Genomic DNA, 144179 nt, shown 5'->3' on the forward strand with positions numbered 1-144179 from the left:
ACTTGGTCGAGAAATAACCTCCTGCTTCTGGACTCTTCTAATCATTTAATGGAACAAGTACCAATTTCAGCAGACCTGATAGAGTCTGCGATGAAACGGGCTAATTTGCTCATCTGCTGGGGCTTTCTCATCCCTGGGAGAGCTGCAGCCCTGGATGAGCACACTGCAGGGCCGCTGGGGTGGAGCCACAAGCAAGCGGAGATGGTCATGGCCTCAGGACGGTGGTTCAGAACACCGAACCTGGCTTCTAGACCTTGGTTTGTGAAATAACTGAAGAACCTCTAGCAAGTTGCTTAACTTCTTCAAGTTTGTTTCGTCAGCTCTACGGTTCACTTAATACCTCTTCCCAAGATTGTCAAAGGAATTAGAAAGAAGGCATGCGGAGTCCTTTTGCAAAAGCCTGTGGGCACTTGGCCACTTTAGCTGTTAGTATTGTCATTATTGCTTGGTCTTTGATTTTGGAAAGGGAAGGTTACCCCAAGCCTACCAGAGGAAGAGCATTCCAGGCTGCAATTCAAGGCAGGAATAGGATCTTCTCAACGTTTCTTGTTGGCAGGTAGCACAGGATTGGCAGGAAGGTGTTCAGGAAGTGTTTAGTGAAAAGAACTGCATGACCTTGAGCAACTTACTCAAAGAGCATCCTGTTTTCTCACCACCCCCCACCCCCCGCCAGAGAAAGCTTTCACTCATGGGAAGCTGTGAGAATCTGGGAGCACCTACAATGGTGCTTGTGCAAAGAGCATCAAGAAAGACCAATCAAAACCGTAGTTTGCTGTACCCAGACACTAAGAACTCAGAAAATTCATTCAAGGGCACAGGCAGTTGCCGGGTTAATATCTTCTGTTGGGTACTTCCAGATGGAGATGGTGCCTCTTGTTGTTGCCTGCAGGAGTTGAGAAGATACACTCTCCTCCTGATTACCTTGTCACACCATTGATGGGATTTGAGAATTACTTTGGGGCCTTCCACTCCAATTGAATTACAGAGATTTAATTTCAGTGGTGTTAAAGAGGAAAGACAAAGTTAACAGGCATTAAATTAAAACCATGCACTTTTGCCAAGACATCCCTACCCCCACCTGGCCCCGGGGACTTCCTTCCTTCCTCTAGTCCCCAAAGAGATTAACGCTCTTTACCAGATTTTCTAAACTGAAACAGAGCAGCCCTTCTTATCTCAGTGCTTCCACGAGGTGCAGATGAGAACAGAGCAGAACCCCAAGAAAATACCAGCTCTGCTGGGCGGTGGGGGGTGGGGGGTGGGTCGGGTGAGCTCAGTTGCCACAAGCATGGGGTTGCCCCATAATATCCTACCTCAACTGTGTGTCTGCCATCAGTTCCTGGGCTGCTCGATTTCTGAGCCTTCACACGCTCCTCCTTGGTGTGCTTTGCAGCCCTGTCATTTCCCAAAATCCTACTCCTGGAAAAGGATTAGCAAAATTACACAGTGTTGCTGCTACTTAACATTCAGGAAACGCAGCACACACACAAGTTACCAATCATGCCCACCAGATGGCAAATGTAGCTCTTTTCACCAGAAAGTGAGCAGCGAACATTCAAATTCATCACCAATACAACATTTAAATGCACATCCATTTTCAATTTGATTTCTTTGATGGGTTGGTATAATGAAAAGCAATATTTTATCCCTATATTGTTAACTCTTTGTAACAGTTACAATAATGCAGACTTGAGATTTTTTAAAAGTTGTCCTTAAACAAATCTCACTATAACTTGCAATTTTGATACACGCTGTACCTATCTGTTTTTAGTACCTCAGAGTTCTGTATTCAGAATGGGCTAATGGGAATGGCACAGGGTAGGAAGACTAAGAATCTAGCAGCTGATGTTGGGGTCTGTGTATTTTTTTTAACACCACTCCTTAAGTTTAGTGGTTACCTTTTATTAGTTTCTAAAAAACTTGAAGATCGATTAGTCTCTCTTATTGGACTGTATTACGAGACAGGAGCTGAGAGCCAGGGAGCCCTGTCTCCTGAGTCTCAAGTATAAATTTCTGCCCATCTAATGTTCCCTAAAGTTCTCAGAGTTTTGGCCTTGGCTGGTTATCAACTAATTAAATGGCATCCCTGGCTCATTCCGTTTCTCTGCACTTAAGAGTGAAGAGTGGTTGTTATGAGCTGATTGTGTACTTCCCCCAAAATCCATGTTGAAGTCCTAACCTCTAGGACCTCAGGTTGTGACTGTGTTTGGAGATAGGACCTTTGAGAAGGTAATTAAGGTAAAATGAGGTCATATGAATGGGCCTGAATTCAATATGACTGGTGTCCGTATAAGAAGAGACTAGGACACAGACAACACACAGGGGGCGACCATGTAAGGACACAGCAAGGCAGCTGTCTACAAGCCAAGAGGCTTCAGAAGAAACCAAACCTGTTGACACCTTGATTTTGGATTTAGGCTCCAAAGATGTTAGAAAATAAATTTCCCTTGCTTAAGCCCCTTAGTCTGTGGTATTTTGTTACGGCAGCCCTAGGAAATACGGTGGTCCAGACTGGAGGAAAATGTATGTAATGTAGAATTTACATTATACATTTCTCTGTAACACAGACACTGTGTTATTAATCAGGGCTTGTTATTCTAAGTAACGGAAATCAAATCCAGCCAACTTAAGCACACATAAGGAATGCATCCTAAGGATACAGTGGTAGCTCGTGACACTGGAGGGACGCAGCTGGCCTCAGAAATGCACTGGATCCAGGGCCTGGAGCGCTGTCAAGATTCTGTTTTCATCTCTGCTTTTCATGGTGTATCTGCTTCAGTTTTCTAATCTATCCCAATTTCGGATTCCTGGGGAAGAGACTCACTGGCCCAGCTTGAGTGAGGGACTCACCCCTCGCCCCGTGGTCCTGCTAAGAGGCGGCAGGGTCACAGGGCACACATCAGCTGTCAGGGCCCTGCGGGGAGGAGGCATTCTCAGGAAAGAAGAGCTCATCAGACTGTGGAATAAGTCCTCCATGCCAGGGAGGGTCTGTCCCCTCTCAAGGGCAATGGGGAGGCAAATATCTGAGGTTTCGTGTGCTACAGCAGAATGGCCAGTGTGTTAACAGTTTGGTTATAAACAGCAAAATCAAAGCAAGAGCAGACTGAGACCTCATCCAGACCCAGAACTGCTTGCAACCTATGGCTGTTTCCCAACTGAGGAGAGACAAAAAAGAGACACCAAGGATGTTGACAAAATATGTGCACCCATCAGCTAGAAGTTGGTGACCCATTGAAATTCCATTATACAAATGGTGCAGAATGCTTATAAACCCCAAAAGTAATGTGCAAGGAAACACAACATAAACCCAGACTGGTCTCTGGTTTTATATGCATTTGGGGAGCCTATATCATTACTCTCGGAGAAGAAGAGGGGGAAAAGGATTAAACAATGCTTACTGATCTGGAGAAGACACAAGTATAGAAAATACAGGAAGGACAAACTTCCAAATAAATCAAAATCAGACAAAAATGGTGACCAGTCTGAATGAGCCTGGGAAAGGGCACCCTGACAGCTGCCATGCACCCTGTTTTTGCTCCTGTTACCCCCTCCTCTTCTTCTACCTGGTCCCCAGGCCCGAAGGCCCCACTTAGGCTCTGTCTCCTCCACAATACATTCCCTGACAACCACACGATTTGGCATTTTCTCTTTCTGAAACTGTTCTGTGGACACTGTGTCCCCATGTACCTGACACCTCCTAGGGGTGAGGCCCACGTGACAGGCTCTTCCCCACTTTGTCTTACAGGGCCTCATACACCTCTCGTGAACATCTGTTGCCTGACTAGTTGTCACCGGTTGAACAGAAAATGGTCAGAAATCCATTTGCTGGGCACACACACACACACACACACACCAAAAAAAAACCAGATTAGAGAAGGAACAAATATTCAGGTATATTCCTTTGAAGATAAAAACTTTATTTTACAATTTTATAAAGCAGCTTTACATGAAGCACAAACAATCCATTTACTTTGTATAGAAACAAAATACCTTTCCATCTGCAAAAAATCAAGTTTTGCTGTATAGAAAACTAGCATGTGCACATTGTGCTTAAACCGCAAAGTCTGTACAGCTTTACAAAGGACCACCCTTCAGCAGGGCATCCAGTAAACACTTTATTGCATATTTGACACATGGTCTCTAACCCACATGTGCAACGGAGGAGAAACAAGAACAACAACTGCAACAAGGAAGAAAACAGCAGCTTTCAGCCAGAGTCCGCACCTGGCGGAGGAAAGGACTGCCACATCTGGAGAGCTGTGCTTGTGCCGTTTCTGTATCTGCTCACGTACACTGGATGGTTTTTGGATGAAGCCTTTATGTACAACAATCCCAAAGGGTCAAACTTGACCTTCATCTGGAAACTTTGGGCTGGCTTTACAACTGAAGTGGCAACAGATTTAATTTGACATCAAAGCTAACTCAAGTGTGAAAAACGAATACCCATTATCTGGAAACAAAGAAAAATTTAAAGAAACAAAGCAAAATAAAACTTTAAAATGCCTTCCCCATTCTCTCTACACTCAGAATAAGTAAACATTTTGCATGATTTAAAAACCTATAAAGAACGCTGTAGGTGTTTCGGAACAAAAATGCGATTGATGGTCTTGGGCAGTGTTCTTCCACGTCTGCCCCGCAGATCACCTGCACCAGGAAGATCCGAATGCTTGTTAAAAACGCAGACTATCCTGCTTCCCGGGCAGACTTAGTGACTGTCGGCCTCTGTAGCTCAGGAAGCTCCCAGGTGACTCGGAGGCACCCGAAAGCTGGAGAACCACTGGTATACGCTGGCGGAGCTGCCACAGGTTCAACTCACCCTCTTAGAAAAATCTGGGATCACAAGAAAAATCAAGTTGCTGTTGCAACGTGGAAGGCAGTGTGAAACCAACAGCAGTGAAACAGCAATGTCATTTCTAGATCAAAATGTCTTTCCTTTTTCAGTGGACAAGGACAGCCACATTGTTAAGGCACTGATATTTGTCTCGGAAGCAGTACCGTGCTGTTTTCGTGGATTCCCTTAGTCTGAAGGACCAGTATGCAAACACAAGGCAGAAGTCTGGACTGCTCTCAGTAATAACAAGTGAGATGAAGGGCAAAGGGTTTCCCGATCGGAGAAAGTTTATGTTGGGGCACTGAAATAAAAAAAGGAGTCCAGATATTCTTGTGGAGACATCTGATCATGTCTAAGAACGATAAAGGTCAAAAGCCAGGGGGAAGCTTAATAACCCACAACTGTCGTGTTGTGGGAGGAAGAGAGTTGTGGTCACGTCACGTGGGAGTTTAAGCTTCCTTCTCCGTGGCCGGTTTACTACTGTCTTCAGTGTACATCTATATTGTCTTCTCTGCTCCTGCTCCCTTTGCCACTAATATATATATTTTGCATGTTTATTCTATTCATAGATGTGTATATAGTTTCTGGTTTCTAAGTAGTGTCAGGAGGCTGAGTTTGATTTCAGATGCAGTATGTAGGCAAGCGCCCACGTGGCTCTTGATGTGCATTTAATACAGGTCACAGACAAACTGCGATGTGTTTGTCAGACTCAGTCTCCTGAAAGTGTGGGGTCTCATATTTCAATCTGTATAAGTTACAGTATTCATTTAGCGTACTGTCATACATTCAACAAAAACAACAAAATCAACCTCGCTTGATTTTGATAATGCCTAAAGCCCTATAGCAGACACTGCCCAGGGTACAAGGGTTGTGAAACCTATTTATGTGAGGTAGGGTACAGTGGGATAGAAAACCCAAATAAAGGTCTGGTTACACATGCACAGCAAACGTGGTAGCATTAATCACTTCTATCCAAGAGCTGAAATAATTTAAAATTAAAATTGCAAAGGAAAAACACTCATGTGCAGAGTCAATGGTCTGGAAAGTTGATGACCAAGAATGATCCAAAAGTAAGGAAAAAACCTGCCATGATTCTTGTATGTAATATCTGACGTAGTATTTTTCTTTAAAGAGGGGGAAAAAAAAATCCTGAAATGGTAGTGGGAATGGATTAGCCCCTTCCTCCAATAAAATTTCCACAATGTCCCAAAAATGTCCCCCTAAATAGACAAAACTCTCAAGTATAGTCTGAAATGAAATACAGAATTCTAGACAGTGACAAAAAGAAACCATCACAGCGGGGGTGGGGAGGGATCGGCTGATTATCAAATCTTTACTGATTGTAGATCAAGTTTCATAAAACATAACGTTTTTGTGATTTCTTGTGCAGTCAACAAGTTTTGTTTTAGTTGTGCTTACGTTATATAACTGTGAAGCCTGAACACTGGTTGTGTTTTTAATTTACACATTTCAAGAAAACCGTACATTCAAAATATTCTCCATATATAACAAATTCAAGAAACACAACACGAAATTCGCCAAGAAATTAATCTGTAGAAAAGAAACATCATTTTAAAAAGTTGCACACAGTCCACTATTCAGGCTGCGAGTACACATTTACTGTATTACAGCACATTATTTTTTTAAAGTTTGTTTCCAACATAAACATAAATCATCACATTTTAAAAGAGACCCATACTAAGTTTTCAGGTAAGTGCCGGACAGTTGGCCAGTAACAGCTACTTACCAGTGTCTTCCCCAGACCCAGAGGGACTGGACTGTCTGTGGAACTGTAGACGTTATGGAGTAAGCAAGGCAAAGTTAAACATCTCTGTTCAGCCATCGACTAAACACTTTTCTGCTCCAAGTGCCACCTATGTTTTGAAACACCCAACCCATAGAATGCAATTATCTCAGCAGACTGGTTTATCACTTCGATGTAATCCACAAAAACCTAGTATACCACCTTTTAAAACGTGCCTAAGCTCTGCTGAGATAGAGCCCATGGTTTTTGTGTACGGCAGAGGCTGGAAGACGATTTTGGTTCTGAGCTCTAGTTGTGCTTTGCCCTGCTGCCTTTAAGGTAGCTTTTCCACCTCTTGACAAATTCTTTGAAGATTGGGGACTCATCGATGGTGCTGAGTAGCTGCAGCTGATTGATGTGGGTGGTGTGGTAGTCCCAGCGGGCCAGGTTGGGGGCAATGCCAAGCATGAAGTGGCGGAGGTCATAGATGGTCCCTGAGCCAGTGTCATACAAGGGGAGCATGGCTTTAAGAGATTCCATGCCTCGCTCGTACAAGGACCTTGCTTCTTTCCCAAGTTTTTCCCCTGCAGTTTCTTTTAAGTCATACAGCCCAATTAAAGAATACATAAAGCCATTTAAAACGAAAGAGCTAGGTGTGGTTGGATATTCTTCATACCAGTCGTGTTTATTCATAAACACAGCCTTAACTCCATGCTGCTCTGACAGAAACTTGTAAGGGGCTGTTGCCCTTAAAGCTGAACTGAGGAATAAATGGTCTTTTGTCAACAGATAGGCCCTGACTAATGTAGAAATGGCTTGCCCTTGGGCCATGGCAGAGTACCACCCTGGCTCTAAAGACTTGAACCCCTCTCCTAACTTACGGGTCACCATAATTGGCCAGCCACCTTTCTCATCCTGGTTCCTTACCAGCCAATCACTGGCAGCAAAGAATGCGGCCATGTGGGCTGTGGTGGAGATGGTAATGTTGTCGAGGAATCCTTTCCCTTTTGCAATCAACCTAACCACCTTTTTGGGCATTATTTTGGTTGGCTTGACAGCTTTTGTGTTGGAAAGACCCACTCCTTTCCTGAGGTCAGTGACCAGGTCCCTTGTAACCGTGCTCCATGAAGTTCTAGGCCCAATGCCATAGTATATGTCTCTTTCTTTAAAAGCAATTAGTTGGGTATTTGAGACATAATGTACAGTGAAGAGCTGATTTTTTTCTGTGGTCTCTAGAACCACGGACACACTTCCATTTGTCAAGAACTTGAGGTCAAATGAAATAATAAAATCTTTTGTATTCCCCAGTTGCAAGGATACACCTTCACTGGTTTCTGTAGGGGAAAAACATACCAACAAAGGCTAGTTAAAAGAAAAGCTCTTTGTATTAAAAGTTAATTGCAATTCATCTTTGATAACCACTAGCCACACAAAATTAACACTTCAATATTTTGTGTCCTATCGTCATCATCATCATCATTTTACTAAAGTAACCATAAACAAATGATAGAATTGATGAGTCCATGATGGCTTTCAAGCATCAGGCCTAATTTACATTAGAGGGTTAAGAGCAAATGGATAAGGTACTGTTGATCAAACTGCCTTTTCTAGATCAAAAGCTAGCTGATCAATAATCAATGACTGTTCTAATATATCCATTTTATAAAAAGAAAAAAAAAATTGGCTCAGCACATTTTGTGAGAAGCTAGATTACACATGAATTAAATTTTTTATTTAATTAACATTTAGTAGATATTTACTATGTTCTAATTTATATATTATATTAGCTCACATTAACTCATTTATTCCTCATATTAACTCTATTTTAATCCTCATAACAATTACAAGAGTAGTGCTATTATTACTCTTACCCAATGGCTGACAAACTGAGACACAGGGAATTTAAGATACAAAATGCTGAACCTAGGTTGCCTAGTCTGGCTCCACAATACACACTTTTTTTTTTAAGTTTGTTTACTTTTTTTGTAATCTCTATACCCAAGGTGGGGCTCGAACTCCTGACTCCAAGATCAAGAGTTGCACACTCTCCCAACTGAGCCAGCCAGGCACCCCTCCACAATACACTCTTAATTACTAAATGATGCTGAAAATGATCGGTTTGTTTTCAGATATTTGCTGGAATTGTGAATAAAATTTCTGAAAATTAAGTAATGGGCTCAGGTAGTCAACAAGAAGTGATGGATACTGGGGGAGGATGAGGGAGAAGCACAGGCTTTGGAGTTAAAAAAAAAAAAAAAAAAAAAAAAAAAGCCCAAACCCCACAAAACCTTGTTTGAATTGTTTCTCTTCTACTTCCTAGCTTTGAGATGTTCAAGATGAAATAGCTCTTTGAACTTGTTTCTTCACATGTTAAATAGAGATAATATTACTTTGTAAGGTAATTGGGAGGATTAAAAAAAAGACAGTGGCTTAGAACAAAGTGAACATTGATAGCGATTATGATTATTATTATTATTCTGAAGCCATTGGCTTTCAGAGACTGATAAAATAGTAACAGCTGTTTTGCCTGGCAAATTACCAAATAGGAAATCTCTCTTGCGTATCTATAGTACAATGATGGTGGGTTCCCAGAAAGCTGACTTTCTGAATACTGCTGGTCTAGATATACCAAGAAAAGAAACAGAGCGTATTACAACCTATCAGCAGCAGCAGCAGCAAGAACAACAACAACAACAAATAGGTAGTGCATATTTTATATATAACCTTAAAGGTAAATATGCCTTGATCTCTATGAAACTTACATTTTCGAAACACATTCTCATGTGTTATCGCGAATGATCCTTACAATAATCTGAGGCTGGTAGAGCAGGAATTACTACTTCCATTTTAGAGATGAAGATATGGAAGCTTTGCAAGGTTAAAAGGTTTGCCCCAACTAGTGGTAGAGTAGGGACCAGAAACCAAGATTCCTGGACCCAAGTTCAAAGACTGTGTAAAGGAATGATACTGGATATGGCATTCTAATGAGCATAATCGGTGGAAGAGTTATTTCTCTTAAACATAGCCACAGAATCACATCCACTTTGAGTTCTCGAGGAAATCTTCAGTGTGTCACCAGGAGCAAGGACGAAATGTGGACTGATGACAGTGTATACAGTGTGATTAACTTGGAGAGTCTTAGCATGTTGAGTTGGCTGTTCAACTCCCCCAGCACTGGACTCTACAAGTGTGGGATATAATTGATCCAAGGTCCTTAATGATTCCATTTGATGGAACAATCATGGAAGTGGTATAAGGAATGAGAACATCTTGATAGATTTACACATCAAATGATGCTTTGAGTGACTTTTTAAAAAGTGATTTCAGAAGCATACTTCTAATAAAAATCCATTTTATCTGGAAAAATGTCAACATGCAATCTCTTAACTAGCATTTTCCTACATCTATGGTAAAATGGAATCTGACGCTCAATACAACATTTCTCAAACACTGCAGGATTCTGAATTGACTGATGAATCGCTCAAGTTTCAATTATATTCAGTAGAGAAGGCTATCTTGAGTGTTCCTTATTTTTTCATTCTTAGGGTAATGCCTCATTAATAAGGCAATATTACTAACCATGACATCCATTCTCACGAAACTGGGTAACAGTGATCCAGCTTTATTAGTCCAAATGGGAGGAAGCTGAACCTCTTTTCCTCCCAGAATTCCATTCTAATTCACTTTATGAATACAAATCTATGAAATGATATGGTCTCAATTACCTTATGTTTCACTATAACAGATTAGTTCAAAGAACTCAGTAATAAATTATGTCATGGGATATAACCTTTCAAAAAAACTATTTTCCTAAAACTCCATCACCACCAGAGGGGGTTACTGAGCCACACAGGAGAAGAGACAAAGTCCCAATTCCCGACATGAATCAACCAACAGACAATCGTAGTCTTCACAGCAATCCTGTAAGTCTTTTAATTTCCATTTTCTAGATATACAGAGTAGTTAAAGTAGTCAGCATTGCTCAGAAGGATCCAAATGGTAGCAAATGGGATGTGAGTGTGGTTGTGGCAACCACTTTGGAAATGCAGCGGGCAAGGTCTGAGCTCTACTGAAGGTATTATGCTATCTGGAGACCCCTGCTTTAAATCTATTAGTAGAAAGTTTTGGGTTTTCCATTTTTTGAAATCCATGACTCCTTTTCTCTCTGAGCAGTTAAACCTGGTAGTCACTACAAGTGTTTATTCTTGGCATATGTGGTAGTGTATATGTCCCTTTACGATAAACAAACATTTAAGGACAGTCTTTAAATCAATGTTTTCACCTGTAACACAAACCATTATTATTCATTCGTTTTAATCAACAGGTTTACTGGGTGCAGTAAGAAGTCCTCCTTACTCAGAACCTTGAGGAATACCAAGCAATAAGGGCCAGGCAAAAGAAGAGAAGCTCACAAGAAGTCTGAGAAAGAATGGCTACACAGAGATAGGGGAGAAAGTGAGGTCATGCAAATGAAGTGGAGAGAGTGCTTCCAGAAAGGGAAAGCTAATTTAATTTAATAGAGTACGACAGGTATAAAGTTTCAGTTCATTCAATTTTAAAATTAGGCAGAGGAACAAAACATTATTCAACAAACAAAAGAATAAAAATATGATGCAGACCCATGTTCTGGTTCTTTCTTCTAGACAACTTAATTTCCTTTCAGGGAAAACAATTCAAGACCCAAAAAGAAAAGAAAAAATAAAAGGCCAACAGCATTTGTCCCCTGGTCCTCCAGAGACTCACTTCATTGAGGCCTATGCTTTTATATACAGTTGCAATTTCTTCTCAACAGCGATTCTCTGAATTTCTCTCCCATGAAGTCTACATCCTCTGAAAAGCCTCATCTTCCCATATCTGTCTTCAATACAACAATCTCACCTCTTTGATTCCCTTCTCCTGCTCTGAGCAACAACTCCCATGTAATTCCAACTCACTTGCCCTCAAACACTTGGATCAAATGCACCTCTAGGCATGCCCAAGATATCAAAACAAGCACCCCATTCCCAGTTAGCACACTCCCACCAATAGTAGTTGTAGATGCAGCAGTTTTATCTCCATGGGCTGCAGAATGAAGAGGTAAAGTGAGGGTCCCTCACGTAGTATGAGCAGACTTATCTTTTGTATTACCAGGGCATCCAGAAGTGCACAATGAAATCTATTGCTTTAAATAGGATAGAGTTCAAAGAACTGTTCTAGAAAACTTGCCAGCATTTGAGGAGATCAAGATTAGGACTGCTGTTCTTCTATCCTAATCCAGACAACATTATTGATTAGTGCAAAAATAAGCTCCTTGGGTACAAACAAATGTCCTTTTGCAAAGTCTAATCATGTTCTGCTACAATAATCTCTGAGGTATCACAAGCTACATATTCTTAAACATCTCAACATACTTTCTCACCAGTCAAGCAAAGAGGTTCTATGTACTGGAATATCACAGAATACCATAGGAGAAAAGAAGTTCTAGTCACAGAATAAAAACTAAAGGTCACCCATTATTTGCACTGCATTAAGCACTCATAAATCTATTACTTAAGGCCATCTAGAATGAGTAGATTTGTATTGTGGCTTTCAAGGTCTGTGAATTACACGGTCATCAATAAAGGACAAGGAGAGAATACAGAAGAGGTCTTATAACCTTTTCTCTCATTTTATTTACCCACTGAAAGGTTGGGGGTGGGGCGGAAGGAGTTCTGTTCTTGACAACATTTCCCCATAGAGAATTAAGCCTGAGGTGCTAACTAAAATTATTTCATTGTCTTTTTAAGTAATGGACTCATTAATTCTCATGGATATTGATCAGTGGAGAAAAATATATTACAAGCTAATTAATGAGACTGTCTTACTAAAAGGGGAAATGTTGCATAAAGTTAATTTGATTTTATTAATGAAATGGTTTTATATGAAGTTTGAGACAATCTACTGCATTAACAAAACTCAATATGAGAAGCAGGCCTGGTTGCTAATGCTGTAATATCTTGAAAAAATAAAAAGCTGCTGGTAAAAAAACAGGCAAAGGAAAGGATGGCATGTCTATAAAGAATTTCTACCTTAAGGCAAAATAGTTTAAAAGTTAAAGAATTAAATACTGTACTGAAATACTAAAATGAACTAAGGAGCATCATTCCTATGGGACACAGATCCCCGGAAGGAGATCTAAATATTCAATCTATGGTTTGGCTTTTCACACGGTAAGTATTTTTTTTTATAACCTTGGATTTTTAGCTGTTCTTTTTCTAGGGATTTCACTTGGGTGACACCATTTGTTTCTTTATATAGATATAAAGGGTCTGCTAATGTGCTTTTTAAAACCATAAAAACAATTTTAAGGGAGTATCAGGTGCCATAAATCAACATAAAATTAGCAGGCACATATAATAATACCTCACTTACCTGGAGCAATGAACTGTTTAACATTGGTGAATCTAGACTTATCAGCCACACTAGCCATAAAGCACCCCTTTGGCACGGTCCAGTCATTAGGCTTGCTGTTTCTGTCCCTGTCTTCTGCTGTTTCATATACCTCTATGTGAGGGGGTTTCTCAGTTAGATTCTTGCTGTAATGACTTAACCCATACTGTGCAATCTGGATTGGGTAGAAATAGCCTTGAGGTCCCCACTGTGTAGATAAAGGTACACCTATAAAATAGAGAAACAAAATAAATAACCATGTCTGGACACTTACAAGTGTATTCTGAACACCACTCTTTACTGTTTTACCTCTGGGGCATGTTATAGGCTTATCTGCAACTTTTAAGCTTCTGTATTATACCGTTTTCATAATTACTTAAAAAAAAACTAGTACTAAATTAATCAGATATGAAAAACAAAATGAAGGTTTTTTTCACTCTCATTCAGTATCTGTTAACAGCAATGCAATGTTGTAGATTATCTTTTAAGGACTGACTTTTTACGTGTAACTTTTGCTCATAACTATAGATGTCCTGTTTCATAACCCTGTTTCATACATTCAAATTTTGTACAATTTAAATACACGTAGATAATGTTACCACAGGTTCATCCTAAAATATTAATTGTGAAATTTTCTTAAATGTTTGTATTAACATTCAAGTTAATTACATACTCCTCTCTCCAAAGTCAAGATGTGGTCTAATACATATACCATGTGATGGCTACAGTATTTGCTTAAGGAGCCAGTTATAACTAGGCAACTTAAAGTATAAACACAGCTTGCAATTCTTTTTCATATCCTTCATGTCAAAATATAATTCTTGAGAACAAGGTGTGTTTTTTTAATGAATTAAAATTGCACATTTAACCATAGATTTTTGACAGAATTCATTAATGGATTACCCCTTTAAGGTTCTAAGCAAAACTTTTAAATGTTTGGTATTAGTGTTTTAGTAATTTTCTATATGGGAAATACAATAATATTACATTGCACAGAATATTGTATTGTTGCATCATGGTCTGTGGGCTGAGAGATAAGCTCCTCTCTGTAGTTCTAAAATAAATCTACAAGCATCAGATAGGCACAGCAGAAGCTAAAACCTACAAAACCGTGTGTGTGGTGTAGTTTCAAAACAGTTTAAGGATTTAGGAACCATAAGGGCTAAGAAACCTAGGCTACAGATAAGCTCTTGACTTGTATTTTTTTCTCCAAGGGCAGGCTCCCCCCCCCACTCCATTCAAATAGAATTATTTTCACTTAATAAAAGGAAGGTTTATACAGGATCTCATTAAAGATGGGTGATAACTGTAACAATGTGCGACCGACCAGCATAAGAATCGACAGACTGATCAATGAACAAGAATAGTAGGCCAGAAACTTATTCTGCTATTCAAAATGGCTTAACGTAACGATAAAGACTGCATCATGAATCATTGGGGAAAAAAGATCATTCAATACATGTGAAAGGAAAAATCTGAAATTATACCCTGACCTTGTACCCTTTACCAAAATATAAATCAATCTGGCTAGCCTAAAGACTTGAATGTAAAAAAAACACAACCCTAATAAAACTACTAGAGAAAATACAGATGAATAGCCAATCATCATGTGGCAATGACTTTCTAAGCATAAAAGAAGTAAAAAAAAAAAAATTTAAAAAGTCTGTAAGTTCAGTAAATAAAACTAAAAACTACTAAAACTAACAAATCATAAGTAAAATGAAAGACAACCAAACTGAAGAAAATCTTTAACAAATGCAGCAAAGTATCATTATCCTTACTATAAATAGAAAAGTTCACATGAATATTTAAAGAACCCACTAATCACATTAGAAAAAGGGGAAATAAGATCAAGATTTTATGATGATTAGAAGCATATGAAAAGTGTATGTGGCCTCACTGATGGTTATAGAAAGCGAATGAGATCCCTTTGTAAACAACAGATTAAAAAAACAATGTTCCATGACAGCAAGAGTGGGGTGACAAGAGCACCCTTCCTGGAGGCACAAGTAGGTTCAACTTTTTTGGAAAGCAGTTTAGCAAAATAGATCAATTTATATTATTTGACACGGCAGTTTATAGATCAATTTATATTATTTGACACGGCAGTTTATTTCCTAGGAAACTACTCCTAGACTATAATTAAAATAGCAAATGATGAACTATGAATATCTATACCATTACATGTAAAAGCAAAAAACTGGAAATGACCTAAGTAGCCAACTAAAGAGAAAGGCTGCAAGTATTACACGTACCATGGCATATTCTTACTATGAATACTAGTCATTAAAATAGTCAATAAATATTCAATAACAAGGGGAAATAATCAAGATAGTTTAGATGAAAAAAGAATATAAATTGACCATACAGTATGATCCCAACTTGTTTAAAAAATGTGTCTCTACAACAACAAAAAGATTGGAAAAACATATCAAAATATTATTTAACAAAGGTTATGGGTACTTTTTACTTTTTCTTTAGCATCTAAACATCTTATGCATTTTATACAACATATAAACATTTTATACATTTTATAAAATTTATGTGAAAAGGTTTGGTGATGGCTAAGTATAGTATATAAGTATTACAATGTTGTATAAGTATCATTTCAACTATGTTAAGACATAGGCCTACATACAAAGACGTGCAGAGAATATACAAAAATGGTAATAATTATCTTGAAGTGGTATGAATATAAGTGAATTTGGCCCTTCCTTCTTGTGACCATTTGGTAGAGATATTATAAAAAACTTAAAATATTAAGATATTGAAATCACTTTTTATAGAATGAGGAAAATAAAATAAAATTTAAACTAAGCAATCTTAAAATACACTAAGCTCTTTCCTTTGGTTAAATGATATATTTTAAAGTCAAATTCAATTTGGCTTTCTGATCAATCTTAGGTTTGAAATACAAATTCTAAAATGTACTTATTATACCCGTAAGATTTGAATGACAATATATAATAGACTATAGGAGTGTAGTATAAAAGGTCAGAGAAAATGGTGCCTATGTGTTATCTTGTTCTGAGGACTTTAAACCTCCATCCAGAAATGATACTTGGCTAATGTGGTAACAAGATTGCATTGGTACACAATCCAATTGGTCCACTGGTCTCTCCCGTTCCCATCTCCTCTCATAGGACAATAACTATATTTTAATGCAAAATTTTTGGAGATGCTGTGCCTTTAACCTTACCGATGAGAATTTCAGATGCTGAGGCAGGTTAATGAAATAATCCTATTTGATCAGGCATGATCTTCTTGCAGCCCTTAAATCACATCATCCAGAAAACTGCCCCAGGTTCAGACTTCACCTGTTCCTTCTTGCTAAGTCAGAGTGACAAATGGTCTCTTGATAGTAAGCTATGTATGTACTTGCTAGATAATTAACACCTACAACTTGTTACTCCTCAACACAATCAGGATAGAAAAATGCAGTGGAGCAGGCAGATACCAACCTTCAACCCCACTTATGCACTTGACTCTGTCCCGGACTTCCACATTGTAGCCTTCAAAGGACATAAACACACCATCAGGGTGATACGGGGCTCTCTGTGCATAGACTCTGGAATAGCTATGAGAGAATTCAAACCGATCATAGCCATCATATTGAACCACCTTTCCATATACATCAAAATATTTCTCTACCCAAGTGAATGGAAGAAAGACTTCATTTCCCTCTCGTCTCCCTTTAATTGTGTGTTCATCATTTATGAGACAGTCAATTTCTTCATATTTGAGCCCTAACACCTTGCTTCCCCCATTGCTGTTGAAGCTCCCAACAACAGGGGGTGCTTTCTGCTGTTCCTGAGGGAATGCCTCCTCAGACTGTTTGGCCATGTGGTTCACATAGTTGTTACTCTCAGATGCTGCTGCTCTTTTTTCTAATCCATCCACTCTGAAGCCACTACTCAAGTGCCGTGGAAACTGGATCGCTTTATCGCTGGAACATTTATTCCACAAAAGTACTGTGACCAAAGTGAAGAGTGTGCAGATGATAATCAGAGTCTTATAGTTGACCCGAGCTGCCAAGCAACGCATATTCAGACCATACCTATGGAGGCAAGAAGAAAAATTCATGCAAAGATGTATTGCAGACATTTCATAGGATAAGGTTTTATTTTTTTTATATTGAACCACACTAAGGCAATTTTATTCACTGTAGCAATCTGATCAGATTTAAAATTACTAACTCAAACTTTTCGGCAGAGACAAAGAAAAGGCAAGAGGAGCTTCCCCCTCTTAAAATACTTAGTGTGACCCTTTAAAACAGATATTCTCAAACTTTCTGTTTGTGACTCTCTTGGTGTCTTAGTAATTGTTTCAAAGTCTCTGGGCCAAAAGAAATACCTAACAGTTTCATTTATTAAGTAGTTGGGTCCAAACAACTTAATGCATTATTTTTGTTCCAACAAGTTAGCTGTTTGAAAAAACATAATGGGTATTGTTATGGTAAACACTGACATCCGTGTTGCCAAATCCAACCGTGAATTTTTAGTGCTCATCCTACTTGACTTCTCAGCAGCATAAATAGTCAATGACTCTTTCCTACTGGAAACACTCTTCTCATGGCTTCCAGGGCACCATCTTCTTGTAGTTCTCCTTATACGTCACTGGCTACTCCTCCTCAGTCATCTCTGATCATTCTTTCTCATCCCCCTGACCCTGAAGTGTTAGTGTGCCTTAGAGTCTCGGTCCTCACACCTCTTTATCTCTATTCACTCCTAGGTGATCTCACCCACTCTCATGGCTTTAAATACACTTTATACGCTGACTACTTCCAAAATTCCATCTCTAAGCCAGACCTTTCTTCGGAACTGCAGACACACATATTTAAGTGCCAATACAAAAAGTTGACATCTTTACTTGGAGGTCAAATAGACTTCTGAAACATCCAAAACAACTCCGTCTTTCCCCCCATCCTGTTTCTCTTTTCCTACTGCTCAGACCAGAAACCTCTACTCCTTTTCTGCTCACCCCATATCCGATCAGTCAGGAAATGTTGTTGGCTCTACCTTCAAATTATACCCAGAATCTGACCTCTTTCCCCCAACTCCACTATTACCACCACATCCAAGCCACTGTCATCTTTTACTTGGAATACTGCAGTGATGTCCAAACTGGTCTCCTTATTTCTACCCTTGCTCTACTATTCTACCCCCAAGTCTATTTTCAACAATAGCCAGTAGAATGATGCTTTTAAATATAAGCCAGATCATGTCACTCCAATCAAGATGAGAGAAGAATCTGATGCTGTTGCCCCTGCTGGCCATATGGTGTATCAGCCAGTTGTGACTGCAATTAAAAAGTAGTCCTGAATTGCCTGTTGTTGAGGTCACTGGGCTATGGAAAATTATGGAATTAGTCTCCTTACTGTTTGCTACAATAGCTCTATAATTTATTTTATGGTATAAATCCACAACTACTTACTTTACCGTTTATAATTCTTTATCCCCTTTTTTTCTCTCAATAAACCCTTTTGGCAGCAATGAGATTTTTTAAAAAATCAAACCCCAAAATGAAAATGTTTCGTGAAATATTACACAATAATTTTCTATTTAAGAAAGCTGATGGTGAAAGTGTAATTCCTTAGATCGATCTATCTATCTATCTATCTATCTATCTATCTATCTATAAGTAAGCTTTACACCCAATGTGGGGCTTGAACTCATGACCCCAAGATCAAGAGCTGCATGCTCTACAGACTGAGCCAGCCAGGTGCCGCTCACTCATTTAATTCCAAAAGAAGGTACCTTTGAATTCTCGTATGTCTAAAAAAGACCTCAGTCTGCTCTTACCTTTGATTAACAGTTTGGTAAGATACAGAATCCCCGGTTATACATTATTTTCTTTTGAAAAGTTGTAGGTAATGTTTTATTGTCTTAAAGCATTAAGAGAATTACTGATGACAGATTTGAATTTCAGTGTGATACTTGTCACTTTGTACATGGCTTTCCTCTGGATCTTTTGTCCTTGGAATTCAGCTTCCCAAGAAAGTAGTACATTATGATATTTGATTCACTATTTCAGCACTTGCTGTGCCCTTTTGACCTGAAAACCTGTGTTCTCTTATTCTTGTTTAATGGGTATAGTATCTTCCTGCAGCCCTGAGTACATCAGAGTTCATTTCTTGATGAGTTCTCTCTGATTAGTTCCATTTTCTCCAGTAGCAATTTTTCTGATTATCTTAGTCTCTCTTTCATACCATCCATTTTCCTCACATTCCTGGTGATCTTGGTTGCTCATTAGTATTTACATCTGAATGACTCATTAGCCAACACAGATTTCCTCTACCATTGTGGAGATGGTCTGATTTTTGGCTAGACTGCTCTCCTGAGGAGGACTCTGTGTGGGGTAGGTACAGGCTGACTGGCAGTATTCCTTTAGGGTGCATGGGTAGGGAGCCAGCAGGCCCTCTAAATGCCAGAATGATGGGAGTTTTTCTTTTGTTCTGGAGAGATAACTCGTACTCTAGAAGCCTTAGCTTTTCCCAGTTTCTCTAAAGGAAGTCTGTTTGACGTTTTGCTTCAGGTTCATGCCTGCTATCAACAGTCCAAGTGCAGGGATAAGAGCAGTATAGGGAGATGAGAGGGTAGAGCTATGCCTTCTAGTACTTGAACAGAGATCCAGAAATCTGTTCAGTTATCACTCTTTCGTAGTCTTCCTACTTATTGTTATTGGTTTCTTCATTTCTTATTTCTATACATTTTATTTCAGTAGGGCATCAGGAGGGAAAAAGGCAAAGACAGGGTTTGGTCCGTCTTGGAAATCTTACACAGATTTAAGAACCAGAATCCAGTAACACTTTTATCATTTGCATTATGATTATGAGAAAATGTTCTGAATACTAGAAAAACCAAAGCATGGTAGAAGGAAACCTTCAGAAGTCATACATTTATAAAGGATTTCCTTATACTGTAGGTACAGGCAAACCGATAACACTAAATGGTGTTTATTAAAAAAGCAATCCTTCTTTTAAGCAGTCCTTAAAAACATTTATGTGCTAACATTTGAATCATTTGTCAGCTATAACTAACATTTAGAGCAATTAAAATGGAAATATAAAGATTTTGTCTCATCTTTGAGAAGTGCCCTTCCTCCATGACTCAAATGAGAGTAAACCTGCTTATGGAACTAGACTACCATTACGATGAGACACATGATGGGAAAGTAAAGAAAAATGAAAATAAAAAACTTTCATTAACCTTTATGCCCAGATTTTGTTATCTGATACCACTCCTTACTAAAAGCAATGACGGCTTCTTAGAGAAATGGATTTCAAGTCTAGGGCCTTGTTATGCCAGAAAATAAAGAAAATTTTCAAATATTGATGAGATCATAATCCAGTGGATCAAAAAAGCAATAAGATATAGAGAAAATGAGGTTGGACACACTGGTTATTGCTGAAGCTGAAAGGTATGTTGAAGGTTCACTATATTATTCTCTATACTTTTGTTTGTTTGAACATTTCCATAATTAAAAACATAGTTATCATAGCAAAAAGACACAAGAATCAGCCTGAAAGGTCTTTTTCCCCATAAGTCAAAGTTGCAAGAATTATGCCTGATGTTGACTGAAACACACTGAAACCATAAAAATCCATGAGTCTACAATGATACTCAAAAAAGAGAAAGCCAGAAAAGCAAATCAAAACAAAACAAAACAAAAACCAACCTTATGTCATCTTCTGACTGAGCTGGTTAAAACTGGTAACTAAGTGAAATTATCTATCTGGCCTTTGCAAGAGAACAAACCAATAGCCCCAGATGATAAAGAATTCTGTTACAGAAAAAGGATGGCTAATGATGTAGAAGAAAAATTCTAAATATATCAGAAAATTAGCAAAAATTAGCATTAGTATTATATTCAGGTATATGTTTGATATGGACCTTGAGATTCATACTGTGCAAAGTAACACCAAATACATTATTTTCTAGTAGCAAGATAAATAAGCTGAAACTCTACAATGAAGGGATCAGATTCATTACCCTAATCCAGTGCTCAAATACAGTCTCAATGGTGACTCATCCAGATACCTTTTTTTTGATGAGTTAAAATAAAAAGTAAGTAACCTATCATATATCCCAGCCAAAAATGTTTAATATGGATCCCTGAGGCATTACAATTTGACTTTTAATTAATAGGAAATATAAGAGATAGAGGAACAAGTTAAATGCAGATGCAACCAGACACATCTTTTTCTTTTTTTAAGATTTATTTATTTATTTGAGAGAAGGAGTGAGCAAGCATGCACGTGAGTGGGGGGAGGGGCAGAAGGAAAGGGAGAGAGAATCCTTAAGCAGACTCCCACTGAGCATGGAGCTGGATGCGGAGCTCCATCCCAGGACCCTGAGATCATGACCTGAGCCAAAACCAAGAGCTGGCTGCTTAACTGACTGAGCCACCTAGGTATCCCTCAACCAGACACATCTAGAAGGCAAGACATCCTGCAGGAGAGCTGGCCCTGTCCCCTCAATAAGTTAGTGGTATGAAAAGAAGAAGGGTACTAGGTCAGATTTTTTTCCCAAAAAGACTTATTAGGGCATATGACAACCAGATGTGAGACTTGGTCCTCCACTGGGAAATCTGACTGTGGATTTGAAGACAGAAAGACATAGAGAGACTGTTAACTGAAAAAAGGAGGCACAAAACACACATGGAATCATCTCACTTTAGTAAAACAACGCACACAGAGGTCTTTATTTTCTCATTTCCCATATCTACTGGGTTTTTAAAAATCATTAAAAGAGAAAATTAGGTCAAAGTCACTTTTGTTAAAATATTACAGGAAAGGTAAATTTTAAGTTTAAAAATGTCTATAGGTATTTAGTTTTCAAAATATGGGAGAAAGGAGGATGGAAAAAAAAAAGAAAACTCTGAGTATTGACATGTACTATTAACTACCAAATAGGTTTATCTAAAGGTAAACATGATAATTTTATTATAATGTTGCTCAAATTATAGAAAACTAACCAGAAACTTTAAAATTTCAGAAAGTAGACTGTACTGACATTTTGCTAGTACAATAACAACAGGACCTTTAACAGACCAAACCAGGGTTTTCTGCTGAGTGGTGATAAGCTTCCTACTTACTTTAAAACTTTTGCCACATCTATAAACCAGATTAACCTTTCTAGTTAAAAAAAAAAAAAAGTTTAAAAAAATCAATAAATTCAAAAACCTTGAAAACTCATCTACTATAGACCCTAAAGATTTATTTCATTAGAAACATAATCCAATAAAAATTGATTTTAGTACCTTTAGAGATCTAAAACAGAAAATAACAGTAAGTATCATAAAGAAACTGTGGAATAATTTCTTTGCAGAAATGGTTAAAAATGAGGGAAAACAAAATATAACTTAGTTACCCTTTGGGAAAGCAAATTATTCTTTTCTAAAATGATTTGCAATTCAAAAAACTCTTGTGGTGTAGATACTTTACTTTTTTTTTAAAGATTTTATTTATTTGAGAGAGAGAGAGAGAGAGAGAAACAGCATGAGAGGGGAGAGGGTCAGAGGGAGAAGCAGGCTCCCCGCCGAGCTGGGAGCCCGATGCGGGACTCAATCCCAGGACTCCGGGATCATGACCCGAGCCAAAGGCAGTCGCTTAACCAACTGAGCCACCCAGGCGCCCGATACTTTACTTTTCAAACGCACTTTTCTAACTGAATTTTTTTTTTTAAGATTTTTATTTATTTATTTGACAGAGAGAGACACAGTGAGAGAGGGAACACAAGCAAGGGGAGTGGGAGAGGGAGAAGCAGGCTTCCCGCAGAGCAGGGAGCCTGACGCGGGGCTCGATCCCAGGACCCTGGGATCATGACCTGAGCCGAAGGCAGACGCTTAATGACTGAGCCACCCAGGCGCCCCTCTAACTGAATATTTCAAGTACCAAGTCCTTCAAAACATTAAATCATGGATATCACCATGAGTTTTTAAACTATGAAGGTCTATTTCAGTTAAGAACATTTTAAAAAATTCATAAAAGATTTCATTGAAAGAAATTTCTTTCCTCTGAATTATGTAGACCAAGGCTTGCTTGATCATTATTTTCTCTTATTTACTTACATATCTAACAATTTATATTTCTTATAATACTTTGGTACCAAGTACACACAAAAGTAGTTGTGCAATAGATAATCACACTGACTGACTGACTGGTTCAATCAGCATCTATTCAGCACCTATGTGGCTGTTAAGGCACTATTCCTGTCCCCAAAGGCCAGGTTATTGGGAAATATACATATAAAAACAATAATGCTGAGATAAGAACTATAAAAAAGTTACATACAATATGCTATGACACACAGAGAAGGAGGCCTATAACTCTCCCTTAATTTTTTAAGGTGTTAAGGAAAGCTTCAAGGTGGAATGAATAGAACAGACAACTAAGCATGCTCCCAAATCAGGTATCTGCACTTGCCATGCCCTCTGCCTGGCATTGTTTCCCCAGATACCCATTTGGCTTGCTCCCTTACTTCTTCAGGTCACTGCTTAAGTGTTAATTTATCAGAGAGGCCTTCCTTCCCTGACCACCTTATCTAAAACAGTACGTCTCATCCCAACATTCTCCAGGTCTTTACTCAGCTTTATTCTTCTTCATAGCATTTACCACACTTGGTGTTATATATATTTAGCTTATTAACTGTCTCCAATCCACTAGAATCTAAGCTCCATGAAGACTGGGATTTTGCTTCTCCTGGTCACTGCTGGATCCCCAGTGCCTAGAAATGTGTCTGGTTCACAAGGGCATTCAATAAAGATTTGTTGAATGAACAAATATTGTTAAGTATGCAATTTTTTTTTAAGATTTTATTTATTCATTTTGGGGGGGGGGCATGACCAGAGTGAGCGACAAGCAGACTCCCTGCTGAGTGTGGAGCCCAACATGGGGCTCGATCCCACGACCCTGAGATCATGACCTGAGCCGAAATCAAAGAGTCGGACACTTAACCGACTGAGCCACCCAGGCACCCCAAGTATGCAATTTTAAAAAATAATAGACAACTTTGTTTTCCTTCCCATATTTGGGTATTCTGAAATCATAATCCAAATAAAAATGAACATGACTGAGACAAAAGAATATGGACTGTGCTGTATATTGGCCAACTCTTTAAAATAGATTTACAGTTAATTACTGCTATTAGAAATGTTCCATCTGTTTACTGCTTGATAGACCAAGACTTAAATTATACAGTCAAATGGTTAAGTACTCTGTGATAGCTCTAACACAAAAGAGAAATGCCTAAGGTGGTCAGGACTCTTCCAGTAATGTAAAACAAGTAGTATTCTCACTACAAAGAAGGTAACTTTGCCATCCATTTTTTTCAAATAACAAAGTTGAAATAATCTATGATACAATTGGCTCACAATGCTTCAAATAAGAGTATAATCCCAGGCAAACATCCCAAAGAAATTGAGTAGGCGGTACAGAGTACATAGGCATACCTTGGAGATATTGCAGGTTAGGTTCCAGAACACTGCAATAAAGCAAATATCACAACAAGTAAAATAATTTTTTACTTTCCCAGTGCATGTAAGTTTCAGTACACTGTTTAATAGACTAATATGCTTAGTAGATTACAATGTAGTCTATTAAGTATGCAACAGCATTATGTCTAAAAAACAATGTACATACCTTAATTAAAAAACACAAACCATCATAAAAGCTTTCAATGAGTCATAATCTTTGCTGGTGGAGGGTCTTGCCCTGATGTTGATGGCTGCTGACTGGTCAGGGTGGTGGGTGCTGAAGGTTGGGGTGGCTGTGACAATTTCTTAAAATAAGACAACAGTGAAGTTCACCACATCGATTGACGCTCCCTTTCATAAAATGATTTCTCTGCAGCATGTGATGGGTTTGATAGCATTTACCCACAGAACTCCTTTCAAAACTGGAGTCAATCCTTTCAAACTCTGCTGCTGCTCTATCAACTAACTTTATGTCATATTCTAAATCCTTTCTTGTCATTTCAACAATCTTCACCAGAGTAGATTCCATCTCCAAGAAACCACCTTTTATGCTCATCCATAAGAAGCAACTCCTCATCCATTAGTTTTATCATGAGATAGCAGCAATTCAGCCCCATCTTCAGACTCCATTTCTAATTCCAGTTCTCTTGCTATTTCCACCACATCTGCAGTTACTTCTTCCACTGAAGTCTTGAACCTCTCAAAGTCTTCCATGAGGGATGGAAAACACTTCTTCCAAACTCCTGTTAATGTTGGTATTTTGACCATCCCCATGAATCATGAATGCTCTTAATGCCATTTAGAATGCTAAATTCTTTCCAGAAGGTTTTCAATTTACTTTGCCCGGATCCATCAGAGGAATAGCCACCTATGGCAGCTACAGCTTTATGAAATATATTTCTTAGCTTTTTTTTTTTATTTTAAAAGAGAGAGCGTGTGCGCATGAGGCAGAGGCAGAGAGAGGGAATCGTAAGCAGGCTCCATGCCCAGCACGGAGCCCAACTCAGGGCTCAATCTCCAGACTCTTGAGATAATGACCTAAGCCGAAATCAAGAGTAGGACACTTAACTAACTGAGCCACCCAGGCGCCCCTGAAATGTATTTCTTAAAATAATAAGACTGGGAAGTTGAAATTCCTCTTGATCCATGGGCTGCTGAACAGTTGTGTTCGCAGGCATGAAAAACAACATTAATCTCTGCCATCAGAGCTCTTGGGTGACCAGGTGCATTGTCAATGAATAGTAATATTTCGAAAGGAATCTTTTTTTCCAAAGAGTAGGTCTCAACAGTGGGGTTAAAAATAAAATTCAGTAAATTGTGTTGTAAACAGATGTGCTGTCATCTAGGCTTTGTTGTTCCATTTATAGAGCACAAGCAGAGTGCATTTAGCTAATTCTTAAGGCCCCTAAGATTTTCATAATGGTAAATGACTATTGGTTTTAACTTCAAGTCACCAGCTGCATTAGCTCCTAACGAGTGAGCCAGCCTGTCCTTTGAAGCTTTGAGGCCTGGCATTGACTTCTCTCTAGCTATTAAAGTCTGAGACGACAACTTCTTCCAATGTAAGGCTGTTTCATCGACAATGAAACCTGTTGTTTAGTATAACCACCTTCATTAATTATCTTAGCTAGATCTTCCGGGTAACTTGCTGCAGCTTCTGTATCAAGACTTGCTGCTTCACCTTACACTTTTATGTTATGGATCCAGCTTCTTTCCTTACATATCATGAACCAAGCTCTGCTAGCTTCAGACTTTTCTTTTGCAGCATCATCCTCTCCCAGCCCATGCAGAACTGAAGAGAGTTAGGCCTTGCTCTGGATTAGGCTGTGGCTTAAGGAAATGTTGTAGCTGGTTTGATCTTTAGTCCAAACCACTGAAACTTTCTCCATATCAGCAATAAGGCTATTTTGCTTTCTTATCACTTGTATGTTCACTGGAGTAGCACTTTTAATTTCCTTCAAGAACTTTTCCTTTGCATTCACAACTTGGCTGTTTGGCACAAGAGGTCTAGCTTTTGGCCTGTCTCTGCCTTCAACATGTATTCCTTAGTGAGCTTAATCATTTTTAGCTTTTAAAATGAGAGACATGTGACTTACTTTCACTTGAAAACTCAGAGGCCATGAGGGTTGCTGGAGTGGGGGGTGGGGTGGGAGGGATGGGGGGACTGGGTGATAGACACTGGGGAGGGTATGTGCTATGGTGAGCGCTGTGAATTGTGCAAGACTGTTGAATCTCAGATCTGTACCTCTGAAACAAATAATGCAATATATGTTAAGAAAAAAAAAAAAAGAAGAGGATAGCAGGAGAGGAAGGATGAAGGGGGGGAATCGGAGGGGGAGACGAACCATGAGAGACGATGGACTCTGAAAAACAAACTGAGGGTTCTAGAGGGGAGGGGGGTGGGAGGATGGGTTAGCCTCATGATGGGTATTAAAGAGGGCACGTTCTGCATGGAGCACTGGGTGTTAGGCACAAACAATGAATCATGGAACAGTACATCAAAAACTAATGATGTAATGTATGGTGATTAACATAACAATAATAATAATAATAAAAAAACCTCAGAGGCCATTGCAGGGTTTTAATTGACCTAATTTTGATACTGTTGTGTCTTAGGGAATAGGGAGACCCAAGGAGAGGAAGAAAGAATGGCCTGTCTGTGGAGCAGTCAGAACATACACATTTACCAATTAAGTTTGCTGTCTTACATGGGCATGGTTCATGGAGCCCCCAAACAATTATAATAATAACATCAAAGATCACCGATCACAGATCACCATAATAAATTGAAAAAGTTTAAGATATTGTGAGAGTTACCAAAATGTGACACAGAGACAAGAAGTGAGCAAATGCTGTTGGGAAAATGGCACCCAAAGACTTGCTTGACACAGGGTTGCCACAAACCTTCATTTTATTCAAAAACAAAAAAAACAAAAACAAAAACAAAAAGCAAAACCACAAACCGCAATATTTGTGAAGCACAATAAAATGAAATGCAATAAAATGAGGTATCCCTGTATTACATGATTCACATTTTACAGATGAAGGGACTAGGATATAACAGCCCACAAGAGATTCACTAAAGAGGACAGGGACAAAGCCAAGATGGGTGAGAACTTAAACGTGGTTAAAAACTGTGTTTCTTTGTATTTTACGGATGATGAAACAAACAGGCTTTGTAATGTTAAGTAATTTACCCGAAGTTACATGATGTTCACTTGAAATTTTAACTCATTTGTTTGTCTGACTCCAAACCCTGTGCTCTGATGTGCCATAAAGTATCTTTGAGCAGTTATTTCAGAAGCTGAGTACTATCCTTCCCCAGAAGATATTCTAATTTATAACAGGTTACCAGATTGTGGTATTTCAGAAGCTGAATACTATCCTTCCCCAGAAGATATTCTAATTTATAACACGTTACCAGATTGTGAATTGGACTCACCATGAAGGGTCTTATTCTAGACAGGGTTGAATTCTGACCATGAATCAATAGTGGGCATAGGTAAAATACAATTTTAGGAAAGTTACCTAGTTATTCTAAAAATGTATTAGTATTTCTGAATGCAGCTACTGGAATTTTTAAATTTTCTTCAAATATAACAGTATAACTATATAACATATTAATATTAGAAAAGAATAGAAATGAGTCATAATTATGAATATACATGCATATATATCATCCAATAAAGCTACCTGCTCTCCACATGTATTAGAATAATTAAGTCCTTGAAAACAGGATTTCCAGTGGCCCCACAAATCCAGCAACAGCTTACAAATGCATTACAATACCTCATTTCTGCTAACAATTATTGTGATGTACTGGGATAACTTGTCCAAGCAAAACCTTTCTCTAAAGATAGAAATGGAACTTAATAACAGTTTCATTAGTCCATGTTAATTTGAGGCTTTGAGAAAAATGTACTGGTGTCCTAAAAACCCCAACGTGGCAGTATATAAGGAAAATAACTAGCATTAATATAAGAAATTGGAGTATAAAAAAAGTAGAAATCTTAAGTAAAAAAATTTCTTATTCCACTTTTTTTTTCCACTTTTTATTAGCAATTTTTATTAGCAATAACAGCCACCACCAAACCAAAAAAAAAAAAAAAAAAAAAGGAAGAAAAGACAAAATTTCTGTTACATAAATGCTCTGACTTTTTTTTTTCCCTACTTAGTTTTGGATACAGATTGTCTGTAATTACCTTCAGAATGAAAATTACCTATGACATCAAAGTTCAAATTTATCTGCTCACTCAACACAAATATGCTTTGAAGCAAGTTAAACCAGTACTTCTGCTTTCTCTGCTATTCTCTTATAAACATATCCATTGTCAGAAAAGGAAAAAACCAACAATAAAAATGAAAACCTTTAACCACAGAGATGAAGGAGAACCATCTAATGAAGAATGCGTTAATTGTATAAATAAAAACTCAAAATAGAACTCGGGAGTTGGGAGAAGATAAACTTGTGGTACTGTGCTCTATTTGCAAGGAGACCTGAGACTACCTGGTGTTTTCTATTAGCCCAGAGTGTAGAAGCTCACATTCTTTTTCCAATTTTTTAAATTGTGCTAAAATACATGTAAAAACTTTACCATCTTAACCATTTTTCAGTGTACAGTTAAGTAGTATTAAATATATTCATAATGTTGTGCTACCACTGCTAGCATTCATTTCCATAACTCTTCATCTTGTAAAACTGAAACTCCTATGCCCATTAAACAATAATTCTCTATCCCTCTCTCCCCACCAGGCCCGGGCAACCACCATTCTACTTTCTGGGTCTATGATTTGGGCTACTGTAAGTATCTTACAGAAGTGGAATCATACAGTATATGTCTTTTTTTGTGAGTGGTCTATTTCACTTAGCATAATGACCTCAAATTTCATCCATGGTGTAGTCTATGTCAGAATTTCCTTTCTTTTCAAGACTAAAAAATATTTTATTGTACGCACACACCACGTTTTGCTTATGCATTTATCAGTTTATGGACACTTGGATTACTTGTACTTCTTGGATACTGTGAATAATGCTGCTATGGACATGGGTGTGCAAACATTTTTTCAAGACTCCGTTTTCAATTATTTTGGATATATATCTAGAAGTAGAATTACTGGATCATATGGTAATCCCAATTCCATTAAGGAACCACCATACTGTTTTCTGTAGTTGGTGTAACATTATATTCCCACTAATAGCACACGCAGTTCCAGTTTCTTCACATCCTGGCCAACTTGTTATTTTCTGTTTGTTTTTAAATAGTACCCATCCTAAAGTGTATGAGGTAGTATATCTCATTGTAGTTTTGAAATGCATTTCCTTAATTATTAGTGACGTTGAACATCTTTTCAAGTGCTTATTGGCCAAATATAAATCTTCTTTGGAGAAATGTCTTTTCAAGTCCTTTGCTCATTTATGAATTGGGTTTTGGTTGTTGTTGAGTTTTAGGAGTTCTCTGTATATTCTGATATTAATCCCTTATCAAACATGTGATTTGCAAAAACTTCCTGTCTGTGGGCTGCCTTTTTTACTCTCTTGATACTGTCTTGTGGTACACAGAATTTAATTTTCATGAGGTCCACTCTATTTTTTTTGTTGCCTGTGCCTTCAGTGTCCTAGTCAAGAAGTCACTACCAAATCCAATGTCATGAAGCTTCTGTCCTGTTTTCTTCCGAGAATTTCATAGTTTAGGTCTTACATGTAGCTCTTCAATCCATCTTAGAGTTAACTTTTACATATGGTGTTAGGTAAGGGCCAGAACTTCATTCTTTTGCACATGGATATCCAGTTTTGTCAGCACTTTTTGTTTAAAAAGACTATCCTTTCCCCATTGAATGGTTTTGTCACTCTTGTCAAAATCATCTAACCATATATGCAAGGGTTTATTTCTGGGCTGTCTACTCCACTGGTCTGTCTTTATGCAAATAATGCACTATTTTGACGACCGAAGTAAGCTTTGAAATTAGGAAGTGTGAATTTTCCAGTTTTGCTCCTTTTTTTTTAAAGACTGTCTTGGCTATGTGGGGTCCCTGGAGATTCCATATGAATTTTAGAATGAGTTTTTCTGTTTCTGCAGAAAACACATTGAAATTTTGATAGGGATTGCACTGAATCTGTAGATTACTTTAGGTAGTACTGATATTTTAACAATACTAACTCTTCCAATCCACAAACATGGGATGTGTTTCCATTTACTTATGTCTTTTTTAATCTGGAAGTTCATATTCTAAGCCAACTGGGCCTTCCACCTGACATACTGCTTTTGTAGGAAAAGTTTAGTGTGCCAATAGGACACCAAAACAATGCATTTTCTAAAATGCAACAACCACAAACTAGACAGAAAGAATAATACAAGGAACATTTCTTTAAATAATTTTAAGAAGTGAAGTACAGATGTTGACTGGTACCAGATCAACCACCTTTCCGTACTACTGGAAAGAAAGAAACTGTTTGCATAAAAATACTAAATTAATGAAGTAAAAAAGGAAAATCCTTAATAACCTACCAGTTATGACAATGAGCTTGTGAACAGATAAGTATTTTACTTGATATTACTATGTATATAATTTAGCCTAAGATCTGACACTGAGGAAAATATAAAATGTTTACATATGATTCCTTCTCTCAAATGACTTACAACCTCAGAGACAAGATCTGAATGTATGGGAAACTACCGAAGAAAAAAATTTATATTGAAAAGGTGTTAAAATAAATGCAATCGTTGAATTTGCAAGTCAAAAAGTAATGTGGCAGGTTGTTAGGTAAGGGAAAGGTGCTTGAAAGAGATACATGGAGGAACATATACTAAAGCAGAACAAATATGATACACTTGCAGCTATGGATTTCCATATCTATTGTGCAAAGTACTTTTATTTTCGTTTTCTTCACTTAATTCCTCCAACAATCCAATGAAATGGGCAGCAAAATGAGTGCTATTTTACAAAAGAGAAAACTGAGGCTCAGCAATATTAAGTAGGTTGTCAAAATTGATAAGGTGAAGCCAAGCACAGAATCTAGGTCTTTTGATTCCAGCTCTATTTTACCAGTGATTTCCAAACCCAGCATATCAGTCTCTGGGCTGGGAATAGATGTTTCAAGATCTTCACAGGTGATTCTGAGGATTAATTAGGTTTGGGCACCAGTACACTATACCAGCAGTTTGTAAGTTTTATTGGGCATCAGAATTACTTAGAAGGCTTGTTCAAACACAGATTGCTAGGTCCCACTTCCATGGTTTCTGATTCACTGAATCTGGGTGAGCCCAATAATCTGCGTGTCTAACCAGTTTCAGGTGAGAAATCTATGCTGCCGGACCACACTCTCAGAATCACTGTAATATACCAAGTGCATTAAGTTTATTTACCTAGTAGATACTTTTTGCAAATGATAAAATAGGTGTGCTGCCCAAACTCAGAACCATTTTAGGCAACTGTGAAGATTAAGATCATTAGCGCACTGATTTTCACAGAATAATTAATCCATACTCCCGTGAAAATGACTTCAGTTAATGTCCTTCCTTTCTAAAACTGACAAAGCAGGGATTCAAGAGCTCGCTAAACCTGAAGCAAAAAGTCATACTTGGAAAAATGTTTCAACTTCTGGCTTTTGCTTGTATACTGAAGAATTTATCAGTCAGCTCGAATATGTTTTGAAGTTAATTCTTCCAGAAGGGTAGCTGTTGTCTATACTTTGAAGCTTTGAGAACTGAAAAGGTGTGTTGGTTCTTGGCTGCTAACTGGGCTGGATAAAGAACCTGGGACCTAAACTGTCACAGAACTCTCGATTGTCTCCTGATCTTTAATTATAAGAACAATCCAAGGCTAGGAGTCTGCCATACATCCTTTGTGAATGAATAACTTCTGTGTATCTGTTTTCCTCTTTGCCTGGATGCCTGATCATTATTGTTATTATTTTTAACAAGGGAAAGTACAAAGTTTCACTAGGACAGGTTTAGTTGTTAGTTTCTTTTTATTAACTTCTCTTGGTACTTGGCAACAGGCTTGTCTGAATTACAGACTCAAGGTCATCCTTTAGCTCAGGAAAAATGTTTTTTCTATAGTGTGTTTAATAACTGCTCCTGTTCAATTTGTTTTGGTCTCTTGCAGAATATCAATTAGGTCTCTTACTCTATCCTTTATGTCTATCACCTGTTCTTCATGTTTTCTTTGTCCATCTCGTTTCCCCTTTTCCTCTGCATTCTGGGCGAGCTTCTCAACCTTGTTTTCCATTATCACCGAGTCAATTTTCTCAAGTTTCTACTCTATTTTTTCCAGCACACAATTTAATTTGGATACTGCATATTTAGTTACTATTCTATGGCTTCTTATTTAGATACTGCATTTTAGTTTCTAACCTGTTGTTTCTTATTTTATCCAATACCCTTTTAATTTATGCCTCCCCATTAGCCAACCCCCCTTTTAGCTCAGTCTACTGTCTTGTGACTCATTTTCCATGTCTTACTTCAAAGACTCCAGGTTTTCTTTTTTTTTTAGTCTGCAAACATAAAAAATAACAAATGTCTTTGTTATTGAAGTAATCTTTAATATCAGGGTATGCTTTTGCCCTGTATTGAGTGCTATGTTCTTCTTTTTGAGTGGTTGTAGGGTCTTATTTCAGATTACATTCCCAGGTATTTCCTGTAAACCAGCAGTGAGACCGACAGCTTGCTAAAAGTAGGGATTGATTTTTCAGCAAGAATACTTCATGGTAGAGGTGTGAACCTTCATCAGGAAGCATATAATGTATGACAGTCTTTCTTTTTGTTATGTTAGGATTAATCTGTATGTTCATGTGTTGTCACCTTGATCCAGCATTATAACATTCCCCGTTAGCAGCCATCTAATAGTTTTAGCAATGACGACTGTTTCATTAGGGGTTGCAAAATGGTGATATTCTACCAGCCCTTAATATATTAGCTGACATACTTTTGTAAAGAAAATCTTGCCCTTCTCTATCAATGCTTTGGTAATCCTGAGGTACTGTCTGTACAGGTATATAGTCTGTACAGTCAGAATTAACACCTGGATCTTTCCTCTTACCAATTCAAAACAATGAATTGGCTCCCTAATAACCTCCAAAAATAAATGAGTTTTTTAAAGTAATATATGAATGAACTCATGAATATTAAATATATTTAATGTGCTTCAATCCATTACAGTTACAACTTTTTAAAAATATTTTATTTATTTGAGAAAGAGAAAGTGAAAGAGCATGAGCAGAGGGGGAAAGGCAGAGGGAGAGGGAGAAGCAGACTCCCTACTGAGCACGGAGCTGACTCCACTGGGGTGGGGGTGGGGGGCCTTGATCCCAGGACCCTGAGATCATGACCCAAGACGAAGGCAGATGCTTAACCGACTGAATCACCCAGGCGCCCTGAAGTTACAACTTTTTGATGCTCAGATTATCCCATCTTTATTTAGTCAGTGCAAATCTTTTCAAGTTGGCTCCTAAATCCTTGTGACACAACCCAAGTAGCTTCTGATAGCTTTCTTGCTTTCTTGTATTATAAGATATGCCAGGTTCATCATGTATACTTCTTGCCAAAGACACCCCTTCTTCAAAGACTTCTAGTTCTATAGTGGGAATACCTATATTATTTCTGATAGAAATTTCTGGACATTTCTGTATTTCAGGATATGAACACCTCCCCTTTTCCATGTTTTAGTGTTGGTGTACTATTTTATTAAGATATATTTAGTCATTGGGCGCCTGGGTGGCTCAGTCGTTAAGCGTCTGCCTTCGGCCCAGGTCATGATCCCGGAGTCCTGGGATCGAACCCCGCTTCGGGCTCCCTGCTCCGCGGGGAGCCTGCTTCTCCCTCTCCCACTGCCCCCACTTGTGTTCCCGCTCTCGCTGTGTCTCTCTCTGTCAAAATAAATAAATAAAATCTAAAAAAAAAAAAAAAAGATATAGTTAGTCATTTCAAAAGTAAGTAGATGTGGAGTTAGAGGGAGTCAGATGCCTGCACCCAGACTATCTGACTGTTAGGATTAGGTTCTGCTGCTAGTAACAGACACCAGAAATAAATCCTTGTATGCTCCAGCCATTGTTATTTTTCACTCATGTAAAAGAAACTCAGGAGTAGGTGATCTGGAACTAATATGCAGCTACATCATCAAGGACCTAGGCACTTTCTATCTTTCCACACCACACTATTATGGCCCAAGACAGTGACTTAAATCTCAGCCATCATGGCTGTGTTCTAGCCTAGAAAGAAGAGGAAAGGCAGAAGGGCAAAAAGAGTGTATCTCTTGTCGAATGTCTTACCCACTTATAGGAAATACTCCATAAATACTAAATTGGAAAGTGCCTTATTCAGTCACAGTGTTTCTGGTTGCATACACTTTCAGTCTCATCTATTGGCTTGTGAAACCTACATGGCAACCTAGTCCTCCCACAGTCTACAGCTTGTGCTAAAGATTATCAGCAATCACTGATGGATAGGTCAACCCTGACACCTCATCTATCCTCAAACCTTCCTGAGACATACTTAGCCTTAAAAAACAAACCAACAAACACCAAATTACATGAATGATAAAGGAAGCTGTTTGTTTTTGAAAGGGTAGGGGGCAAGCTTACAGGGAAAGGAAACATTTAAAGAGTAGTTTTACTATATGCCAGGTGCTATATATATTTCAGTTACTGAAATCAAACCCTGAGAAGGAGTTCTTGTTATCACCAGCTTGTAGTTGAAGACACTGAGTAGTTTTTAACTCTGCTGAAGGAAAAATTATTAGCAAGCACACAGTGGGATTTAAACCTAGATTTACCTGGTTTCAAAGTGTTAAGTTCTTCATATCACACCACAATAGCATATCACTGGCTCCAAATCACTATTTACTCTCTTACCAATTAGATTAAGAGCAGAATGATTTGCCCTCGATTTGTGCAGACATCTTGAACTACTGGCACTGTGCAGCAGCTTCTGAAACTAAAATTCATTTCTGAAAAGAGGTTCTAAATGTGTTCAGCTTAATTCTCCCTAACACTGAAAGCAATAATATAAAGAACTAGGACAGGAATATTTTTTAAGGAGCAAAGAGCAGCTTTTGTATACAGAAAAGCTGAACAGTTAAGAGTGTAGCTAAAATGTTCTTTGAAGTATTGTATAATATTTAACTAAAAAAACTCTGCTTCTTCTGAGCAATGTGTCAAACTAAGCATATGTTATGTAAATAAATCAGTTCAGAAAGGAGTCCCAGGCTTCTCCAGCTGCGTAGCAGCATTTCTCCCCTCATTAGGAAAGCAAGAGAAAGAAAACCTAATGATGTGTTTACTCCGCATGGTTCAGGCATAGGGAGATTTTACAGCACAGATTGGTAGAACTACCCTAAGAAGTGCTACAGAATAGCTACTGATAATAACTTTTTATCAAGTTTGGGACAATCCTGCAAAAACAGGAATGACAGAAGGGGAAAAGTTCATCAAGTTGCTTGCTTATAGCAATTTTTTTTTTACATTTATTTTATTTTATTATGTTATGTTAATCACCATACATTACATCATTAGTTTTTGATGTAGTGTTCCATGATTCATTGTTTGCATATAACACCCAGTGCTCCATTCAGTACGTGCCCTCTTTAATACCCATCACCAGGCTAACCCATCCCCCACCCCCCTCTTATAGCAATTTTTAAACAATCATAAAGTATAGAGTCTTGGCCATGTAGAAACTATGTGGAAGAAACCATATGTGGGTATTGGCCCCAAATGGTTTTTAGACTTTTTTTTTTTTTTTAAGATTTTATTTATTTATTTGACAGAGAGAGACACAGTGAGAGAGGGAACACAAGCACGGGGAGTGGGAGAGGGAGAAGCAGGCTTCCTGCAGAGCAGAGAGCTCGGTGCGGGGCTCGATCCCAGGGCCCTGGGATCATGACCCAAGCCGAAGGCAGGTGCTTAACGACTGAGCCACTCAGGTGCCCCCCCAAATGGTTTTTAAATATAACTAATTATTGGGGTAACTGTTAACAGAGATGTAGTAAAATGCAGTTTTGAGCTACTTTACAAGCAACGCAGAATGTATCACATTGGAAAAAATGAGGGAATGTGCTAACAGGAATCGTGTGAGAACAATCTGCTAGGTTACTGGACTAGACTGAATTCTATTTGCTAGCTGAGTTAGTGTTTTTCTAATATTTATAATAAAAAGAAACATCTAATATACTAGCCTTCTGACATTATATGATCTTTTGCGATTAAAAAGACATTGCGGGTGGGGCAGTGCCTGGGTGGCACAGTCGGTTAGGCATCTGACTCTTGGGTTTCAGCTCAGGTCATGATCTCAGGGTTGTGAGACAGAACCTCACAATGGGCTCCACACTCAGTGGGGAGTCTGCTTAAGATTCTCTCTCCCTCTCCTTCTGCCTCCCCCTACCCTCTCTCTCAAATAAATAATCTCAAAAAGAAAAAAGATGTAAGATTAGCACCCACATTTTAGATTTCTCTAAATAAATAGTTAACAGAATTGTGGGGCAGGAGACAGGGAAAGAGGGACCTTTATAAGAAGGGAAGGAGAGTAAGAGACTAGCGGTTCTGAGTCCTTATTAATATAATCACTTTTAATTCTCACAACTACAAAACTGGGTATTATCTTAATTTTCCAGATAAGGAAACTGGTATGGAGTCAATTGTTGAAGCACCCACATACTTACTGGCTTTGCTACCACTACCAGCTACTTTTGTGAATCGCAGTTTCCTCCTCAGTGCCAATAGGACTAGTACTAATCTACCACATAGGTACCTCTTAGGGTGTCTTGAGGACTGAATGAGCTCAAGTTTATATCTAAAAAACGTGTAAACCTTAGCTCCATCTTACTTCTTGCAAAGTGGTTATTAATTTGTTCAAAGTCACAATTTATCCAAAGCCTAATTAGACATACAGCTGGAAACTACAACCAGATTAAAGGACTAGAAATCAATTTTCTCTTAGTTCAGTGTTTGCCATTTTACTACATTTTCACTGTACTTCACCTTATATCATTTATCTTTACACTACTATGGCATGCTAAATTAAAAAAATATATGTCCCAAATATCAGAGTACCCTTCCAAATTTTGAAAACAGTCAACAACTTTCTTTATTCCCTAATTTCTAATAGAGGGCTCAGAGCCCCCCAGTGAAGTATCCCATATTTTACATTATCTAAAACTAAGTAATCTATGAACTAGTCATCCAAGAGAATGTCATATGTCACTCAAGATAATCTCGTACTAACCCAGAAATTTTAAAACTAAATAGGTTATGAACATGAATGTTTATAGCATTTATTCATAATAATCTAAAACTAGAAACAACCCAAATGTCCATCAACTGGTGACTGAATGAACAGTGGTTCACGCATATAATGGAATACAACTCAGCAATAAACCAATACTTGGTATCTGCAACAACATGGATGAGTCTTAAAAGCATTTTGCTAAGTGAAAGAGGCCAGACACAAAAGGTTACTTAATATATGATTCCATTTACGTGACATTCTGGAAAAAAGCAAAATTATGGGGATAAAAATTAGATCAGTAGTGGCAAGAAGGGATTGATGGGCATGAGGGACTTTGGCAGGTAATGGAAATGTTCTAGATTTTGATTGTTGTGGTGCAGGTTACATGGCTACATACCTCTGTCAAAACTCATCTAACTGTACACTTTAAAAGGGGTACATTTTGTGGCACCTGGATGGCTCAGTCGGTTGAGTGTCTGACTCTTGATTTCAGCTCAGGTCATGATCTCAGGGTTGTCAGATCGAGCCCCACAGTGGGCTCTGCACTAAGCGCAGAGTCTGCTTGAGATTCTTCTTCTCCTTCTCCCTTTGCCCCTCCCCCTGCTCTCTCTCTCTAAAATAAATAAACAGGGGCACCTGGGTGGCTCAGTCAGTTAAGCATCTGCCTTCAGCTCAGGTCATGATCTTGGGGTCCTGGGATCGAGGCCCACATCAGGGTCCCTACTCAGCGGGGAGTCTGCTTTTCCCTCTATCTCTCCCTCTGCTTGTGCACTTTCTCTCTCTCTGTCAAATAAATAAAATCTTTAATTAAAAGAATAAACTAAATTAAAAAAATAAGTGGTGCATTTTATTGCATGTAAATTATACCTCAATAAATCTGATTTTTAAAACTTATAAAATTAGGCAAGAATAAATGCATTTCTTTTTTTTTTTTTTAAAGATTTTATTTATTTATTCATGAGAGACAGAGAGAGAGAGAGGCAGAGGGAGAAGCAGGCTCCCAAGGAGCAGGGAGCCCGATGTGGGACTCGATCCCAGGACCCTGGGATCATGACCTGAGCCGAAGGCAGACGCTTAACCATCTGAGCCACCCAGGTGCCCCAAGAATAAATGCATTTCTATAGTTTTTTTGAGTAATAAATGCTATGAATATAGAGAAGTAACTTATAAAATAGGCCATTAAAAGAAGGAGAAAAATGGGGAAAAAATGAGCTTTTGAGTCTGATATACCTAAATTTCAATAGTGGTAATCTGGACAATCTTGGACAAGTTAGGTAATCTCAATTTTCTCATATGTAAAAAGCTGAGATAATATCTTCTACTTTATAAAGTAGTTGTAAGAGTAAATGAACACTTAATTTGGTTCCCACCACATAGCAAGCAAAGGAAAATGTCTATGGATGAAGTGATACCTCTTTTTAAAGTCAATAAAGAAAGAGTAAGCTTCACTTAGCTTTATCAGTTCATTTAATCAACATATATTTGTTAAACATCTATTATAAGGTAAGTTACCATTTTCCCAAATAAGCAATCTGAAAAAAGAGATAAGTACAATTCTCTCCCCCTGAAAAGAACACCTTCCTCTAAGCTTCTGTCACTTTTATTATCTCATAAAAGTTGATAAGAACAGCAATCAAGAAACAAATACAATCTGCCTTTCACAGAATGATATATTATTAGTAAAGAAAATACATTTTATCAGCAATAAATGTGATTTAGGCTAAGATTTCCCAAATGTACAATTTTCTAAGCAAATATGGTTACCAAATTGAATTAACTTTAACACTGTAGGAACTTTCATTTAACTCCTACTTAAGACCTCACTGCATGCTGAGCAAAGGGTATGGAGATTTTCTGTTGGTTTTTAAATTTGAGATGAATGTAAATTACCACATAGAAATCCATTTACCTAAATAAATAAGGCAGCGGAAGTAGAAATGAAATTTATCCAAAATAGTATTTCTTAATGTACAAAAACACATTTCTATACATTTTCTAAGGGCTGAAACTAACTTTTCACTGACATTTATATAAAGTCTCAGATCTTGGCACTGGGACTATTATTAATAGTCCTCTGTCTATTCAGGTGAAACCTGAATTACAAATATTTGACAAAGAAAGTGGTACCTTCTGGAATTTTTTCCCCAAATCCTTTTCTCCATATATGTGTGTTTATCGTGTATATTTCATATATATGTACATACATATATTTTTTCTTCTGGCAACAAAGTTTATTCTATATCGCACACATTGCTTCATGTTTTTAAAAAATTACTCCTTCAGAACAGACTTTATAGTATTATCCCAGGGGTGCCTGGGTGGCTCAGTTGGTTAATTAAGAGTCTGCCTTCAGCTCAGGTCATGATCCCAGGGTCCTGGGATCAAGTCCCGCATCAGGCTCCCTGCTCAGCCAGAAGTCTGCTTCTCCCTCTGCCCCTCCCCCTACTCGTGCTCGCTCACTCTCTCTCTCTCTCCCTCTCTCGTAAAAATAAGTAAGATCTTTTTTTAAAAAATAAATAAAATATTATCCCACATCTCATGAGCTTTAGGTTTCTAAGTGTGGCAAATACTGATTCAAGAATAAGAAATGAAGATGATCCACAAATCTTCCCTTTGCTCTTAAGCCAACAAAGCAGATATGGCCTCCAAACAATCCAATATGAATCTGGATTATAAACCAAACTTCTCCTATCATGTCCTATGATGCACCTTTGTAATAAGGATAGAGATCGTTCTTTTTTGTTAGTGCTAAACTCCACCTCTAGGAAGCAGAGTGAATTTAAAAAGCTTAATATTATACACTGAATTTGAAGACATGACACCAAGGATTTTCACCCCCTTACTATTCACTGCTGGAGGAGGGAATGGGAAAGGTGTTCAAGTAGGTTATTGATGTCTATTTCTTGACTGAAAATTAAATTCTTCTAGCAGTTTCTTGGTATCAATTCACAGTCTGAATGCAGGAATGAAACAAGGGGACTTTATTTAATCAGCTAAAACCAAAGTCAACGAACCTTTTATTCTTATTTTCCACTTTAGTCACAGGAAGTGGCTGCGGAGGTTACAGGACTTTGGTGGCTTCAGGACTTTCGGGAGCGTCTATGGAGTCTTTTACGCGTCTTTCATATCCTCTTAGAAGTGACAGAGCTCCTTTAAGTTAAATACGGCCAACCTGAACATACTTTTCTGTAAGGAACTCCTACAGAGGATTCCTAAAATTCTAAGCCAGCCTACCTTCCCGCAGTCTTTCCAGGAAAATGAGAAATCACCCTAAAATGCCCAAAAATGGATATTCTACAATCTTTTTTTTTTAAAGATTTATTTAGTTATGGGAGAGAGAGCACGGGAGCAGGAGGAGGGGCAGAGGGAGAGAAGCAGACTCTCCACTAAGTGCAGAGCTGAGCACAGGGCTTGATCCCAGGACTCTGAGAAATGGGAAAAACTCACAGGACCTAAGCCGAAACCAAGTCAGACATTCAACTGACTGAGCCACCCAGGCGCACCGACAATCTTTAATAATGTCAAATAAGTTATTTCTTTACATTAGAGAATTATTTCTCACTTGGATATTCTGTCTCATTCCTCACTGTCTGCTGCTCCTCTCCAAACAGCATATCCTCCACTAAAACAGAAACACTCTCAACTAGTTTATGATTTTAAACTAAAGCTTCTAATTCTCCAAGGATGAAAATTTTTTTAAGATTTTATTTATTTATTTGAGAAAGAGCAAGTGAGAAAGAAAGCACAAATGGGGGGAGGGGCAGAGGGCGAGGAAGCAAACTCCCTGCTGAGCAGGGAGCCTGATGCGGGGCTCGATCCCAGGACCCCGGGATCATGACCTGAGCCAAAGGCAGACACTTAACCGACTGAGCCACCCAGGCACCCCTCCAAGGATGAATTTCTTATACATCCTTGCTGAGGCATTTATATAAAAAAATAAAGTCCTTGAAGGGAGAAACCATGTGTGAATGGATTTTTCTCCCGCCTAAAATGCCTAAGACAATACTGGGTTTGTTTTCTTTCCATATGATAGTCTAATTATTCCTTAAATACATTTGAATAAATTCCTATGAATATAATTCCCACCTCAAATTCTACTTTGTTATACTAAACACTTTTTGTTCCCTGGAAGGAGTAGCCAGTTTGGCATGTATAAAGGATCCCCAAGCTCTGCAAGAATGAACCACATTTAAAAGGCAACCCATTAATTAAAAAAAAAAGTATTTGAATTCTTTAAGACAACTGGCATAATAAGATAAAAGTACAACTCAGCAATTTCTACTTTCACAGCAAATAAATCTAAGAGGAAGGAAGGAAAATGGGCACAAGTTTTTACACACACACACACACACACACGCTTCGTGGAGTCACACCAATCCCACTGTACCAAGTGACAAATCAAAATCTTTACCTGGAAAAACATTTTGTAATATAACACAATATTCTGTATCTCATCAAAGGTGCTACGGCCTAGAAATATCACTGATTATTTAGAACATAATATTACACCTGGATCAGTGACTATTAGAAAAGCATTAATGGGGGCGCCTGGGTGGCTCAGTCGTTAAGCGTCTGCCTTCGGCTCAGGTCATGATCTCAGGGTCCTGGGATCGAGCCCCGCGTCGGGCTCCCTGCTCCGCGGGAAGCCTGCTTCTCCCTCTCCCACTCCCCCTGCTTGTGTTCCCTCTCTCGCTGTGTCTCTCTCTCTGTCAAATAAATAAATAAAATCTTAAAAAAAAAAAAGAAAAGAAAAGAAAAGCATTAATGACTGTTCAACCATACTCTACTCTCCTACCAGATTGATACTACTGGTTTGACATACCAACATTGTAGAAACATACAGAAGTTGCTCTCTAGCTTAAATAATTAGAATTATGTTTTTTATGCAAATAAAAGGAACTATGATCACTCAGAAAACAGCCTATTTTATTCCATCCAAAGGTTTATATGAAAAGCGGAAACACATATATATCCTAAATGGGAAAAACTCACAGGAATATATAAAGATATCGAAAAGGTCTTTCAAGAGCTAAAGAATAATAAATAATAACAAAAATGAAAAGGGGCATTTGCTACATGTTTCAAGGGCACAATGAATATTCCACCAAGTCACCTAAAACATGATTTTTTAGGAATGATTGGAAAAGAAATGCTAGGTAGCAAAAACAAAATCCCGGTCTGCTTGGAAAAATTTGGTAAAATTTAGTTATTTTGTCCTCAAAAATCTAAAGTATAATAAAATCTGTCTCACCATCCACTTATCCACACCCAAATAGAGCACCAGGAGAAAAACTGATTTTTGTCAGAACTGCAAGTGGATTTAAATTCTTGACCATTTGTTTTCTTTTTCAAAAATTTACTTTCACTGTCTCTGAATTATCTATATCAAGTACTCCATCTGAAATACAGGCCTTTTTACTTTAGAAGGGAGCCATGAGCCACAAAATGCAGACAGCCTCTAAAAACTAGAAATGCGAGTAATGCAAGTAATAGATACTTCCTAGAGCCTCAAGAGGAACACAGTTCTGCTAATACCTTGATTTTAGCCCAGTGAAATCCACTTTGGACTTCTGACTTCCAGAACTGTAAGATAATAAATTTGTGTTTTTTAAGCCACTACATGGTAGTTTGTTATAACAGCAAAGAAAACTAATACATCTAGTAATCAGTAAGTCCCAGTAAATAATTGTTTTTACTGATCCTTGGTTGGGGATACTTACATAGAATCTACACCTTAATAGTACTTTGATAATCAGGTTTGGTAGGCATAATCTTTTGGCTAATGAGAAAGCAAATGTCAAATAAAAGAAAACATTAAAACTAAGAAACGGTGATAAATCATGCCTCTCATAGCAGACTATAGCTCAAATATATATTAGTCAATGTTGAAATTTGGAACTTAATTGTGCATTTGTCTACTTCTTTTAGTTGTACTGCTTTTCCTTCATCTATTTTTAAGTTCTATTACTGGATGCCTACAGATCTAGGGCTGTTACAGCCAGCCTCTTGATGAACTGACCCCTTTTACATTATGAAATAACTTTCTTATTTCCTCATTCTGAAATCTATATTATTCAATATTAATAAAGGAACTCCAGCTTTCTTGTGATTACTGTCCACGCAGTCTATCTTTTCTCATCTGCTTACTTTTAATCTGCATCTTTGTATTCAAAGTGGGTTCCTTGTAGAGGGTATGTAATTGAGCCTTACTTTAAAAACATCTAATCAGACAATCTCTTTTAACTGGAGCATACAGACCATTTACATTCAATGTGATCACTGATATGGTTGGATTTAAATTAAATCTCTGTCATGCTATTTCTCTATTTGTCTTATCTTTCTTTTGTTCTCTTTTTCTTTTTTTCCTGCCATCTTCTGGTGAGTATTTTTTAAGATTCCATTTTAGCTCTATGACTTTTAGCTATACTTCTTTGGTTTTTTTTAACTTATAAACACAATATATTGTTATTCTTGTTTTAAACAATTATCTTGTTTTTCTAGACTTTTCTATCCATACACATATTTACCATTTCCTATATTCTAAATTTCTTTTTGTGGATGCAAATTTCCATCTGATACCATTTTCTTTCTGCCTGAAGAACTACTCTTAACATTTCTTATAGTGTAAGCCTGCTGGTAACAAATTCTCTCAGCTTTGTTTATCTTTTATTTTGCCTTCATTTTTGGAACATCCTTTTTGCCAGGTACAGAGTTCCAGGTTGAGTTTTTGATTGTTTTTCTTCTTCTAGTACTTTAAGGATGTCATTTCTGGCATGCATAGTTTCTGACAAATCTGTAGTGATTTTTATATATTTGTTCATCTGCATATTTTCCTCTGGCTGCTTTTAAGATTTCTTTCAAGACTTTTGACACTGGTTTCAACAATTTAATTACTGTACCTTGTTCTTCTGCTTGGAAATTTGTAAACTATAATCTGTGGATTTACAGTTTTCATCAAACTTGGTAAATATTTGCCTACTATTTCCTGAAATATTTTTTTTCTGTCTCCCTGTCTCCTTCTGAAACTTGTTATACTTGTGTTAAATTGCTTGATGTGTCTTTTTCCAACTATTTTTTTCTGTTGGTATTTCATTTTAGATAGTTGCTATTGCTATGTCTTCAGTTTTTTTTTTTTTAAGATTTTTATTTATTTATTTATTTATTCAAGAGAGAGAGAGAGAGAGAGACAGTGAGAGAGGGAACACAAGCAGGGGGAGTGGGAGAGGGAGAAGCAGGCTCCCCACCGAGCAGGGAGCCCAATGTGGGGATCGATCCCAGGACCCTGGGATCACGACCTGAGCAGAAGGCAGACGCTTAACGACGGAGCCACCCAGGCGCCCTTATGTCTTCAGGTTTTAACTAATCTTTTTCTCCTGCAATGTCTAATCTGTTAATCTCATCTGCTGTATTTTCCATTTCAGAAATTTTATTTTTCGTCTCTGGAAGTTCTATTTGGGTCACCCTTTTTAAAAATAACTCCTACATCTCGCATTGGCATGTTTGTTTTCCTCTACTCTACTGAACATGAGTACAGTTATAATCGGTGCTTTAATGTCTTTGTCAGCTAATTTGATCATATGGGTTATCTCTCTTCTTATTGGTTGATTTTTATCATGGTTATGGGTCATATTTTCTGCTTCTTTGCATGTCTGGTAGTTTTTTATAGGATGCAAGACATTAAGAATTTTACATTGTTGGGTATTGAATTTTTTCAAATTTGTTATGGATATATTTATCTTTCAGGCTTAATCTTCACTATATGGATTTTAAGGCAGAAATGGTATTTATAGCAAACCTGAATTGACAAAGGAATTTGTGCAATTTATTTTATCCACAATTTTTTAAGTGTCCAGTACAATGTAAGCACAATGTTGTACAGCAGATTTCTAGAACTTTTCAATTTGCATAACTGAAACTTTATACCCATTAAACAGCAACTCCCCATTTCCCCCTAGCTCCAGCCCCTGGCAACCACCATTCTACTTTCTGCTTCTATGAGTTTGACTACTTTAGATACCTCATATAAGGGGCGCCTGGGTGGCTCAGTTGCTAAGCGTCTGCCTTCTGCTCAGGTCATGATCCCAGGGTCCTGGGATCGAGCCCCACATCGGGCTCCCTGCTCAGCGGGAAATCTGTTTCTCCCTCTCCCACTCCCCCTGCTTGTGTTCCCTCTCTCGCTGTCTCTCTGTCAAATAAATAAATAAAATCTTAAAAAAAAAAAAAAGATACCTCATATAAGTAGAACCATGCAATATTTGTCTTTCTGGGACTGGATTATTTCACTTAGCATAATATCCTTAAGGTTCATCTATGTTGCTGCACGACAGAATTCCTCCTTTTAAAGACCAAATAATATTCTATTGTATATACATACCACCATTTTCCTTATCACCCATTGATGGACACTTGGGTTGCTTCCACCTCTTGGGCTTCAGTGAACACATAAATGCAAATCTCTCTTCAAGATTCTGATTTCAATTACTTTGGATAAATACCCAGGAGTGAGATTGCTGGAATATATGGTATGGATTTTTTGAATTCCTTTAAGTGTTTTTGAGCTTCGTTCTGGGAGTAGTTCAATGACTAGGAAAGTCTGATAATTTCAAGGCTTACTTTTTAAACTTTGTTATGTGGGACCAGAGTACAACAGTCCTCCCTCATCTGTGGGAGATACTTTCCAAGACCCACAGTGGAAGCCTGAAATTACAGAAAGTACCGAGACCTCTATGTTTTTTCCTATATATACATACCTCTGATAAAGTTTAATCTATAAATTAGGCAGATTAAGAAATTAACATAAACTAATAATAAAATAGGACAAGTTATGTGAATGTGGTCTCTCTCAAAATATTTTATACTATACTCTCACTTCTTGTGATGATGTAAGATGATAAAAAAAAAATGTCTATGTGATGAGGTGAATGACATAGGCATTGTGATGTAGCATTAGGCTACTACTGACCTTCTGATGATATATAAGAAAGAGAACCATCTGCTTTTGGACCACAGTTGACAATGGGTAACTGAAACCACAGAAAGTAAAACCATAGAAAAGGAAGGGCTACTATAGCTTTTAGTCTACAGCGATGTCCTTCTTAAGACTATCCAATGCCTTTCTATTAGGAGGTCTTTCCACTCTGGCTAGTGTGGCTACCTTACTCTCTGTGATCTCTGAGGACTTTTCCTACTCCTTCCAGTGGCTCTTTCCCTAGTGTTGAGTAGTTGTTTCACATGTATGCACAGAATCATAGCCAAAGACTTGAAAGGGCACTTTCCAAGTCCCTGGGGCTCTCCATTTCTACAGTCCTTTCCTTTCCAATATTTTGCCCTCAAAATTTTAGCTTGTCATCTCTGAACCCCAAACTCAATCCTGTGAGACTCCTGGGCTGTTTAGGTTCCCTCTATCAGCACTGTGGCTTGGAAAACTATGGGCTTACCCCATTAGTTTCTCTTCTGTCAAAGATCATTATCCTGGAATGATTTTTACCCAGTGTGTGAAAAACCACAAATAGGAAAGAAGAAGTAAAGTTGAGAAGCCAATTCTTACAATTAATAAGTTCCATTTAATTATTATGCCATTGTTTTTGCTGCAACCTAAAAAGCCTCACTGTATTTGTAGCTGACTTCACAGGGGCATGGGTTAATTACTGAACTATCGCATAAAATGTTATTATTCTACAAAGTACATTCTAAATCAAGCATGACTGAGAAGGATAATCTTCCATAGAAATGTAAATTTTTCTTTATCTCTTCGTGTCTTACAAACTGAACAGGTACATTTTTGGCTAACTCTCCAAATATCATTTTCATTTTTTTAATTAAAAATTTTAAATAAACTTTATTACAGTATAATAAACTAGTGTACAGAAATTTTCATAAAGTTAATGCACCTCTGTAACCAATACCCAGATCAAGAAATACAGTACAAGAGCACAAGGCTGGTTTAACATTCAGAATTCAAATTAAAAGAAAAAGAGGAAAACCACATCATGTCAACAGCTTTCATCAAATAAAAGCATTTGATAAAATTTACCCAGTCATGATTTTATTAAATGCTTATAACAATCAGTATAATAGAACTTCCTTAACCAGCTACACAGAAGATCCCATTATTTCCCTATCTTTCCCCAAGAGTAACAACTCTCCTGACTTCTAACACAATAAAGCAGTTTTGCCTGTTTTTAAACTTTATATAACCGGAATCACAATGTGTACTCCTTTGTGACTGGCTTTTTCTACTGAACATTATGTTCCTGAGGTTTGTCCATGTGGCTGTGCGCTACAATAGTTCATTTATTCTCACTGCTGTATGGTATTCCATTGTACAAATACACCACTATTTAGTTATCCAGTTTGCTCTTTTTAAACATTTGGACTGTTTCCATTTTTGCCTGTATGAATACTGCTCTATGAACACTCTTACACATTTGTTTGGAGAACACTTGTTAGCATTTTTGTTGGATATATGCCTAAGAGTGGAATTGTAAGGTCATGTGTGGTACCAGGACGAGTAAGGAAAAAAAGAGGGAAAAAAAAAAACACTTTAGTGAGAAAAAAAAAAAAGTATTAATCAGAGTGGTTAAAGCAATTTATATTCCTACCAATTGTGGAAAATGAGTTAAAAATGCAACACATCCTCATCAACACTTGATATCATCAATCTTTTAATTCAAGTCATTCTGCAGGGCAGAGTGGTATCACATAGTAGGTTTAATCTGTATACTGCAGATGACTAATGAGATGGAGGATCTTTTCATATGTGTGTATGCTTTTTGAAGATCTTCTTCTGTGAATTGACCATTTAAGTGTTTTGTCCATTTTTTCTATTGGGTTATCTGTCCTCCAATTGCTGTTTAAGACTTTTTAATATATTCTGGCCGAGTTCTTTGTCAGATATACATAATGAAAATTGCAACTTTTTTTTCCAATTGCAAATATCTTTTACCCACTCTGTGGCCTGACATTCATTCTTAACTGTGTATTTTAGTGAACAGAATTTCTTAATTTTAATGTAGTCCAATTTATCACTTTCTCCTTTTATTGTTAATGCTTTATGTATTCTGTTTAAGAATCTTTACCAACTCCAGGGTCATGAAGATAATGTTTTCCTAGAGCCATACTAGAAGAAAATTATGAAAGAAAAAATTTCAATGGTAAAAGCAAACATTTAGGGGCGCCTGGGTGGCTCAGTCGTTAAGCGTCTGCCTCGGCTCAGGTCATGATCCCAGGGTCCGAGGATCGAGCCCTACATTGGGCTCCCTGCTCCGCAGGAAGCCTGCTTCTCCCTCTCTCACTTCCCCTGCTTGTGTTCCCTCTCTCACTGTGTCTCCCTCTGTCAAATAAATAAATAAAATCTTTAAAAAAAAAAAAGCAAACATTTAATAAAAGTAGTAGATCAATCACTTATAAAGCAAGTATGAAGGCCAAAAGACAAAAATAGTAAAATCAACTACATCTATAATGAGTCCAAGGATACACAAAATAAAAGGATGAAAATATGACTTTTAATACATAAAATGCTGGGAGGGGGTAAAAATGTAGTGCTTTTGGAATGTGTCTGAACTTAAGCAACCACCAATTTAAAATAGACTGCTGTAGGGGTGCCTGGGTGGCTTAGTTGGTTGAGCATCCAACTCTTGGTTTCAGCTCAGGGTCGTGGGACTGAGCCCAGGGTCAGGCTCTGCGCTCAGTGGGGAGTCTGCTTGAGAGCTTCTCTCTTTCCTTCTCCTTCAGCCCCTTACCCTTTCTCTCTCAAAAAAATAAACAAATCTTAAAAAAAAAAAAAAAAAAAAAGACTGCTATATATATAAGGTGTTATATATGAACTTCATGGTAGCCACAAACCCAAAATCTATAATAGATACAAATAAAGGGAAAGGAATCCAAGCATAACATTAAAGAAAGTCATTTCACAAGAGAAGAGAGCAACAGAAGAAGAAAGGAAAAGAACTACAAAAACTACCAGAAAACAACAAAATGGTGTTAACTACATGCCTATCAATAATTAAGTATAAAAGGACTAAGTGCTCCAACCAAAACACAAAGGGTGACTGAATAAATAAAAAATAAAATCCGTCTATATGCTGCCTACAAGAGACTCATTTCAGACCTAAAAACACATACGCCTGAAAGTGAAGGGATGGAAAGATACTCCATGCAAATGAAAAAGAAAAAAAAATAGCTGGGGGAGTAATACTTACATGAGACAAAACAGACTTTAAAACAAACATTGTAACAACAGCCAAATAAAGGCATTACTTAATGATAAACATGCAATCTCCCCAGACAGAATCAGGAAGAAACAGAAAATCTGAACAGATCACTAGTTATAAAATTGAAACAAACAAAAGTCCAGGACCAGATGGCTTCACAGGTGAATTCTACCAAACATTTAAAGAGTAAGTATCTATCCTTTTCAAACTATTTCCAAAAAAAGTGGAAGAGAAAGAAATGCTACCAAATTCATTCTATGGGGCCAGCATTACCCTGGCACCAAAACCAAAGACACTACAAAAAAAGAAAATTATAGGTCAATATTCCTGATGAACATAGATGCAAAAATCCTCAACAAAATATTACCAAACCAAATTCAACAATACATTAAAAGGATCATTCGCCACCATCAAATGGGATTTATTCCAGAGATGCAACATGGTTCAGTATCTACAAATCAATGTGATACACTACATTAACAAAACAAAGGATAAAAATCATATAGGCATCTCAAGTAGATGCAAAAAAAGCATCTGACAAAATTCAGCACCCCTTCATGATAAAAACTCTCAACACAACAGGTATAGAGGAAACATATCTCAACATAATAAAGGCTATATATGACAAGCCTACAGCTAACATCATACTCAATGGTGAAAAGCTGGAAGATTTTCCTTTAAGGTCAAAAACAAGACAAGAATGCCCACTCTCACCACTTTTATTCAACATAATACTGGAAGTCCTAGCCACAGCAAGAAAAAGAAATAAAAGGCATCCAAATTGGTAAGGAAGAAGTAAAACTGTCACTACCTGCAGATGACATGATATTATATATAGAAAACCCCAAAGATTCCACCAAAAAACCATTAGAACTAATATATAAATTCAGAAAATTTGCAGGATACAAAATTAATATACAGAAATTTGTTGTGTTTCTAGACATTAATAACAAAGTGGCAGAACAATTTTATTTACACTTGCATCAAAAAGAATAAAATACCTAGCAATAAATTTAACCAAGGCAGAGAAAGACCTGTACTCTGAAAACTATGACACTGATGAAAGAAATCGAAAATGACACAAGTGGAAATATATACCATGTCCATGGGTTGCAAGAATATTGTTAAAATGTCCACTACCCAAAGTAATCTACAGATTCAATGCAATCCCTATCGAAATTCCAACAGCATTTTTCACAGAACTAGAACAAATAATCCTAAAAATTGACTAATGATGTAATGTATGGTGATTAACATAATAATAAAAAAAATTGTTAGGGGAACCACAAAAGACCCAAGCAGTCACAGCAATCTTGAGAAAGAACAAGGCTGGAGGTATCACACACCCACATTTCAAACTATAATACTAAGCTACAGTTATCACAAGAGTACAGTACTGGCACAAAAAGAGACACATAGATCAGTGGGACAGAACAGAGAGCCCAGAAACAAACCCATGCTTATATGGTCAATTAATCTTCAATAAAGGCGGCAAGAATATACAATGGGGAAAAGACAGTCTTTTCAATAAACGGTGTTGAGAAAATTGGACAGGTACAAGCAAAAGAATGAAACTGGACCACTTTCTTACACCATACACAAAAACAAACTCAAAATGGATTAAAGACCTAAATGTAAGCCTGAAACCATAATACTCCTAAAAAAAAAAACAGACAATAAGCTCTTAAACATTAGTCTTATTAATATTTTTTTTGGACCTGTTCTTCAGGCTAGGGCAACAAAAGCAAAAATAAACAATTGCAACCACACCAAACTAAAAAGCTTTTTCACAGTGATGGAAAGTATCAACAAAATGTAAAGACAACCTACTGAATGGAAGAAGATATTTGCAAATGATATTCTAATAAGGGTTAATATCCAAAACATATAAAGAATTCATATGAATTATCAATACCAAAAAAAACCCGCAATCTGATTAAAAACTGAGCAGTGGACCTGAATAGACGTGTTTCCAAAGACATACAGATAGCCAGCAGACATATGAAAAGATGCTCAACACCACTAATCATCAGGGAAATGCAAATCGAAACCATACTGAGATACCACCTCACAGCTGTCAGAATAGCTAGTATATATAAAAAAAAACAACACAAAAACAAGAAATAACAAATGTTAGTGAGGATGTAGAGAAAAGAGAACCCTCAAGCACTATAAATTGGTGCAGTCAGCATGGAAAACAGTATGGAGGTTTTTCAAAAAATTAAAAGTAGAAACACTATATGATACTACTTCTGGGTAATTCCCCCCTCAAAATGAAAAAACTAATTCAAAAAGATACATGTGCTCCTATGTTCACTGCAGCATTATTTACAATAGCCAAGATAGGGAAGGAACCTAATCGTCCACTGATATATGAATAAAAAAGATATGGTACATATATACAATGAAATATTACTCAGCCATAAATAAAGAATGAAATCTTGCCATTGCAATAACATGGATGTACCCAGAAGGTATCATATAAAGTGAAATTTGTCAAGGAAAGAAATACTGTATGATTTCATTCATATGAAATCATATGATTTCATATGAATGAACATAAAATAAAAAATAAATGAACAAACAAAACAAAAACAGATTCATAGATACAGAGAACAAATGGGTGGTTGCCAGAGGGGAGAAAGGTGCAGGGTGGGCAAAATAGTGAAGGGGATTAAGAGGTACCAAGTTCCAGTTATAAAATAAGTCAGCTGACAAGACTGTAAAGTACAACAAGGGGAATATAGTCAATAATATTGTAATAATTTTGTATGGTGACAGATGGTAACTACACTTATCATGGTGAACATTTTTTTCTTAAGATTAAAAAAAAAAATCTCCACTGAACGTGGATTCTGACATGGGGCTCGATCTCACAATCCTGAGATCATGACATGAGCCAAAATCAAGTCAAACACTTAACCAACTGAGCTACCCAGATGCCCCAACATGAGAATTTTTAAAATAATTTTATGCCAATGGATTTGAAAATTTAGGTGAAATGGACAAATCCTTAGGAAAATAGATATTAAAACTTACAAAAGGGTGCCTGGCTGGCTCAGTCGCTTAAGCATCCAACTCTGATTTCAGCTCGTCATGGTCTCAGGGTTGTGCAATCAAGCCCCACACATCAGACTCTGTGCTCAATAGGGAGTCTGCTTCTTCCTCTCCTTCTGCTCCTCTTCCTGTTCTATCTCTAAAATAAATAAAATCTTTACAAAAAATCCTCTTATCTTTTTTAATGTGTGTAGGATCTGCTAAGAAGTCCCTTTTTTCTTTCCCGAAATCAGAAATTTATGCCTTTACTTTTTTTTTCTTCATCAGTACTCCAAGGGGTTTATCACTTTTATTAAAAGTACTGATTGTGTTGATTCTCCCTTTTGTACTTTTGTTTTTTACTTTATTACTTTTGGCTCTAACTTTTATTTTCTGCCTTCTACATTCTCCACAGAAGAATGCTTCTTACAAGACTTATGCTTGGCCCAAAGCCTTTGCTAAAAAAAAAAAGTTGTACCATTTTTTTTTAAAGATTTTATTTATTTATTTGAGAGAGAGAGAATGAGAGACAGAGAGCACAAGAGGGAAGAGGATCAGAGGGAGAAGCAGACCCCCTGCCGAGCAGGGAGCCCGATGTGGGACTCGATCCCGGGACTCCAGGATCATGACCTGAGCTGAAGGCAGTCGCTTAACCAACTGAGCCACCCAGGCTGTGTTTTCATTAGTTTCCTCTGACATACCTACTCTAGTATCAGCTCTATAATGAGCAGTTAATATTTAAGACTAGTGACTTGTGTTGTTACAAGGTTTCACTAACACTTCACTAATACGCCACTAATACTGATCTTTTCTTCCCAAAGTATCCTTTTATATAAATAGGGGGTCCCTAATGATAAATTGGATACTCTTATTATAGCACATACAAATTAGTCTAGTCAGGATAATCAAGGTCTGGGGAAGTAACAAATATTCCCAACCCTTTTAAATGACTTAGCAAAACAAATTTATTTCTTGCTCACACATGATGTACTAACTCAAATTACACTTCAACAATTAATCACCATTGATTTAAGTAAGCAATAATTTTATATGTGGGATGTGTGTGTATGTGTGTAATTGTTCTACTGACATGCATTCAAGAATATACTAATTAGCTAGTAGGCTTATTCTGACTGAAGACAGGAAATCTATATTTAAAGTCCTTATTTACAGATTAGGAATATGTATGAAGTCCACATAAAGTTTCCATGCAGCCATGTTCTGATTTTCACCAAGGTGTTAGAATTCCTTGTAATATAAACTTTCCTGCTTGGCAATTTAGCCTTACTCTGAAGACCCCATGATTCCTATTACCATTTTTGCAATAAACACTGTGACAATGAAAAAATGCCACATTTAAAAAGTGACTGATTGGCTATATTACTGGCTCAGATTTTCCTATTTTCTGCACTGTACATTTGTGAGACAGACAGGGCTTATACAGACCGGGGGATTTATGAGCTCTTTATAAAAATATTCTATTTTCAATGTCTACTTATCATAGTATTCAAAATTCCATCTAGTTTGACAGTTCCAACAATAGCAGTGTTTGGAACTTTGCCAAAATCAAGTTTATTACTCATGAAATAGTTCTAAAATGTTAACAGTTTGGAATAAAAGTAGTATTTGTGTCAAAGACCTAATTCTTATCCAACTCACCTAAAGATAAGCAGTTTAGCAACATAAAGTATCATGATCACAAGATAGTCTAATCAGTATGACTAATAACAAAGAATTGAAATGGGTATGGGTGTGTGTGTGTGTGTGTGTGTGTGTGTGTGTGTGTGTGTGGCTTGATGAATTTTAAAGCCTTAATTCCAACAAAAATCCAAAACTTCACATAAAACACTGGGAAGCTGTATAGCATAGTAATTAAGGATATAGGCTTCTAATTATTCCTTCTGGGTTTGAATCGGGCCTGTCACTTATTAATTCTGTCTTTAAGAATGTTATTGAACTTGGGGCGCCTGGGTGGCTCAGTTGGTTAAGCGACTGCCTTCGGCTCAGGTCATGATCCTGGAGTCCCGGGATCGAGTCCCGCATCGGGCTCCCTGCTCGGCGGGGAGTCTGCTTCTCCCTCTGACCCTCCTCCCTCTCATGCTCTCTGTCTCTCATTCTCTCTCTCGGAAATAAATAAAATCTTAAAAAAAAAAAAGAATGTTATTGAACTTGTTTACATCTCAGTTTCCTCATATACCATATGGGTTTAAAGAATAACTACTTCATACAGTAGAATTAAATGAGTTAATGTATGTAAAGGGTTTAGATCAATGCCAGGCACATTGAAAGTACTGTTAGTAAATCCACCACAATTCACCACTTTAAAAAGAAAAAGTGAAAGAAAGAATTTTTAATAAAAAAGTAAAAGTTCAAAATTTTAAATGTCACAGAAAGTTGTTCATATACTCTCAACCCAATGTCTACCAAAATTTCAAAACCTTTACTATTCCACAAAACAATATTATTCCTTATATGTGATGATCCAATCAACAAGTATTTATTGAACACCTACTAGGCACTTGGACATAAAGACAAGAGGCATTACAACTGCTGTTTAAAACCTTATAATCATTATTAACAAATTATTTAGAATATAAGACCATATATAAACTAGATGCTGAACTCTGTGGTAAAGAACACACATCTTTTTTTTTTTTTTTTAAATTTACTTATTTGACAGAAAGAGAAAGCACCCACAAGCAGGTTCCCGCTGAGCAGGGAGCCCGATGCGGGGCTTGATCCCAGGCCCCTGGGATCATGACCTAAGCCGAAGGCAGTCGCTTAACCGACTGAGCCACCCAGGCGCCCCAAGAACACACATCTTGACTAAGACAACAGGGAATTCCATAAGCACTGATGCAAAGATGCCTGGTGTACTGCAGGTATTCCCAGTACTAACGGCTTACTCCACATTATGCCAAGCATAGATTGGTCCAAATAATCTAACCCTTCCCTACCTCCTTCCTGCAAAAAAGAAAAAAGAAAAGCTTAAAAAATATTTGGCTATTATAGTCTTTTATTCCTAAAGGCAAAGTCATACTTTTTTATGTACATTGTGTTACTATATGTATATATAGTACCATAAGCACTTAAATTCACCAGCATAGTTGTGCTGCGCTGCTCATTCTGAAAACAAAAAACAAAACAAAAATCCCTATTTATTGGTTAAGAACCAGAAACGAAAAGTAGACAAACTATACCTTTTACATTAAGTTTAGTACTGACATAATTTCTGGCCTAAGATTTACAGACCTGGGAATACTCTTAGAAACCACGGCCCAATTACTTTATTTACAGACAAAAAGGAGTTTAGATCTAGAGAAGTTTAATGATTTGTCCAAAGTTACACAACTAGTATTGGCTGTACCAACACTAGAACTCAATGATGCTAATTTCTAAGAGTCCGCTTTCCATTTCAACCTACTGCCTGTACTGATCTCTGCAAACCAAAATGAATAAATAAGTAAATAAATAAACAAATAGACTCAGGTAATGCTTTTATATCATCTACTTAATATTATAATATACTTTGCCCTAAAATGTAACAAAAGTGGGACACCTGGGTGGCTCAGCTGGTTAAGCATCTTCCTTCGGCTCAGGTCATGATCCCAAAGTCCTGAGGTCAAGTCCCGCATTGGGCTCCTTGCTCAGCAGGGGGCCTGCTTCTCCCTCTGCCTCTGCCTGCTGCTCCCCCTGCGTGTGCTCTCTCTCTCTGACAAATAAATAAAATCTTTAAAAAAAATAAAATAAAACAAAAGAAATAATGAATTCTGGAGTTTTTCCTGACCAAATATCAACTAAAATTTAGCACTTAAAAAAAAGAAAAGTCTATAATTGAACTGCTTATATATACTAAAACAATTTCCCATACAATTTTATCATACTTGAAATGTTTTCTATATTTATGGATTTGAGAATTTTAATATGCTAGAAATAAATACTGAATAACTAATGACTTGCTTATAGATGGATTTACAAATATACAATAAGACCACTAGTACAATGAACATGTTAAGAAAAACTCTTACAACTGACAACAATTCTACATATAGTCGTTAATTTTGACAGTATAACATTCCTACAGGGTAAAATACCATTAAGATAAAGACAGCTTAATCACTGCACAAATGGAATTTATTGATCCACCATAAAATGAGTTTATTGATCAAACAGTTTAAAGCATTATTTGCAAGCTATACAACAGTTTGTTTTGCAAATGTTATACTAAATATCACTTCTAAGAGTTTAATTAGACTAAAAGGTTACTAGTACTGCAAGTGTGAATTTTTGAGATGAATATTTTTACTAAGAGCAATTTATACATGTACTATTTCTGATTTATAGATGATTTTATCTTCAAGAAAGTTATTAATATCGCTAATATCATTAGAGAGTCCTCTTTGAGACATATATTGGAGACTCAATCATTTAATTAGCATTAATGAGTATCCTGCTGGTGGTTCCCTCATATAACATGTATAAAATAAGTCTCCCAAAAGTGAAGCCCCTTAAGACTGAAGAAAACACTACAAAGGTTGAGATAATGTAAGTCTTATCTAATATTAGTTTCTCTCCAAGAGGCTTAAAACTTCAGAGATTTTCTAATAGTTTTCATTATTTTTCTAATTTTAGGAGAGGCAGTATAGTATAATGGATAAGCACTGACTTTTAGCTCAAAAAAACAAAGGTTCAAATTCTGACTCTGCCACTACCAGCTGTGTTACCTTGGGTAAATTTTCTTTATTTGTAAAATGTGGGTAATCATACATACCATGTGGGCTAATTGTGAGGACCAAGTTAAATAACATGGAAATAAAAGCACCTGGTTTGGAGTCAACCAAAGAACAGCTGCTCAAAAGAAGTTACACTCCATACTTCCTCAATTCCCCAAATTCAGAAATGGTGATTGGGATGGCTGGTGGTTCAGGCAGTTCGCACCCAACTCTTGGTTTCAGCTGGGGTGGTGAGACTGAGCCCCACATTGGGCTCCGCGCTCAGTGGGGAGTCTGCTTGGGATTCTCTCTCTCCCTCTCCCTCTGCCCCTCCCCCCACTCGTACACACGCTCTCTCAAATAAATCTTAAAAATAAATAAAATCTTGGTATGCCTGGGTGGCTCAGCCGTTAAGCATCTGCCTTCAGCTCAGGTCATGATCCCAGGGTCCTGGGATCGGGCCCTGCATTGGGCTCCCTGCTCGGTGGGAAGCCTGCTTCTCCCTCTCACACTCCCCCTGCTTGTGTTCCTGCTCTATCTCTCTGTGTGTCAAATAAATAAATAATAAAATCTTCAAAAAAAAGAAACGATGATTTCAATACTGGAAGATAAAACTGATATTGTCAACTGTCATACACGCACAACAGCTTGTGGTTGCCCCTTCTTGGGCTCTAAAGCATACTCAACTAAAGTCACAAAGTTCACCTTCCTAGTCTTCTATAAATAAGGAAGAAGCTACCATCAACACATTAGAAAACACCCCTCTTCCTCTTTTTCCCCTGCTGTTCAGGAAAATGGAAGAAGGAAATAAAATATATTTATAGCATAAATATATATAGTACCTTTTTTCCCTTTCACAAGGCTACTTTGTGTTACCCATAACTTATTTACAAAGAGAGCCTGAAAAGGTAGGTCAATATAAGTTATATACAGTGACCAGAGCAGCCACTACAGAAAGGTCTATATTTTCCAATTTAAAATTTGCTGGGTGTTTTTTTTTTTAATTCCTTCTGACAGGGACACATGGGTGGCTCAGTTGGTTAAGTGTCTGCCTTCAGCTCAGGTCATGATCCCAGGGCCCTGGGATCGAGCACCATGTCAGGCTCCCTGCTCAGTGGTGAGTCTGCTTCTCCCTCTCCCTTTGCCGCTCTTCTTGCTTTGCTCACTCACTGTTAAATAAATAAAATCTTTAAATAAATAAAAATAAATAAATAAAATTTGCTGGTTTGAATTGAGGCCGCCATGATCATAATAGTAACAACCACCCTGGTTTCAGCCAATAGAATCAGTAACGTAATCACACTATGAAACAGGATATTTAAAGAGATGGACTCATTTTAAAGCAGACAAGAAAGTCATCTTCCCATTTGTAATGACTTCTATAATATTATCTTCATAATCTGAATATGTAAATAAAATATTCCTTAAGCTGGTGTTCTCCTGCTGAAATTGGGAATAACTCACTTTGTTAACTAGAATCCATATCAACAGAATCAAATCCTAATTACCCAAGTGATGTGATGTGACAGGAATGTTATCCTTTAAGGTTTATATGTATTTTACGCATACATTTTATGTAATATATTAACTTCTCAAAAGGACTTTATATAGCAAACAAACAGAAAAATCTATTTAAATAGCTTGGCATCGCTGCACATAGCCTAATAGATTAAACACAGGCCTTTACAAAACAGAAACAGTAAATATAAAGCTCCCATAGGATAAAAATCACTCACTAAAACTTTATATCTTCATTTCATTCTGATAGAAGCTAAATTTAAACTAAAAACTCAGCTACTGAATTACAGGGCTTTTTGGCAGTAGTCTTCGAAATGCAAGAAAGTAGAAGATGAGTATTCCACACATTTTCATTAATCCAGTTCCATGAAGCAACATCGTATTTTCAAGCTGTCAATTTAAATGTTTATGTAAATTGGGGCAAATTTAAAAACATTCATTTCTAATCTCTTTCACCTAATATTAACTGATTAGTTATAAGAATATAACAAAGGCTGAATACGTTGACAGATATCCCAAGAGAGTATCAGGTTTGCTTGTTCATTTGATAGTCAAAGGGGAAAAAGATCTCACTAAAGACCCTAAGATTTCTTTTTCTACAGTGACATTTGTCAATCCAAAGCAACCTCTAGCACTAACAGAATTTCTTACATTTTCCCTTGCCTTACAAGTGTATTGAGTCACAGATGTAATCTATGAATAGATTCTTATAAAGCAATCTAGCTTTAGACAATAATGAAATTATCATTCAAATACTCAGCTATATAAAAACTTATATTCATTCCACCATAGTAAGTAGAGAAAGCCAAAACTCATATATGGAAATGTGTATTTATTATGAAATATAGCTAAACAGAGATGATAGCAACTAATTCAATCAAAACTATATTGGAGAAGACTCTACCCACCTGGTTGATCATAAAAGGAGAAAATCAAGAGAAATAAAAGGGACCAGCTACCCATTCACAAACATGGATTGCATATTAACATTATTAGTCATTTAAGAAATGCAAATTAAAACCACTACACATATATTAGAACAGAAAAGACAAAAACAAACTGATAATACCAATGTGTTGAAGAGGATACAGAGCAATAGGAACTCTCATACTCTGGTGGTAAGAATGCAAAATTGTACAGCCACTTGGAAAAAAGTTAGGCAGTTTCTTAGAAAATTGAATATATACTTAAAGTCCATAATCCCACTCTTAAGTATTTACCCAAGTGAAAACAAAACCACAATCAAAACCAAAACCCACACACAAAAAATACAAAAACAAAAACAAAACAAAACAAAAAAACAACCCTTCATGTAAATGTAATAGCTTTATTCGTAATTGCCCAAAGCTGGAAACAACCCAGATGTCTCTCAGCAGGTAAGTGGATAAACAAACTCTGGTATGCTACAATGGAATGCTACATGGCAATAAAAAGGAACAAACTAGTGATTTATACAATAGATAAATGAATATTAAATGCGTTCCATTAAGTGAAAGAAACAGGTCCTAAGAGGCTACACATTATGAGAGTCCATTTATATGAAATTCTGGAAAAAGCTAACTAAAGGCATAAGTACTTGCTAGGCTTTGGGAGATACCAATGCTAGTACTGATCCTAATCCAGAGAATAAAATAAAAATCAGTGAGTGTGTATGGATATAAATAAATGATTAAATAAAATAAATGAATGTGGGGAAGGACTTTTTCTTACAGAATTATAATTAATAAATGTATAAGGAGTGGAATAGATAAATAAATAGATAAATAAATCACCATCAAAATATCAGACTAATCACTGCTTCAGGCAAGATCCACCAATCAATGCTAAAATTAGTGGCCAAATTTTTAAAAAGAAACAGGCTATTTGTGTAACTTCAAAGTATTTTCACCAAAATATTTATTAAGGGAAAAACAGTAACTTTACAGTGGAGAAATCTAGCAGACACCTCCGTAACCAGGTGATAAAGGTTAATAAAATCACCAGGAATGAGACATGCTGACATCACATAACCCCTGATTATCATATGCTGAGAAGGACACATCACCTCTCTGGCATTCTTTTCCAAAATCTCTAAGTTCATTTTAACCATGAGAAAACATCAGAGAAAACCACACTGAATGACATTCTACAAAGGTCTACCTGACCAGTGGTCTTCCAAAGTGTGAACGAAAGATAAGGAAAGACTGAGGAACTGTCAATGATTGGAGGAAACGAAGGAAATATAACAAATAAATGTAATGTGGGATTCTGGAAAAAGAACATTAGTGGAAACATTGGTGAAATTCTAATAAAGTCCACAGTTTAGTAGTCTATGTTGATTAGTTTTGATCACTATACCAAGGCTACATAATATGTTAACATTAGGGAAAGCTGAGTGAATAATATAGAAAAACTATATACTATCTTTAGAACGTATTTCTACATCTAAAATTATTCCAAAGTAACAAGTTGTTTTAAAAAGGGGGAATCTTAAAAAAAAAAATAGTCTCTATTCCTCTTTCAAAAGTATGTATACCTTCCTTGATAGCAAATTTTGTAAATAAAATTTAAGAGTTTATTTGGTAGAAAATAAAATATGTATAAAGAAGGGACTTAAAAAATACATATTATATATATAAATATATAAAAATATAATATATTACATATTATAATATTATATATAAAATATATATAAAATATAATATATATATTAAGAAATATATTTCTTAAAGTTTAAGAAAATCCCATAGTGATCAATTAAAGTAACATGTTTTTGCATTATCTCCTGTGAGGATAAACCTTAAAGGCTCATTTCCATATTAGTTTCTTTACTGTCCTAAAGACTATACAGTGACATTTGATCAGGGCCTATGAAATTAAAAATTTGACTGAATGTTTGTGTCCCCCAGAAATTCATATTGAAATCCTAACCACCAATGTGATGGTACTTCGAGGTGGGGCCTTTGGGAGGTGATCAGGTCATGAAAGGAGAGCCCTCATGAATGAGATTAGTGCCCTTATAAAGAAGGCCCCAGAGAGCTCCCTCACCCCTTCCACTATGTGAGACACAGCAAAAAAACATGTCTATGAACCAGAAAGCAAGTCCTTACTAGACACTAAATCTGCTGGCACTGATCTTGAACTTCCCAGCCTCCGGAACTGTGAGAAATAAATTTCTATAGTTTATAAGCTATGCAGCTTTTGTTATTGTTTTAACAGCCCAAATGGACTAAGACATTGACATTCAAAAAAAATTCCTAACTAATCCACCCAAGCCCTTTCTTATCCAGACATATATAACTCCAAAAAGCAAGAAGCATATTCAATTTAAAGAAGAAAATCTGTCTCTGTCTTCAACACACATATCTAACTGCAGTAATAATGTCAAATTAGCAATGACTCAGTAGCTGATTTTTTTTTTTAAGATTTTATTTATTTATCTGACAGAGAGAGAGACAGAGAGAGAGGGAACACAAGCACGGGAAGTGGGGGAGGGAGAAGCAGGCTTCCCGCCAAGCAGGGAGCCCAATGTGGGGCTCGATCCCAGGACCCTGAGATCATGACCTGAGCCAAAGGCAGACGCTCAACAACTGAGCCACCCAGGCGCCCCCAGTAGCTGATTTTTAAAATGAAGTATTTTATGTTGACTCAGAAAAAACTAATCTAAGTTTGTATGGTAGGACCACAACAAAACATAAATCAGGGAAGCTAAAAAAGAAAAGACATCTTCAGATAAGATTTTGATAGAAGCAAAAAGCTTTAGCAGTACCTTCTTATATCATCCATCATTTAAAAGGGAATTCTTATTCATAAGTCTCAGTCTATGAATCAGGTACTTTCCAAACCAATTCAGTTTAGAACACAGCTAAACATGCTAATATTAAGGTGGCCTCATTCACATGTTCAAGCTACGAAGAGTCCCATCAATTCTTCTGTAGCCTTATTTTATCCACCTTTCATAATTCAAATATATAAGTAATGAAGAGAGGCTTTAAATCTATATTGACTTACATGTAAAATGACAATATAATACAAAATATATTTTTCAGATAAATTTCTAGATTTCTTCCTTTAAAATGTAAGTTTTTAAAAGTTTTAAATTCACTTTATAAAAACACAAGATACCTCACCCAAGTCTATTAGAAAGCTAAATGTATCGCAGCTTCATGCATGATATGAGACTGTTTTTCAAATCAAATAGTTCTTATGATGTAAAGACTTTAGAAACTTACTTTATTTTGTTAATATTACCTAGAAATTAGCAAAAAATTTATTTTTCAGATTTTGTTTTCAAAAAAAAAGAGAGAAATTCCTTTATTTGATATTGCTTGAAAATCCTAATTTATATGTCCATGTGTAAAAAAATAGGTTTTTCTTTAGTCAAGAGAATCCTGAGCAGCCTAGCAAACATTTTATAAACTGTCTAGGCTCAAATTTTGATCTCTCCTTCTATCTTATGTTTTTTAAATACTCATAATTTTAGGAATCACAAACAGGTATAAGTGATTCAATATAAATTTTAGAAACATAATTCCAACTTTAGCAACTAAAACAGTTTTATATGAGAATCAATTTTATTTCAATTAAAACTTTATATAATCTAAAATACTTGTGTTACTAGGACAGATATTAAAACACATAATGATTACTTCCAAAATGTTACTAGTTCTATTTAAATTTCCTAGGAAAGAAAATAATATTAAATACATTTGTGTGAATTTTTTTAGACAGGAAGAAACTTGACTTTTATCATATAAACTTTTACTTTTTTAAATCTAAGCAAAATGAAGACTTCTACTGGAAATAATTACTTGGCATTTAATTGCTCATAGCTTTGTCTTATTTTTAAAGTCAATTACTTCAGAAAATTAACACCTCTTTCTAAAAAATAATCACTAATTAGTTTTCACACCTGACGACACTTACTGATACCTAAAATCAGTTAGCTATCAATTAACATATAATGACACGGCATAGCAAGATACTCTGATTCAGTCAGCAAACTTTTCTTAAAGAGCTAGATTTTAGACTTGCAGGCCACAGAGACACTGTTGCAACTAATGAACTCTGCCACTGTGGTGTTAAGGCAGCCACAGACAATATATAATGAATGGGTTTGACTATGTTCCAATAAAATTCTATTTACCAAAACAGGTGCTGGCCTTTGGGCCATAATTTGCTGACTCCTGCACCAGGCAAACAGATCTGATTATCAATATACAACACCCTCAGTAAACAAATAATCACATGTTCCCTCATTTCTGGAAGTTATTATATCCTCTTGTATCTGGAAGTTGTTACATGAAACATTAGTTATTTAAATGGTAAAGGAACCATGAAAATACTTTGAGGTCAGAATCTCAGGTAGACTGAAAAGTAAAATGTGTTAGTAAAGCACACATTAAAATATAAGTTTAAAAATATATAGTGGGGGTATGATTAATTTTACTAAGCAAACTTACCTTAATCAAATGAAAGAATCTAAACTTTGTTACATGTCTGGTTTCATACTCAAAATATATTTGATCAAAAATGCAGTTTCTTGTCAAATTCCTAGAGAAATAAAATTTAAAACTTTTAAGTCAGGTTCTAGTTCCAGATAAAATGGGGTAATCATACTCCAACCCCATCTCTCCAAGTCAAGGTAGCTACAAGACCTGGATAGAACACATGGAAAAGCTACTTCAGAACTTTGAAAAGTTAAAATAGGAAGCGCACAGATTGGGTAGGAAGACCAGAATTTGAAGTACCACTGAAACATCATTTTCCAGTATGCAACCTCCAGTTCAGTTATCCTACAGCCCCAAACCTGGAAGTGGACATTAGTACAGAGAAAACTTCAGTAAAAGCTGTCTAGTGCTGGCTCTAGGAGAGGGAAAGGGATCTTCTACTCAAAGAAAGTGTGGAAATCCCTCCCTCATTCTCTCAAGCTCAGCCTCCTGTAGCAGCTGTGGCAAAAGAGGCCCATCAGAATCCTAAAACTCTGAGGAAGGGGAAACCTTCCTCTCTGATTAGAGGAGCTGTGGTCCAAAGAGGATGTGGTGAATCCCTGTTTGCTTTTTCTCTGTTGTTCTGCCACTTGGCCCTGGATATGGGCACATGTAGGGAATGCACATTAGAGATGAATAAAGCTTTCTGATCAGAGGATAGAAAAGGGAGCCCCAGGGAATCAGAAATTACTGGGAGATCCCAGAGAAGGAAGAGCTTAGGAAAGCAATGCTTCAAGTTGTTTAATGAATTCCCAGGCTCACCCTCAAGCAGCCCATGGGTGGATCTGACCTGAACAAGCAACACGTACACTTTGAGACTTGAACTATGATACAGACCACTACCCAAATTCCAGACTGACCCATGTGTGGTGCACATGTAGGACAGATCCAAAGAGCACGGCCAAGGCTTTGAAAATGGAACTAATGTTGTAAACACAACCCACAGGAACTTGCAGTCTTAGCCTAATGGGGTTATTTGCCTACTAAAATATATCAACATTCTGCATAGGATTTGAACATACCATAACATACCAAGCTGCCCAAAATTACTGGGCAAATGAAGAACCAGGAAAATCTCAACTTACATGAGAAAAGATGCCTACACCAAGAAACCACAGACACTGGAACTATCTGAGGAAGATATTAAAGATATGAGAGCAACGATTATAGAATGCTTCACCAAGTAAGAGCAAACATTCTTGAAACAACTGGAAAAATATAAAGTCTCAAAAAAAGAAACACAAGATATAAAAAAAGAACCAAATACAAATCTCAGAAGTGAAAAAATATCAATAACCAAAATTAAAAGCTCACTAGATGAGCTCAATAGAATAGAGATGACAGGGCACCTGGGTGTCTAAATAGGTTAAGCATCTGCCTTTAGCTCAGGTCATGATCCCTGCCTCCTGGGATAGAGCCCCAAGTCAGCCACAAGTCTGCTCCATGCTCAGGGAGCTCTATCCCAGGAGTCTGCTTCTGCCTCTCCCTCTGCCCCTCCCTGCCACTCATACTCTGTTCTCTCACTTGCTTTCTCTCCCTCTCTCTCAAATAAATAAATAGAATCTTAAAAAAAAAAAAAAAAAAAAGAATAGAGATGACAAAAGATGATGAAGTCAATGTACTTAATATAGATGAACTGAAATTACCCAATGTGAACAACAGAGAAAAAGATTAGAAAAAATTAAAAAAGAGGAGTGCCTCAATCCCACATTTGTGACAAGAGAATCCCAACAAGAGGGGAGTTTGGTATTTGTTGAATTTGTTGAAAGACAAACTTACAGTTTTAAGAAGCTCAGCAAACTCCCCAAACAGAATAAATACAAAGAAATCCATGACCAGCCACATACTAATAAAATTTCAGAAAACTTTAGACAAAAAGTCTTGAAAGCAGCCAGAAAAATTTAGTATTACTTAGAGGGGAAAAGTGTTCAAATGACTGTGAATCTATTTTCAGAACACATGCAGGCCAGAAGTAAGTAGAACATTTTTAAAGTGCTGAAAGAAAAGAACTGTCAACCCAGAATTCCATATCCAGCAAAAGTATCCTTCAGAGATGAAAGTGAAATAAAGACATTCTTAGATGAAGGAAAACTTAAAGAATGTTTTGACAGCAGGAGTGCTTTAAAAGAATTGCTAAAGGAAATTATTCCAATAGATGATAAATAATACCATAAGGGAACTTTGAAACATCAGTAAGGAAGAGCAATGTAATTGTCAAATATCTAATTAAATATAATAGACCATTTTTATCCTCTTGAGTTCTTTAAATATGTTTGATAGTTGAAAGCACAAAGTATAACATTGTGTGATGGAGCTTTCAATGAATGTCATACAACATAATACATAACACAACAACAGCATAAAGTGGGTGGGGTGGTAAAGGGGCTGTATGGTGATAGTTTTTATGTGCCACATGAAGTAGTAAAATTTTGATTCTAAGTAAACTGAAAAGTACATTGTAATCTCTAGAGCAACCACTAAAAAACAAACTGTAAAAACACAATCAACAAATTATAATGGAATACCTAACCAATACACACACACACACACATAGAGGCACACAAATCAAATACTCCCAAAGAAGGCAGGAAAGGGAAAATAGAGAAACAAAAACGGGGTAACAAATGGAAAAAAAGAGTAAGAAAATGGTAGAGGTAAATTCAAATATATCAATAATTACATTAAATATAAAAGATCTAGGGGCGCCTGGGTGGCTCAGTCGTTAAGCGTCTGCCTTTGGCTCGGGTCATGGTCCCGGGGTCCTGGGATCGAGCCCCACATCGGGCTCCCTGCTCGGCAGGAAGCCTGCTTCTCCCTCTCCCACTCCCCCTGCTTGTGTTCCCTCTCTCAAATAAATAAATAAAATCTTAAAAAATATATATATAAAAGATCTAAACACACCAATTAAAGTAAAAAAAAAATAGTAGAAAGAAACATTCTTTAACTATAATAGCATAACTAGTAAGCCACTGCTGTAAGGGGCCAGGAGTCAAGGAAAGTGAGCATCTTTAGAAGGTGGCAAGAACAAGGAAATAAATTATCCCATTGAACTTCCAGAAAGAAGTAACAGTCTTGCTGATACCCAGTGAAACAGGCTTCAAACTTCTGAGCTCCAGAACTTAAGACAATAAATTTGTGCTGTTTAAACCACTGTTTGTGGTAATTTGCTAAATTAGCAATAGAAAAACAATACACCGGATCATAAAAGAAACCTTTACAAAAAATTTTAAATCATACAAAAGGCTGTTATCTGTAACAAAATTAGACTAGATGCCAATAACAGAAAGATAACAAGACACTCTCCAAAGAGAAGGAAATTTCAAAACACACTTGTAAGTAATCTATGGGTCAGAGGGGAAACAGAAAATATTTTGAACTGAACAAAAATAAAACAACATATCAAAATTTGTGGGATACAACTAGAGCATTACTTAGAGGATGTTATAGCATTAAATACTTACATTAGAAAAAAGAGTCTAAAATTAATAATCTAAGCTTTCATCTTAAGAGACTAGAAAAAGAAGAGCAAACTAAAAAGTAGAAGGAAGGAAATAATAAAGAACAGGAATCAATGAAATTGAAAAGAACAAATAAATACAGAAAATCAATTAAAACCTAACCTGGCTCTTGGAAAAGTTTAATACAGCAAGACTGACAAAGACAAAAAGGGAGAAGACATAAATTCTCAATATCAATACAAATAGGGAGATTTCACAATAGATCATACAAATATTTAAATAACAAGGAAGTACTGTGAGCAACTCTATGCCCATACGCTCAAGAACTCCCTGAAATGACAAACTACAAACATTCACATACAATAATATGGATAAGCTGCACAGAAGTATCAGATAAATTTAATTTGTAGTTAAAAACTTTCAAAAAAAAAAAAAAGGAATTCTTCAGGCCCAAATGTCTTCACTAATGAAAACTACCAAACATTTAAAAAAGAGATAACTCCAGACTGATAAGACTGGCAAGTAAGAAATAAAACTGTCCTTATTTGCAAATGACATTACTGTCTACACAGAAAATTCCAAGGAATACAAACAAACAAACCCCTCCTGGAACTAATAAATGAAATTATCAAGGTCAAAAAATACAAGGCCAACATCAATTATATTTCTATATACTAAACAATGAACACTTTGGACCCCCCCAATTTTTAAATAATGCCATTTATAATAGCTCCATAGAAACAAATTACTTAGATATAAATCTGATAAAACATTTACAGGATCTGCATGCTAAAAACTACAAAATGCTGATAAAGTAAGTCAAAGAAGACATAAGTGAATAGAAGGATATACTGAGTTCACAAACTGGAAAACTCAAAATAGTAAAAATGTCAATTCTCTCCCAAACTGGTCTACAGATTTAACACAATTCCAATCAAAATCCCAGATTTTTTGCTGTTATAGCAAGCTTATTTTCAAACTAATATGGAAAGGCAAAAAATCTAAAATAGCCAAAACTATTAAAAACAAATATAAAAAAAGAAAATTGGAGGAACCATATAATCCAATGGAACAGAACAGTGTCCACACATAGCTCCATACAAACATGACCAACTGATTTTTAACAAAGGTTCAAAGAAAACACAATGAGAAAAGGAGAGCCTTTTTGACAAATTGTGTTGGAACAATTGAGCATCCAAATATAAAGGAAAAAATGAATTTTTACCTAAACCTCTCATTTCATATAAAAATTAGCTCAAGTGAATATGTAAAATATAAAACTATAAAACTTTTTACCCCCCCCAAGGACAAAATTTTTGTGACCTAGGGCTAGGTAAAGAGTTCTTAGATATCACATCAAAATACAACCCAATAAGTAAAAAGGGACAAATTGGACTTTATCTAAATTAAAAACTTCTGCTCTAGAAAGTTATCTAACATAATATAAAGACAAGCTACAGAGAGGGAGATAATTTTTGTAAATTACATATTCAACAAAGAATTTGTATCCAGAATATATAAAGAACTCTCAAAACTCAACAGGAAGAAAAAATCCAATTTAAATACGAACAAAAAGCACATTGATTAGAATGGCTAAAATTAAAAAAACAAACAAAAACATAGCAATAGAAAATGCTGCCAAAGATGCAGAGCAATAGGAACTCTCATTCACTGCTGGTGGGAATGAAGAATGGCACAACCACTTTGAAAAACAATTTGGCGGTTTCTTATAACATTAAATTTACACTGATAACAACCCAGCAATCAAACTCCTAGATTACTTAAGTGAATTGAAAGCATATTCACACAAAAATCTGTACATGACTGTTTAATAAAAGCTTTACTCATATCACCAAAACCTGAAGGAACCAAGATGTCCTTCAACAGGTTGTTAAAAACAAAAAATGACTAAAGGTAATAATTTAGGTGGTACAAATTTTATTTAACACTTTATGAGGTGGATAGTCTCCATTCCAAGACATGAAAATGGGGCAGAAAACAAGAAGCTTTTATAGGATAAAGAATAAAGAACAAGGAAGAGAAAAATGGAAAATATCTGACTGGCTAGGACCCCACAGTCAACCTCATTTGGGGTGAGAAGGCCCAGAGTTGGCCTGGTGTTTGGGGATTGTCTGACTAGAGATCTTGCGTTTTTGGTGAAGTGGAGCTTTTACAGAGACAGTTTCGGTTTGCTGATGTGGCACCTGGAGAAGGAACAGCTCTATCTTGGGCCTAGAAAGTTATTTCAATAAGATGAATGGATAAAACAACTGGGGTAAATCCATACAATAGAATACTCTGCAGGAATAAAAAGGAGTCAACTATTTGATTCGTAAGACAACATGGAGAAATCTTAAATGCACTTCGCTAAGTGAGAAGTCAGATCCAAAAAGTCACATATATGACTGCATGCATATGACACACTGGAAAAGGCAAAACAGTATGAAAAGAAAAGACATTAGTGGTTGTCAGGGATTGGGGGATGTGGGAATGGCTAACTACAAAGCAGGTGTGTGAACTGAGGTGTGGGATGGGCAGTCCTATGGGACTGAGTCCTTAACAGGTGGAATCTGATACTATCTCCAGGTAGATGGTGTCAGAACTTAGTGCAATTTTGTGATTTATAGCAAATACATACATTTGGTCATTCAGATGACCAAAACATATTTCTCATATACATTTGGATTTCATCCAGTTCCTGGCTCACAGTTCCCAAAACCCTCTGTTATACTTGGTCTCTTGGCCTCAGTTCCTATAATCACTTCAGAGCCATAAAGGTGAAATGGGTGTCTTCTTACTTGTAACAAGCGCCTTTCCACCACAACTGGGTTTACGATAATGAGGTGACTTATAGAAAGTAACTAAGTAAGGATGGAGGTTGGTTTCCAGAAGAACCAACCATGTGATTAGGGGATTGGAAATTTAGTTCCACCCCGTGAACTTCCAGGGAGGGGAGAGGGACTACAGTCTGAATCAAGTGCCAATGGCCAATGATTTAATCTATCATGTTTATGTAATGAAACCTCCATAAAAACACAACAGGAAGGGTTTCAGAGAACTTCTAGGTGGTGAATATGTGGGCATTTGGAGAGTAGTGAGCTCTTAGAGGGCATGGAAGCTTTGCACCCTTTTCCCATACCTTGCCCTAGGCATATCTTCCATCTGGCTGTTCCTAAGTTATATACTTTTTTAATAAGCCAATAATCTAGTAAGTTAAATGTTTCTTTGAGTTCTGTAAATTGCCTAGCAAATTAATCAAACCCAAGGAGGGCGGTCATTGGAATTTGTGATTGATAGCTGGTGGGTCAGAATCACTGGTGACAATCTGAGCTTGCAACTGGTATATGAACTGAGGTACGGAGTGCGCAGTCATATGGGACTGAGCCCTTAACTGATTCTATCTCTGGGTAGATGGTGTCAGAATTTAGTTGAATTGTAGGACATCCAGCTGGTGTACAAGAGAATTGCTTGTTGGTGTGGGAACTCCTCTGTCCTCTACATGCACACATACACAGGTTGTAACTGGGTCCAGAACCTTTTAACAGGAGAATATTCAGTGTGATGAAAACTGTCTGTATGGTACTGGCATAGTGGATAATGACCCTGTGCATTTGTCAAAACCCATAGAACTGTACATTGCAAAAAGTTAACATTAATGTCTGCAAATTTTTAAAAATCAACTAAGATGGTAGGGAAATTTTAAGATAGAATGCAGTCTGTGACAAATGAATGTGACTGTATTGCAAATGAATGGCAAAACCCCACTGAAGACATTAGAAGGAAAATGAGCTGATTTAACTTGGAAAACAATGTTTTAAATGGAAACTTTAAGGCTAAATACAAAAGGACCCATACATAAACACTGTACTCTAGTTGGTAAATTTATTTCTCATGGGAGTAACAGTTATTCTAAATTTACTTTTTTTTTTTTTTTGAAGAGAGAGACACAGCGAGAGAGGGAACACAAGCAGGGGGAGTGGCAGAGGGAGAAGCAGGCTTCCCGCGGAGCAGGGAGCCCGATGCGGGGCTCAATCCCAGGACCCTGGGATCACGACCTGAGACGAAGGCAGACGCTTAACGACTGAGCCACCCAGGCGCCCCTCTAAATTTACTTTTTACATGTACATGGGGTGGAACAATTAAGTAAATATGCCAGGTTTCTCATTCTCAGAGAAGTCAGAAGTTAAGCAAAAAGGAGAAGGCTAGAATGAACCTTATGGTACTGGAGCAGTCACAGACGTTGGTATAAACTTAACATATATACTGTTAAATACGTAAGACACATGGATAAATACAGAAACAATTATAATGTGTACAGACACACGGATTAGCATACAGATGTATAATTCCCACCTCTATCCTCTGAAAAGGCCTAGAAACAGTGACACCCCAATAGTAAGGAGTACACATCCAGCACCCAGACACTGGTCTCTAAACACAATTCTCCAATACAAGAAACCAGAGCTCAGAGAAATGATTGATTCTAGGAATAGGGTGGAGAAAATACAAGGTAAGTTTGGAGTATCTTGTAGTGCCAGAAATCAAGGCAATACTCAAAAAATGTCAAAGGGATACAGGGTTCAACAATGAAATAATTTTAGCAACAAAATAAATAACACAGCATTCGTTGGATTATAAGCCAATGTATAAAAGAAGTATACATAATGACCTAAATGAATGAACGAATTAATGAATGAATGAAAGGTAAGGGACAAACTTCCTTATGGAAGAATTCCTAATAATATATGTAGACAGACCCTCAACCATAAAATGAAACCATCACCCCACCTCCTTGAATGCAGGCTAGAATTAGTGATTCATTTCCAAAGAACAAATGACAGAAAGACAGAAATAGTAACTTTACAGTGTAGAAACCTAGCAAATACTACCTTAACCAAGTGATATTATCATACACGCCCTGATATGAGGTGGCACAAGAAGGGTACTTCACGATCATACCTTTGATATTCTTCCCTAAAACCCTTAACCTCAGTCTAATCAGAAAAAACCTTAGATAAACACAAATTGAGGGACATTCTCCAAAATACCTGACTAGTACTAATACTCAAAATTAGTAAGGTCATGAAAAACAAAAGACTAAGAAACTGCCGCAAACCATAGGAGACTAAGGAGACTTAATAAATGCAATGTGGAATCCTTGGAACATAAAAAGGAGACCAGTGGAAAATCTGACAAAATCCGAGTTTAGAATTTGGAATTTGGTTAACATTAAGGTACCTATGTTGGTTTCTTCATTTTGATAAATGTACTTGGTTTTGGTTTTATAAGAAGTTGTCATTAAGCTGGGTGAGGGCCATACAGGGATCCTCTGTATTATCTATGCAACTTTTCTACAAATCTAAATTATTCCAAAATAAAGTTTCTATTATTTTAAAAAATGGACAAAAGACTTGGACAGACCCAAAAAAGAATGTATGTATAGCAAAAAAGCACATGACGAAGTGTTTGATATCATTAACTATTAGGAAAATGCAATTTAAAATCATTATCAGATATCATTCCAAATCTATTAGAACGGCTATAATTAAAAAGAACAACCACTTGCAGATGTCGCTGCCCCAGAGCTGCCTGTGCCCACCCAGCCATGGTCACCCCATTGTGTTCTTTGATATCACTGTGGACAGCAAGCGCTCTGGCCACATCTCCTTCAAGCTGTTTGCAGAGCTCCAAAGACAACAGAAAACTTTTGTGCTCTGAGCACTAGGGAGAGAGGATTTGGTTATAAAGGTGCCTGCTTTCATAGGCTTATTCCAGGATTTACATGCCAGGGTGGTGACTTCACATGCCATAATGGCACTGGCAGCAAGTCCATCTATGCGGAGAAATTTGATGATGAGAATTTCATCCTGAAGCACACAGGTCCTGGCATCTTATCCATGGCAAATGCTAGACCCCACAAAAATGGTTCCCAGTTTTTCATCTGCACTGCCAAGACTGAGTGGTTGGATGGCAAGTACGTGTTCTTTGGCAAGGTGAAGGAGGGCATGAATATTGTAAAAGCCATGGAGTGCTCTGGGGCCAGGAATGACAAGACCAGCAAGATGATCACCATTGCTGACTATGGACAAATCTAATAAATTTCACTTGTGTTTTATCTTAACTACCAGACCATTTCTTCTGTAGCTCAGGAGAGCACCCCTTCACTCCCACCTGTTTAAAATATCCTATAATCTTTGTGTTCTCACTGCAATTCTACAGGTTTCATGTTTTCCTTACTCCCCTCCAAGTCTAGATGGATTACAGTTAAGTTTATGATTATGAAATAAAAATTAAACAAACAAAAGAATGACCATACCAAGTGCTGGCAAATAGGCAGAACAACTAGAACTATCACACATTGCTGATGGGCATATAAAGTGTTACAACCAATTTAGAAAACAGTTTGGCAATTTCTTTTTAAGTAAAATTATACAATTACTAACAGTCTCACTACTATGTATTTACCCAAGAGAAATGAAAACTCGCATTCACAAAAGCCAACAAACAAATGTTTATAATATCTCTATTCAAAATAGCTACAAACTTGAAATAACTCAAAGTCCTTCAATGAATTAAGGGACAAACTATGGTACATCCATACAATCAAATACTACTCAGCAATAAAAATGAATGAAATAATGATATACAAAACAAGTTAGGTGAAATAAGGCACTATGCTGAGTAAATGCATGTGTAACTATCTCAAATAGCTATATACTTTATGATCCCATTTAGTGGCCATTTTTGAAAAGACAAAATTAAATGACAAAGTGGTTGCCCGGGGTATTGGGTGAGAGAGTACAACTACAAAGGGACAGCGTAAGGGAGTTTTATGAACTAATGGAACTATCTGGATATCTGGATACTGACTGTGATGACAGTTACATGAAAATCTACACATGTTAAAGTTCATCAACTGTACACACAAAAAGTCAATTTTACTGCATGTTCATTAAAAAATTAATTTCTGATACTTAAACAAATAACCTTTAAGTCATCAAGATTTTTCCAGGATATTTAGTTTGGATTTTACAGTCTATAAAAATCCTCTCATTTATTCTGGCTACTTTTAAGATAGAACAAATGACAAATTTCTCAGCTCAGCCCTAAAATATAGAATCACTGGGGGATCAGTTCCTCTAGTCAGTGCGTCACCTGCAAAGGAGTCTAATCTAACAATCACAATCCCACCTAATTGAAGAGTAGACCCTGACATGTACTTGACAGCATCATAAAAGAACTTTCATTAATTTTTTTAAAAAGATTGATTTATAGTCAGAAAATTCCAGGGAGGGGGAAAAAAGGTGATTAATTCTACTTCAAATGCATTAAGAACATTCTAAAAATTGGAGAATAAAATAATCATTTGTTTCCACCTTTATTATCAGGGGAAAATTGTCTCACTTGAATACGAAAAAGGTGAAGCAAGGATGTACATCAGGTAACATAATATTTCAGAATTCTACTCTTTTGCAAGAGTTTTACCTCAACTAATATAGTACTACTATAAGCTTCCATTATACTATACATACACATAGCACAAAACATTCAAATCCATACACTACAATTGGTTTAAATTTAAAAATCTACATAGAAAGGCACTACCTCTCCTGAAAACACCTTTATTATTATTTAATCTATCTGATTCCTAGGTTTATCTTAGGTGTTATTTTTTAAAATCATATTCAGGCAAATATTTTATTTAAATAAAACTCACTACTTTTTTTTTTAAAGGATACAATTGTTCTCAGTTGTGTTAGTAAATTTAGCAACAATTTTACATTGCTATACTTTGTTTAAAAGAATCAGAGATTTTTTTAAAAAGCCAATCTCCAACTGCACTAATTTCAAATGGAAAACAAAAACCTCTGTAAGGAACAGTTCTTGCCTTAAGGCTTTTTGTGTTCCTAATATTACATTCAATTAGAAGTGAAATGGCCTGCTTCAGAATTTAGGTTTATTTTCCCCAAAAACACATTTGGAAAAATATATGACTTACATCTGAAACCATATCCTTTCAAACTGAAGCCATTTTTATGTAGCCATGGTAATAGTTCACTAAGGCCAGTTTAGTTTTAACACCCACTAAAACAGCGCCTACTGCAAATCAGTATGCTTATTCCTCCATGTAATCTTCTCAGTAAATGTTCAATTTACTAAACAAAGGCTGCTTTAGTAATTCAAATCTGACGTCTAAAGATGCAAATATACCTGTCAAAAGCTTTAGGTAAATCGGTAAATTCCATTTCTCTGTGGCATTGCATGTATTTAAGTCACTGCTACATTTTAATGTCCAAAAGCACAGAGGAATTTTTTCCCTTCTCTTTTTACAAAAATCAAAAGAACCTTAGTTATTTTCATTATTATGTTGTTATACTTCCAGCCTCCTTCAAAAGTTTCCCTTTAATAAGATTTCTGCCTATGAACGAAATCTGACAGGATGCTATACTTGCCTAGACATTGAAGCATTAAAAAAAAAAAAAAAAAGCCCACAGAAATCAACATTATCTGTTAATGCTTTCATTTACAGTGCATTAAACCACCTCTATAAAATAAAAGTAGCTATCACCTTCCTTGACCCACATTAATATCACCCAAACTTAATAGGACAATACCCATCTTAACATAAGCAAATGAAATTAATTTTTCAACCACTGTTCTAAAATTTCTTTTATCAGAAATAAAATTTTGTGTAAATATACTTAGGCTACTTGTTTGGAGACATGAAGAGTCATATGGATAAGATATCCATAAATACTGTTAAACTGCCAAAGAATCATGAAGGAATTTTGGTTGGAGCTCTGTATGTACCAAAATTAAGAAGGTGCTCTAAGACCCCATGTGACATTTATGCTTTGGAGCTCAAATCTGTGTAACAAATATATTTAACCACTTGCCAATTGTTCTGATAAAAAGTTCTGTGATGATCAAGTTTGAAATTGATGCTGGTATATTATCTATAAACCTCACATACCCATACTTATTCCAACCCATCATTACTAAAGTTCCTCATTGCTGCTCTGGGACATTGCATAGCACAGAATAACCTTGACCATCACTGAAAAAATTAAGAACTGTCTTTAAAAGTCTTTGAACAGGGACGCCTGGGTGGCTCAGTCAGTTAAGCATCTGCCTTTGGCTTGGGTAATGATCCCAGGGTCCTGGGATGGAGTCCTGCATTGGGCTCCTTGCTTGGCGGGGAGCCTGCTCCTCCCTCTGCCTGCTCTACCTGCCGCTCCCCCTGCTTGTGCTCTCTCTCTGACAAATATATAAATAAAATCTTAAAAAAAAAAAAAGTCTGGGGCACCTGGGTGGCTCAGTTGGTTAGGCGACTGCCTTCGGCTCAGGTCATGATCCCGGGGTCCTGGGATCGAGTCCCACATCGGGCTCCCGGCTCAGCGGGGAGCCTGCTTCTCCCTCTAACCCTCTCCTCTCTCATGCTGTTTCTCTCTCGCTCGCTCTCTAATAAATAAATAAATAAATAAAATCTTAAAAAAAAAAAAAAGTCTGAACAATTGGTAAGAATCTTGTGGTCTTTCACAAAAAACAGACTGACACTCAGCACACAGTGGGAGCACAACAAGGAGTTGTACATGAAGAAGATAACTCTAGGCATAGTAAACAGATAGTCAATCTCTTTCATTATCTTATTTTTATTCATTCATTTTTTTCCCCTATTATTTTAAGAGGCTATCCATCCATGGAAAAGCCATATTGAGAAGTTTATTTTAATGTTCTTCAGGGTTGGCAATTCTTCACTATCTATTGATGAATACAGGGATTAAAACAACTGCTGATTTTTTTTTTTAATTGGGTAGGTACTTCCTGGCTGTCGAACCCAGGGAAAAAAAGCAAAAGTGCCAATTTATATGATGACAGCATTTGTAAAGCTGCCTTTAGCACTTTGGAGTTTTAACTCAGAAAAGGAAGATGGAGTACATGGTAATTCTTAAGGCCTTTTACAAAATTCTTCAGCAGGTATCTGATTAAATCTTAACCTGTCATCTGAGTCTGTATTAAACTCAAAATTCCTCACTGCTTTTAGAGTAGAAAATATCAGAAAAGAGAGATAAGTCAGATTCCTAACAATGCAAAGGAAAACCAAAGTAAGCCTTTGTGAACAGTATCTGTTAAGCATCTAAGATGTAAAACACTGGTCTAGTGGTGGGATGAGGAAAGGGCCACGACAAGGAACACTAGTACCTTCTTTCAAAGAACTTAATGTAAATACGAAGTACATGAAGAATCCTTTATAAAGCACTGCTCTGTTTCGCATGTTTTTATAAGTATGCTGCTATTTACATACAGGCAGGGCAGGGAATGTGTCTTGTCTTGTTTATCACAATAGCCCCAGTGCCTATAGCAATGCCTGGGACAATGCAAGTAATCAAAAATTATTTGTTGGACAAATGAAGACTTTCAACAGCTATGTCAATACTGACATTTGCTTTCCTTGACTCCAATGACCTAGCCCCTTTTGACAGACAGAACAGCCCTCCAAAGATGTCCTTGCTCCTTTCCCTCCTACCCCCAGCCTAGCTATCCTTACATGGCAAAAAAGACTTCCAGTTATAATTAAGATTAAGGATGCTAAAATGGGGAGGTTGGCCTAAATTATCCAAGTGGGTCCAATTTAATCCTTTATAAAGTGGAAGGGGGGCACCTGGGTAGCTCAGTCATTAAGCGTCTGCCTTTGGCTCGATCCCAGGGTCCTGGGATCGAGCCCCGCATCGGGCTCCCTGCTAAGCGGGAAGCCTGCTTGTCCCTATCCCACTCCCCCTGCTTGTGTTCCCTCTCCTGCTGTCTCTGTCAAATAAATAAATAAAATCTTTAAAAAAAATAAATAAAGTGGAAGAGGAAGACAAAAGGTGGATCAGAGAGATGAATGAGACAGAAGGAGGAGGAAATACCTTAAGCGTGAAAGGGCCTTGACCTGTTGTTGCTGGCTTTTAAAATAGAGGAAAGAATGCCACAAGCGAAGGAATGAGGGTGGTGTTTAGGGTCTGAGAAGCGTCCTCATCTGACAGCCAGCAAGGCAACTGGGATGTCAGCCCTACAACTGCAAGGAAAAGAATGCTACCCTGCGGAAATCTTGATTTTAGCCCAGCTGGACCCTCTCGTTGTCCTACTGACCTACAGAATGTAAGATAATAGATTTCAGTTGTTTAAGCCACAAAGTCTATAGTGATTTGCCACTGCAGCAATAGAAAACAAACCAAAAAACCCCCTCTAACCTCTACTCTAGCAACCTGAATGTATAGTCTCTTGCCATCACCTTGACGCTACTTCAAAGATCTCAAATCCTTAAATGCTTCAATCTGACCACAATCTCCTATTAACTCTTCTACTTCATGCTGCTGGTACCTGTCATTATGAAGGAAATACCTTGTTTAAAGGAAGGGATATCTTGAAACAAAATGTGTTGTTTACCAATCCCAAATTCTATTTTCTAGTTACAATGTTGTCAGCATCCTACCAAAGAGTGCATGACTGCCTCCACAGAATGGTTATGATAAAACTGCAAATTTCACATTCCTTGCAACATGCAGTACCATGGACATACACAGAAATGTGTTATTAAAAAACCCAGTGTGTCAAGTCCAGATTAACTTACTTTCAAAAGAAAAGCCTTTTGTTTTTAAATCTGGAACCATTTCTTTGCCTCTTTATATTTATACACTTGCTCTAAAATATTAAAAAAACCTCATAAACAATCTGTTCAACAGTAATTAGAATTTTATCTAGTTAAAACAACAGCAGAGCATGCCACAACACAGATGGCAGAAGACTTTCTCCTTGCCTGATCAGTGTCAAAGAACTGCTCTATTTCATGATTAAGAAAAATTCTGTTGCAGGCTATCTCATTGACAAAACACACGCTAGTGGAAGGACAGCTTTATTAAGAAAACCTTTGTTCTGCAGAACTCTTGGCTATTTCTCAATGTAAAGATTTTTCTTACTGCCCAGATAAAACCTAGCCAAATATACGATTAAGGAATCAGAATGGACGGAAATCTGTACTATTGATCTCTCATTCTGGTTCCAAGTCCTTAAGCACACTCATTCCTTGTGGAACAGGTTTCCAAACTTGGAGCTTTTAAAAATCCCAATGTTCAACTTATACCCCATACCAATGAACTCAGAATATCTGGGGAATGGGACAGGCATAAGTATTTTTAAAGATCCCAAAGTGGTTCCAGTATGATTTATGACTAGCAGTGTGGCATGGTACAGTGCACTTTATGGAATTGGCAGCCTGGGTTCTGGCACTGGCCCTGCCACCAGCAAGTTTGGGTACATCACTGACTGGGTAGCCATTTCCTCATCTGTAAAAAGGTAAGGCTGGGTAAGTTATTGCTAATATTGAACATGTTATAAGTCTAGGATGAGATTCCTTAGTTCTCTTCTAAAGATTAAACTGCCTCAATTTTAAATGCCCGCCCCCACCAAAATCCAAATCCGTGACCTGATACTTTTTCCAACCTATTAAGAGCTTATTTTTGTAAAGAAAGATTATTTTATAGTAGGGATCAAATTTATCTATGTTTCAACTGCTCAGATTTTGATACATCATTATGTCTATCCAGGTCATAAGGTAGTATATAGACTGGGAATGATGGGAACCTTGAATGATCTCAAAATACAGCTTGCTATTAGACTATTTCTTGAATTCCCATTAAGTTACATGTATTCTGATTTTCCTAAGTAGCATTGCTGGTTTTATTTAGGTCACAGAGGCATCATATGATTTTTAACTTTTCACTAATGTTAACTTATTTCATAAAAGCAAAGCATTAAGGACATGGGAAAACAGGGATTGGGAGAACCCCTGAGTAGCAGCTGTGTTTGACAGTGTTACGCTGAGTCCTCACCCTTGCCCGCCCTCTCACAGATACATGCTACCAGAGATGAGCGTGCTTGGAAAAAAGGCTAATCCATTCAACATGTTAAGCACTTCATAGTACCAGGGCTTGGGGACTGGGTGGCACACTTCTAAAATGGACCTCCAATGATCCCTGCATTCATGGTACTCACATGCTTGTGTAATTCCCTGTTCTGCTGAGTGTGGGCTGGGCCTAGTGACTTCCTTCTAAAGAACAGAATAGGGCAAAAGTGAAGGGATGTCACATCTGTGATTAGGTTAAAAAGATTCTGATGTCCTACTTGCTAGCACTCTCTTCTGCTGGTACTCTTTCTTGCCCTCTTGCTTACTTGCTCTGAGGGAGATACTCTGGAAAGGTCCACGTGGCAAGGGACCAAGGGAGGCCTCTGACCAATAGCCCAACCAGGAAATGAATCCTGCTAACAACCATGTGAATGAGCTAGGAAGTGGATCCTTCCATAGTAAACTTTCAGATGAGACTGCAGGCCTGGTCAACACACTGACTGTGGCCTTGTAAAAGACCCACCTAAGCCATTCCTATATTCCTGCCCTACAGTGAGATAATGTGGTTTTGAGCTGCTAAGTTTTGAAGGCAATTTATTAGGCAGCAATAGATAATACAGGCACATAACAATGAACAAAAACACTGTATTGAAGGAACCAAGAGTTGAGTAATGAGTAGGATCAAGGTACCAACAATCTGGTAATGGGTGAGAGACATGTACATAAATGTAATAAAGTGTTTTAAGCACTCTGACAGAAGTATATATATGCAGGGTATGGTGGGGACATAAGAAAGGGTTTGTTTTTGGAAGGGCACAGGCAATGAAGTTCCTTGAAAGGGAGGAATGTGAGTTATAAGCATGAAATATAATGGTCAGTTTGGAAAACTATAGGTAATCTGGTAAGTCTGGAACATAGAGGGCAGAGATGATTACTAATCCTTCAACTTCAAAAATGTGCAAACATTTATAGGTAGCATAAGAGTCGAAGAGCTCTCTGGTATTGTACATAGTATAACTTTAGTTATATTAGTAAACTCTCAACCTCCACTAGATTACAGAACATCATTTTATTATGGAATAATATCACTAATTATGAATAAATGATCCATGCTCCAAGAAGGACTTGGTGAGGGCCAATCTTTCCACCTGTATCCTAGATCCCAATTCCCCTCCACCTATGCAAGGAAAATGCTTCAGCAATGACCTCTTCTCTTTACTGCACTGTCAAATATTCCCTCTCTACTTGGTCATTCCCACCCCATATTTAAAAACAAAAATAAAAGGCGTCTGGGTGGCTCAGTTGTTAAGCATCTGCCTTTGGCTCAGGTCATGGTCTCAGGGTCCTGGGATCGAGCCCCGCATCGGGCTCCCTGCTTGGCGGGAAGCCTGCTTCTCCCTCTCCCACTCTCCCTGCTTGTGTTCCCTCTCTTGCTGTGTCTCTCTCTGTCAAATAAATAAAATCTTTTTTTTTTTTTTTAAAGATTTTATTTATTTATTTGACAGAGAGAGACACAGTGAGAGCAGGATCACAAGCAGGGGGAGAGGGAGAGGGAGAAACAGGCCTCCTGCTGAGCAGGGAGCCCGATGCGGGGCTCGATCCCAGGACCCTGGGATCATGACCTGAGCCGAAGGCAGACGCTTAACAACTGAGCCACCCAGGCGCCCCAAATAAATAAAATCTTTAAAAACAAAAACAAAAACAAACATAAAATTCCCTCCCTTAACTCTATATGCCATGTGTGTATAGCTCCCCCTTTATAATAAAATTAAAAAGTGTTGTCAATACTTACCATCTCATCTCTTGAATCCCTGTCAACCAGGTTTTATTCTCCATCTATTCGTCAAACTTGCCCTTAATAAAGTCAATAATGACTTCCACATTGCTAAATACAATGATCAATTCTCAGTCTTCCTCTTACTTTACCTATGACCAGCAGCTAATACAAACAGTAACTCCTCCTGTAAAATGCATGGCTCCCAGAACACCCAAATCTCCTGGTTTTCATCTTTCTTATTCTCTTTTGCTGGCTCATTTCTCTTCCCCCTAGTTATAGAATGTTCTAGACTTCAGTCCTTGGACCTCTTCTTTCTTGTATGATACTGTAATTTATAAAAAGAAATATATATTCAGTCTTCACTGTTTCTGGCACGAAGCTCCTAAAACTCCTGGAATTTTGGAATTTCCTAAGAGATGAGAACAATAAAGGTGTCTTTTGTTATGTTAATGAGGTGACTTAGAAAACACCAAGGAAAGGAGCTGGTTACAGGAAGACCAGTTGAAACTTTCAGTCCCACCCACTTGACCTATGGAAAAGGAGAGGGTCAAGTGGCTGGAGGTTGAATCAATCACCAATGGCCAATGATTTAATCAATCGTGTCTATGTAATGAAGCTTCCATAAAACACACAATAGGAGGAGTTTAAAAGAGCTTCCAGGTTAGTGAACATATGGACACTTGGAAAGAGTAGTGTGCTCCCTGAGGGCACAGAAGCTCTGCACCCTTTCTTCATATCTTGCCCTATGCATCTCCTTCCACCTGGCTGTTCCTGAGTTATATCCTTTTATAAGAAACCAGTAATCTGTAAGTAAAGTGTTTTGAATTCTTTTAGTCACTCTAGCATAAATTAACCAAACTCAAGAATGGAGGGTCACTGGGAATATCTGATCTATAGCTGGTGGGTCAGAAGCACAGGTTAATAACCTGGACTTGCATCTGGCATCTGAAAGGGGAATTAGTTTGTAGGACTGAGCCCTTAACCCATGGAATCTGATGCTATCTCTAGATAGATAGTTAGAATTGAGTTGAATTATAGGACATCCAGCTGGTATCTCAAGAACTGCTTGGTGTGGGGGGGAAAACGCAGTCTGGAATTGGGTACAGAACAGTACTTCCATCTACATTCACTCTCTAGGTGGTCTCCTCCAATATGAGGGCTTTAAATACAATCTCCAAACTGACAACTCCCCAAATTATTTACTGGTAGATAAACAGCCTTGTTGTCTCTCCATAATTGTCTTCTAATACATCCAAACTGCCAAATTGTCTTCTAATACATCCAAACTGCCTACTCAACATTTTTTACTTGGAATTTAATAAGCATTTTTTAGCAGATTCAAAACCAAACTTCTGGAGTGCCTGGGTGGCTCATTCAGTTATGTGTCTGCCTTCAGCTCAGGTCATGATCTCAGGGTCCTGGGATGAAGCCCTGCTCCCTCTCTTGCCCCTCCCCCCACTCATTCTCTTGCTCTCTCTCTCTCTCATAAATAAAATCTTAAAAAAAAACAAAAAACAAACTCCTAATTAATCTCACCACCACCCAACCCACAAACTTGCTCCTCCTTCCACAGTCTTCCATCTTAGTAAATGGTAACTATAAGCTTCTAATAGCTTAGGCCAAAACACCTACTGTTAGCCCTGCTTTCCCTGTCCCTCTTATTACCTATCAGCAAAACCTGTTGACTTCACTTTTAAAATAGAATCCAACCATTTTCATCATCTCCACTGCTACAGTCTCCTAAATGATCTATTTCTGCCTCAAACCCCCCACTCGCCCACCACTGGTGATAATTAAAAAAAAAAAAAGGGCCATGTGATCACTCTGCTCAAAACTAATGGCCTCCTTTTTTCAGATTAAAAGGGAAAGTCCCCCTAAGTTCAATTAACTAGCTTGCCATTACTTCTCTGACCTCATCTAATATTCTCTCCTAGGCTCACTCTACTCAGTCACATTGGCCTCCTCCCTGTTCCTCGAACACACGAGGTACACTTTCCTTAGGGCCACTGAACTTGCTTTTACCTTGGAACAGGAATACTCTTCCCTGAGACAGCTTTTTGTATAGAATGCTCCTTCATGTCTTTGTTCAATCGTTCCCTTCTTTCTCTGGCCTGCCCTCCTCCAATCCCCATGCCTCCCAATATTCCCCATCCCCTTTCCATCTCTTATCTTTCTCTACAGTACCTATTGTTATCTGGCATACTATGTATCTCATCTGTTATTTTCTGTCTCCCTTCACTAGAATGTAAGCTCCACAAGAACAGGAATTTTTGTCTATTTTCTTTACTGTTGAACACTGCTCTAGAACAGTGCCTGACAATAGTGGGCACTATATTAATATTTTTGTTCAATGAATGAATGAACCAACCAAGAGGATTCTCCCACTGATCCATTCTAATATCGTTAGGGGAATAATCTGAATAATTTCAAAGGTACCAAAATATTACATCCATATTTCAATCATTATGATTTAAGTTCTGGCAGATTTAAGTCCCTAATTATATTCATATTGGGCTCACATTCGCTTGCATTCCCTTGGATGCATAATAATTATATGGGGAATAGTGCAGAATCATCTTAAACAAGGAGAACCCAGATTGATTTTTTTTTTTTAAAGATTTACTGATTTGAGAGAGAGAGAGAGAAAGAGAGAGAGGGAGGGAGGGCAGAGGGAAACGGGAATCTCAAGCAGACTCTGCACCAACCGTGGAGACTGAGTCTGGGCTCCATCTCACGACCCCAAGATCACGACCTGAGCCAAAAGCAAGAGTTGGACGCTCAATGGAATGCGCTCCCCAGATTGATTTTTAAAAATAATTTTCCATAGGGGCACCTATGGAGGCTCAGTATGTTAAGCGTCTGCCTTTGGCTCAGGTCATAATCCCGGGACCATGGGATCAAGCCCCTGCTCAGTAGGGAGCCTGCTTCTCCCTCTCCCTCTTCCCTCCACTGGTACTCTCCCTCTCTCTCTCTCAAATAAATAAAAATCTTTAAAAAAATTTCTTTCTATAGATAATCCAAAGTGGAAAATCCACACACAATATTTCACAGAATATAACTGTTAAGAATTTACAAAGTCTAGGAGTAGAGGAGAAGTAAACATTTCAATCAAATTTTACTAGTACAAAAAAAACTTTAAGATTTTATAAATTTTTTCATTGGTAATTTATAACCTTTGCATAATACAATATCATGTATTTTCCATCTATACTCCAACCTACATTTTCCTTTTTCTAAACTATCAGTGATAAAAGAAATGAACTATTTAGATGAAATTAACAGATTCTCAATGAACAGGACTTGACTGAGCTGAGATAAAATTTTATAACTATATTTTTATATTTGTATTTGTATAATGTTTTACATTTTCTAAAATGCTTTCACATCTTTATGATCTTTATACTGATACGTACAATAAGCAAGCAGCTATTATCACACCCTCACCCACCTCCCACATACTTAACACACACTTTATAGATGGAAAAAAATTGAGTCTTAAAGAGATTAATTGACTTGCTCAGGGGCACAAAGCTATATAAGTGGTTCAACCTGGACTGTAACCAAGTTCTTTCCAATCCAAGTCTACTGTTTTCTATCACACCTCACCCAGTGATTAAAGAAAGGTACCACTGCCTAAGTCTACAAAACTTGACTGCAAAAGTGTCTTCCTTCAGGATTGGATATTTTCACATTCCAACCTATTATAAAATGCTTTTTGCAGATGGTACAAATGTGATAACATTCTCACAAAAGAAATGAGAAAAAGCCCAAGAAGTCAATAAAATCGAGTAAAGAAAACTCAGTATCCAAAGCAGTAGTAAAATGAGATTAATGGTTATTCTCCGCACACAAGATCGGTTAAGCATCTGCCTTCGGCTCAGGTCATGATCCCAGGGTCCTGGGATCGGCCCTGCATCGGGCTCTCTGCTCAGTGGGGGTCTGCTTCTCCCTCTCTGCTCTCTCTCTCAAGTAAATAAAATACTTAAAAAAAAATAAAAATAAAAAAATAAGTTAGTCTTGCCGTAAAGGCAATTCTGGGTTTGCCCTGAAACTGCTTAAAAACAAGCCATGAAAGGACCAAACTTACCTGCAAGTAATTTAGCAGTTTACCATAAAAATTCTGACATTCTTTAATGTAATACAACAAAATCCAGCAAACATAAAACAATGATAAGCATACAATAATCAAAAATTATAAAATACAGCATAAAAATAGGTTTATGAATAAGCAATAAAATGTGACCCATGAACTAGAAAACCATAGCAATATTAACAGAACCAGAAATGAAAGAGATGAGCAAATCAGGAGATGAAGACATCAGAGCAGCTAAAATAAATATATTTGCTCAACAACATGATAGAGTATCTGAATATAATGAGACAAGGAAACCTATAAAAACAAGTCAAATGGAACTTCTTGAAAATGAAATATAATGAAATGAAAAATATAATATCTGAAATAAAAATATAACTGGAAGGGATTTATAGTAAACCTGGAGACTGAAGAATAAAACTACTCAAAAAAGGAGAGAGAGGGGGAACAAAGATGTTCCCCCTCCCCAAATGAACAGACTCAGTGACCTGTGGGACAGTACCAGCAGTCTAACATATGTTTAACTGAAGCATGAAAACAAAAGAGGTGGAGCAGTGTTGGAAAAAATAATGGCTGAGAACATTTCAATTTGTTGAATACCTCAAATTTACAGGTCCAAGAAGTCCAAGGAATCCCACACAGGATAAACACAAATACACATTCACACGTACACATAAAGTACATCATAAACCAATTACTGAAAACAGTGATGAAAAATCTTAAAAGCAGCTGGAGGAAAAAAGGTACACTACATACAATGGAACAAAGACAAGAATCGCCACAAATTTCTCCTCAGAAGGTATCCAAGCCAGAAGACAACAAAATAAAATCTTTAAAGTGCAAAAAGGTAAAAGCAAGGTGACTACTATGCAGAAGAGAGTTAATATAGCAAGCTCAAGACAGCTATCCTTAGAAAACATTCCCTAACTAATACAGGTGGTTTACTGTACCTACAGTGTTTGTGTAAACAGTATGATTGATGCTAAACACCTGCTTTCCTTCTGGGAGACTGGTATTTTGGTGCATGCTAGGCAGAGGATGCTCATGTGACCAACTCTCAATAAAAACTTCGGACACTGAGTCTCTAATGGGCTTCCCTGTTAGACAACATTTTTATGTGCTGTCACAATTCATTGTTAAGAGAATTAAACATGTCCTGTGTGACTCCACTGAGAGAAGACTCTTGGAAGTTTGTGCTTTGTTTTCTCCAGGCTTTACTCATGCACCTTTTCCCTTTGCTAATTTGGCTTTGCATCCTTTCACTGTAATAAATCATGAGTACAACTATATATCCAGTCCTGAGAATTCTCCTAGTGAACCACCAAACCTGAAGGCAGTCCTGGAGACTCTTAACAGACTAAAAGTCAGTACTGGAAAAAATATCTTTCTGAAATGTTGATAAAATACTTTTTAGACAAATAAAAGCTGAGAGAATTTGTTACCAGGAAACTTGTACATTAAAAAACTCTGAGAAAGAATGTCTGCAGAAGAAAAATGATGATAAACAAAAACATAAATCTATACAAAGGAATGAAGAGCACTAAAATGAGTAAATATGTGAATAAACATAAAATAGATTTTCCTTCTTATTTTAAAAGAATAATAATCTAGTATGGGGTTTATAAAATATATAGAAGTAAAACATACGACATTTGAAAAAGTGATGGAATAAGGGAAAAAATACACTGTGTTTAACTCATACATTATACATGAAGTGGTAGATTATTATTTGTAGGAAGACTGTGATAAGTTAAAGGTGCTTATTATAACCATGTCAACCACCGAAAAAGAAAAAAAAGAAAAAAAGTTGCAGTTCATAAGGCAATAGTGGAGATAAAATCAAATACTAAAATGTACTCAATTTAAAAGAAGGTAAGAGTGAAAAAAGCAAAGAGACGGGACAAAGGAAACAAATAGTAAGATGGCAGACACAAGCCCAATCACATTATATAACACCTGACTGAAAGGAAGAGATTATCAAATTGTGTAAGATGTTGTCTAAAAAGAAATCCACTTCAAATATAAAAAAACAAAAAGGTTAAAATTAAAGGATTATAAAAATATACCAGGTTACCACTAATCAATAAAGAGCTAGATAGCTATCTTAGTATCAGGTAAAGTATATTTCATAGCTAAAACTATTACCAAAGATAAATAGGGTCATTTCATAATGTAAAGGAATCGATTTAATAACGAAGATGTAAGAATTCTAAACTATAGAGCTTCAAAATACATAAAGCAAAAACTGATAGAATTGCAAGGAAGAATAGACAAACCCACAATTATTGTCCATGATTTCAACACTACTGTCTCAATATGTGATAGAACAAGTACACAGAAAATGAGTAAGGATATAGCAGACTTGAACAATACTATCAACCAACTTGATCTAACTGAATTTAAAGAACATTCCATCAACAGCGGAATATACATTACTTTCAAGTACACAGAGAACCATTACCCAAGAGTCTACATTCTGAGCCATAAAACCATTCTCAATAAATTTTAGGAGTTTTAAGTCATAAAAAATATATTCTATTATTACAATGGAATTAAATTAGAAATTAAAATCTGAACATCTTTAAAATCCCCAAACATCTAGAAACTAAATGACACTCTATCTTAAAAAAGAAAGCATGAAATCAATGACCTAAGCTTCCACCTTAAGAAATTAGTAAGAGAAGAGCAAAATAAACCTAAACAGTAAATTAAGTGTTCTCTCCTTTTCTGTAAAAGAAAAAAAAAAAAGCAAGCAGAAGATGGGGGGGCAGGTAAGGAGAATAAAAGGTTAGGACAACAAAACAAGAAAACAGGTGGAAAAAAAAGTCAATAAAACCAAAAGCTAATTTTTTGAGATTAGTAAAATGCAAAATGGTAAGGACACTTTGGAAGACAGTCTGGCAGTGTCTTATAAAACGAAACATATTCTTATACAATCCAGCATTCATACTCCTTGGTATTGACCCAAATGATTTGAAAACGTATCTCTACACAAAAACCTAGACATTAATATTTATATAAGCCTTATTTATAATTGTCAAAACTTGAGGGGTGCCTGGGTGGTTCAGTCAGTTAAGCATCTGCCTTCAGCTCAGGTCATGATCTCAGGGTCCTGAGATGGAGCCCCACATCGGGCTCCCTGCTCAGTGGGGAGTCTGCCTCTCCCTCCCCCACCAGCTCGTATGCACTCTCTAATAAGCTAATAAAAATTTTTTTTGTAATAAGTGAATAAAATCTTTAAACAAAATAAACAAAACTTGCAAGCAACCAAGATGTCCTTCAGTAGCTGAATGGATAAACTATGGAACATTCACAGAATGGAATATTATTCAGGGTTTTAAAAAGAGCTATCAAGCCATGAAAAGACATGGAGGAAACTTAAATGCATATTACTAAGTGAAGGAAACCAATGTGAAAAAGCTATATACCATATGACATTCTGGAAAAGGCAAAACTATGCCAGGAGTTGGGGGAGGGAGAAATGAACAGGCGGAGCACACAATTTTTAGGGCAAACTACTCTGTATGATGCTATAATGGTGAATACATAAGTATTCACATGTGTCCAAACCCACACAACACCAAAAGTGAATCCTAAGGTAAACTATGGACTTTGGGTGATAATGATGCGTCTATGTAGATTCGAGTGTTAGTGGTGGGAGAGGCTGTGCATGTGTGAGAGCAGGGGTATATAGAAAAATCTGCACTTTCTACTCAACTTTGTTGGGAACCTAAAACTGCTCTAAAAAATAAAGTCTGTTTTAAAAGAAATTTTTAAGTCCATGAAACCAAAAGTGGTTCTTTGATATAAGTAAAACTGAAAAACTTCTAGCCAGACTAATCAGGAGGAAAAAAGGAAAAGAGGCAAAACACCAATATCAGAAATAGGAGAGAGAAATTATAGACATCAAAAAAATAAGGGAGGGCACCTGGGTGGCTCAGTTGGTTGAGGGACTGCCTTCGGCTTGGGTCATGATCCCAGGGTCCTGGGATTGAGTCCCACATCAGGCTCCCCCTGCTCTGTGGAGAGCCTGCTTCTCCCTCTCCCTGCTGCTCCCCCCTGCTTGTGCTTTCTCTCTCAAATAATCAATAAAATCTTTAAAAAAATAAATAAATGGGGGCACCTGGGTGGCTCAGTCGTTAAGTGTCTGCCTTCAGCTCAGGTCATGATCCCAGGATCCTGGGATCGAGCCCTGCATTGGGCTCCCTGCTCTCCGGGAAGTCTGCTTCTCCCTCTCCCACTCCGCCTGCTTGTGTTCCCTCTCTCACTGTGTGTGTGTCTCTCTCACTGTGTGTGTCTCTCTCTCTGTGAATGAATGAATGAATGAATGAATGAATGAATGAAAGAAAGAAAGAAAGAAAGAAAGAAAGAAAGAAAGAAAGAAAGAAAGAAGAAAGAAAGAGAAATAGGGAGGGAGAGAAAGAAAGAAAAAGGAAATGTTACGAACAATTCTATGTCAATAAATTTTACAACTCAGATGAAATAGATAAATTCCTTGAAAGACAAACTACCAAAACTCACTTAAGAAATAAATAGAATAATCCTATTATCAGTTAAAGAAAATGAAATTGTAGTTTAAAATCTTTCCATCGACAGAACTCCAGGCCCAACTGGCTTCATTTGTGAATTCCACCTAAAATATAAGGAAGAAATAATACCAAACCTAAAAACATCCAGAAAATTGAAGAGGAAGGAGGGAATACTTCTCAACTCGTTCTACAAGGCCAGCACTGTCCTGATACCAAAACCAAAGGCATTCTAAGAAAACTACAGACCAAATCTCTCATGAATATAGACACAAAAATTTTATTTATTTATTTATTTATTTATTTATTTATTTATTTATTTATTTATTTATTCATTTGAGAGAGAGACAGACAGAGCACAAGCAGGGGGAGAGGTGGAGGGAGAAGGAGAAGCAGACTCCCCGCCGAGGTGGGAGCCCAATGCGGGACTCGATCCCTGGACCTGGAGATCATGACCTGAGCCGAAGGCAGACGCTCAGCCATCTGAGCCACCCAGCGCCCTAGACACAAAAATTCTTAACATTTCTGTAAACAAAAGGCAACAATACACAAAAAGTATAATGCATCATGACCAAGTGGTATTTTTATGAAAAAAACAAAATTGGTTTACCAGTTGAAAATGAATTGTTAAAAAAAACCTTTATATAAGATTCTATCTTTTAATGTAGAATATATGTTCTCATTTTCTTATTCTTTATACACTCATGTTAACACTTTTCTTCATTTGCAAGAAGAATAAAATCTTCCTCAAAGAAAAAATGTAATAATTACATGAAAGCAGTATGAGAAATGTAATGAAGGGAGGAGTGATACAGGGAGGGAGAGTGTGATTGATTCCTCGGTGGCAGTAATTTTGAGGTTACTTAGTCTTTAAATTTCAATGTTTTCTTTTATAAAATGGGGACACTAATACTCTCCCATCAGGTTGAAGGAAGAATAAAGTGCATAAATGTTAGGTACTTGGTATGCTTGTACCTAGTAACAAAGTCAACATACGTTAGTTCCCTTTTCCTTTCAAAATCTATAAAAAGTATTTCTCATATAAAAGAAAAAGGCAAATTGCAGAACTGGTCTTCTCATTTAGAAAAGAGATTGCCCCAAATCCAACATGACAGCAGCAACTAGGTCAAAACAAAAAGATAAATGATGTCAATTCAAGAAGCATCTATGTTTTGGGGCACCTGGGTGGCTCAGTCATTAAGCATCTGCCTTCAGCTCAGGTCATGATCCCAGGGTCTTGGGATCAAGCCCTGCATCGGGCTCCCTGCTCAGTGGGAAGCCTGCTTCTCCTCTCCCACTCCCCCTGCTTGTGCTCCCTCTCTCGCTGTGTCTCTCTCTGTGAAATAAATAGATAAAATCTTTAAAAAATAAAACAAATAATGATAATTCATTTAAAAAAAGCATCTATGTTTTGTTTCACATTTTATTGTAATAAAATACAGAGAGAAACTATATTTAACATAGCTTATTAAAACATATTCACGGGGCGCCTGGGTGGCTCAGTCATTAAGCGTCTGCCTTCGGCTCAGGTCATGATCCCAGAGTCCTGGGATCGAGCCCCACATCAGGCTCCCTGCTCTGTGGCAAGCCTGCTTCTCCCTCTCCCACTCCCCCCGCTTGTGTTCCCTCTCTGGCTGTCTTTCTCTCTGTCAAATAAATAAAACCATTAAAAAAAAAAAAAAAACTTAAAAAAAAAAAAACATATTCAGATTCCACTTGTACATTATTAACCTAAGACATGAGGAATATATTAAATAGTATTTTAAAAATCAAATTCCTCACCATCATCTTAATTTCATTCAATTCCAAATAGGAACTTTTGCTTTTCAGAGTTCTGAGCAATGAAATGCAAATCTCCTTTGGCAATAACAATCAAACTCCTCCCATATTTCTGTGGGAGACCTTAGGGTTCTTCAAAAGAATAATGTCCCAAGGAAGGAAAAATGCATTTGAGAAAACAGTCAATAACTGGAATAAATAAATAAATGCATCCATCATATCCTGCAAGCCACATAAAGCACTACAGCTTACATTTATTCTACGGCTGCTATCTTCAAAAACAGCTTTAACCAAGGCAAAAATTTGAAGTAAAAAAATTGTAGGGAATACCTGAAAAGTTGCTACTAGGATACACTTACTAGAATCAAGCATTCAAACAGCTTTTACTCATTACAAAACATCTTTTACTCATTGAGCATCTAATTTCAAAAAAGCTGCACACACCCTTATCTTCTAATGATAGATCTTGAATACTCAAAATCTAAGATCAATTATTTATTTTTTAGGACCAGAATCTCCTGTTATTTACATTTTCTCCCTTTAAATGCCCACTCTTTAATTAGTGTAAAAATTAAGACAATTTAAAATTGTGTTACTCTACACTTCTCACATTTCTTTCACATCATTTTGACTCCTGTAAGAACAACTTGGCGAGAAGATATTTCATCTTATAAAGAAGACAGTTGAAGGTCTGAGAGATGAAGTGATTTGCCCATGATCACACATAACTGGAAAGCAGTGAAGCTAGAATTAGAACCCTAATCATAACCCAACTCACTTTCTACTTTATCACAATGCTCCAGGCAATTTTTGAAGAGAGAAAGGAGACACAAATCAAATCACTAAAGTCTCTATGTAAATAGCAGCTAAATCAATTATCTAGAGGTGAAAGAGGTTAAAAATTATTGGTTACAAGAGATACAGATTCAAATTTGCCAACTATCTCCACAATCTTTTCACTATTTCAACATTCTCTTTTTTTTTTTTAAAGATTTTATTTATTTATTTGAGACAGAATGAGAGAGAGAGAGAGAGCGAGCACATGAGAGGGGGGAGGGTCAGAGGAAGAAGGAAGCTCGCTGCCGAGCAGGGAGCCCGATGCGGGACTCGATCCCGGGACTCCAGGATCATGACCTGAGCCGAAGGCAGTCGCCTAACCAACTGAGCCACCCAGGCGCCCTCAACATTCTCTTTTTAAAGAAAGGAATGCTTAATAATTGCTGTATTGCTTTCTATGATAGAAAGCTCTGAACATGGGCAATTAAATCAATAAAATATGACTAAGCATACTTCGACTCATTATAAAAGTCTAACAGAAACCTCAGAGCACTAGGACACAACCAAAGCAGACACTGTGACTGCTCCAATATCCATTCCACAACTCTAAGTGGCAGCAACAAGGAAAACTGACTTCAGCTCAAGGGTGGGCTTGTCCCCATCCTCGCTGCCAGAAATTCAGAAATGGGGAGGAATCATGCCAATGAGACATGAAGACAAGTTCTCTGGTAGCTTCTGGTTAAGTTTGTCCTTCCTGTCCAGAGGAAGCTGTGGGGTGTCCCACTGGATGGGGGGGGCACCAAACACAGGGCGCTGGAATTGGGTGGAGGCCAGTGGCTTGGGTGATAAAGAATTCACCCAAGGCAGAATAAAGGAGATGAAAGTTTACTGAATTCAAGGGAGCAGCAGGCAGGGCAGCAACAGAGAGCTTGTCTGTGAGGAGGCAGTGGTAAGGGGCCACAGTTATAGGGCAGAGTGAGGGAGTGTGGGGACATATGGAATTTTCCCTTTGTTTTGTAAACTTGGGAACTGTGCCTGGCTGTACTGGTCAGTTAGGGCCTATGGTTATTTTGAGGTGGGTCGCTTAATGAGCCTGTTTGCAATGCCTGTTAGCATTTAGCTCAGTGGTCACTGTGGGCCCTTTGCTTAAACTTGTTGCTTAAAAGCAGCCTCTACAGATGCCAGACTTTTCTTCCTTGTAGAACATATGGTTCCTTCCTGGCAACCATCATACAACTACAGAGAAAGTCTTGCCTTGGCATAAAGCCAGTATTATGGAGCCTAAAGAATCTGAATTCTCCGTGTCTTCAGTAAGGTAGTGATGAACTAATCCTGAAGACTACTGTCCTTTAAGACTTCCAGTTATGCTAAGCCAAAAAACTTCCTTGTTGTGTAATAAGGTGTCTGAAATGGGCCTTTGATACTCACAGCCGAAACAAGCCTAACTGAAACTGAAATAATAAGGACTAAGTCTTACATGAATAAATAAATAAAATCTTTAAAAAAAAAAAGAAAACCACAGGCCCAAAATGGCATCACTTGGGCAAGGCAAGTAACCAAACCAGGGTTTTAACACCTAACCTAACTGCAGTTTCAACCCCCCAAAGCAATTAAGTCTTAACCTGTCCATCAGGAATTTTTTTTTTAGAAAGATTTTTTATTTATTTATTTGACAGAGAGAGACACAGCGAGAGAGGCAACACAAGCAGGGAGAGTGGGAGACGAGAAGCAGGCTTCCTGCGGAGCAGGGAGCCCGATGCGGGGCTCGATCCCAGGACCCTGGGATCATGACCTGAGCTGAAGGCAGATGCTTAACAATTGAGCCACCCAGGCGCCCCCATCAGGAATTTTTTGATAAGCACCAGCAGCTAATCTGTCACATGAGCCCTCTCCATCCCCTAAAGAAAGATGAGGAAATCCACCTAATAATACCCCTTGCCCTTCTACCTGAGGGAAGATGAACTTGCCTGGAACGATCCTTTCTTTTCTTTCACTAATAACCTTCTTGCCCCACCCTCCTTCCTATAAAAAACTTACAGTTTGTACAGACCCTCGGAGCTCCCCTCTACTTGCTAGATGAGATGTTGCCCAATTCATAAATCACTTAATGAAGCCAATTAGATCTTCAAATTTACTCAGCCGGATTTTGTTCTTTGACAATATTAAACAGGGATACACTTAAATTCTAAACTACATGGCAATTTCTGCTATTCTACAACACCAGGTACCTTCTATGTCTCTATTTATGATATTCTCTCTCTCCTTGGGATGTTCTTCACCCCTTCAACTGGCTAAAATGATTCTTGCTCTAACCACCACTTGGCTCTCCCTTATCATGGCTTCCCAATGAAAGGGAATCAAAATAGTACACTAGAAAAAATAAACACAGAGGAAGGCAGTAATGGAGGAACTGGAGAACAAAAGGGATATATATTTTTATTAAAAAGTCCTTACCTATAAGTAGTTACTTTAAATATAAACAGTTTAGTTCTTCAATTAAAAAGCAGAGATTGGGGATGGCAGGGTGGCACAGTCATTTAAGTGTCTGCCTTAGGCTCAGGTCATGATCCCAGGGTCCTGGGACTGAGTCCCGACATCGGGTTCCCTGCTCAACGGAGAGTCTGCTTCTCCCTCTCCCTCTGCTGCTCACCCTGCTTGTGTATGCACTCCCCCCACCCCGGTCAAATAAATAAATGAATAAAATCTTAAAAGAAAACAACAAAAGAGATAGGTAGAAAGGATTTTAAAAGATGACTGAACTATGCTGTCTATAAGAGACTCATTCTGGATTCAAAGAGGCTAAAAGCAAAAAAATGAACAAAGACATTCCTTACAAACGGTAACCAAGCGAGAGCTAAAGTGGTTATATTTAATCAGACAAAATAAGATTTAATTTTTTTATATTTATTTGAGAGAAAGAATGCAAGCAAGAGAGCACTAGTAGGGGGAGGGGCAGTGGAGAGGGGGAGAGGGAGAGAGAGAATCCCAAGCAGACTCCAGGCTGAGCACAGAGCCCTACTCAGAGCTCCATCTCCCGACCCGGAGATCATGACCTGTGCTGAAACCAAGAGTTGGATACTTAACTGACTGAGTCACCAAGGCACCCCAGACAAAATACTCTTTAAGTCAAAAATAGTTATAAGAGACAAAGGAGGACATTATACATCGATAAAAGGTAAATCCAGCATGAAAATATATCACATATAAACATATGCACCTAACAAGAGGTCCTCAAAATATATAAAGCAAAAACTGACAGAACTGATGGGAGAAGCATTCTATAGTAATAGCTGGATACTTCAATATCCCACTTTCAGTAGAAAAACCATGCAGGTAATCAGCAAGGAAACAGAAGACTTAAGCAACAGTATAAGCTAACTAGACCTAGCAGATATATACAGAACACTCCACTCAACAGCAAAACAGGGCATTCTCAAGTCCACATGAACATTTTTATTTTTTTTAAGATTTTATTTATTTGACACAGAGAGAGAGCACAAGCAGGGGAGCGTCAGGCAGAGAGAGAGGGAGAAGCAGTCTCCCTGCTGAGCAGAGTGCTGGACGAGGGGCTCAATCCCAGGACTCTGGGATCATGACCTGAGCCGAAAGCAAATGCTTAACCGACTGAGTCACCCAGGCGCCCCACATATGAACACTTTCAAGATAAACCATAGGTAAGGCTACATACAAAAGTAAGTCTCAATAAATTTAAAAGACTGAAATCATACAAAGTATATTCTCTGAACACAACAGAATAAAATTAGAACTTAATAACAGAAGGAAAACTGGAGAACTATAGATATGTGGAAATTAAACAACAAACTCTTAAACAGACTCGGGCAACTAATTTATATTTATTGCAAATATCTATAGTAAAAAAAAAAAGTTTTCAAGTCATTAATCTAACTTTACACCTTAAGGAACTAGAAAAAGAAGAGCAAACTAGTGAAAGAAAGGAAATAATAAAGATTAGAGTCCAGGTAAATTAAACAGAGAATAGAAAGACAACAAAGAGAATCAATGAAACCAAAAGTTGGTAGTTGAAAAGATAAAAATGACAAACTTTTAGCTAGACTAAGAAAATAACAGAGAAGACTCAAACTACTAAAATTAGAAATGAACGTGGGACACTACTGACCTCAAAGAAATAAAAAGGATCATAAAAGAATACTATGAACAACTGAATGCCAAAAGATTAGATAACCTAGATGAAATGGAAAAAATCCTAAAAGACATGATCTGCTGATCTGTAACGAGACTGAATGAGTAATCAAAAACCTCCCAATAAAGAATTAACACCAATCCTTTTCAAATTCTAGCAAAAAAAACCTGAAGGAACACTTCCTAACTCATTTTCAGACACAAACATTGCCTTGATACCAAAGCCAGACAGATACCACAAGAAAACTATCGATGAATATCCCTTTTAAACAGAGATGCAAAAATCTTCAACAAAATACTAGTAAACTTAATCCAGCAGCACATTAAAAAGACTATATGCTTTGAGCAAGTAGTATTTATTCCAAGATTGCAAAGGTAGTTCAACATATGAAAATAAATCAATGTAATACACCCTATTAATATAATGAAGCGGGGGAAACATGATCACCTCAATTAATGGAAAAAAGGCATGACAAAATCCAACACCATTTCACAATTAAAAAAAAAAAATGCTCAGCAAACTAGGGTGAAAAAAAAAAAGAGCTTTCTCCGTAAGATCAAGAACAAGATAAGGATGCTCACTTTCACCATTATTCAAACACTGTACCAGAAATTCCAGCCAGAGCAATGAGGCAGGGCAAAATATATAAAAGGCAACCAAACTGGAAAGAAAGAAGTAAAACTACATACACTGAAAATCCTAAAGACTCTGCAAGAAAAATTATTAGAGCTAATAAAATTCAGTAAAGTTGTAGAGTATAAGATCAACACATAAAAATCAGTTGTATTTCTACACATTAGCAAAGAACAATCTGAAAAGGAATTAAGAAAACAATGTCACTTGCAATAGCATCAAAAAGAATAAAACACTTAGGAAGAAATTTAACCAAGGAAGTACAAGACATGTACAACGCAAGGGACAAAAGACTGCTGAAAGAAATTAAAGAAGACCTAAATCAATGGAAAGACATCCATCACATGTTCATAGGCTGGAAGACTTAAAACTGTGGTGATAAAATGTTCCAGAAATAGATAGTGGCAATGGCTGTACTTAAAAATCTCAAATTTTGGGCGCCTGGGTGGCTCAGTTGGTTGGGCGGCTGCCTTCGGCTCAGGTCATGATCCTGGAGTCCCGGGATCGAGTCCCGCATCGGGCTCCCTGCTCGGCGGGGAGCCTGCTTCTCCCTCTGACCCTCCTCCCTCTCATGCTCTCTGTCTCTCATTCTCTCTCTCTCAAATAAATAAATAAAATCTTAAAAAATAAATAAATAAATAAATAAATAAAAATCTTAAATTTTATGTTATGCAAATTTTACCACAAGACTCAGAAATGACACAAATATTAGAATTAGCATATGAGGATATGAAAATAGTCATTATAACTGCATTCGACATGGAAGATTTTTTTTAAATGGAAATGTTAGACAGGAAAAGTAGAAGGACTTCATCACAAGCAGAGCTACATTTTTTAAATGTTAAAGGAAATTCTTTAGCCAGAAGGAAAATCCACATAAAAATACAGATCTACATAAAGGAAGAACACCAGAAATGATCATTTCAAGGGTAAATATTTAAGATTTTGTTTTATTATTTAAATCTCTCTAAAAGAAAAAAATAATAACAATGTAATGAGGTTTTATAACATGTAAAAGTAAATGGATCACAACAATGGCATAAAGGCTAAGGAAAGAGAATGAAAGTATACTTTTGCATGGTTCATAATACTATACACAAAATGACATTATCTTTGAAAGCAGTGAAATGAAAGATGTATACTATAAACGTTTATATACTATAAACCTAAGCAACCACTAAAATAACCAAACATGCAGTTACAGCGAATAAGGCAACTGATGTGATAAAACAGAATCACAGAAAATACTCAACTAAGCCAAAAGAAGACAGAAAAAAGAAGGAACAAAGAATAGGACAAATGCAGGGGCGCCTGGGTGGCTCAGTCGTTGGGCGTCTGCCTTCGGCTCAGGTCATGATCCCAGAGTCCTGGGATCGAGCCCCACATCAGCTCCCTGCTCGGCAGGAAGCCTGCTTCCCTCTCCCATTCCCCCTGCTTGTGTTCCCTCTCTCACTATCTCTCGCTCTCTGTCAAATAAATAAAATCTTAAAAAAAAAAAAAAAAAAAGAATAGGACAAATGCAAAACAAATAACAAGATGACAGACTCAAACACAACTACATTAATAACCACATCAAGCATACAGGCATACATCTCATTGTGCTTCACTTTATTGCACTTCACAGATAACTGTTTTTTACAAAGTGAAGGTTTGTGGCAACACTGTGTTGAGCAAGTCCATCAGTGCCATTTTCCCAACAGCATTAGCTCACTTCATGTGTCAGTGTCACATTTTGGTAATTCTCACAATATTTCAAACTTTTTAATTATTATTCTATTTGTTATGGTGATCTGTGAAGAGTGATTACAACACTGAAAGCTCAGATGATGGTTACCAAGTTCAGCAATCAAGTATTTTTAAATTAAGGTATGTTTATTGTTCTTTTAGACATAATGCTATTGCACACTTAACAGTATACAGTATAGTGTAAACATAACTTTTATACACACTGGGAAACCAAAAAATTCATGTGACACACTTTATTGCAATACTCACTTTATTGCAGTGGTCTGGTACTGAACCTACACTATCTCCAAAGTATGCCTGTATATGATCTATAGACTCTATTTATTTAAAAGATAGATACTATCAGGCTGGATAAAAAAGCATGATCCAACTAGAAGCTGCCTGTAAGAAACACTTTAAATATGAAGACACAGGGGCGCCTGGGTGGCTCAGTCGGTTAAGCATCCGACTCTTGATTTCAGCTCAGGTCATGATCTCGGGGTCCTGGGACTGAGACCCACATTGGGGTCCCTGCTCAGCAGGGAATCTGCTTGTCTCCCTCTCCCTCTGTCCTCCCCCTGCTTGTGTGCTCTCTCTCTTACATAAATAAATAAATCTTTAAAAAAATAATACAAATTTAAAAATTGGGTCTTTTCAGGCACCTGGGTGGCTCAGTTGAGCATCTGTCTTCGGCTCAGGTCATGATCCCAAAGTCCTGAGATCGAGCCCAGTGTCAGGTTCCCTGCTCAGCAGAGGAGTCTGCTTCTCCCTCTCCCTCTGTCCCTGCTCATGTGTGCTCTCTCTCTCTCTTTCTCTCACTCACTCTCTCAAATAAGTAAAGTCTTAAAAAATAATAACAAAAATTAAAAAATGAGACAACATGAGACATTTCACCAAAGAGAATACAGATGGCAAAAATAGTATGTTCAACGTCATTAGCCATCAAGGAAATGCAAATTAAAACCATAAAGAGGGGGTGCGTGGGTGGCACAGTCAGGTTAAGCGTCTGCCTTCAGCTCAGGTCATGATCCCAGGGTCCTGGGATCAAGTCCTGCATCGGGCTCCCTGCTCCTTAGGAGGCCTGCTTCTCACTCTCCCTCTGCCTGCTACTTCTCCTGCTGTGCTCTCTGTGTCAAATAAATAAATAAAATCTTTAAAAATAAAAAAATAAAATAAAATAAAACCGTAAAGAGAGGGGCACCTGGGTGGCTCAGTCGTTAAGCGGCTGCCTTCGGCTTCAGTCACGACCCCAGAGTCCCAGGATCAAGCCCCGCATCAGGCTCCCTGCTCAGAAGGGAATCTGTTTCTCCCTCTGCCCCTCACCCTGCTTGTGCTCGCTCTCTCTCTCTCAAATAAATAAAAAATCTTTAAAAAAATAAAAATAAAAATAAATAAAACCATAAAGAGATACCTCTACACACCTATTAGAACACCTAAAGTAAAAAATAGTGACAATATCAAATGCCAAGGAAGAGAGAGAAACTAGGCCTCTCAAATAATGCTGATGGGAATCTAAAATGGTATATGCCACTCTGGAAAATGGGTTGGCAGCCTCTTAAAATATACTTTACACTTTCTTAAATACATTTACCATAATACCCAGCAATTCATACTCCTAGACATTTATCCCAGAGAAATGAAGTCTCATGTCTTGCACACAAATGTTGATAAGAGCTGTTATCTGTAATAGCCAAAACTGGAAACTGCCCAAATGTCCAACAATGGGTGAAGATTTAAAAAACTCTGGTACACACAGACCTGTACCTCTGAAACCAATAATACATTATATGTTAATAAAAAACAAAACAAGGGCGCCTGGGTGGCTCAGTTGGTTAAGCGACTGCCTTCGGCTCAGGTCATGATCCTGGAGACCCGGGATCGAGTCCCGCATCAGGCTCCCTGCTCAGCAGGGAGTCTGCTTCTCCCTCTGACCCTACCCCCTCTCATGTGCTCTCTTTCTCTCTCTCAAATAAATAAATAAAATCTTTAAAAAACAAAACAAAACAAAACTCTGGTACATCCATACCATGGGATACTGTCCAGCAATAAAAAGGAATTACTGATACATGTGACAACTTGGATGAATTCCAAGGGAATTCAAAAAAAAAAAAAAAGGCAGTCTCAAAGGTTACATATGTTTTTATTCCATTTATTTATCATCTGGAAATGACAAAGTTCAAAAATGGCGTACAGATTAGTGTTTGCCAAAGGTTAGAGGGATGGATGAGACTATAGGATGGATGGATGGGGATAGCACAAGGTTCTTTTTGGTAATAGAACAGTTCTGTATCTCAGTTGTGATGTTGATTATACTAATCTACACATCTCATAAAACTTGAAAGAATTGGGGTGCCTGGGTGGCTCAGTCATTGGGCGTCTGCCTTCGGCTCAGGTCATGATGCAGGCATTGGACTCTTGCTTGGCGGGAAGCCTGCTTCTCCCTCTCCCATTCCCCCTGCTTGTGTTCCCTCTCTCACTGTGTCTCTCTCTGTCCTCTGCCTGCTACTTCTCGCTCTAGTATATTTCACCTAAAACTGGTGAAACCTGAACAAGATCTGTGGGTTGTACCAATGCCAATTTCTTGGTTTTGATATTGTACTATAGTTATCTAAGATGTTACCATTGGGGGAAATTGGATGAAGGGTATGTGGGACCTCTCCATACTAACTTTGGAACCTCCTATGAATCTGTAATGACTTCAAAATAAAAAAATTTTTTACAATACAATCTTGACCTACACACACACACGTGGCATAAAAGTATACTCAGGCAAACCAAAGTCTTAATGAGATCTCAGACTTCCAATCTCCTAACCCCTCTCCCTAAGCAACTACTTCTTTTCTTGTGTATCCTTCCAGAGAAGTTTATGAACATAGAAGCATAAATGTGTTTATTAATGTGTGCATATGTATTTGCATATACACCCACAAATACACAATTGACTTTTTTCACAACTTACTTTTTTACAGTAATGTCAGCATATCATACTGTCCTGCAACTTATTTTTTTCACCCAATAATATGTGTTAGAGATGAACTCATGAAAAAGTACTCCTTTTTTCTTTCTTTTTATGGCTGTGTGACATTCCACTGTATGGTTGTACAATCGTTTATTTAACCCATATTAAGAATTACTTAGGGCTTCTGGCACTATAATAAACAAAGATAAATCTTTAAAATTACTGAGTCAGAAAGTATGAACACTTATAATTTTAATAAGTCCTCCAAAGAAACTGCACAAATTTACATTCCTGCCTAGAGTGTATGAGTGATTCTATATATCCTTGCTATTGTTGTGTATCAAACTTTTTAACCTTTATCAATCTAACAGTGAAAAATGCTCTGCTGTTGTTTAAATTTGTTATTACTAACATAATATGTTATTACTAAAATTTAGTACTATATAAGACCATAAGGTGCTGAGAATAAGTGATGTACCCAAGAAAATTTTGCTATGGGGAATTATAACCAATGAAGAAATAAAAAAAGATTGGGGGCACCCGGCTGGTTCAGTCAGTGGAGTGTGTTACTCTTGATCTCGCGGTTGTAGGTTCAAGCCCCACGTTGAGTGTAAAGATTACTTAAAAATAAAATCTTAAGGGGCGCCTGGGTAGCTCAGTCGTTAAGTGTCTGCCTTTGGCTCAGGTCATGATCCCAGGGTCCCGGTATTGAGCCTGCATCAGGCTCCCTGCTTGGCGGGAAGCCTGCTTCTCTCTCTCCCACTCCCCCGCTTGTGTTCCTGCTCTCGCTCGCTCTCTCTGTCAAATAAATAAATAAAATCTTTAAAAAAAAATCTTAAAAAAAAAAAGATAGGAGTTGGAAAAGTCCTTAGAGAGTAAGAATAGCTTGTTGAAATGCTATTCAATACATACTTTAACACCATAATGAGAAACTGTCCACTCTATTTTCATTTCAATTGTTAAAAACATCTTCATTATGTACCGATATTTCCCTTCCTCTAACTTTCATTCATTGTTCCTAGTTCTGTCCTCTGGGGATATAAAAGATGTTTAATCCTTTTCCAGGTCCCAACCTTTATGCTTTTCACAGAATCACAGACTTAAGTCAGGAAGAATATTAAAGATCACTCAATTACCCAATTTGAAAAAGCATTACCATATATCCCACTAAAGTCTTTTTTTTTCCAGGCTGAATAACTCAAATATTTCAATTATTTTGCAAATATCTGTTTCAAGACACTGCTTCATTCTGATTACTCTCCTCTGAATACACTGTCTATCAAAAAGCAGCAAACAGAATGGAGAATAGTCAGCTAAATGCAGAGTAGAAAAAGATAATCAACTGTGTTATAAACAACCTGCTTCAAAATATTTAAGTATTAAATATTTTGAGTATGAGCCTTTGGGCAGTTATAATAAACTTTTGACTCATCAACTTCAGACAAATAAGGAGACCCAGCCAGGCACACACCTACTTAAAAACAACAACAACAAACCACCTGTTAGCCTTCCAAGTCTCCAACCCTGTAATTGTGCAGATTAAAAAAAAAATCAATTACAAGGCTTTGTTTGTCCCTAGCAAATACATACATGTCAAATATAAAATTATTATAATAAATATTTTCTTAGACACAGTCTATCTTTCCAATTATTAAAAATAAAGGGAGAGGACAGAGGGAGGATCCTGATTCTGTCACATAACATACTAGCACTCTCTCACAGTTTGTAATGGATAAATATTTTAAATAGGACATGGGGGAAGACAGCACCTTGAGGGACACCACTAAGAATGAACTGCAGTTTAATTTTAACATCAGCCCATTAATCAATCACAAATCCACCTATCTATGCAATTATTCAGACTACATTTCTCTAACTTGTCTATAAAGATATCATAAGAGGCTGTCAAATGCTATCTGTATAACCTTGGGGGTCCCTTCCCTCATTTGTAAAACACCACTAAATGAGACAATCTATGTAAAGCATTTAACCCAGTACCCAGAACAAAATTAAAAATCCAATAAATGTAGCTGTAATTCTAGATATACTATGGCCAGAGTATCTTCTGTTGTACCTACCAGGTTACTTACCCTATAAGAAAAGAAATGAGGCCAGAATGACATGACTTGCTCTCTGGGAACCCATGCTGGCTCTTAGTGATCAGCACCTTCTTTTTTAAGTACCAACAACACACATGTTAAAAAATCTGAGCATTTGGTTCAGGAATGACACCTATCTCATCAGTTTATTACTATTATCTGCAACGTTTACTTATTTTCCAACACTGTATATACTTCAGGAGCTAAAACGCTCTTTTACATACAATAGGTGGCTCAAAAAAATTTTTTTTGTTGAGTTTTCTTTTTAAAATCAGGATGTATTCCTTAGTTTTGATAAAATTATCATGGTTATATAAGATGTCAGTTAGGGAAAGCTGAGTGAACGGTATATGGGAATTCTCTGTACTATCTTTACAATTCTCCTAAAAATACGTAAGTTTTTCAAAATTAAACATTTTTAAAAAATTAAGATGATCTTTCTCACCTCTGATAAATTCATTCTTAAAATACCTCAAATATTACCAACCACTATTAGGTACAAATTCTTTAGCAGCCTTTACAGCCTGATTAATCTGGAATAGAAGGTGTGAATTCCAGCAAACAGGAACGTTCGTAATACCCCTTATCCTGGGCCACACAGAGTTAGTATTCAGTAAACAACAGTCATCCCCAAATTTTATTTTTGGAAACAAGAGCCTTAAAAAAATCTATCCCAAAGTATCCTTATGCCTAAAGCATTAAAGCTCTGTAGAATCCAATTAAAACCTCTGACTCTTACTGCTCAAATCACTTAATTAGGAGTAATATTCAAGTCAAGCTCAAAATCTTTGATGTATGAGACCAATTACTATATAGTACCATTAGCATGGAAATCATTTTAAAAATATGTTTATATCATGGATGATTGGTTTCTGAATTAGGTAAATAAGAATTTAGGAAAATGATAAATTTTATTTGTAATTATTTAAGCTCAAACTTTCAATGTTAAGCAACAAAGTCATGAAAATTCTGCTAAAACTTTAACTGTCAAGCAGGGAAATCCTAAAATACCTAAGAATAAAGTGTCTTTCCTCTAAATACCTCCAAATAGATTTTATACTTTAAAGAGTTTCTTTCAGGTATCAACCATCTAATTTTCAGAAACTTGGCTTTCCTTTTTGGGACAGTACTACAGAATTGGTACTATAAACAGAAGTGCTACTGTCAAAGAATCGATCCAATAATAAAAAGAGCTAAGGCCACTTGTCTTATAGAAAATTACTGCCAAATACTGCCAGACCCTGCTTTTCCTTCCTTCGGGGCTAGTAGCCAGATACTAATCATTTTTAGACCCTTTCTAATTTTGAGTACACAATTTAGTGCACAATACCACATCTGAACTAGACACTATTTTAATGAATGTTCTCCATAATTTGTCTAACGTTTTGGCATATAAATACACACATACATGCATACATGATCTACCATACCTCTGGAAGTATTTCTATAAGAAAGTGATTAACAGTGGTTGCCACGCAGGCAACTGTTTGGGTCCTGGAGTTTTATATGTTTTTGTAAAAAATATTCAAAAAAATTAATTTATCCATTAAAAGAAAACATTAATTCCAGTTAAAATATTTTACCTTACAAGATAATGTATAAGGGAATCTTTTAAAGATATTTTAAAAATATTTTAGTATGTAATTGTTTTAAAAACAATTTACAATGTTCAACTTCACTTATAATAAAAAAACCACAAATTAAAGAAAGATTATTTTTGCTTACCAAATTAGAAAAGCTGAATATTGGCATATAAATTGGCAGGACCCTTCTAGAAAGCAAAATGGCAATATCTAACTTTTTTAAGGTCTTGCCTTTGGCTGAACATTTTTACTCCTATCCTAAGAAAGTAAGTATGGAGAATGAACTTATGCAAAGATTTTCTTCAATGTTATCAGCAGAGGAAAAAAAATGTTTAATAATTGGGAATGGTTAAATCACTATACACCCATTCAGCAGAACTGTGCTACTTTAATAAAGTTAGATTTTGAAACAATTTTAATGAAGTAGAAAAGTCTTCATGATATAATGCTTGGTGGGGTAACAAACAGTATACATATGAATAAATATATTCATGTATTCATTGGAGGAGGAAGAATGTATACCAAAATGATAGTAATGCTTTATTTGGGCTGAGCTTATTTTGCCTTTCTCCAAGTTTTTAAAAGAGTACCTAGAACTCTTTATATAAAGAGTTATATATAGGGACAGTTATATATATAACTCTATTTATATACAATATAAATATATAAAACATGAACACACACCTTTATTCTTAAGTTTATAATATTGCAAAACTGATGTAGTATTTAAACAGTTGAAATACTAAATCAAAACCTTCTAATTAATAACATTTAGGGAAACCAATGAAGAGTAACCCAAGTTACTTTTACTATGTATCATTAAGATCATTCCTACCATACAATAAGCACTACCATACAATACAATAAGCACTACCAGCTAGCTCATTTTTAAATCAAAACAATAAAAAAAGAAAACCTCAGACTACTATATCAGTACACAAATGGAAAAAAAATTATCCCATCAGACAGGGTTAATAATGTAATCATAAGATAAAATTATAAGAATACTTATTAGGATAAATAATATCCCTGGAAGAAAGAACTGCTTAAACTAACATATAACATCTAAATTAATAAATATAACCAAGCTTATCCTTTAAATGCACTGATTCTGCTACTGGGAAAAACAATAGTTATTGAATAAGTAAATTATCATTTCTCAGACATTAATCTGTATGTTTCAAATGTAGCTGGAGCATACCCCTAAAGATTATTTCCACCACTAGTGCCCACTTAAATCACAAGTTCACTATTACTCTTGGCACCCTTCAGTGGGTTACCAATGCCTTAAGCCCAAATTCCTTCCGTTGGTTATAAGACTCAACTGTGTTTTCATATTGCTGTTATTAAAGAATAATGCCCTGGTGGGCGCCTGGGTGGCTCAGTAGTTAAGTGTCTGCCTTTGGCTCAGGTCATGGTCCCAGGGTCCTGGGATCGAGCCCCACATCTGGCTCCCCGCTCAGCCGGAAGCCTGCTTCTCCCTCTCCCACTCCCCCTGCTTGTGTTCCCTTTCTCTCTGTGTCTCTCTCTGTCAGATAAATAAAATCTTAAAAATAATAATAATAATAATAATAATAAAGAATAATGCCCTGGCAAAAAAAAAAAAAAGACTCATGGATGGTCCTTGCTTTTACTCGCTACTCCTTCTCACTTGCTTTCTACACCTGAACCCAGTAGTTTGCAAGAAAGTGTGATCCTTGAACCAGCAACATTTCCATCATCTGTAAGCATGTTAGAACTCCAAATTCATGAGCCCCACTCCTACCAGGAGATTCATATGCACATTATAGCTTGAAAACCACTGCTCCAGCCTTCCTGAATTGCCTGCAGATCCCCAAATCTGCCCTGCTCTCTCTCTGCAAATGTAGTTGCCTACCTACAGTGTTCTTTTACCTCATTCCCTCTGAGGTGTCCTATCCACCTTGTTTCCTACTCATCTTTCAAGTCTTAGCTTAGAAATCACTTCAAAAGAAAACTGTAAACTTCCCCAGAATTAGAAAAATATTACTCAAGATTTCTTCTATTATTGTAGCTCTCATTTGCATTCTTCACCAACTAAAGCCATTTCTAGAATTACTTAAGGCCATCAAAGAAAGCCTTTGCTTGACATACCCCAAAACATCACTAACACATGACAAAAATAAAAAACAGATTCACAGCTTCTCCACCTGTGTTATGAATGTATTGGTATAACTGATTTCAAAGTGTATAGAATGTTAGAAAAAATATAATGTACAGTAGAACCAAATGTCAGAAAAAAATGACTTTTATTGTTGAAAAATTAAAGAAAAATAGCCAACCAGTTCTGAAATTCACATCTTGAAATTAATTTGAACTTTCTCTTTCCTGCGCATATTTCTCCCATTTTCTAGAGGAGGGAGAGCAAATAATGAGGAATATGGCTTTAAAAAAAAAAAAAAGGCAATCCCAGATGAAAGAGAAATGTGTAAAGCCTGGATAAAGCCATACTTTATGTCAGATAAAAGAAAAAAGTATGGACTAGAAACGGTTCTCCAGGGACACCTGGGTGGCTCACTCAGTTGAGAGGCTGCCTTCGGCTCAGGTTGTTGTCCCAGGGTCCTGGGATCAACAGGGAGTCTGCTTTTCCCACTGCCCCTCCCCTGCTTATGCTCACTCTCACCCTATCTCAAATAAATAAATAAAATCTTAAAAAAAAGGAAACAGTTCTCCAACATTTTTAATAAGTTTGAGATAATCTCACAGTACATGATTAATTACTAATTTATCTTCAATCATTTAATGATCATCTAGCATGTGCTAAAAACCATGTGGTATTAAGAATTGTGTCTCTCAGGCGCCTGGGTGGCTCAGTTGGTTAAGCGACTGCCTTCGGCTCAGGTCATGATCCTGGAGTCCCTGGATCGAGTCCCACATCAGGCTCCCTGCTCGGCGAGGAGCCTGCTTCTCCCTCTGACCCTTCCCCCTCTCATGTGCTCTCTGTCTCTCTCATTCTCTCTGTCTCAGATAAACAAATAAAATCTTTAAAAAAAAAAAAAAAAGAATTGTGTCTCTCTCTCTATATATATATGTGGAGATGAAGTTAACTCCTAGTTATTTAACCAAGAAATTAATCTTGTTTAAGATCTTATTTATTTTTGAGAGAGAGAAAAAAACAAACAAGTGGGGGGAGGGGCATAGGGAGAAGCAGACTCCCCTCTGGGCAAGCCTGATGCAGAACTCAATCCCAGAACCCTGGGATCATGATCTGAGCCAAAATCAAGGGTTGGATGCTCAACTGATTGAGCCACCAGGTACCCCAAGAAAGTAATCTTTATGTGCACCAAAAGACAGGTACAAAGTTGTTCACAGCAGCTTTGTTCCTAAGAGTTAAAACTGGAAATGGCCCAATGTATCAACAGAACAGAAAAACATATGTACTCAAACAATGGAATACTACACTACAATGAAAAAGAATGAATTACTGTTACCTTAAAAAAATATGGATGAATCTTACAGACACAATGCTGAGCAAAGGAACCCAGGTTGATTCCATTTGTCAGAAGTTTAAGAAAATAAAACCAATCTGTTGCAACAGAAGTCTGAAGAGTGGTTACTTTGGGGAAATACTGACTCCGGGGAAATACTGACTAGGAGAGAACATGAGGAAGGTTTCTAAGATCCTAGAAGTGTTCTAGATCTTGATCTGGTTGGTGACTACATGTTTACACATGTAGAAATACATTGAGCAGTTTATAATTTCTGCACTTTACGATATAGGATATTTTTGAAGTCCCATAAATTTTTTAGAAAATGAAAGAGAAAGTTCCTATTCCTCTAAGCCAGCCAGGAAAAAAGGAAGAAAGGAAAAAAGGAAGGAGGAAACGTTAAATCAAATAATTTCCAAATTCCTGCTTTAAAGTTCAATTGTTTTATTCAACAAAAATTTGAGCACCTACTCTGTAATAGGTACTGTTCTGGGTGCAGGTATATAGGACTGAATAAAATGGGTAAAAATCCCTGCCCTCATGGATCTTATATTATACTAGGAGTGGAAAGACAATATAGAGTATGTTGGATAGCTGAAAGAACAAAATAAAGAAACAAAGCAGGGAAGAGAAATAGGAAGAGTATGGGTGGAAGGGCTGCTATGATTCTAAACAACAGGGCCAGTAAAGGCCTCATAGAAGGGGTAATATTTTAATTAAGACTTGAAGGAAGTAAGGGAGGGAGACATGTATGTGTGGAAGAACATGCTCCAGGTCTTCTGAAGCAGAGAGAAGGCTACTGTGACTATAGGGAAGTGAGCAAAACAAAATAAAATAGCCAGAGTTTCAATGAGTTTAATTAAGAGTTTTACTCCAACTCCTTATTTAAAGATTAACTTAGGGGCACCTCGGTGGCTCAGTCAGTTAAACATGTGACTCCTGATTTCTGCTCAGGTCAAGATCTCAGTCATGCGATTGAGTCCTGTGTCATGCTCCATGTCCAGCATGAAGCCTACTTAAAATGCTCTCTCTCCCTCTGCCCCTCTCCCCCACCCCTCGTGCTTTCTCTAAAAAAAAAAAAAAATTTTTTTTTTTTTTTTTTTAACTTAAATTGGGATGCCTGGCTGGCTCAGTCAGTACAGCTCTTGACTCTTGATCTTGGGGTTGTAAGTTCAAGCCTCACCTTGGGTATAGAGATTACTTAAAAATAAAAATCGTAAAAAAAAAAAAAAAGATTAACTTAAGTCAAATCTTTTCTACACAGAAACTTCTGTAACCACTAGCTCAGTCCACCCTTATCTAATCTTCTGAGTTCCTATAGCTGTACCACTCATGGCATCTTTACATATTACCTTGCAATTAAATAAACACTGACTCCCACTCCCAAATAAACCAAGCCTCTTCAGGACAGTGACTAGATTTTATGCCTTTTTGTATCTCTATTAGTTGGCTTATGGATAGCACTTAAGTGGTTACGGGTAAGGCTGATGCTAATAACAACTTCCTCAGGCATAAGATTAGGTAACTGTGGATAGATTTTTTAAAAAGAAAAAAAGGAAGGAAAGAAACCAAGACGAGGGAACTATGTGAGTAAAGGCACTGAGGCGTCTCCATGTGTCATGATCCAAAGTCTGGATTTTCTCTGAGCCATGTCCTTAAGACTCTGAGATCCTCAACATCACTTTTCTAAAAGCCACTCCAGGCTTTTCTTTTTTTTTTTTTCCCCGTTGAGGGGCGGGCAGGACCAGGTACCTGGTATTCCTTTCAAATAATGGTTTTATAATACCAATGTGCATAACTAGCTTAACAAAGAAAATCTTAACCAATTAGCCACATGATCTTGAGCAAGTCATTCAATGACTCTTGCATGTGTCAGCTCCCTCACATGCTAAAATAGAGTTGGATTAAATGATCTCCGTCCAAACAATCTCAAATTCTCAACTTTTTTGAAAAAACTGAATGAATAAACATTACAACCTAACTTCTTCAATTTGTAAAATGAATAAAATATCTATTAACAATTTTAATACACTGAATAAGCAGTCATATTCAGAAAACAGTATAGTATTTGGAAAAGCACAGAACCAAGAGTACAACAGACCTGAATCTAGTTATAGCCTGTTGCTTAGTAGATAATGACCCTGAGCAAGTTATTAAATCGTCAGCCAATAAACAGACAATATAAAGACATACACAGGTTGGCAACAATCATGTCCCATACAAAAAGCAGCCAAGGTAAAATATCTACCAATCACTGATATCCAAGATCTCAAATACCCAAATTACTTTATAACTCTACTAGCAATTTTGGTTATAGGAACTAGTTGTTGTCTCAAAATCTGCAAGTTTAACAGAGTAACCCTTAACTCCTATAGTGCTGGGGAGTCTTACTTCTTAAATAATGAGGATAAGAACTATAGACCTGGGTGGCTCAGATGGTTAAGCGTCTGCCTTCAGCTCAGGTCATGATCCCACGGTCCTGGGATCAAGCCCGGCATCGGGCTCCCTGCTCAGCGGGGAGCCTGCTTCTCCCCTCTCCTTCTCCTGCTCCCCCTGCTCTCTTGCTCTGTCAAATAAATAAATAAATAAAATCTTAAAAAAAAACCCAGAACTATAGATCTAATATCAGTTTGTGGTCACAGGTGTAAGGTTAAAGTATCATATTCTATTAATAAGAGAAAGCCCAAAATTTTAGAAAAATAGGACAAGACTGAGATTTGGGCTTAACTCGAACATTATGAAGATATCAATCTTGGCATTGAGGGTTCAAACCTGTAATAAGACCCAACTGTGTAAAATAAGCATCGAGGTTCAAAAAGTAGTAAGACAAATATAAACCTAGTTTTGAGTCAAGGAGGAGTCAGTGACAGAAATAAATAATTACAGCATACTAGCAAACATAAGAGAATGAATGAACAAGACAGAGAGAGTGAATAACCCAGTGGGATAAGGAAGAGGGAGGACCAGAGGATACAGAAGACTTAAAAAGCAGACGGTGCTTTTTTTTGTATCTTGAAAACTCAGTAGACTTTGTCAGCAAGACAGGAGAAAGAAAGGCATTCTAAGCAGTGGGGAGAATATATGAGAAGGCTCTGTCTGAGTCAGGAAACAGTATGACTCTTTCAGTGAATTAACTGGATTAGTACAGTTGGAGCTTCAGATTTACGGTGGGGGAAATGCAGGAGATGAGCCAGATGATGAAGGGCCTTGTAATGATAAAGAGTTAGAACTAAATATGTACTGTAGGTAAAGGAGAAGTATGGATTTTAAGAAAGAAGCTTTGAATAGATTTGCATTTTAGAAAAGTCACCTTGGCAGGAGTGTAAAGGATGGATTAAAGGGAGTCAACCACTAGTAACCTCATTCTACAACCCAAAGTTAAATAAGGACATTACATCATCACATACTCAACCAGAAATCAGAAATGAAAATAATAATGCTTAAAACAAATAAAGTTAAATCATCAAAAGAAAATCATTTATCTTCATGAATGTATATTGTGGAATTAAATATTTCCTATATATCTTAAAAAGGAAGAGGTTTCTAAAATTAGGTATCATAAATGAAAATTACATGGAACTAGTTGTATCCTGAGAACCAGCTACTCTTCAGATAACTATCCCTTTTTGTAGACATAATACTGCTGACATGCAACATCAAAATGCAATAGAATCCTTGGAATCGGAGCTTACACTGATTACTGACAGGGACTTCTCTTTAATTTTATATATATGGAAACTGAGGCCCTAAGAGTCTAAGAAATTACCCAAGGCCATATGTTAGTAGGACAGTGAAGACTGGAATCCATGTCTTATGATTTCCTTTCTAGAAATTGCTGTAGTACATCATGTGTATAATTCTAGAATTTTGAATGATAATCCAAAACACACTCTGGTAGTACCATTTTCGTTATAGTAATAATGAAATATAAACAGTAAAACTAAACTATAGTAATAACGAACCATAAAATTATTTTTATGTTTCATACGCCTCAGAAGAAAAACAAATCTAGTAGATGTATCCATACATCTGACAAAAAGAAATCTCTTCCTGAAATCTGTGTATCAATAAGAACACCTCCACCCCCAACACAGAGACAAAAGGTATTCTTGTCTAAGGAGTTGAAAAACTTCCCTTCTCAAACTTGGAAATAATTAAATTTGAAAAAGGAAAGGCCTTAGATTAATTTATCTTTATATAATTAAACATCCAACATCTTTAACATGTTTAAACATTTTACTTAGGTCTCAGTATTCTTATTCTGTTGTGCTCCCCACCCCCTATAATATTAGATTCTTGAAATACATTTTTTCCTTCATTAGTACACACAGTGGAAGTGGCAACACTGACAAAATGCCTTATAAATACTGTACATTTCACAAATTTGCATAGTGACCAAAATGTTTTAATTTTTAGACTTCTCTAATTTGCACTTACATCCACTCACGGAAATAGATTCAAATAATATAAAAGCATAAAATTAATAGCGCTCTTCCATGCCTCTACAACCCTCTCTTAAAGAATCCCCCAAATACTCGGAAGTTTGATGTGTATCCTTATAGACTTTTTAATGCTTATATAACAAAAGGTGCTAATCCTCAGAGTCAATATATATTTAACACCCAAACTGTACTGATCATAATTCAATCTTTAATAATTCAGAAGGTAGAGCATTACCTGATTTGGTTTCCAGTTATCACAACAGACATCAATTATATTATTATTCAGGGGTTATAAAAAAAAAAAGTGAGCTGAACCCCAAGTACCCTGTTTCTTCATTATCAGCATCTCAATTATTTTATGTATTTATTTTATTTGCTTTCTCTCGATATAGGTTACATGTGAGCTGGAATCACTGTACCTCCAGTGCTGTGACACCTACCAGATAATAAAATATTTGCTGACTGATCAATATGTTTACTTAGAAATCATGAAAGCTGCTTTTTTAAAAAGTTACTGAAATTTGCTTAATTTATCATTTGTCTTTCAAAAATAGTGAGGAAAACAAAGGTCTGTTTAGGGTTTTTTGGCTGTAGTTCTAACCAAATATCTGCTCAATTGATCAATTTTGAAATTTTGATCAATTTGAAAGTCAATCAGACAAAAACGAAAAAAAAAAAAAACTTAAGCTCCTCAATGGGTTAAATATTGCTATGCAGGATCCCCTTGCATTTTTTTTTAATGATTGCAATACTCAAGGATTAAGTACATTAACCCTAATCTTTCTGGTTCTAAGATAAAAAGACATCTCAATCTTAAAAAACTGTTACTAAGAAAATGACTAAGGCAGGCAAAATTCTTTGCTTTGGCATAGTCAAATGTGTGTTTACCCAAAATGACAGAATTACTGTTAATATGGGCTCCACTGCCTGCCACATCAGACTTCATTTACAGGCCTCTCTGATGAAGTAGCTATCTAACCCGAAGACTTGTCAAGCAAATGCAGACTTCCCAAGCCATACATCTTTTTAAAAACCATATATACGGGTCATTTTATTTAAATTTCACCAAAGTCTGGGCTAGTTACCAAGAACTCTGCATTAGAGTCAAGACTAACTCAACCTTTACCAAAAAAAACTGTTTAGCAGGATTCTCTAAAAGAGCTGCTAGTCACCCTTACGGGTCTCAAATGACGCTGCTGCAGAGCTCTAGCTTTGGGACCTCAAATTCCGATACATTATTTGGAGACTGAACTTCACGTTATCCCTCTCCACGAACGTTTTTCAAAGGACAGAGAAGCCCGAACACACCTCCCATCACTACTTGACTCTGCCCAACACTCAGGCAAGACTTCAGGACAGATCTAATAATGCAGGATCAGCAAAGCAGACTACCTAGGAAAGCGAAGCCAAAACCACACAGCCTTCCCTACCTTCAGCGGCTGGCACGCTTAACCTTAGGACACTCGCCTCCCAAAGAACCTAGAGTCTATATACCCACCTAAGGTGCTGCCACTCTCTCGCTCCCAGAGCAGCGAGACCAGCAAGCCCCCACAGGGATCCCGGAGCAGGGAAAAGAAAACTGCAGAACCACCCCAAGATTTCTCCAACTAAGAAACAACGCGGATCAATGCTCTCACTGAGCACCGAATAAATCTCACGTAGAAAGAGACCTGTTCCAGGATGCTGACCAGCCACAGGCTGTCTACTGGGCTGGCTCCGGATGCCCCTAGAGCCCCCTCCTGCCCCGAGCCGACCCAGTAGTGCCTGCTGAGCCGCGCCCTCCATTCGAGATCTGCCGGAGACCCGCCAACTCGCCCTGTCGCCCCCTTAAAGACTGGAGACCATGCCAAGTTACCGCCCCCCTCTGGGCAAAGCAGAAACCCCAGTAAAGACGCCGGTCTCCGCCGAACACCCTTCCGCCCCCAGCAGCCCACCAAGGCGGCCCGGCCCCTGCAGGGCGCAGACACATCGCCCTCTCGCCCGGAGACCCGGATAAACAGAGCCCCCTTCCCCGAACCCTAATACGCTGCTTTGTCACCCAGGGATGCGAAACACTCCCGCTCAAAGGACCCCCAACACCCCAATGATCTGCCCCTTCAGAGATTCAGGACCTGCTAAACTGAATTCTCTGCCCCCAAAGAGCCTGCGGCCACGGTAAGAGGACCCCTTGTTCCGGAACCCCGCTACGTCTCCTCGAGGAACCCCAGGACCCTGACAAATCTCCCTTGACCCTGAAGTGGGACCCTGTGCGCCCCCACCCGCCCCCACGCCAAGCTGGAAGAGCCCCAGTAAACCGCCCCCTCGCCTCAGGAGCCCCGGCACCCGCCACACCGCCCCTGGGCGCCCGCACTCGGGTCCCACCCCGCCGCCTCCTGCCCCCCGCACTCCCGAGCCCCACCAAGCCTCGCGCCCACCAGGCAGCGCCGCGCAGCCCGCGGAGCCGCCCCCGTCGGGAGCCAGCCCGCCCCGGCTGCTCCGAGTCCCGGCTCCCCGACCGGTCCGCAGCCGGGACGCGCTCTAGGCTTACTTACCTGGGAGCGCCGGAGGGCGAGCGGACCGAGGAGCCCTGAGGAAAAGAAGGCGGCGGCAGGGAAGGGGCGGCCCAGGCCTGCGACTGCGGCAGCTCCAACCTCTCCGCGAGGAAGCGCTTGTGTGAAGAGAGCCCTCCCGCTTCGCGCGCAGCCGGGAGACCGAGCTACAGCCGTGCCCGCCGCTCTTCCCGCGAGATCCCAGCCACGGCAAGGGGCGGCCGCGGAGGCTCGAGTGACAGCCCGGAGAGCCTGTCGGCGGCTGCGCAGGAGGCGGGACTCGGAGCCCATTGAGACCAGTTGTAAAATAGAAAAGGTGATTCGTCCCGCCCACCGCTTCTCCCCTCCCCCGCCCCTCACAATTAACTAGGGGCAGAAGTAGCAGTGACCTTAAATAGTCAGAGGCGGTGGCGGATCGCGGCAAGGTGTCTCGGGTGGGGAGGCTGGGCTTGTGTCTGTCGGGTTCTGGTCAGCCTCCGTAGACACACCTGGCTCAGGGAAGAAGCGGGTCTTCACACTGGTGTGGGCTGAGGCGCCGTTACCCTCGGTTACAGCGCGGCCCGAAGTGCACAGAAGGTTCGCACCTTCCTGGTTGAAGGCGCACCCTCCTGGGGTTACCCGGGTGTAAACCTTCCCCCCATCTCGCCTCTCATCCCTCTCAGCCTCAAACAGGGCGCCATTGTTGAGATGCCCGTGTTTTCCAAACCCCAAGTCAGGACAGCTGGTCTGACAAGGGACTCTCTTCTGATTCGTGCATTTATTTCTACTTAAAGCCTTCTAGAAGAGTAAAAAGTAAATCTCACTTGAGTCCCAGTATAACAAATTCCAAAATTGCATGAAAAGTCGCATCACTGTAAATAGACCCCAGTGTCTGGTACACGCAGGGCACTGAATAAATGTGAAAGGAATGAATGAAGATTGTGATATTTGAATATTTGAAATCTGGACCCGCCCCCAGAAAATTCGGGCTTTCTTAGCCTTTTCTCTACAATGACAGCCAATCTCTTCACCAGTAAGCCCAATCACTCCATTATTATGCCTATCCTGTAGCCTTCATTCATCTTCCCGCCCTCCCTCCCTTACCCACAGCAAGAAGCGCCCTTTCTCTTCATCAAGGTTAACCCCTGCACCTGTGCACTGGATCTCAGCCATTCCCGGATTTTGTTGAATCCCCATTATCTTTCCCCATTATCAATTTTCCCTCTAATCTGGCTCTTTTCTCCTACAAACACACTCAGTCTCCTCCAACCTTTGAACAGAACAAAACCACCCTACCTCTTCCACCCTCTAAAGCTACTCTATCTCTTCTCAGAACCACATTTTCTTGAGAGACATTAAAGTATGTTTGCTGTCTCCACTTTCTCATCTCATTTTTCCCACTACAATGTTGCTTTCACTCACACAGTCTGCTCTTCTCTCAATGGTCACAAAGACCTCTTTCCTAATGGGCAAATATTCTATTTTTGGACATCTTTCCCAGTGACCTCTCTACAGCTTTTGACAATGCTGGCCATCTCCTCCTTTGGTGACTGCCTAACTACATTCTTCTCATTCCTTAGCTACTCCTCTGATTTGGGGGGGGGTCCCCTTTCCTGGTCCAAAAATGATTATGTATTGGTGTTTCCTTATCTTATAGCCATATCTTGTCCATAATAAGAAAAATGACCACACATAGTTGCACACTTTGAATGCCAATAAGTGGCTCAGACAAGAGCTGTTAGAAGAGGCCCGTGGAATGTGACATGTGACTATAAGGCTGAGTCTTAAAAGAGTAGCGTGGCCCATACAAATGCAGGACAGAAATGGAGGCCTTTCAGAGAAAAATAGTGTGAACCGAGCCTAGAGGAAAGGACATGGGCCAAGCCTGGCTATGGGTCGACCAGTTTGGTTGATGGAAGATTCCTGCAGAACAGCCGTGGGAGGTAAGATTAGAGAGGACTCAATATTAAAAGGCCTTCCAAACCAAGCCAAGCTGATTCAACTTGGTTCTGTATTAAATGGGGAGCCAGAACCAACGCTGACATTTGTAAGGTCCACAAAAAGGCTACGTGTAGAAGCCCACAGTTAAATGTATAAATATGTAAAAGTTATAAAACAAACTAACAAACTGTGAAATTTAATATATCTGTGTGTGTGTGTGTGTGTGTGTATCCTTTCACCTTGAAAATATACTTTCAATACAACTTGGAAGACCAGGTTTGAACTTAGAATTCTGGGATTTCTCAGAGTTCCTTGCTAGAACAGGGAGAGCTGGTTTCCACACAGAGCATCCTTCCCCACTTCACTTCCCACAGCCAGTTAAGCCCCATACTCCATAGGCACTCCAGCCCACATGTCCACTTTTCCCTCTACAAAACTGTCATTTCTTGGCCACTCCACAGGTCCAGGAGTACATATCAGAAGATCTGGGGAGAAGCCCACACAGGCCCTGGAAGTGGGCTCACAGCCATTTGGGCAGAGAATTCTGGCTTCTGCATACCTGGAGCGAGGTCTGAAGAAGTGAAATCGGCTCCAGATGGACACATTCCTTTGGCTTGATGGCCTCCTGCTCAGTATGTAGGAATGCAGCTGGAGAAGGGCCAGAACAGAGCCCCTTAAAGGCAGGCCCCTCCCACCCATGCCTAAAGGTGGTACCAGCAGAACCACTGAATTTCTTTAGGAGGCTAATGGCATATATAGTAGATCTGTATCTTGAAGTATAAATCTGTGTGTTTTCTATGTTTCCTACCCCCTCTCCTCTTGCACTGGTATCTTAATGGCAGGAATATTCTGGAAAGAAAACTCTTCTTGACTCTGTCGCTATGGGGCATCTTCTCTCTAATGCATAATTTCATACACTATACCATTGTATGATTCCCTTATCAATCAGTGTATCAGAAACCTGGGTTTCTCTAAATGTGAGAAAAGACAAAAGCTACGAAGCACTCTTAGCCTGGACTACAGCTTGGAACACTTACATTCGACTTCTAAATTAAAGTGCTTTGGAAGTAGAAGCTCTTGAAGAGGCCCTATATGAAGGGTACACAGGCAGGATGAGTACTGAAAAGGCACTAAAGCCACTGCAGACAGGGGCACCCCTCTCACCATCTGTCTCTGTGGCACGATGCTTCACTCTGTGGCCTGACAGTCACGCTCTGTCTCCCAACGACTCCATCTGGTCCCAAGTGCTCCCTTCCTCACGTCGTGCAGTCAGGGCTGCCAAGGAGCCAGAACCACCATGGTCTCTGTTTTCGAGATCCAAGCGGAGAATTCCTCCCATGAATCCTTGCATCTCTTGGTGGTACAGCGGGTGATTTCAGCAGAGCGTTGGCACTCGCTTGATCCCAGGACTGGAGTCTGCTGACAGCTTCACTCTTACCATCTGTGGCTGGTCTTTGCCAACCAGCAGTAGAGCACAACCAGCTAGCTTCTCACTCAGCTCTTTGCCATCTGCCGCCTGTATCTGACCTATCAGTCCAGGGGAGCGCAACCAAACACTCCTATCCCTGTTCCGAATCCATCCTTACTGGGGTCCCACTCTCTGCGCATGCCCTGGGAAAAGCTACCTCCTGGCCACTGCATATTCATGAGGGGCATAGAAGACAGCATTGTTTGAGAGGCTGGAAGAAGAAATCTGGCTGTCTCAGACCCAACCTCCATTTCATCCCTGTGCAGCTTTTGGGGGAGCACCTATCTGGTTAGGTTGGAAGGCTACAATTCTGTATAAATTACCCCAAGAATGAAGGAGCAGTATTCATCTGTCCATTTGCTGACCATGTACTAAACCTCTGAGTTTGGTTTGTTTTTCTGCAGATATCCAGTCACAAAGGCAGAAAATCAAGAAAGTTGTAGTGCTTTTAAAATATGTCTACAAATTCTTTGATACACACCCCTTCAAGAGGGGGAGCTTAATTCCCCTCCCCCTGAGTATGGGCTAGACCTACTGATTCACTTCTAACAGAGACTACGGCAGAAGTGACAGTGGATGACTCGTGAGACTAGGTTGTAAGGGACGCTGCAGCTTCCTCTGTGGTCTTTCTCATTAATCACTCACTCTGGAGGAAACCAGCTGCCATGCCATAAGGACATTCAAGCAGAGGCCCACATGGCAAGAAAACTAGGCCTCCAGCCAATAGCTATGTGAGTGAGCCATTTTGGAAACCCTAGTCCCAGTTCAGCCTTCAGATGCCTGCAACCCCAGCCAACACCTTGACATAACCTCATGAGAGACTCTCAGCCAGAACCACCTAGCTATGCCTCTCCCAGATCCCATACAGAAGCTGTGTGAGATAAGACACTTCTCTTGTTTTTTGTTTTTTTTTTTTAAGATTTATTTATTTATTTATTTGAGAGAAAGAGAATGAGAGACAGAGAGCATGAGAGGGAGGAGGGTCAGAGGGAGAAGCAGACTCCGAGCTGAGCAGGGAGCCCGATGCGGGACTCGATCCCGGGACTCCAGGATCATGACCTGAGCCGAAGGCAGTCGCTTAACCAGCTGAGCCACCCAGGCGCCCAACACACTTCTCTTGTTTTAAGCCAGTTCATTTTTGACATCATTTGTTGTGCAGCAATAAATAGCTAATACAAGAGTGTTAGAGTAGTTTGGTCTTCTACTCCTGGACAAAAATCTAAACACTCACATCCTGCCAATCATTGGGCACTAACGTCACCTAACGGGCAAGGAACACTGAGTCTGTAACCATACTTGCTACATCTACAGTTCAAGTGGTACGGCTCCAAAGCAAAGTGGAAGAAACCATTTCTTGGTGGGAACAAAGAGCCCAGTGCCTTCAGACTATGTAGAGCATCACAGCAATTAGAGATAACAACAACTGTGTGCCATTTGGAGGCAGTTAATAGTAGGTCTTGAACAGTAGGGAAACTTTCCACTCAAAAAAACCTCCAGTGTTTCACACATACTACTGTCATCCAATCTTATGGGAAAGTATATGTTTCCATGAAAACAGAGAGGGAAGGGGTGCCTGGGTGGCTCAGTTGGTTAAGCGACTGCCTTCGGCTCAGGTCATGATCCTGGAGTCCTGGGATCGAGTCCCGCATCGGACTCCCGGCTCGGCGGGAAGTCTGCTTCTCCCTCTGATCCTCCCCCTCTCATGCTCTCTGTCTCCCATTCTCTCTCTCAGATAAATAAATAAAAAATCTTTAAAAAAAAACAGAGAGGGAAAAAACCCTCAAACATCCTCTTACCCATCCATATTAACTAAATATGAGAAGTTGAACATTCCATTGATAGGGGCCCTGTCAAAATTAAATTGACATCCAGACACCATTAAGTGCCCATGTGAGAGCAGAGTGCGTTTGACAGCACGAAGATTGAAATTCTTTCTGAATAAAAAACTGTTTCTGAAGTCTTACCATTGTGAATTAAGATTCAGTGGGAGAGCAATTTCCCTATTAAATAAAAAATACGGAAAAGCCATTGAAAAAGGAGACCAGTTAGCCAAATTACCTATACTGCCTGTCTAAATTCATTTTACATATGTAAGAACTATATAGATGGGCCATACATACAAAGAGTAATTTGCAAGTTGACTGAGAGAGAACTTACAGCCAAGAAGATATATTTGAGATTCATTTGCATCTCCATGATTCAAATGACTATAACGCAGATGTGGTGATCTTCCATTTCCTTTAGCAGCGAGGGCAAAAATGAAGTCTTTATATAAGATCCTAGAAAGACTGAATTCTACACCCTTCTCTCACCCCTCACCATCAAATTTTAAAAATCGGCCAATACTTATTGAACAGCTGCTAAGTGCAAGGCAATGTAAAGATACAAAGTATAAGCCACAGTTCTTGCCATTAAAAAGAAAAGTCATATGGACTAGATGAGAATCAGAAATATACAGTGCCTTGCATGCGGTAAGTTCCCAATCGCTAGCAGATAAGTTGATAAAAAAGTATCCTAGGCAGCCACTCTTGGTGACCCAGCCAACGGCAAGGACCTCTCCATTCCTTCCTTCTAACAAAACCCTGCTTTTCAGCAATGTCCACAATAGCCAAACTGTGGAAAGAGCCAAGATGTCCATCGACAGATGAATGGATAAAGATGTAGTATATATATACGATGGAATATTATGCAGCCATCAAAAGGAATGAGATCTTGCCATTTGCAACGACATGGATGGAACTGGAGGGTATAATGCGAGCGAAATAAGTCAAACAGAGAAAGACATGTATCATATGACCTCACTGATATGAGGAATTCTTAATTGCAGGAAACAAACTGAGGGTTGCTGGAGTGGGGGGTGGGGTAGGAGGGATGCGGTGACTGGGTGATAGACACTGGGGAGGGTATGTGCTCTGGTAAGCGCTGTGAATTGTGCAAGACTGTTGAATCACAGATCTGTACCTCTGAAACAAATAATGCAATATATGTTAAGAAAAAAAAAAAAGAAGAAGATAGCAGGAGGGGAAGAATGAAGGGGGGGAAATCGGAGGGGGAGATGAACCATGAGAGATGATGGACTCTGAAAAACAAACTGAGGGTTCTAGAGGGGAGAGGGGTGGGAGGATGGGTTAGCTTGGTGATGGGTATTGAGGAGGGCACGTTCTGCATGGAGCACTGGGTGTTATGCACAAACAATGAATCATGGAACACTACATCTAAAACCAATGATGTAATGTATGGGGATTAACATAACAATTAAAAAAAAAAAACCTGCTTTTGCTCAGCCGTGTGCTCAGCCCCAGGAACAAACCCAACTCAGCCATTCCGTTCCCCTTTGCCAGATATTCATTTTCCCTGCCTCCTTGCCAAGTGATCCAAATTTCTTGGATGGCCTCTAAGGAGCTTTCCTTTCTCTGGAAAAGTTCTCTCTCCACCTGCCCCCTTCTTCCTTCTGCTTGAAGTTCGAGCATTAGGTTGTGGTGTCTGGGACTGTGGCAACCATCTAGTGACCATGGGGAAATAAATACATGAAGAAGGTAGACTAGAAAAGCAACAGAAATTTTGAGCCAGGAGAGACCACTCGAATTTGGAGGGGTAGAATGGATTTAGGCTGTCTTTTGCCTGCCTGGCACCCATTCCTCCTTCTTCTGGTAACCGTATCTCAATTTTCCTTTGGGGAGCCACCCAGTTGTCACTCTCCATGCATGCAGGTCTGTGAGGCTGACCCCATCCATGGGTCCCAGGGGTGGACACATGACCCAGACCTGGTTTATTCAGAGCACCATAGCAGTTGGCTCAGATGGGCATGTGACCCACCCTTCCCTGGGACTTCTGTTAGAACTTTTAAGAAAGATAAGTTTGTTTTCTCTGAGGTTGTTAAGCTGGTAGGATGTAAGCCTTGAGTTTCTGGGGCTACCACATGAACCTTAGTGTCCACCTAAATCCACCTAACTCAGAGGAAATCAACAGATTAGAACAATCCGCAGAGGGGCACCTGGGTGACCTAGTCACTTAAGCCTCCAACTCTTGGTCTCAGTTCAGGTCTTGATCTCAGGGTTGTGAGTTCAAGCCCCACATTGGGCTCCACACTGGGCATGGAACCTTCTTGAAAAAAAAGAAAAGAAAAGAAGAATCAGCAGAATCAGAAAAGACAAAGATTACTAATGATATTTTACCTAAAATCATAAAGTCTATCATGGACTTATGGATGACATGAACTAATAATTTTTTTTTTTTTTTACTTAAACCAGTTTGGGATCTGCCTCACTATTTGCAACTGAGACTTCTAATACAGGTGACTAGGACTACTGTACACAGAAAATGGGATACGAGCTCTACTCTCAGGGTGGATAGAAGTTTGATAACAGACTAGGAGGGGGAGCTTCTGGACAGAGCAAATACTATAAACAAAAGCTTAGAGTCAGTGAGTAAAAATGTGTGCTGGAACAAACAATTCGCTTTACAAAGCAAGCAAACACAGAAATATAGGTCAGAATCAGATTACAGACAGGCTTCAAGGCCAGGCCGAGTCTGAGCTTTATTCTGTAGCCAACTCCACATCAGAGGCTTTTAGCTGAAGAGTGTTCTGGTCGAACCAGTGTTTGGGGAAGATTAATCCAGTAGGATCTCACAGGTTGGACTGCAGTGAGCAAAGCCCAGGTATGAGTCTGCCAGAGATGAGATGACCTCAACAGTAAGTGACCACCCAGCAGGGCAGAACTAATCAGTGGGGGGTTTTTTTTGTTATTTTTTTGTTTTTTACTAAATAGTAAGGGAACTCTTGATGAAGGCTTGACTTACAGACAGAATACTTACATTTGGTCACATTCCACAGATATTTACTATGAGCCCAGCACTCTGCCCGATGCTTGGTGCAGAATAATAGATAAGACAGCTGTGAAGACTAGTCAACGAGGTATACTTCCATGAAACAACTAAAGACGATCGTGATAGGTGCTATGACAATTATTGGGTGTTGTGAGATCCTGTATCAGGGAACCTAATCCCAGTCTCATTAGGTTCCTAGAAGTCAGGGAAGGCTTCCCGGAAGAAGCAACATTTAAAATGAGACCTGGGACAGGAGGAAGAGTTAGCATGACGGAAGGGGCTGACAAGTAGAACGCTTCAAGCAGAAGCACGCTAAGGTGAAATGGTATTTTTACCAAACATCTGATGAAATTCCAATGTGGCTTTCCTGCAAGGTGTAGAAAGAGTCTAAAGGGTTAAGTAGGAGGCTACAGCCGGCAGGGTCTTACGTGCTGTGAAAAGGATTTGGAGCTTTATCGGAAGAGCAATGTTAGCATGTTTTTCTGAGATCAGTCAATTCCGGGTCTCTGATTTGATCACAAAAAGGAGCCAGGGAAAGGGCCAATCTCATGCATATTCCAAGTGGGTGGTCACCAGATGGTGGGACTCCAAGGTTTTGTGAAGGTCCTCTATTTTGCAAATATCTCCCCTGCTTGCAAACTGATGTTGAAAATTTCATGAATAGGGAACCATTTGCTACAACAATGAAAGATCAAATGTCAAATGCTAATTCCTCCAGGAGGAGAAGCACAGCCACTTAACGTTTGCTCTAAAGTACACACAGCTGATAGCTGAACTTCCCGGAGAACAGGTTTTGAGGTCAAAGAGAGGTAGAGGACAGGAGGAAGAAAATCGGGAAGCAGAAAAGTCACACTGAGAGGGGAGAGGGTTACACAAAGAAACACTGGAGGCACCAGAGAGAGTGCCTAGTACATAGTATGTGCTCCACACATGTTTGTAGGAAGAAATGAAAGAAAGGAAGAAAGAAATCTCATAATTCTGTCAAGGCTTGGTATCTATTTCAGGCAAGCAGATTGGCTCTTCTCTCCCTGAGGCCGCACAAGTCATGCATTGGGAAGACCAGGGGCTAGGAAAGGAGACAAGAGAGCACAAATCCATTCTCCAGAAGTCCAGAAGCATGCATGAAGCATGGCTTGTGATCCAGCTGGTTCCCTGGACCACAAACTTGGACCATGGCTTTGCCTTCCGATGAGGAGGACATCCAGCTTTTCCCCGGGAAGCCTGGGAGCCTGGGGAATGGGCAGGGACAGAGCCCCGCGAGAGAAGCAAGCGGATAACCTTGGCAGACACCACATTTCCACACCTGCCAGGTGGAAGCCCAGCACCTGCACTGTGGTGACCCGATGTCTCTGAGGCCTCCCTTGCAAAAGCCGTGGCCGTCTTCTGACATTTCTTTATTAGCACCTGTTCGTTTGTAACCCCTAGAGGCTTTGTTTAAGTATTTGATGTTGAATCATTATTACTGACCAAGAATTATCCACACCTATAGACTTTTTCACATATGATGGGGCACAAAAGTCCGAGAAAAACTGTTTTTCAGTAATTGAGGATGGTTTCTTTTCTCCTTTTTGTGCAATAGAAAAGATAAGCCTCTGATTTTCATTGTTCATATTTCAACTAAATACGCGTTTTCGCCATATTCTTATAAGCCTCTGCTGTCAGAATAAAAATCCTTCTGGAATAGTCTAGTAAATGCACTGTGTTAATGGTAACTTGACCTTTCACTGATTTCAAATTAACCAACAGGGAAACAGCAAGTTACCTTACTTAAGGCATTATCTTCATTAAAGATTATTAGATGGGTAAGAAAAGGCTCCCTGCAAACCAGCATGTGCTCTGTGCTTATAACAACCCGGCATCTTGAAGGTAGTGCCATTAAAGGATTATGTTGGGAAGCAGGAAGCTAGGATATTAAATTAAGGCTATGCAGCTATGACCCGCCGAATGAGGGGGCACCAGCCACCGGCATGGAGTCAGCAGGTAGCTCCTTCAGCATCCAAGCTCCCACTCTGGGGAAGTGAAACCTATGGGATCATTTTGATCAAAGGTGCAGTTTTGATACACCTACATGAAGGAAGTAGAGTCACAAGATTTATTACATCCAAATCCCAGAACCAGGGGTGGGGGTGGGCAATAAGCCAGGGGAAGGGTAGTCCTGGGTCCCAGGTCAAGAGCGAGCAGGAACTAAGAGGGCAGGGTAGCAAGCACCTATTACGTATAAGGTAGTTGGGTCAAAGGTCACTAACTTTTCACAGGCTCAGCTCTTGAGTGGTTATTTTATTTTATTATTTTTTAAGAAAAATTTTAAAGATTTTATTGATTTTGAGAGAGAGAGAGCAGGGGCAGGGGCAGAGGCGGAGGGAGAGAGAGAATCCTCTCTGAACTCCCGGCTGAGCTCGGAGCCCGACGTGGGACTTGATCCCACAACCCTGAGATCATGACCTGAGCCGAATTATCAAGAGTCAGATGCTCAACTGATTGAGCCACCCAGGTAGGTGCCCCTATTTTAAAAGGTGCCTCAGGAAGAGCAAAGCAGGAAGGGCTGGGATCTGCCAAGGAACCTTGGGGGAGGAATCCTAAGCTCAGGTTATCTAAATATCCAGACTCTGGGTGTGAGCAGGGTTGTCATACTGTAAAATGCCTAGGCAGCAACTCAAAATAGCTGTTTTTCCATCACAAAGGTCCAGAACTGAATTTCGTGATTGGATGTCTCTGCAAAAATGAACCATGTTAACAATGATTCCTTCTCCCCAGTGTGTTCTAAAGATTGTTTCCATGGCAATCTACATTGTTTTGTCTAAATTATTCTTCATACCATTTTTTTTCCTCCATCTAGATATTTGCGAAACACCTATCACTTGAGTATCTCTTCTCTGAACAAGTCCCCAGGAGGGGAAAGAGAATATTTCTTGGAAGAAATGAAAGGCTGACACTTGTCAGAAAGAGCCCAATTTGTGGGATGATATAGGGCCTGAGGTTCTCTGTAGAGGGACTCCCCTGCTGGGATCCACCTTCTGCTCAGGGAGTGGGAAAGCAAAAGCCCTGGTCCTCATTATCTGTCACCTCTGAGATGGCTTCTTAGGAGTCCAATCCTTTCTAGGCTTTGGACAGAATGATAAACTGGAGCAGGCAAGGTGGGCTGGATCGGGAGGAGACCACCCTTAGGAAACTGATGTCCCCACTGCGTAGCTGAGACAACACTACTTGTACACCAAACGATTCCATTTCCTTCTGGCACCCAGGAGGATGTCCTTTTCTAGGTACAACCAGGAGCTCGTTCTAGCCAGTATAAGGGCAGAAGCAATGAACACCCTCTCTTGGCCAGGTCCTAACATCTCCTGAGATACCTTTGCTATCTCCACCTCCTTCCATTTACTGGCCAGCTGGATCCAGAGGAACCAGTTAAGGATTCCGAAGGGCTGAGAAGATGGAGGGACACTGGATGGGAGGGGTGGTCCCAAATCACCGAGCGGTAGACTGTCAACACTTGAATTGATGTGAGTGAGAAATAAACCTGTTATGTGTTAAGCGACTGAGATTGGGGATTGTTTGTCACGTTGGCCCACCCTGGCATTGACTGATGAGATATGGCAGGTTTCTGGGCAGACCCAGCAACTGACGGCAGCAGGAGGTTTATGCAGGGAACAAAGTGCAGTGACCAGAAATAAGATGGACAGGAAAAGGGTCCAATTCCAGATCAGGGTGTTCAAGGTGATATTAGCAGCCATAGCCCGACATTTGCTGAGCAAAACAAGAGGAGGTCTTGGGATCCAAAGACTAGGGCTCCCCCTGGACTCCAGCCTCCGGGGCACAGTTAGCATAGGGAGGGCAAGATGGGGCCATCATTCCAAAGGAATGAAGTGGAACATTTCAAAAGGAATTGGTCAGGGCAGGGGTTCGAGCAAGGATAAAACATAGACCTGACTAGGACCACAGCACAAGGCAGAGGCTTGGACAAGGAGAACAGGCAAGAAGCTCTGCCCTGGCCCAGAAACAGTATCCCTAGCAAGGGCGACTCAGTGGCAGTCTTCTGGGGTAAAACTATTTGGGGAGGGATGGGGTAGAGCTGTCCTTAGTGAAAGACACAGAGTGGCCTTGGCAACCAGTCAGAGGACTGCAGAACATGGAGAAAAGGCAATCAGTACCGTGGGAGATCAGGAAACCAGAGCTCAGGGAGTGAGAAAAGAGTGAGACCATCTGTGGGGTCAGGCAGTGAGAGACAGTGGGAAGAAGAGGTTAGAAGAGTAATCTGAGAAAAAGCAGCAAGAATGGAGCTTAATGATCAGTCAGCTGCCTGCTAATACCAGGCCAGACAGACTTCAAGGATGACAACACGTGGGAGATGAGAAGGGGCACCGATGAGCCAGCAGGTCAAGCAGGACCTGATCCCCATCACCAATCAACAAGGCAAGGAGACCCATCACCCAAGGAAACATGCTCATTCCTCCCTGGCAGCTCTGTGAATGAATGGTATCAGCCCGTCGGTAAAACCTGGCTTTCCCTGAACATCACTGTAACCTACATGCTCTCACGGAGGGAATTAGCACTCATCTCATTTAGCTGGTAAGAGGTGGAATTACCACTCTAGCTGCAGGCACTGGACAATCGCCTGTTACTTAGACACCATAAAAGAGTTTTTATAGGCAATGAGCTATGAGATTGTTAACATTTACATTCTGCCCCATGCCCAAGAGTTTGGCTTGTCATATGTGAAGGGTAAGAGTTCTGCAGATTGATCATTATGGGGCATACTGTATTTTATTGGGACAAATGGTTGGTAGCTCTTAGGATAATTAAGCTCTCTCCCAAGGGAGCTCAAAGGGACCAGGGACAGTACAGGCATATTGAGTTGGGCAAATGTTTAGTTCAGCCCAGGATTCTGATTCTGGTGAAGAGTGGTAGATGTTTCCCCATAAGACTCTCACTGTGGGCCAGGATATCATTGGCGACAGGAAGGATCTCCACAACAGCCTAGAGAGATATAATAACCTTCTGTTTTATATGCTGAAATAAAATTTCTAATAAAAAAAAACTCTCGGGTGCCTGGGTGGCTCAGTCATTAAGCGTCTGCCTTTGGCTCAGGTCATGATCCCAGGGTCCTGGGATCGAGCCCTGCATCGGGCTCCCTGCTCAGTGGGAAGCCTGCTTCTCCCTCTCCCACTCCCCCTGCTTGTGTTCCCTCTCTTGCTGTGTCTCTCTCTGTCAAATAAGTAAATAAAATCTTAAAAAAAAAAAAAAAAACCTGTCCAAGAAAGAACACACTGGTTTTTAAGCTACAGATAATCTCGTTTACACTACAGTGTATATGACTGATAGCAGGCACTTCCCAGAGCAGATTTTAATTGTGGAGAGGCAGAGAGCATGGTCTCAGAACTGGGGATAAGGTGGGACCATGAGGAAGGAGAAGCTCACAGGAAGGTGGGTAGCAAGGGATGCTACCGGTACTCCTTTACAATGTGACCTCAAGTTACTTCTCTAGCCCCCTTCCCTGCTTGTCTGGCCATCTTTCACACCTGTCCCCCAACACTGACCAGATGCCTACTTTTTTCAAGACACATCATGTCCCGTTATATCTCTGTGCTCCTATGTGTATCCCCCATGCTTGGAACTGTTCCCACCCCGCAATCTCTGCCTGGACAACTCTTGCCTCTCCCACCAAAGTCAGGTTACATGTTTTCTCCCCTGTGTAGCCTTCCAGTCTACCAGGCAGTTCCTGTTGCTGCTTCCTCCGTGTTCCATTAGCACTTTGTTCAGGCTCTATTTCAGTGCTGGTTGTTTTAGACAGCTTCTCCTTTGGGCTTTGAAGCTCTCAACAGCAGGGACCATCATGGACTTGTCTCTGGATTCTGTGTCCAACATAGGACCAGGCTTTGTCACTTCCCAATAGCTGGCTGCTGGATCAACAAAAAATTTTCTATTTTGCAACTTCCCCCACCATCTGATTCTTTTCTCAGGCTCCACCCTGTCTCCTTGGCTCTCTCTTGGTCTCTCAGACCTCATTTTTCTCGTTGGTAAATTGGAAGTGAATACACTTAGGTGTTGTGAGAATGGATAAAGAGAAACGTGAACTCCCAAGTAGGAACAATTAAAGCATCAAAGCCACCTAAAAGAAATATTTCTATATTTCCTTAACTTTGGAAAGGATTTAAAATGAAATGTTGATTCATTAAAACACAACAAAACAATCATTTACTAAGTACTGATTATACTTTGGATGCTGGACTGGAGCCTAGCCTTTTACCTTAACTTTAATGGGATTTATATACATTTTCCATTGCAATTTTCTGAGAACAGATGAGACCAAATTTTCATCCACTAAAAGATTCTGTTCTCCTGGGCTGGTCACACACCACTAAGATGAGGATTCGTATTTGAATCAGTCTATTCACTAAATGAATGACCAGCTAATTCAGAAAGATAAAACCCTGAGCCAAAAGCAGCAGGGTAAATTGGAAGGACTGCAAATCTGAAGGAATTGGTTCAATAAGGTCTGCCCTTCAGAGATGCGTACCAATTCTTGGTCTCTTCATCTTTCAAATGAAGAAGGCTAGGCAGACTGTATTTTCCAAAGATAGCCACTATATTATAGCCCCTTAAAAATTTATTTATTTATTTATTTATTTGAGAAAGAAAGAGAGCATGCATGAGCAAGAGAGAGCAAGGGGAGGAGCCTGCTGGGGGCTCGATCTCATGACCTGAGCTGAAATCAAGAGTCGGATGCTTAACCGACTGAGCTACCCAGGCGCCCGAGTATTGCCCTTTCTATCCCATCTTGTCTTCTTCCTTGGTCGTGGTTGAAACCTGGGGACTGCCTCAACCAGTAGAGCACAGCGGAAGCAAGACTTTGTGACTTCTGGGTCTAGATTAACTTAAACACTGTGCAATTCTGCCTTGTTCTTGGGACACCAGCTCTTCGAACTCAACTGCCATTGTGTGAGGAAGCTTAAACTAGCCCATGTGACAAAAACCACCGAGAAAGACCATGTATAGGTGCTCGGTCAACAGACAGACGTGAGTGAAGACACATCCAGCTGAGTCTAACCCTTGGCCATTGAGATACCCCCAGCCTTTAAGTCTTCCCAGCTGAGGTCCCAGACCATTACGGAACAGAGAAAAACACTTCTCAGTGAGCCTGTCTGAAATCCTCACCCAAAGAATTCCTGAACGTAATACAATGGTTGTCTTATGTTATCGAGTTTTGGGATGGTTTGTTATGCCTCAACAGTCACTGGAATAGAAGGTAGTATCTACCCTGACTACCTCACAAAGTTGTGAAGATCAAATTAGATTAGTACGTAGATCATTCTCTGCACATTTTTAAGTAGCCTGTGGATAAAATTCAGTAGGCTTACATGAAATGACTGTGCCTGGCATTCGCTAACCCACCCACCCCCACTCTTGCAGGTTCTGCGGCACCACCAGGGCACAGTAAGACCTTGAGGAACCCAGTTTGAAAACCACCGTGTTCATCCATTATTCTTATGGATGCAAAAAACACAGACCCAGACTGACTTGTCCAAAATCACACAGCTAGCTATGTGCTTGCTCCAATTTGTCATGCTGCCTCCAAAAAGAGAACTATTTAAGGTAGGACCATCCTTGTCTGAGAGCCAGAAAGTTTGCAAGCAGGGACAAGCGAGATCATTGTGCGATATTTCTTTTCAAGTCTCAAGCAGACACTTGGAGCTGTTGCCCAAGCATGCCAAAGACAAGCCTATTTCATTTCCCTCATTCCCTCCCCTGCTCCTCTCCCACTCAGTCCTAGGAGCATAGATCATTTCGTTGGGTGAAACAGAAAGACCGAGCTGCATGCTCCACATTGAGCTCTGCAGGCTGTCAGCTCAGTGATGAATGGGGAGCTGAGCTAATGCAGAGGTCCGCCTGGTTTGGGTGAAGCTCTGTTTGATCACCCATCGTTGGCATTCACGGAGAGCTCCTAATTGTCGCTTAGTGAAACGGTGCCTCACTGTAGTCGAGTGTTGGCGGGGGGGGCTCTCTCCGTTATTAACCTTTACGTTGCCCCTAAAGCAGGGGGGGCAAAGGCAAGCTGGGATTGTGATCAAGTTACATTTAATGCACTGTCTCTCATACTCATCTAATACCTCAACTATTTCAATGGAAGGGAAAAAAATTAATAAACCCCCAAACCAAACCAAGCAGGAAGGATAAAGGTGAAAACTATTGACCTGAATACAGTAATGTCTTTCCATCTGATGTGATCCGTTCCTCTACCTGGAAAGGCCCTGTGGGTATTGATGAAGGACCCCTGACATTCTGAAAGCCACAGATTCATAAATCACTGAGTTTGAAAGAGGCTTTGGTGCTTGTCCCCTGAAATAAGGGTGTCGTTCATTTAGGATTTATGGCTCTGGGGAAGACGATTTATCTAAATGGCTACAGAGAACATTAATGGGAGACTTTAGTCTTTCTGATCCACAGAGCTGGGAGCTTTCCATGGGGACCCAGGACTATCAGGTTTAAATGAACCTTCAAAAAAAATCTATGGATGTGGTAATCACTGAACAATCATTTGCTTGGAGTATTAGTGTCTGCATACTTGGGGATGAGATAATGAATTATCTCTAAAGGCAAAGCAAGATGTTTATTACGGTGTTTCATGGCAGACTGTGGGGATTTTAAGTTTTAAAAAGATTAAAAATGAGCATTTTTCTTACTATAAAAGTGCATATGCACTGAATAAAACCTGGTAAATACAGAAAAGTCTAAAGAAAAAATTAAATCACCCCACCCCACACTGCAGTGATAATCATGGTAGATATGCTGGGTGTCTTTCCTTCCAGTGTTTTTTCCTGTGTGAGTATGTTCACACACACATGTGTGGGCACACACACGCACACACGTGTGCTCACATACTTGATTTTATGTCATATGAATAGCTAAAATTTAAAATTAAGAACTTCCATACTATTGTTTTGCATTCTGCTTCTTTACTTGACATTACGTGATGTCATTCTTCAAAAGTACGTTTTGTAGAAGCAACATAATATTTAGTCCTATGTCAATACCATAATGCATTCAACCAGTCCCTTATTATTAGACATCTGGTTATTTCCGGCTTTCACGCTGTCTCCGAAATTTTCTCTAGAAGTGAGATTCCTGGATGAAAAGATATATACTTTTTCACAAGGCCCTGGACACAAATTGCCTGTCTCGTGTTTGGTCACTTCACGTTCTCGTTTCTTTTGCAGTGGGCCATGTGTGAGCTCCGGGGCCTCGGCCTGGTTTTTTAATCCCTCCTCCAAGGATGGTTCATTGGGTGCATCATCCACTCCCACCAGGTCCCAGTTTCCTAATTCCTAATTTGGTTATTTGTCCTTGTGTTTACTTACTCCCACACCTTTCCTGCAAATCTGTTCACTCGGTGTTCCCTGTGTGAATGCTGCCTTTGCCACCTGCACTCACGTTCCCCTTTGTCCCCCCCTCCACGCACCCCACGCACCCCACCCACCCTCAGGGTCTAGCTGAACTCTCTCCTCCCCCACCCAGTGCTCCTGGACCACTCTATCCCCAGGCTTCTCTCCTGAATTGCCCCATAATTTATTGTCTTCACACCACTCCTCCGACAATTAATCACCACTTATCAGCTCTATGACCTTCAGTAATCCCAGAAGCTTGTCGTGAGAATTTAATGAGATCAAGCCTATAAAATAAATACCTATCACAGAGGGGACACACACTGCAGCTGAGCAGTAAATGGAAGCTCTTATTATTATTATGGCCAGTTTGCTTGGTGACATTTCTTCTGTTCCATTTTGCATGCACCCCCCCTCCACTGCTATTTAACTGTGTGTGACCTGGATTCCAAAGTCCCCGAGGGCAGCGATTCGCAGGCACCTAGAGCAGGATCCTTTCAGAAGAAGCTCTCAGGGAAATTGGCTGCTTGTGACCAGGTAGTAGGTCATCCAAGTCTCTCTCCCTTGCTTTCCCCAACTTGTTCAGCTTCATAGATGGCCTTGGAACCCCCAAACTCTGAACGTTTCTGCCTCTTGAATGACCACCTAGGCTTCTGATGCACACAGCAAAATTCAGCAGGGGGCAGTGGCCCAGTTAAGGCCAGGTTTATAGTTAGAATTTGATTGAGGGGTAGGAATGTGACCAGGTAGGTGCATCAGAGTTTCTGAGTTGGAAGACAGCATAGAGGTCCCTTGTCCCTTGGACCCATTTCCTGGATACGATATACCCTAATGCTGTGTCTGGGTTGGTGGGCAGGAGAGCTGAGCTCTGGCTCTTCTCTGTCTGATGCTTTGTGTCCTGCACAAGTCACTACTCTTTTTGGTTGGTTTTTAGCTTCCTCATCTTGAAAACGAGAAGGTTGGACTAGATAATATCTAAAATGCCTTCCAACTAAATTTTATGATTCCATGAAGCAGAGAGGTTAAGAAACTTTCCCTAAAACATGGAGAGCAAAGACTCAAATAAAAATACGACTTACATCCCAGCACTTTGTCAATCCACCAGTCTATCTCGCCAACCAGAGGCACTCACATAGTGCCATATGTTAGGCATCTGGAAGGATCACAAACAGGTGTAAGTCAGAGGTCCAGTTCTCCTAGAGCTTACAGTCCAGCTGGGAACACAGAAGCAAAGGGAAAATTACAAACCTGCTGGGTTGTCCCCCAATATCTATTCCCCCTCTTCACTCATGCCATTAATAGAACTACCAGTTTTAACTGGATATATAGTGACAGAGTAAAGTTCAATGTCTTAAGCTTTGTTGTAGCTAAGTGTGGCCATGTGATTGAGTTCGAGACAATGGGACGTGATCAGAATTGTTCTGTGCAACCCCTAGGTCATTGCTCTCCTTTAACTCATTTTTCCCTTTGCCCACTGGTTGGAATAGAGGCATGGTGATGAGCCGTCTTGGACGCACTTGAAAGAAGACACTATTCTAGGGATGAGTACAAAGATAGCTGCAGCCTGTGTCCCTGGTGCCCTGGGGCCACCACAGGACCAATTATTCTTGCACTGTTAAGAAAGGCAGATGTATATTTCTGAGTGTTAAATGAGGCAAAAATCTTATTTTGGGTCACTGTTACAGTTTTAAAACGTATATCTTAACTAACATATGTAACAGTTGAGGGTCAAAGGTATTCATGGGATACAGGTAAGTGGGCCATTCCTAGAAACTGGTGGTCAAGGTCCTCAGAGAGGTGACAGAAGGTGAGCTGAGTTAAAGGAATGATGGGCGGAAACAGAGAAGAGCCCATCTAAGTGAAGTCTGTGATGTTGAGCCACATCACAGAAATGGGATTACAGGTGGTAACTGAGAAAGGGACTAAAGGGAGGTTTGTATAAGACAATGGTTTCCAAACCAACTGATCATCATCATCACCTGGGAGGCTTAGAAACAGATTCCTGGGTCCCAGCACCAAATATTATGATTACAGTAAACTAGGGATGGGATCCCAGAATCTGTCTTTTAAAGCTTCCAGGTGATTCTAATGATGGAAAGCACTGTGTCTGCACCAAGCAGCAGCTAGAATGGAACCAGATCATGGAGGGTCTTAAACACCGTGCTGAGTGTCCATTGTTCCCCCAGACCGCTCCAGGCACCCCCGAAACTTCTTAGATTGGGCTTTAAAACTAATTGTCAGGGAAGAGGAATTCTAAGAGAAAGTCCACATGGTATACTAGAAATAAGTCAGACCTGGGCTTTCATTCTGGCTCTAGCCCCTGCCAAGTGTGTAACCCGAAGCGTGAGTCTCAATTTCTTTATCAGGAAAAACAGAGACAGTGAGCGTTGCTGTGGAGATGAAATGGGAAAGTGTATGTACAAATACCTAGCTCAGCGTAAACACCCAATAATGTCACTGAAATGTTAGTCGCCCCTCCAGGCACTATGCTCTTGCTCTGCGGGCTGTGCATGAGGCAGAGTGGTGGGATGATTCCGGGGGGATGAAGTGGGGATGGTGGTCTAGAGACCTGCCTCCGGCATCCGGTCCCCTTGAACCTTGGGACCTTGGGACGCTGGCGCTCTGCCAGAAGTGGGCTATGCCATCATGAGTCACGGGCCCCTGGATCAATAATTCAACCTTGTTATTATTTAGCACTCTGTGGTCACTGCTGGAGACCCGCCAAAGTCAGGCCTGGCCTCTGTGACACCAAAGGGCTCTCGTGGTCATCCCTGCAAGCTCAGCCTTCAGCCTTGATTTCCATTAGTTCAGGATGGCGGAGAAAGGGCACATTCTGGAAGCTCCCAGGGTTCTGCATTGTGACTCGGTGAAAATAAAAGGGCTTAATTATTTGGGGCTAAAGCGCACAGGCATTTGACATTTTGAAAAATGGTTTTGTGACATTTCTTTGATAGGTCTGGACCAAAGGCAGCTGCTTACTCTTTAGGGAGGTGACAGAAAAGGAGAAGGGGAGAGAGCAAGCGAGGGATCTCAGTATTTTAACAATACTCCCTTATATTTACAGAGGGCTTTATACTTTGTAAGGCGGCTTTTCATTCATTAGCAAATTATCTGGTTTGTATGGTTACTCAACAAGGGAGAACAGGGGGTGAGGAAATACTGCCATTCACTAACCGGATGAGCCTTGGTAAATTAACTTCTCTGGCCTCAGTTTTCTCTCCTTTGAAATGGGGATGTGGCCTGCTATTGCAGGTAGTGGTGACAAAGAAATGAAATGCAAATTGTATAGGTGCCCAGCATAGCTGCTAGCACAGAGTTTCCTTAGTCTCCCATTATATAGATGAGAAAACTGAGGGGAGAGAAATAAAGGGATAGATAGGAACCAGTGTCTGGATCATGCCTGGCCCAGGGATTTTTCTTACTACAACGTATGGACCCTCACAAAAGGCCATTTCACGAAATAAAACAAACCCCCGTTTCTCTTATTTCCCCCTAAGTTCCATCCTGGGAAAAGAGTCTGAAACGGAGTTGTGGGGCTCCTAATACGCAACATGAGAGGTGAATGGAAGGAGAGCAGCTTACCATGAAGGCAACAGCCAAGCACATGGATGAGGGGAAAAGGAAGCTCGAGGAGAGTCTGGCTTCGGGCAGGGCGTGTTCTCTGCCAAGCTTCCAGTGGAACCAACTGGCAGAGGGCACAGATGAGCAGCATCCAGAGCTAGAGGAAGTTCCCGCACAAGGTCGGGATGGCCCGCTGCAGCAACGCATCACCAAATCATGGCTGGGAGTTATCTAGATAGACTGAATGAAATGAATGAGACGAAGTCCAAAAGAATGAAAGCCAGGGTCAGGCGTGGAGTTTAAAAACCCAACAGCACAAAATACCGAATGAGGAAACCAGACTCAAAAGCAGAAGATGCCGAGATGACAGCCCATCAGGAGTCAGCCTGATATAGCAGAAAGAGTAGCAAATCAGGAGGTAGGGATCCCCCCACTCTGCCCCGACTCTACAGAAGCTGTGAGTCCCTTGACCTCTCTGGGCCTCAGTGTCCTGTAAAATTAGTGGTTTGGACTACCTGATGATTCTTACAGTTTATTGTAAACTTCACATACCACTCCACCTCATATTTCGCATGCCAAGAAGACTTGGCAGTTTTAGTCGGCCATAAATTCAATAAGAGGTAATAGTACGCAAAAACGTGGCTAATGGGAACTTAGGGTGCCCGAGTAGGTGTTTGGTGGTCACTTGAGACAAGGCAGGAGCCCAGCCAACCTCAACTGCTGGGTAGACCTCTTTGTAGCGGACAGCTTTGGAAAAAAGCACATTTTGAGAAGTCTACAGGAAAACTAGAGTCTGTCCAGAGAAAGTCTGTCAGGATTGTGAGAGGCCGTATTTGAATTTGGAAAAGTTGAGAAACTGGAACTATTTACTCTGATGAAGAAAATCCTGGAAAGGAACATAAGAGCTATAACCCCAGTATCGAAAGGCTGCAGCTCCAAAGATGAATCGGGCTTCTCCCGAGCTCGCTCATTTCTGCAGTCCAGACGAAGTGGGGCAACTTGAGCTCCCCATCTGAGTCTGCCACAGTGGAGCTGGGACAGGAGTGCCATTACACAGAGAGAGGGCAGCCTGCGCCCGGGGACCAGCTTCATGGAGGCGAGCCAAGGCTTCTAACTGGGAGCTCTGAAGATTCAAATCAAGGAAGCAGCAGGAGGGCCTGGAGATGAGCCGCTGCGGGATGAGAGCGGCAGGGGGAAGGAGGTGACGAGGGGAGAGGGCCGGGCTGCCTCTGGACCTGCCGCGTCAATTACGCGGCCACCGCGGGCAATTAGCGAGAGGGCAAGAGACAAAGCAGCGCGGCCCGTGGGCTGCCCTCCGCACCCTGAAGGGGAGGCAAGTGACCAGGCTCTGCCGAGCTCGGTGGTCTCTGGTCCCTGTCAGTCGGGTCTTGGCGATTGTTGGACCCCAGAGAGCAGGGTCTTGTCGAGATCTTTCTGCTTCCCCGTCGGCCTGCTCCTAGGCACTGCTGCAGACATGCCACCAGTGCTCGATAAACATCTTGTCAAGTGGCTGCGTGAATGGGTGGAGGAACAGCTGGGGCTCAGTAGACAGTTATCGACTTAATTAATTAATTAATTAATCACTGGAAAATTGACCTGGCCTTCCGTTCCGCTCTCAGGAGGGTGCAAGCATGACAAGTAAGCTCACAGTGGGGAGAATATGAAAGTGCCGAAAACGAAGGAAGCAAGGAACATGTTGGAGGAAGGTAGAGAGAGAGAGAGAGAGAGAGGTGGGGAGCAAAACAGAACGCAAATAAAGCTTGGTGAGAGGGGAGCGTCAATCCTGGCAGCCAGGAGTGGCACTCCATCCATCCGTCCATCTGTCCATCCATCCATCCATCCGGCTGGCTGTCCGTCCATCCATCCATCTGTCCATCCATCCATCTACCCGTCTGTCTGTCCGTCCATCCATCCATCAGGCTGGCTGGCTGTCCATCCATCCATCCATCCATCCATCCATCCATCCATCCATCCATCCATCCATCCATCCATCCGTCTATCCGTCCATCCATCCATCCATCCGGCTGGCTGTCCGTCCATCCATCCATCTGTCCATCCGTCTATTCCATCCATCCATCTACCCGTCCATCCGTCCATCCGTCCATCTGGCTGTCTGTCTGTCCGTCCATCCATCTGTCCATCCATTCCATCTAGCCATCCATCCATCCATCCGTCCATCCACCCATTCCATTATTCCTTTATTCATCCCTTTGACCAGCCTTTCTTGAGGGCCTACTGTCACTCCAGCTTGTTCTAGAGACTACCTAAGACAGCATGAGGAGTAAAATCCAGCTGCTGCTTCTCTACCAGAGGCTCATGTAAAGAATACATCTCGGAAAAAATAAAATAAGACGTGTGATGATTCCAGATCATAGACCAACTCTGTAGTTTCCTAGGTCACCAGGGGCTGCGTTGGAGGGGACCTCGAGGAATACCGTTTTTAAAATATTCATCTGGTGCCTCCTACCCATTCTGTGGCACCTCAAACTTCCTTCCATGTAGTTCTGGGGGTTCCCAGTAGATGACACATTGTGTGTAGGGGAGCCTCAGGGCACCGGACAGCAGGCTGCTCATCTGTTCTGCCTTGCTGAGCTGAGGTCTTTGGTTACCACCAATGGTACACACAGCAGCCACAGGGTGTGCCTGCCAAAGCCTGGTGCACTGGGGGCCCCACCAAGGCCCCTGCTGCTGGTACTCTCTCATACTTGTGCTGAAGCCACTCATGCCCAATACTTATCCACACCTAACACCCAGCATAGGTGTCCAACCTGGTGACAGTATCTCTTCCCACTGGGGCAGCATTTCCTGACCCCAAAGTGGCAGCTATCTTAGACCATTAGGATCCATGACCATCGTTGTGAAGCTTCTCTCTCTCTCCATATATATATTGTAGCCTTCCTACAGAAAAGGGCTCAGGGGCGCCTGGGTGGCTCAGTCGTTAAGCGTCTGCCTTCGGCTCAGGTCATGATCCCAGGGTCCTGGGATCGAGCCCCGCATCGGACTCCCTGTTCAGCGGGCAGCCTGCTTCTCCCTCTCCCACTCCCCCTGCTTGTGTTCCCTCTCTCGCTGTGTCTCTCTCTGTCAAATAAATAAATAAAATCTTAAAAAAAAAAAAAAGAAAGAAAAGCGTTCAGACATCAGACTAATGGGGCTGGGTAGAAGTCATTCTGAGTGGCAGAATCCATATCCCCACTCCCCCCCACCCCCCCCACACACTGGGCCATTATCCTTAAATCTAACTTCTGTGACTCCTCTCTTCTCTTAGGATAAATTCTCTCCCAGGAGGCTCCTTTATTCCTGATGTAAATAGACCCCTCGTGGGCCTGCCAACAGTCCACCAAATTGGGACTCCCCTACTATCAAGGGATGAACCAAATGAGTGGTATAGAAAGTGGTACAGACACTTTGTGCATCCTGGGTTGAAGGTTCTAGGGCCTTATGTAAGCTTAGCAGGCCCTCGCATGGGGCAGTCACTAATTACTGATACCCGCCGCCCATGCTGGAAGGGCACGGTGCCGTCACTAATTACCGATACCCGCCACACGTGTTAGAGCCGCAGGTGCTGCATCCATGCCCTCCCTGGTCAAGATTACTGTTTGCCTCTAGGGGAGTAGAGAATAGTAGGAAGCGGAGGGACTTAAGACTTGGTTATACAAATATTTGATTGTGGATATCTCATTATATCTTACAACAACTCTGGGAAGGAGATATTACTAACAATCCCTTTTACAGGTGAAAACCTAAAACTCAGGGAACGTGAGGCATTTGATTATAGCCAGAGAGCTACTAAGTGGCAGAATCAGGATCCACACCCTGGTTTGCCAGATCCCAGGAGCTATGCTTTGTCCACCGCCCCGCGTGGTCTCCTAGAGGTAGGCTGAAATGAGAGGGACACAAGACCATTGCCGAGGACTTGGGTCTTATGCTGGACAGAGTTTTAACTAAGCACCACACATAAGCAGGCATTTTGGTAACTCACCATGGCCATGACAAAGGCTGATACTGATAAGGACTGTGGGGATGTCGCTCAGTCCCCCTCCTCACAAAAGCTTAGACTTCATAGCAGTAGAGAAAGGGTTAGTTGCCCCTAAATGCATCTTTATAGGTGATAGATTATCAGACTCCTGATCATTTCAAAACTCACATATTCATCTGCATTATCCACAGGAGCCCTCAGCCAGGAGATTTACCCAAATGCTTTTCCTAAACGCAGGCTCTGTCTTTGTCCTCTTTGCTGATGCCAACCTCGGCAGGGCAATCACCTTTGACTGCTGGCTGCCCTTGACCGCTGAGGAGTCCGCATGCAGTAGCTGTATTTTATGCATACAGCTTCCCCATGACGTTTTACAGTTTAACAAACTATGATACACATACGCTTCCATTCCACATCAGGTACCTCCAAATCTAGCCACTCCAATTAAGGGGTGTTAAGGTTTCATGAGAGGCGAGTAGAGTACGCGCCTATGTCTGCCCTACTCCAAGCCCCACACCCGGCAGTTTCTACTTCCCTCGTTCCATGCCCCTCTGAGGGCAGAAAGTGGAAATCTAGCCCAGGTCGGCTCCTTTCTTCCAGCAACAACTGTACTGAGCACTCAGTCCAGTGCTGATCTCTGCGGAGAAGATATGAAAGGACAGAATTCACAGACCCTGCCTCCAAGAGATGGGGACACCACCCAGGCACACCACCACCACGTAGCATAGAATTAAGTGCTGGATTTTGAGGTGTTTAAAAAAAAAAAAAAAAGAGGAAGAAGAAAGAAAACAAAAGAAAAAAATTAAAATTAGAAGTAAATGTAGAGCTACATTTTTAGGGACGTCCTCATGAAAAGTGGTGGGGGGGATTAAATCTAGCTCTTACAGGAGGCTGGGATTAGAACTTGAAGACAAATCTGGACTTGGGTCTGGGCTCAGTCCTTCACTAGCTGGGTAACCTTGGCCATGTGCCTCTTCTGAGTCTGTTTCCTAATCTCATCAAATAGGATAATCATATTCCCTTCTAGGACTGCGGTTCTGGCCCCCTTCCTGCCCACCTGCCCCACCGAGCGCCCAATAAAGTGTCAGAATTACATGACAGTTTCTTAGTGCTGGTTCTGAGATCCTTGACGTCCTGAGAACAAAATTTTTGTAACTCATTTGGCAGCCACTTCTGATCTGACCTGACGTATTTGGTGATAGAGCCTGGCCTGAGTTAATGGTCTTATTTATCCCACGTATCTATTTCACAACACAAAAAATTTAAGCCTTTGATTATGGCATGCCACCTCGACCCCACGGGGGGTGATACATAGCACACTACGTACGTATTCGTGTTCATATACTAAAATCTGAACAGTTCTGTGCTCTGGAATCCCCGCTGGCCACAAGACACCCACATTATTATCATCACAAAGCCTCAGCTAATGGGAAGCAGCAGGCTTTTCCAACCCACTAACCCCTGTGACAGTGACAATTGCTATGGAGGGCAAGGCTTGCAGATTTTTTTCTGCAGAGGTCCAAGTAGTAAATATTTTAGGCTTTGTGGGCCACGCATGGGCT

At 39.1% G+C, this 144179-nt stretch overlaps 1 protein-coding gene and 1 pseudogene across 4 annotated transcripts; one reads left to right on the forward strand and one right to left on the reverse strand.

Moving 5' to 3' along the window:
• Positions 1-4946: 4946 nt before the first annotated feature.
• On the reverse strand, positions 4947-117697 carry GLCE (glucuronic acid epimerase). 4 transcript variants are annotated; one of them, XM_045899790.3, is made up of 5 exons: positions 117498-117696; positions 64595-64685; positions 16442-17037; positions 12963-13208; positions 4947-7906 (listed from the first exon to the last, which is right to left on the reverse strand). In XM_045899790.3, exons 3-5 carry the CDS (start codon positions 17022-17024, stop codon positions 6882-6884), a joined length of 1854 nt encoding a protein of 617 aa, XP_045755746.1. In that variant the 5' UTR covers positions 17025-17037; positions 64595-64685; positions 117498-117696; the 3' UTR covers positions 4947-6881. The 4 variants fall into 4 exon arrangements, with proteins under 4 accessions (XP_045755746.1, XP_045755745.1, XP_064426306.1 ...); XM_045899789.3 differs by lacking the exon at positions 64595-64685; XM_064570236.1 differs by lacking the exons at positions 64595-64685; positions 117498-117696 and adding an exon at positions 52927-53083.
• On the forward strand, positions 73648-74174 carry LOC123862067 (peptidyl-prolyl cis-trans isomerase A-like; annotated as a pseudogene).
• Positions 117698-144179: the final 26482 nt, after the last annotated feature.

The sequence above is a fragment of the Mirounga angustirostris genome, unplaced genomic scaffold, assembly GCF_029215605.1.
Source record: "Mirounga angustirostris isolate CCGP_5_RB_7025 unplaced genomic scaffold, mMirAng1.0.hap1 SCAF_9, whole genome shotgun sequence".
NCBI lineage: Eukaryota > Metazoa > Chordata > Mammalia > Carnivora > Phocidae > Mirounga > Mirounga angustirostris.

Coding starts and splice junctions, on each gene's coding strand:
- GLCE (XM_064570236.1), bottom strand. CDS start 52,961: ATGCTTAAGCGACTGAGCCAGCCAGGCACCCTTTT. Junction 17,038..52,926: donor AGCCAGCCAGGCACCCTTTT/GTAAGTTTTAAT, acceptor TTGCCTCCATAG/GTATGGTCTGAATATGCGTT. Junction 13,209..16,441: donor GTGCATAAGTGGGGTTGAAG/GTTGGTATCTGC, acceptor TCTATTTTATAG/GTGTACCTTTATCTACACAG.